This window comes from Cupressus sempervirens, chromosome 4 (genome assembly GCF_028749045.1).
Source record: "Cupressus sempervirens isolate cs-2001-9-10 chromosome 4, ASM2874904v1, whole genome shotgun sequence".
NCBI lineage: Eukaryota > Viridiplantae > Streptophyta > Pinopsida > Cupressales > Cupressaceae > Cupressus > Cupressus sempervirens.
The window spans coordinates 29782958-29927136 of record NC_143121.1 but is presented as its reverse complement, the minus strand read 5'-3'; the positions used below and the strand labels follow the sequence as shown (position 1 = coordinate 29927136).

Genomic DNA, 144179 nt, shown 5'->3' with positions numbered 1-144179 from the left:
GTGAGTCCAAAGATGTGGAACACTTAACCCCTCACACAAGCCAAAAAGAGTCCACAACTTAAAGATTAGTGAGTTCTAGAAAGCACAAGAGGGTTGCCAAGTGGAGCACTTAACGCTTCTATCCTGTAGACCCATCCCCTTTAATGTGGCGCTGATCTTGCAACCACGGGGTGGAATGAGGGTTCGGCGGATTCAGCGAGTCCAATAACCCAATATAGCTATCTAAATCTATCACTAATAATCAAGCTTGCTAAATAAAAATCAATGGAGATTACAACCTAGTATCAATTATGCATGTGTTTGAAAAATAAAAGCATAAGCAAAACACACAAGCTAGACACATGAGAGGTTCATTTTAAAGTTCCAAATCAAAGTGTTATCAGCCAAAGAAGAATACCTGAAGTCCTCGCAACGCGCTTAGTAGATCTTACCTATTTTTAACAACTTTATCACTTTTTTCCAATGAAATCATAACTTGCTGCTATGCTGTTCCAAAAAAATCAGAAAACATAGAAAAACCCAAACAGTGAGCAGTTAATAGAAAAAAATCAGAAAAACACGAAAATCCCTGCAAAAAAAAAAAAAATACGAATAACCTAGTCAACATGATTAGACCTTTTTTTTTTTGCTATGATTTTGAACCCAAAAATAGAAATGAAAAGAAGATACCCCTGGTAAAAACTAAAGAGCTTTCCAAAAATGTAAGAAATTCAAAAAAATTTCTTCATTTGTGCCCTAGGGACCCAATTTTTCCAAATAGGCCAGATTCATCAAATCGAGTTTTTGATCTTTAATACGGCCTCAAAATTCAAAACACAAAGAAAGAACCCCCATTAGAATTCAAAAAGTTTTCTGAAAATGTAAATTTTTTCAAAAAATACGCTGATTTGCGATCAGAAACGACTTTTTATGAAAAATAGAGAAAAATTCATAACTCGCGCAAATCATGTCAAAATGATCTAAAAATCGAACTGGGACATTTTGGGCAGATAACCAACTCACAAAACAAATTTCAGAACCAAACTCTAAGTGGTTTAAAATATATGATTGAATCTTTAAACCAACTAAATTTTTTGCCTGCAAACCAATCTATATATGGGTTGGCCTTAAAACCAAAGTGAAAAATTTACAAGAGCACTTGATTAGATCCAATATGCTGCTATAAAAAACCAGAGATGAAAAATAAAAGTAAATGGAGCTAGAAACTTGATTCAAGCCCCACGGTGGGCGCCAAAAATGTGTGCTAAAATATTGTCACACTTCTATGAATCATTACATGTAAGAAAACTCAAGAATGAGCCCTCACAAATCGATCCATAGCTCTCTACTCATAGAGTGCAAGGGTTTGCAATGGAGGCCCTCAGTTTGACCTATTTTTGTGCCCATGCAAGTACACCATGAGATGAGAGATTCAAAGAGGAAAAGCAAGAATGCTAGTCTCCATGATCTTCAAATATGCATGAAAATAAGATCTAATCTATGAAAGAAAAATCTAATCTATAAATGCAAGGTTTAAGCTAAAAGCCCATGATGGGTGCAAGAGAGAAAAAGAAAAGAAAATAGAAGTTCTCCACAAAAAGCTTTTGTATTCAAACTCCTTCAAAAATTAGTCTTCAAACCTGCAGCATAACGATAGCATAATCATGGGTTCTAACATGAGGAGAGGGCTCTCCCTTATAAAGGAAATTATGGAGGTGAGAGGCTTCTCACAACCAATATGGGATAATAGAGCTTGATCCATGTGAGACAAAATTCCACCAATGAGAAAAGAGGAGTGGTTGAGGAGAAAGTGGAAAGATAAATCCCACTTAGATCACATTTTTAAGTGTAGAGAAATTAAATAAAAAGAATTTATTTTATTTTCTTTTTTCATCAAAAGAGATATTTAAGTGGGATTTTTATTTAATTAAAAGGGAGCAAGTTCTTTTTAATTAAATAGAAGATATTTAATTAAATTAAAAGAGAGGTTTTTCTCTTAATTAATTAAATGTGGATGAACTATTTAATTAAAAGAGAGGTTTTCTTTTAATTAAATGGGGATTTTATTTTATTTAATTAAAAGAGAAGATTTTCTTTTAATTAAATAAGACTTGGAATAAAATGATCAATCTTAGAAATGAAATAAATCGAATTTGATCAAGGAAATTGATTTGAATTGATTTAATAAAATATTACAAACCATTGATTCAAAAAATTTGATAAATTGATAAATTGAATAATGGGGGCCCATAGTCTAGGTGACCATTTTTGGGTGCATACAATCATCAGACTCGGTTCTTTCCTCATCTAACTTAGGAGGTTCCACATACTTTTTCCTTAGCTTCTTCTTTGTTGGTCCTCCCTGCTCTGTAGCCTTTTTCTTTTCCTGCTCCTTGGCTACCTTTTTTGTAGCCCTTGCGTCTGCCCTTGTGGTAGGTTTTTCTAGGCTAGGCTTGGTTGTTTTCTTTTTGCCTTTGGGTTGAGTAGTAGGCTATTTTTGTGCTTTCCTCTTCTTAGGCTCAGCCTTAGGTGCTTCCTCTTCTTCCTTGGAAACTTCTTGTTCTTCAACATCCTCACCCATGCCTTGGGTTAGTGCTAGTTGCACTTGCCCCTATTCCTCTTCTTCTTCTTCTTCTTGCTCCTCCTCTACATCTACTACTCCTTCTCAAAATCTAGCTTTTAGCTTCTTCACCAATCTATCTATTTTCTTGATGGTGGAGGTAGTCTTTAATTCAATTTCCACTTTGGATTTGACTACATCAAAGGTTCCAAAAGGCTTTGCAGTCTTATCAATCTCCTCTACTAGCAATGTTGTAACTGTTGCAGATGCCTCATCAATATTTATTTCATATCCAAGAGGTCTTAGCCATCTTATCCTTGGAATGGCTACTTGAATGTAAGTGTAATCTATATCAACAAGAAAAAATTATCATTTATAAGTTGCTCCACAAGTGAGACTGGAATCCAAAGTCTCTGTTCCATTGATTTCTTGAGATCTTCAAAATAACTGGTCATGATAGTCTCAAAATTTGCTCCCATTTGCTCAATATATTCATTGACTTGGACTGCCACTAACCTATTAGTTTTCCAAGTGACTTTACCAAAAGAAGGGAACGCATTCTATACATAAAAGAATAAACAAATCAAAATTGATCCAAATTTTCATTGTACACTTTTGGATCTCCTTATAGCTCATAGGTTTTCCATAACCTATTGTAACTACAACTCTGCTAGGTCATAAGTATGATCATTTTTCATAATTTTGTACCCAACATCTACTGCAATATAGGGAACACTATTGAGTCTACTAGATTGATAAAATTTGTGGGAAATGACTCTGATAGAAAAATCAATAAGAGGGTCCCTGATAGTGTCTATTGTCATTCCTCTCTTGTTCCACTTAGCTCCAGTATTCTTCTCAATTACTTCCTTGGAGTCACTTCTTAGGGTTTTGGGTCATTCTAGGGTTGGATACCCTATTACCCTATGAATAATTCTCTTTGATATTTTCATTGGCATGTCTTCTAACCACAAACTTCCATCATGTCTCCTGCTCAACACAATTCTGGTCAATTTTTTCTCAAACACAGTGGGGAAATCTAGGGCACATGTTAAGCCCTTATTCTCAACAATTTGGACTCTTCTTTCAAGACCCCATTTTCACATAATTTATTGTATGTCTCCCTGATTTCCATGTCTCTAATAGTACCTATTTTTTAGTTGTAACATCTCCTAACATCTTGAACCATCACAACTTTAGGAGGAATAATGGATGGGGCTCTGGCAAGGTCATTTTTATAGGAAACTTTGAGAATAGGTCAAAAATCTAGTTGCTTCACTTCATTATTCACTAACTAGAATTCAAATGGCTCTTTTTCATGGGGTTTCCTAGAACTTGAGGCCATTTGTGCAATCTAGGGTTTCAACATAAAGAAATCTTGAAACTACATAGCTCAACACAAGTAAAATACCTTGAATCAACGAAATCGTGTTGAATCTATATTGAAATCTACACAAATTGTTGAACCTTTGCTTGAAAGTTGTTATGAGCTCTTTTAGCTCTTGCTCTTTGATCGAGATGGTGAAAAATGATTCAAAATGTGATCATATACCCTTCATTTCTTAGCATTTAATTCTTAGTGTGTTTACAATTGCCCAATCAACTCCTTAAGAAATTTTTCTTTACTCAGCTTCCATTGACTTTTCACCACTCGACATACACTAGAGTATCCCTCACTTGGCTTCCATAAGAATTACCCTTTCCTCGACATCCACTACTAACTCAGCTTCTACTAATTTTGGCAAACAACTCGGTAGATACTAAGAGTTTACTTGGAACTTGAAGTCAACATTTCCTACATGGCAACACAGTGAGAATTTTGAACATTTAACTTTGCATCTTTGTTCTTGCTGATCTATCCTTTGTAGTGCTCATTTATTTTGGGAACTGATGTATGATGAAGCCTTAACTATCAATCTCATTCACCTTCTTCTACTTAGTTAGATGAAGTGTGACCATTTGACCTTTTAGGTGAAGTGATTCTCCATTGGATGTGTTGCTTCCATCTCTTCTCTTCCATGTCATATTCATCTCTCCTTTGATATGTTCAACATCAACTTTTGATTTCCCTTTGTTGAACTCAGAGTTGGGTGCCTTTGACCTAGTTGGGTAGTAGTTGCTGATGTGTCCAGTCTTTAGATAGCTGAAATAAGCTATTTGACTTGGCCACTATGATATCCCCATTTTGATATATAATAATAAATAAGTATTATATACTATTAAAAAGATTAATACTGTAGATAAATTGAAAAATATAAATTATATATATATATAATAAATATTATCATATAACTATACATGTATATAATAAATATATATACTTCTATATATATTAGATATTAAAATACTATATTATTGAATATAAATAATTAATATACATACATAAATCAACTATTGACAAATATATCATAATTACTTATTAATAGTATTATTAATTACAAGGAATATGATTTATATAATTTATAATCATATTTAATATAATAATATATAATATAGTTATTAATTTATTTTTTAATAATGAAAGGACATGTCATTTGGATACCCACTCATATATATAGGATATAGAAGGCATTGGAAAGGATAAAAAGAAGGAAAAAATATAAAATACATGCACAAGTAGGGTTAAAAATCTAATGGCCTGAAACGGGTCATTACAAATGGTATTAGAGCTTAGGTCTTGCCATCATGTGCAATTTTAATTGACAAAGTTTTAGCATTTGTGAGTATGGCACTATCAAAGAAGACTGTAACTGACCTCATTTTCCCTTGGATTGAAAGACAATTTTTTGAATCTTTCAAATGTTTATTTATGAATTAATTTTAATCTGGCAAGCACAACCTACAATTTTCAAAGAATATTGAGAAATTATACGAAGCTAAGTCCTTCACTAAGTTTCTTTCCCTTATTGGTCAATTAAAATTCAAAAAATGTCATTGAACCCAATGCAAAAGTCATTTTTCGTGATAGGAGAGTGTCGTGTGTAAACATTTACACAGAACTTGCAAGTTATAGGAAGGATTTTCCAATAGGTAAAAATTAAAAAGACTTTGAGTATTACCATTTTCATCTCAGGCTGGTTCAAGTTGGAAGTCAAGGTTTCTTGAAATTCTCATACCAATGTATGGTTGGTTTTTGCTAGAACATCACCTTCTTAGACACCATGAGGACAACGAAGACCTCCCAAACATAGGGCCGAAGGAATGTTTTAAGATTTACATTTTTAAAGCAATACCAAAATTTGCAAATACAAATTTACCTAAGATTTGAAATAAACTAGATCTAAGTATTATAATCTTCTAATCAAAGTGAGCTAGACTAACAGAGTTGTTTGGCTAACATGAATTTGAGTTTGATCAAGAACCTAGTAAGCAACTAGATACACAAAGTTTGAGAGTTCGAGTTTGATATGGTGAGTCCTATAATGGCTATTGGTTGATTTATAGGAGCTCACATTGTAGGGTGTTGAATACTCCACAATATACTACTTGTTGTACAATTACCTTCCCCTTGATAGTTTGCCTTGGATTTTCCAGTTTGTGTGTTCCTCTTCAGATATTATAGTTCTTCAAATGAATAGTTTCCTTAATGTTGTAATCTTTGCAAATAACCCTCTTTTTTGGGTTGATTTACCATGGCAATGAAGGGAATAGATATTTCTCCCTTCACAAAAGATAGACAGTTACGTAGGTCCTATAAGATAGACAGAATGCCATTGTTAGCAGAAACAAATTGAAGGATATTGTATTCAAGAAAATAAACATATTGAATAAGTGCAAGGAAGGCATCCAACAACTTCAAACTAATACCCATCCTTTAACCATTAATGAAGTATACTTTGAGGGAGTTTGCAAGCATTTTGTGGGTCCAATCAAGTGAATATGGTTGGCTCATTCATTTACCTAGTAAAAGATGAGCATTATCACAATACATGAAGTCCACAATATTAGATAAGTATTAGACAAGGAAGTTTGTGAATTCCTTATGGGATATACCACCATCAAAATAAGGATTGTTAAATCAAGGAATGACACAATAAGTTGTACTCTACCCTTCATTCGTACATAGAAGTCGAAGAAGTCAAATAGAGCTGAAGGTAAGTATTATTTTATTTTATTTTAATATTTTTTTTATATTTTTGGTAACATTAAATGTAAGAGTGGATTTCAAATAATATATATTAAAAGTTTTTTGTAGAATGAAATCTATAATATTGAATATAGATAAGAATGTTGTTTTAAATAGCAAGAATAAGATAAATATATTATTTCAAAGAAATTTAATTTTATGCAATTATTATTAGTTAAATTAATTTACAAGAGAAAAATAAAGTCTAAATATATATTGATAACATGATTATCTTTTAATGTGATGATAATTTGTTCTTTACCAAGAGTCTAATATAATAATTAGTGCTATTTGATGGATACATGAGGGATAATTCTATAAGAATCATTGTATTAGTTACATAGAGGATAGGGAGTGTGCACAGGGTGAGGAGTAATCGATCGCATTGTGGCAATAGAATCCCAATATGGATTTTAAAATCTAAGGGAGGCCCAAGCTGAGCATGTCCAAACTCAGAGCTACAATAAATCTTCCATCCATGTCAAAATTAAGCATGTTCCTAGTGGATAGGGAGTGTGCATAGGGTGAGGAGTAAATCGGTCACATTGGGGCAAAATGAATCCCAATATGGACTAAGGTTTGAGGGAGCCCCAACCTGAGCATGTCCAAACTCAGAGCCATATTAAATCTTCCATCCACATTAAAATTAAGTATGTTCCTAGTGGGTAGGGAGTGTGCACAAGGGGAGGAGTAAATCAGTCGTGTTGGGGCACAAGAATCCCAATATGGATTAAAAATCTGAGGGAGCCCCAAGTTGAGAGTGTCCAAACTTAGAGTTGTAGTAAATCTTCCATCCACTATGGAACAATACACCCTATTATAGTACTAGCTATAGAAAATATGCATTTCCAATCTAACTTTTGATTTTGAGACAAGGGAAAGGAGGATGACATTCACGATCAAGGTGGTAAAACATTTCCTTACCATTTCTTCTTTCAATTTGTAAGCAAGGTTCTAACTTGTATACTATGTGTCTACATCGTGTCTTCATGCATCAATGTGTTTGCTTCATGTCTTCTTCATATCTTCTTTCATTCATGTGTCTACATCATGTTTGCATCGTGTCTTTATGCATTAATGTGTCTATTTTGTGTCTTTATACATTTGTTCTTGTAGATGCTATTATGTATTGCTATGTTTAATTTGCAAGTTTCTAACACATATGCAAGAAAAAAATGAATCTAGACTATGAGGATTAAATCAATTGCTTGAGGACAAGCAAATTCGAGAGGGGAGGACTGTGATATCCCCATTTTGATATATAATAGTATATAAGTATTATATACTATTTAAAAGATTAATAATGTAGACTAATAATGTAGATAAATTGAAAAATATAAATTATATATATAATAAATATTATCATATAGCTATATGTGTATATAATAAATATATATACTTCTATATATATTAGATATTGAAATACTATATTATTGAATATAAATAATTAATATACATACATAAATCAACTATTGACAAATATATCTTAATTACTTATTAATAGTATTATTAATTACAAGGAATATGATTTATATAATTTATAATTATATTTAATATAATAATATATAATATAGTTATCTTATTCATATATATTTTTTAATAATGAACGGACATGTCATTTGGATATATACTCATACATATAGGATATAGAAGGCATTGGAAAGGATAAAAAGAAGGAAAAAAATAAAATATATGCACAAGTAGGGTTAAAATTCTAATGGACTGAAACGGGTCATTATAGCCACCTATTGTAGTTTCCACTAAAGTGTGTTCGAATGTAGTTCTCAGGAATGTGTCCATATTCTTGGTAGTAGTGATAGCTCTACCTAGTGTTGTAGTCCCAATTGTAGTGATGTCCATGAATTTTTGTCTTTGTTGGCTGATTTGGTGACCACATACGCTTTTATCTACACTCAAAAGCTCTATGTCTATACTTCTTGTAATTGTAGCAGTGACCTTCAAATCTTGGTGTTCTTATGGTTCTAGTCTTGGAGTCTTATGCCTGATGTCCTTGCTTGTTGCACTTGTGACAGTGACCCATGTTCTTAAGTTTGTCATGTTGATTAGCATTCTTCCTCATACATACATTAGAGGTTTGTCCCTTTTTACCATAAAAATGAAAAGTGGGTTTAGTGTTCTTACCTTTGTCACTTCTTTCTTCTACAATCTTAGATGACTCTCCTTCTTCAGTGCTGGTGTAACCTAGTCCTAAACTGTCATTGTTGGATCTTGGTGATTTTAGTAGTTGTTCAAAATGCTTGATAGTTTCACAAGATTTTTTGAAGATTTTTGCAATATCCTTCTCTCTTCTTAGGTTAGTTTAAAGTTGTTCACTTTGCATCTTCAATGTGGAGATCTCAATGTCCTTGATATTCAGCTCATGATGTGCATTCATCATTTGGCTTAGGGTATCTAGCTACATGTTGGAATCTCTTGCAAGCTCTATTGACTTTTTCTCTAATATATTCACAAGGTTTCTCTTTTCATCTTCTATCATAGCCTTATCTTCAATGGCTCTCTTCTTATGTTCAGTTACTTCACAAAGTATCATGGCTTGTGATTCTTACTCAATCTTGAGAGATTTGATCTCTTATGCTTGGGCTCTATTCTTCTCCATCAAATTTTCTATTTCTGGATAAAACTCCTTCGAATCTCCATTGGGAAACACTTTTGAGGTGTCAATCTCCTTGTACTATGTATCATTCTTAGCTATTGTAATTTATGTTCTTCTCTTTAGGGATTTCATCAACTCTTCCCTAGCTTCTTCTAGACAATGCAGAATGAGATGTATTTCAATCTCCTAGTTCTCTATGATCTTCCCAAGTTTGTAGACTTCCATGTCTAGATATTTTTCTCCAAACTATAAGGCTTCTCCTTGTGAGAACTAAGCTCTAATACCAATTGTTGGAATTCACAAGTGGGAAGATTACTTCTGAGAGGGGGGCTAAATTAGAAGTAACATATTTTAACCTCTAAAACTTTTAGCTAAAATCAGTCACATGCATGTAAACATATCTAATAAACATGAAAGTAAAGACATGCATGAAAACACATAACACGAGATTTGATCACCCAAAAAATCTCCAAAATGAGAAGGTAAAATTGGGGTGGGGATGACACCCACAACTTATCATTATAGAAATATGTAACTAATTAGTGTTACAAATATTTGACCATCATCAATGGTTTTCCCTATGAGAGGCCTACCCTATTAAAGGCTCAACACTCTGTTAGAAGTGTACCTATCTAAAGGATTTTACAAACATTCACTTGGAATGTCACCCTATTAAAGGATTTACAATATGGATGTTAAACCAACCTATCATCATAGGATTTTCATTCTATTAATATAATGTCTTGAAAGTATAGTAGAATGTTTGATCTGATTACTTACAACCTTCAATTGGTGATTACAAATCAATGTTGTATCCAATCCAATCTGATCCTTGACAATCTAATGTATCTCTATTTGAGGTGTTGATACTTTATTCTTCTCTAATTGATCTGTCAATACCCTATTTCACTAAGTCACCCTTCTACTCTTCACTCTCTTTCACTCTCTACTTGATCTTCTCAACTCTCTCAACCAACTAAATCATGAGGATTTGTCCTTTTTAAAAAGGTTTCATGACTTAGGGTTTGTTATGAGTTTACGGCTGAGATTCATTCATTTTTTCTCTTTACTTTACAATTATTTCATTGGTTGCATGCAAAATACATAGGAACCCTAAAAGGTTTGATCTTATCTTTTAGACTTTGAAATTTGTCTCTTAGCTAGCATGCAACATTATCTATATCTGAGTTTGTGAAGGCACAAACTCATATGTTTACAATGTGACATTTGGCACTTACTATTTATCAATGCTCGGTACATACTGATTACTAGTGCTCAAAAAATATAGAATTTCTATATTCCTTGACACATATAGTGGCTCAGCACATATACTAGCTTGGCATCTATTATGACTCAGCACTTGAAACTTGCTCAGCACTGTCTATCTGCATGGCATTTGAATACCTAGACACCTATTAGATTTCTAGCTTAGCACATACTATAGCTTGGCACTTGTATTATACTCGGCATCAACTTAGAAATTTGTTAAGTGTGTTGACACTCAATTGTCAAAACCAATCTAAGACCAACAAAGATGTCATTTTCTACATTATGGTTTTGAAATTTTACTTCTAAAAAACTAAGCATAGCTGGGAATCAATCACTCGATCACACTTCTACTTCCCACTTACTATCAATTGCCTTAAAATCACTTTGCAAGTTGCTCAAGTCATTCTGTTCTCTTGAAATATGAATGTAAGGTGTATGAAATGTCTTCAAATTGTAAATATATACCTCCATTCATTCAAGTTATGGTCTCCATAAATGTTGTATCCTTTGTTAGGTGGAATCTAGTTTTCTTGGTCATCTTTAGACTTTTGAACTTGATCTACATTATACAACTCAATCAATACCATATACCTTGGCCTATACATCAATTTTTCATTGAGGGTACTCAGTCCATATTACAATACTCAATCAATATAGACAATATTATTGATGTTGAGCACTGAAAACATAATTGATTCCATTGTACTATTATTTCCGTAAATTTGTTCTAATGCATCTTTTCTAATGTAGATATGAACTTTGGCACAATTTATGTTAGGAATTGATATAAGATAAGTCATTAAGTATACACTTCCCTACATACCCTTCTTGATTAGTTTGAGGTAGTTTGAGGTAGTTTGATAAGCTTCTCCATTGGATTGGGTAATCATGTTGTTGATCTCAGATTGGTTTTGACAAGTGAGTGTGAACATACTTAAGTTATTTACTTAGTTCATGCCAAATAGTAATACATGTTGAGCACAACATGTAAATATTAGACCATGTTGAGTTGCAATGAGTGTCGAGTCACTCATATACCAAGTCACTCAAGTGCTCAATAGATAGACCATGTCAAGTAATTCAAGAGCTAAGTAAATAGTAGATGTCAAGAAATACAAGTGTTGATTCACAATATAAAGACTAGTGCATGTCAAGCATCAGAGACTTCATATGTCGAGTAAGAAAGTTTTGACATATTTGTTTATAATGGCACAAACAACTATGTAAACCATTTTTTAGCCAAATTAAGATTATATTTTTATATTTTGGAGATAAGGACGAATCTCTATTCAAATTCCCTATGTAATTACATGCAGCCAATCAAAAAATGGGAAGGATTAAGTGGCAAAAGAGATGAATCTCAATCATAGATTCATACCTAAGTCTAAGCCACCAAATTCTTCTTAAGGAAGACGAAACCCTAAACTTTCATAGAGAGTGTGAAATGAATTAAAGGAGAAAAGAAAATAATTTACATGAGAAAATAGAGCAATCATGGTGACTTAGAAGAAAGAGTGAATTACAAAATTTGTTAGAGAAGAACAAAGGATAAAGGAAAGGATACAACATTAAGACATCTAATCGAGAAGGATCAAGAAGACATTATTTAGAGGTGATCTATTATCAGGAAAGTAAGTGCCAACCACAAGATCTATGCTGAGACATTTTAATAGGTAATTTCAGTCAAATATCTTAAGCATAGTAGTCCTAATAGGATGTATGAAATCCTTTAGTAGAGTTCTTACTTAATTGTAAGTTGAAGTCCTCTAACAAGGCACACTTCTAATAGGGTGTTTAAATCCTCTAACAAGGTGAGACCTAACAATCTTTATAAATCCTTTAATAGGGTAGACCTTTCATAGGGTAGATCATTTTTCATGGTCAAAACATTGTAACCTTCATTGGATACACTTTATTGCTGTAGTAGTGAAGATTTTTGGGTGTCATCCCTACCCCAATTTTACATTCTCACTTGGAGGGTTCTTTGATAATCATATATGGTGTTATATGTGTGAATGATTTCATATTTATATGATTAGATGTATATGTTTTACATGTTATTTTAGTTTATCTATTGAATTTATGAGATGGGTATATGGTGAAAGTTTTATGAATCCAAGTTTGAACTACTGATTCACCTCCCACCCCCCAAAAGCTTTGAGAAAAGATCTTGAATGGAAGTCTACAAATTGGGAAAGATTATTGAGAACCAAGGAATTGAGATACAACCCATTCTACATCAATTGGATGAAGCAAGAGAAGAACTAAAGAAGCACTTGAAGAGAAGGAAATAAATTGCTATTGCAAAAAATAACACATAATAAAAATAAATTGACACTACCAAGCTATTTGCCAATGGTGACTCCAACGAATTTGATTTAGGAATTGTAGATCTAATAGAAAAAAATAGAATACAAGCTGAGGAAATAAGAAATCTCAAGCTAGAAAAAAAATCTCAAGCCATGTTGCTATGTGAGGTAACTAAACAAAAGAAGAAAGCTATGGAAGACAAAGCCATGATTTAAGAAGACAAAAGAATATAGAATAATAGATTGGAAGAGAAGTCAATAGAGCTAACTAAGATTTCCAACATGCAATTGGATACTCTAAGCCAAATAATTAATGCCAACTATGAGTTAAATGTCAAGGGCATTGAGATAGCTAGATTGAAGTTGTAGAATGAACAACTATAGAATGATCTAAAGAGAGAAAAGGAATTTGCTAAAAGTTTCAACAAGCCAAATGAAGCCATCAAATAATTTGAGAAATTATTGAGATCTCCTAAAACCAAGAATGATACATTAGGACTAGGATACACAAGCATTAAAGAAGGAGAATCATCCAAAAGTGCAAAATAAACGAACATCAAAAGTAAGAACTCCAAACCTACTTGTTGTAATTGTGGTAAGAAAGGACATAATACTAATGTGTGTAGGAGAAAGTTTACAAATTAGAATGTCAAGCCTAAGAATATGAATAACTATCATAAGTGCAACAAGTAAGGTCATTAGGCACATGAATGCAAAACCAAGACCATGCATACACAAAGATTTGAAGGATATTGCTACAATTGCCAAAAGTATGGACACTGAGCTTTTGAATGAGGATCCAAATCCATATGGTCATCAATTAGGTAAGCAAAGGTAAGGAATAATGACAACTCCTATAATTGAGATTATAATACAAAATATAGCTATCATTACTATCAAGAATATGGACATATTCCTGAGAATTGCATTAAGACACAATTCAGAGGTAACTACCAAAGATGGTTAAGTCAAACTACATGTTTCAGCTATTTGAAAACTAGTAATATCAGTAGGTATTTTCCAACAAAGTCAAAGGAACCAAGTTGTGAATTTGATCAAGGCAAAGACAAGGTAATTGTTGAAAACATCAAGGAAGAGATGAATAAGACATGTAAAAAGAAAGATGCTTGTAGCACATCAAATAGAGAAGGGATCACTTCACTCGATGGGTCAGGTGATCACACCTCATCAAATTAGGAAAATAAAAGGTATGTGGGACTGATATCTAAAAGTTATATCATTCATTAGTTCCAAAAGGTTCTAGTACTAAAAAGATTACATTAGCATGAATAAATATGCAACAAGTTGTCTTAAAATAAAAACAAATCTTTGAGTTTTTCATGTTGATGTTGAGTATGAAAAGTTTCCTATAAGTGTTGAGTAGAATGTTAGAAGATGTTGAGCTATCAAACTAAGTAATTTATGCTGATCTCACAATGGTTTCCAAGTGATGGAAATATCAATGGATGCCATGTGAACCCAAAACTAGTTATTGTTGAGCTTATAGCTGTGTAAGCACTTAGCATTAAATGCAACATTTTCAAAGGGTATATGATCAATTCTAACTCATTATTCATCATTTCAAAATCAAGAAAGAACAAGTAAAGTAAGAGGCAATCTAGAAATTCTTCAAGATAGATTGTAGAAGATTTGTGCAGCAATTCATCACTATATTTTTTAATCTTTCAAGGTATTTATCAAGAGCTGAGCTATGTAGTTTAAAGTTTCAAAAACCTTAGTTTGACAAAATGGCATCAAGTTCAATAAATGTTGAAGGGAAGAAATTTTTAAATGTTTATCTAGTTAGTAATGAAGTTAAGTAGCCCATATTTAAAGCCATTCCTGACATCACATATAAACAAGACCCTTCTGGCACATTATCCATGATCTGGCCAAATGTGATAATGGTACAAGATGTAAGGAAATGCTACAATTGCAAGATAGGAAGCATTGGTGACATGGAGATTAGAGAGGCATACAAAAAAAATTTGAAAATTTTGTTTTGAAAGAAGAATATAAAATTGTTGAGAAAAAGGATTTAAAAGGAGCCCTAGATTTTTTAAATATATTCAAAACAGAGTGGATACAAATTGAGCTAAGTCAAATTCATGATGTTTTCTTGTGGCTAGAAGGTGAACCAATCAAGATTACCAAGAGAATAATCCATAGGTTTATTGGCTACCCAACCCTAGATCAGCCCAAAAAAATTAGAAGTGATTCCAGGGAAATGATTGAAAAGAATACTAGAGCATTCTGGAACAAAAGAGGTATGACAATAGATACAATCACTAATCCTCTTATTAAATTTTTTGTAAGGGTAATATCTCATAGATTCTATCAATCTAGTTGATTGAATAGTTTACCCTACATAGTTGTGGATGTTGGTTATAAGATTGTTAAGAAAGATCATACATATGATCTAGCAGAACTTCAATTCCAACAACTTCTTGAGAACCTTGGAGCAATAAGGAAAACCAAGAGTGCATAATGCAAGTTTGGTTCAATATTAATCTCCATATTCTCTTATGTATAAAACACATTCCCATCATTTGGAACAATATGATGGAAGACTAAAAAATTAGTTACAGTAAAGATAGGTGAATAGATTGAGTAGTTCGTAGAAAACTTTGAAACAATAATGACTAGCTACTTTGAAAATTTCAAGATGTCAATGAAAAGGAGACTAAGAATATGAGTATCTTTAGTTGAAAAATACTATGATGACATTTTTTTTCTTGTGGATGTTGATTAAAAATTTGGGCAAGCTACCACCCCAAGAGTGATATGGTTAAGACCCTTAGGATATGAGGTAAATGTTGATGAAGCCTTAGTAGCAATAACAACTCTACTAGCAAAAGAAGTAGACAAGACTGCAAAAGTTTTTGGAAACTATGAGATGGTAATGTCTAAGATTACCATGGATTTGAAGACTGCCTCTGCCATGAAGAAAAGGAAAAGATAGTAAAGAAATTGAAAGAAAAATTTGGAGAGGTTGTCGAGGAGGAAGAGAAAGAAGAAGAAGAGGATGAAAGGAAGAACAAGCTCAAGCACAAGAACTTATAGCATTAACACAGGGCATGGGAAAAGACAAACAAGAGGAGACTGAAGGTGTTGAGAGAGAAAAAGTTGATGAAGCACCTGCTCCTATTGAGCAAAAGAAAAGGAAGGCAAAGGCATAGCCGATGGAAAGGACCAAGAAACTTCTTAAACCAAGTTAGCCAAAGCCCACTGCACCTACAACTAGAGCCAACACATGTGCTATAACACAAAGGAGTAGAGAAAAGAAAAAGAAAATAGAGCAAGAAGGACAAGAGTAGAAAAGACGAAGAAGGAAGTATGTGTCTCAACTAGATTTTGATGAAGAAAAGATAGAATTAGATAAAAACAGTCAATTCAAGGTGGTGAGCCACAATCCTCTCTCAGATTTTGAGAATCTTTGTAAAAATGTTAAGAACAATGTATATCTTTCAAGTTTTAGTCATTTTGAATTTGATAAATTGGGTAAAGTGGATAAGAACCAAGTGCAAGATGTATTATATTCCATGATGCAAAGTTTAAGACCATACCACTAGAATTTGCCAACTCAGTACCTAAAAATCTATATGACATTGTTGAGCAAAAATGACATTATTGTCTAAATTTAGAAAGACAAATTAGGGAGACAACACTAGCCCAAGTAATGCATGAATTGATTAAGGGAAAAATTACTAAGGTAGCAAAGAAATATGCAGTCAGGTTCACAGCTAAATACAAAGCCTTCAACATTCTCCAAAATTATATTGAAGATGTTAAGAAAACAACACAAATTTGGAAACTCATTTATGGCTTGACCACTATCAAGAAAGGAGAAACTAACCCTTCTAAGGTTAAAGATGATGATAAGGAGTATGATGTAAAAGATGATGATAAGGAAGATGGTGACAAAGATAACATAGTTGCAGGAGAGAAAGAAAAAGCCTGAGCAACAAGAAGAATAGAGTGTACATGACACACAATTACTAAGCGTCAGTCCTCCCATGACATAACTAAAACAAATGAAAATATAGATATAAAGGATTTCTTTGATCCATCAACTCATAACATCAATCTTAGATCAATCTACATTGCTAGCCAAACTATGTGACAATCCAATTTTGGTGAGTCTAGATGAGCTACAAAAAGTAGTAACTAATGTCACAAGGGAAAAGGTGAATCCACAAGAACCACCTTCCATCATCCATTTAGTTACTCATATACAAACTTTGGTCCTAATGCCAGAAGTTACATCTACCAAGATTAATACAATTGTTAAGGTTGTTACTACTAAGAAGAAAGTAGAAGAAAAAGACATCACTATAGGACAATAGAAGGAACCAGGGTAGATAGACTCATATGTACCTATTGTACAAGAACAAGGTGCAAAGCAAGTTATAGTGATATACCAAGGAAACCCTGAAGAGAGAAAACAAAAGGTGAAGGAACAAGTGGCCATCCAAGCATTAGTATCCTTACTAGCATCTGGCACTGCTTCCACACAAACTCTTCTGAACTCGAGCACAAATGCTACTCCATTGCAGATCTCAGTGCCAAGCCTAAGCTCATCAAAGGTTGAGAAGGTAATACATTATGGAGATATAAACCTTGATGAAGAAATTATTATTTCAAATTATGATTATGACACTATGACATTGAAACAAATAGGCATTTTACGACAAGCCTTAGAAAGTAAAAAGGATCAAGAAATACCTAGGAGAGAATATATGTAGAAGCAAGCACTTCAAGATATTAAGGAAATCTTTCTAGATGCATTTAGTCTTCTAACTCTTGAAGAGACCAAGCCAATAATAGAACAAGTGATACATATAGTAGAGAAGGTCAATAATGAAGACCTTGATACAAATGCAAAACTTTAAGAATGATCAAAAAAGAAGTTCCAAAATAGAGTAAATGAGAAAATATCAGGTGATATAGCACTAACTCAAGTTGCACTAGCAACTAAGGTTAAGGATGTGAAGAAGGTACTTGAGAACATATTATCATTGTAAGCAAAACTATGCAATCCTACACTCTTGACCCAAGAGACCAAAAGTCACATTCTGAGCTTGGAAAGTCAAATATCTACATTAGGTGCAAGACTACCTACAAATCTAGCTTAGAGTGAGAAGCATTTTAGGACATTGCTTAAGACACAAAGTTAGTTGTCTTAATAGCAAATGAGGCTAACATTAGAGCCAAACTGATAAGCATACAAGCTACCCTCATCCCAACATGGAGATATTGTGCACTGAAGAAAGATCCCTATCTTTCTACTTTAGATGGTCTAGTACACCTTGTTGTTGAGCTTGCAATCCAAATAAAATCATTGGATTTTGCATGTGATAATTGGGATGCAGCCCTCAAGATAATAAAGGATGTCCATAAATATTTTATGGACAAACACACCATAGGTGTATAGCCCATTTCACGTAAGTTTCAAAAAGGGGGAGAGAAAGGGGAAAAAAAGGGAGAGATATATCATTGGGGAGATATTTATATTTGGGCGAGAAAGAGCTAAAAGGGAGATATATTTTTGCGGGGGAGAATAATAAGAATGGAGGAATTGTCAAAGGAGAATGAACAAAGGGGGAGAATGAACCAAGAAATATTAGATGTAAGAGTATCAACAAATAAAATAGAGCATGAAGTCAAACTGTATTATTAGAGATACATTTACTCAGAGGGAGTACATAATTTTGGTTACAAAACGGACAGACTAACTTAGGGGAAGTTATTAAATTTTTAGATATCTAAGTTATTACTAAAAAATTTGAAATTTTGAAGTTTTGTATATAAGCCAAGTTATGAATATTTTATGCTAAAGAGAATATGGATGTTAATGTATAATCAAGTGTTTTTGACAATCATTTGAAAGGGGGAGATTGTTGATCTCAGATTGGTTTTGACAAGTGCATGTCAACACAGTTAATCTATTTACTTAGTTCATGTTGAACTAGTAATACATGCTAAGCACAACATCTAATTATTAGACCATCCCGAGTTGCAATGAGAGTCAAGTCACTCATATGTCGAGTCACTCAAGTGTCGAGTAGATAGACCATGTCAAGTGATTCAGGAGCTGATTAAATAGTGGATGTCGACCAATACATATGTTGAGTGATAGTATAAATACTAGTGCATGTTGAGCACCAGAGACTTCAGATGCCAAGTAAGATAGTTTTGACATATTTGTTTGTAATGGCACAAACAACTATGTAAACCATTTTTGAGCCTATCTAATATTATATTTTGATATACTAGAGATAAGGATGAATCTCTATTTGGATTCCCTATGCAATTACATGTAGCCATTCATAAAATGAGAATAATTAAGAAAAAAAATGGTGAATCTTGGCCATAGATTCATACCTAACCCTAAGCCACCAAAGTCTTCTTAAGGAGGACAAAACCCTAAACTTTCATAGAGAGTGTGAAAGAAATTGAAGGAGAAAAAAGAATAGTTTGTATGCGAAAAAAAAGCATTCATGGTGACTTAGAAGAAAGAGTGAATTATAGAATTGGTTAGAGAAGAATAGAGGATAAAGGAAGCAATATAGCATTGAGACATCTAATCAAGAAGGACCAAGAAGACATTATTTAGAGGTGATATTTTATCAGGCAAGCAAGCGCTAACCACAAGATCTATGTTGAGACATTTTAACAGGTTATTTCAATCAAATCTCTTAAATAGAGTAGTCATAACAGGTTGTATGAAATCCTTTAACTGAGTGCTTAATTGTCAATTGAAGTCCTCTAACTAGGCACACTTCTAATAGTGTGTTGAAATCCTCTAATGCGGTGAGACCTAATAGTCTTTGTAAGACTTTGATAGGGTAGATCATGTTTCATGGTCAAAATGTTGTAACCTTCATTATATACACTTTATTACTATAGCAGCGAATATTTGTGGCTGTCATCCCCACCCCAAATTTACTTTCTCACTTGGACGGTTTCTAGGTAATCATATCTAGTGTTATATGTGTGAATGTGTGCATGTTTATATGATTTAGATGTATATGCTTTACATGTTATTTTAGTTTATCTATTGAATGTATGAGATGGATATATGGTGAAATTTTTATGGATCCAAGTTTGAACTACTGATTCACCCCCCTCAGAAGTTCACCTTTCCTAGTGTAATTCTAACACACGTCTTCATTTGTTCCACTACTTTGAGCTTCCTCCTTTTTCTTCCAAGTTTGATTTATCTCATTCCCTATTTGTTCAACATCTACCTCACTTTTACCTGTACCTTTGGTATGTTCATTATTGGGTACTTGTGCTTGCGTCCAATAATTCTTGCCCATGTGTCCAACCTTGTGAAAATTAGAACATACTTTCTTAGGTGCATTGTTCTTCCTTTTGTTTGTTCAATTTTCTTGTCCATACTTTTGAGAAATGTAGAAATATCCCTCAAATCTAGGTGCAATAGATATATTTCTCAACTTTGATCTAAATTTATGTACTCGATGTTTTTCTTCTTGAAATAACAAGAATTACCTGTAAACTTAGGTTTAGGTTTTTATATACCTTTCTTTCTTTTGCAAGTGTTTTAAGTATGTGTAAGTTTACAATAATTATAGCATTTAGGTTGGGCTTTTGATTTGGCATTTCTTTGTTCTCCAATTTTAGATTTTTCATCTTCTTCAATTGATGAATAATGCTTGATATGCCCTAATCCAAAGGTGATGCAGGAGCATCTAGAGGTATAAGGGCAATCTTGTGTCACCAGAAAAATTATACCTAGACATAGTTTTTGTTTCATGTGTTTTTATTTCTAAATACCCATTTGGGTCAAATAAAGGTTCCAACTCTCACAGTTCCACTATTAGTGTTTTGGGGTAGAGTTTTTAATTACCTTGGGATACGTGTAAATGCCAAAAAAAATAGGACTATGTAATTGAGCCATAATTATGGTGAGTTAGAAGGTGTAAATTGGAGGGATGATTATAACTATAATTTAGAACATTTTAGAAAAAGAATCAGGTCAAAAGACCCCACGTTTTGAAAGTTATTGTAGTTTTTCAGTTTTTGGAAACCTTTTGAGAATGGTTCAAAGTTGGGTTAGATGCACAAAATGACCTCGTATAGGTCCAAAAAATGAGAGATGAGTGAAGTTGTCCATAGGGCTATAGAGCACTCTCAGAGCTTTTCAAAAATGTAAACAATTCATCAATCAGAGCTATAGTTCAAAAGTTATGCCTCCTAGAAGTTCGGCTACCATTTTTGGATTCTTCTAATTTTGCGCCGACTTCTAATGCGACTTTTGGAGCCATCTATTTTGGCAGTGGATTCCAACTAGCACTTTCTAGAATGTATTCCTAATCCTTAACCCTTTGGGGTCTATTTAACAACATTTATGGCATTGTAAAAGGTAGTTCGGAGTGGATTTTGAGAGGAGGTACTAGAAGAAGAAATTATCTCCAGATTTATACTATTGTAAGCCGAAAAGGCATGTTTTGGAGTCTATTTTTCTCTATACTGAGTGTATTAGCATATTTTCATAGTTAATAAAGTTTCCCTTTCCTGTTGTCTCCATTCTATTCTTGGGCTTGACCCTAGCAAAAGGTATCACTGTATGACCTAGGTGATCTCATTAGTTCTTCAAAATACCTTATTGATTCACTAGACTTCTTTATTATTTCCACAAATTCTTTCTTATATCTTAATTCATTCCTTAGTTGGTCACTCTGTGATCTCATATTTTCTATCTCCATGTATTTCCTATTTAGTTCTTTATTTGGAAGTATCAATTGATTAATCATATCTAGCTGAGAGTTTGTGATATTTTGCACATCAGGTGACCTTTTTTCAAATATTGTACCCATTTATCTTTTTTCATCCTCCACCATAGCTTTATTTTCTTAATCTTTCTTTTTCTATTCAATCACTTCACATATTCTTCTTGATTGGATTTTTATGTTCTCTTTTTTGTCCTCTGACTACTTCATTCTGAACATTATGCTTCTCCAATAGATATGCAATGGCTTCATCACTTTCACTAGAATTTCCATCATCAAGAAATCCTTGTGTATCAACTTCTTGATATAGTGTGTCATTATATTGAATGGCCATATCTTTTTCCTTTCTTAGGGATTTCCTCAGTTCCTCTCTTGTTGCTTCAAGTTGTTCCAGCTTGAGTTGGATATCAATCATTTGATTGTCAATAATATTTCTCAATTTATAACCCTCCATCTCCAAGATCTAATACCAATTATTAGAAATCTTATTAGGAAATAAGATATTGAAACAAGGGGTCAATTAGGATCTATAAAACTTTTATCCTTCAAAACAGCTTGACTATATTCACCATATTAATCATCTCATATCCAGTTTATGCATAACATATCTTGAAATATCAAATGTTGAAATAAATATAAGTATCACATCCATGAAATGCAAACACACAACATAAAATATTTGGTAACCCATAAAACCTCCAATGTGAAGTTAAAACTAGGGTAGAGATGACACCCACAAATCTTCACTACTATAGTAACAAAGCTAGCCTGTTAGGACTACAAATTTTAGCACTTTTGATGATCTACCCTCGAAGGGGTATGCTCTATTGAAATTTTTACATGAATATTAGGTCTCACCTTGATTAAAGGAATTTACACTTATAATGAAGTAAGGATTCGATTAAGATATTTACAAAAACCTATTAGTGTTGAAAATATTCAAGACTATGCTAAGTTATTGAGAGGGGAGGGATGAATCAGTACCTTCTAAAACTTTAACAATTTCAATTCTAATTAGCATTTAATTCATCACATATAATCTAATCTAATTGCATGCATGAGAAACTGAAAACATGAAAGCATCCATAACACTTTTTGACACAAAGATTTGGTGACCCAAAAACCTTCCAAATAGAAATTAAAACTAGGGTGGGGATGATACCCACAAACTTCAATACTATAACATAAAGTTGACTTGTTAAGGCTTACATTAATCACTTCTGATGATCTACTCTATTAGGAGCAATAAGGAGTGTTAGGTTCACCTTGTGAAAGGATTTCCAAAACTTACAATGAAGTATGCACTCAGTAAAGAGATTTATGAAAGACTATAAGGTCTACCTTGTTAAAGGATTTTGACTTTTCCACCTATTAGGATGAAGTAGTAGTATATCTCTAATCTACAACTTGGTTTGTTGAATGACATTCCTTTGTCTACTGATCACCTTTTTGTGATAGATATGTCTTTGTTGCTCCTTATATTGTTATGGTCTTTGTAATTCACTCTTTTCTGCTCTCTTCTGCTTGTATTCGATTACATTGCACTTCTTACATACATATTTGGATATGATACAATACATTATATTACGTATATATACCAATCCAATTTACACAATTACAAAGTTGGCCATAATACAAGTTAACACAAATATTACAAAGTTAGCCCACATGAAGACACTTGAGTTCTGAAGACTGACTTGGTGAGGTTCTAATACTTGGCATCCACTATGAATGCTCAGCATCATCATACACTCAGTAGACATAGAATCTTGATCCATACTGATTACTTCCAAGTAGTCTTGAACTCAATTTGCACTAGTGACTTGGTAGATATTGTGAAACGTGGCATAAAATGAATCACTTTTTTCCTATGGAAAAACTCGATAAACACTATCACCTTGAGCTTAGTATAAACTAAAACATAGAGCAACCTAATTAACATTGGACTCACATCACATATACTATGAACTCAGTAAACATTGCATAGCTTGGCTTGCAGTGGTAAACTCAGCAACAACTAAAATGCAGAGTTTATACTGTTAGTCTTCACACTAACTGAATCTGCTCAATAAACACTAGGATTTTCCAAAGGACTTTGTAGCAACTAAAATGCTTGGTAAACACTATAAGCTGTACAATGAGCTTAGTAGCTATACACAATCTAAATAAGTGTGTGTCACTAATAACAAACTTGACTGATATGTCAACAGTTAGGACCACTCTATTAAGAGATTTACCCTAACTCAATCTATCAATTCTAATTCAGTACCTGATCCTTCTATCTGTATTTATAATGCTAATTGCATATCTACTCCTTCCAACCTCTGATCTAATCTCTTGTGTGATATATTGTTATTATGTCCTTCACTACTTTATTGGGTCACTAACTTTATTGCTTCACAACATTCTCTTGTAGCCTCCAAAACTTAACTCCTTCACACAATTTTCACTATCTTTCACATTCTATCATTCCATATATATTAAAATAAGGTTTGTACCTACCTATTTAAATACATATGTAGATTATTTTAGAATAAGATGACCAATCTAGATGCCTCTCCTTTTTGCCTCTTTATTTAATTGGTTGTTGTCTCTTCATACATATTGGTGATCCATGTCAAAACATGTAAGAACCTTTGGAAAAAACTCTACAATCACTAAATGTTATTTACATGTCAACTCAAAAATAGTTTACCTCAATGTTTGTACCATTCCATACATTTTTATTCACTTTGTGTTACTCTGTACATATTTTCTCTAATCTTCAATCGTAACTATCTTCCTATTGTTACTTGGTCTTAATTGCCTTGGCTCCTTCTATATGACTAGGCATCTATGTGCTTTGTATGCTCGGCATGAACTGTACTCATCTTATACTAAAATACTCAGTCACCAAAGACATGTTCGGCTCCTATAGAGCTCAGCATATACATAATTATTTAGAAGTTTTCTTCATTACTCAACTTATATAGACCAACTTGGTCACAGTAATGACTGACTAACTCTGCCTTGTATATGACTAAGTGTTTGACACTAATCGACAACAAAACTCAGAAAGACTGACATAATATTGGTTAATAAATGAAAATATTATTTTATTTTATATTATACATGTCAATGTTGAATTTAATTATGTAATGTTGATTTAATAAATATATGTAATTCTTCCTTGGGCTACTAATGTTCGACCTTAGTGGGTAGGGAAGTAACCATAGTATTAAATTGGAGAGCCAAGGCTAAACCTATGTGCAATTTGTAAAATCCAAAGTTTAATCTATTGAAGAGATTAAACCTCATTGTGATGTGTTTTATATGTAAACACAATTAAGATGTATGTTATCAAATTGTATTCATTTTGTGAGTAGATGTATCACTTGTAATATGTAACATATTTGAATGCTATCACATGACACTTGTGATGTATATGTGGAAGTAACATGTCAATTAGGGCTTGGTAAGAGATGCCTAACTTGAGAGTGAACCTAATAGGGTACCTGAGTTAATCTCACTTTCTAATAGTTTTCATGTGAGGTCCCATCAAGATGAATTTCGAATTTAAACTTCAAAGGGGTTTTTGAAGGCTAAAAAGTGACCCTAGGATGTCATTCGAGTGAAAATAGCCAACCTATATAGTGGTGCTATGATTTAGGGGCTTATTTTTATTTATTATAATGTCTAGAACACTTTTATGGCCCTCCAAATAATCCACTTTCCAAGAGTCGTGAAAATAGAGAAGTCACAATCACATTTTCCCTTGTCCACTAATGATTAAGCTTACATTATTAGAAGGGGATAGTAGTAGAAGAAAAGGAAGAATTTTGTCAGTACCATTTTTAGCTAGGGTTTTGGTAGTGGTTTTGGAGGATTTTTTATAGAACTTTGGAAGAGTAAGCAAGTGTTCACCTACTCTCTAATTTTAGACACACCTAGGGTTTTGGAGATTGGAAGCTAAGGGAAAAGGGAGCTCTTCTCAAATTTAATTGTCATTTTAATAGGACCAAGGTTGGTGCATCTTTCTATGAAATTTCTACTTCATATGGAACATGATTATTGTTGTTGCAAGTATGAACATGTAGTAATATAAATGCATATTTGTAAGTAGATTGTTATCTATGTTGTGTTGTGATGAGTATGAAAGACTATTTTCATTTTTATTTTCTTTATTTCTTGTGGTTTTTGGATTGTAATGTTGTTTTTGGATGTGAAGGCATCACTCACCCTTAGGAGGGAAGAGTAACCTTGGGTGGAGGAGTTAGTTGGGCCTTACAATGTAGCTGAGAGCCACTTCTCATGAGAAGGGAGGAATTCCATGGAGTATGGGCTCCATGAAGCCATACTAATTGTTATTTTGTTTTGGGAGTGATAAGGGAAGTTATTGTGAAAAGAGGAATGTATTGAGAAGCCTAGTGGGGGCCTTGAAATTTTATGTTGTGCTATTGTAAATAGTATGGCAATCTCCTCTTGAAAATCCCACCTTCACCCTTTGTTTATGGTTCCACTTGTGATCCATTATGAAGATCATGGTTGAGCGTGTTCACTATTGTAACTATGATGTTTATGCATTTGTAAACTTGTATGGTTATAGCTTATTCATCCTTGGTTCTCCTAGCTTGGTGGGTAGCTTCATAGAGGCATAGGTTGTGAGGTGAGCTCTCCATGGTTAGCTATATTTTATTGCAAGTTTGTTGTTTAGAAATATAAGATGAGAAAGGAGGAAAGTTCTTCCTAAATTATTTTGCTAAGTTGCATTTATGACTCATTTTACATTGTAAATATTTCAAAAGTTCATAATATGTGTTATGCATGCCTCATGTAGTGAAAAGGAAAGGGTTGTATTATGCATTTTCATTGATGTAATGCAAGTGGGTATGTTTGATTTGTAGTATACTTGAAATATATTATTTTGGGTATTATAAAATATTGTGATGTATCATTTCAGTAGTTATTTCAATGTTGTGGGAGCCAAATGTGTTGTGAAAAGTTGTATATTTTTACACTAAGTGGAAAGGATGGTTATTATATTAAACTCTCTAAAGGAAATGTAACTCTTTGAATGTTTTTTTTCTAGCCATAGGAAGACAAGCTCGCAAATGGATATGAACTATAAGTAGGTGGCTATATTTGATGTTGTTGAATTGACATTTGATATTTTTGCATGTTTAGTTATTCAAATAAAAAATATAATAATGATAAATTAGGTGTGTTTTCAGCTTAAAAATATGGGCATTACAACTTATTTGGTAAAGATTGGTTTAGCAAGAATAAATGATAATGAAAATCTATACATGAAGACTAAATTTTAAAAAGGGATATTGTTAGCTGATATATTTATTGATGATATCATATTTGGAGGAAAAGATGCATTTTTAAATCATTTGTAGATGAAATGAGGCAAGAGTTTGAGATGTTTATCTTTGGAGGGATCAATTTCTTTGTTGGCCTGCAAGTGTATCAAATAAAGAAAAGTATCTACATAGAACAATCAAAGTATATTAAAGAGAAACTAAAAAAATTTGGTATGAAAGACTCAAGAAAAGTTGGAACACCCATGGCTACTAGACATAAACTTTCAAAGAATGATGACTCTGTTGATGTGAATCAAACTTTGTATAGATCAATGATTGGAAAGTTGCAATATGTTGTTCATAGAAGACCACATATTGCACTAGTAGTTGGGATAGTTGCTAGTGTCTTTTGCAAATCCTAAAGAGAATGACATGATGGTTGTGAAAAGAATACTAAGATAACCAAAAGAAACTAAGGATTATGAATTGTGTTATAAAAATATGATAAATTTGAATTAAAAGTATATACTGATGCAAATTGGGATGGAAATGTTGATGATAGGAAGAGTACAAGCGATAGAGATTTCTTTGTTGGTAATAAACTAGTTTCATGGACAACCAAGAAGCATAATTGCATATCCCAAGCTACAGTAGAAGTCAAATATGTAGCTACAATAGTCAATTATTTTAACATAGTGTGGATCAAACAATTGTTGAAAGGAATGTAGTAAGAGATAACTGATCCAGTTATTATATTATGTGATAAAATAAGTGTTATAAACATTTTCTAAAATCCTATGATGCACACCAAGACCAAGCACATTGCTATCAAGTATCATTATTTGAGAGAGTTGGTACAAGACAAAGAAGTGAGATTAGAGTATTTAAATATAGAGTAACATATTTTTAATATATTCACAAAATCTTTACCTAAAGATACACATAAAAATCTAAGGGGTGACTTGGGGGTGGTTCCCCTAACTGAGACTACTTAAGTTGAGATGGAGCTCTACATCAAATATTTTGATCAAAATATCTAAAAAATTGGTGCAAAAGGTCACATCTTAGGACCTTCCAAAATCTATGAAGATATGCACAAGATGTTGAATCAACCATAATCAAGATGACAAAAGGAAGACCTAGTTTAGAAAAATGATAAACAGATATCTACATATCGAAGATGTATTAGACAGAGTCAAATGAAGATGTTAAAGTGTCTTTGGCATTGGATTCAAATAGGGAGAGTTTATATAGTTACCATAAGACAAAGCAAAAAAGGGAGAGATTATAGATGAACAAGTCATACATGAGAGGGGGAAATATGTATAGTTACCTTACAACATGAAGGAGATTATGAAGCAGTTCATGTTAGGATTAACCTTAGAAAAAAAAAATAACAGTTACATGCAAATATAACCAATATCAAAAAATAATAGATCACACAAAAGAGAACACAAGACACCAAGATTTAATTTGATTCACCCAATCCCTGGGCTACGTCCACCAACAACAAGTCCAATATTATTATTATCTAGTGATTACAACCCGATTACAATCTATAATCCCTTACATCTCAATACAACCACAAGAATCAATTTTTGCATCACACATTATAAAAATCCCTAACCCTAAGAATTTTTAGAAAAGATTTTGTTGCTTACAAAATTAGGGCTAGAATAATAGAAAAATAATAACTAATGCCTTTTATAATATAAGGGCATTTTTGGCTTCAGGGGTGTTTCCCTTGAAAACCCCTGCGGGGGCATTGCCCCTCAACTCCACCTGATATTGTGACAATGAGTGCACCTAGGATGTTGCTTCAAGACCCCACAAGGGTGCTACCCCTTAACCCCATCTTGGGGGCGCTACCCCAAAACACTTGTAGAATAATCTGGAGGCAAACCATATCAAATAAACTTCTAAGTCTAATTAAGCTCCACTTCACAACAATCTCTAAATTGGAGACTAATTAGGCTCCACAACAATAACCTCCCACTTGGAAACTGATCATAGCACTACTAAACTTGTAGCTTCCACTAGAATATCGAACCACCATAGACTCTATTGTTCTTTTATTCTATTCAATTGAGAAGACCAACCAAAGTTGAAGATGAGTTTAGCTTCTCCCTTGTCACTACCTTTGTAAACATATCTATTGGATTGTCATTTGTATGTATCTTCTCCAACGTTAACTGTCTATCATCCAAAATTAACTACACATAATAGATCGCACATAAGAGAACACAAGACACCAAGATTTAATGTGGTTCACCCAAACCCTGGGCTACATCCACCAACAACAAGTCCAATATTATTATTCTCTAGTGATTACAACCTTATTACAATCTGTAATCCCTTACAGCTTAATACAGCTACATGAATCAATTTTCAAATCACACATTACGAAAATTTCTAACCCTAAGCCTTTTTATACAAGCTTCTGCTACTTACAAAATTAGGGCTAGAATAATAGAAAAATAGTAGTTGATGCCTTTTACAATATAAGAGCATTTTAGGCTCCACATCATAATAATCTCCCACTTGGAGACTAATCAGGTTCCACAACAATAACTTCTCACTTGGAGACTAATCATAGCACTACTAAACTTGTAGCTCCCACTAGAATATTAGACCACCATAGACTATGTTGTTCTTTTATTCTTTTTAATCGAGAAGACTAATTGAAGCTGAAGAGGAGTTTAGTTTCTCCTTTGTACTACCTTTGTAAACATATCCATTGGATTTTAATTTATATGTATCTTCTCCAACTTTAACTATCCATCATCCAAAACTAACCACATGAAATAGTACCACAACTATAATTGTTTTGTCTTTGAATGTAGAGCTAAATTCTTGGCAAGATGAATGGCACTTTGACTATCTGTGAACAAATAATCATCCCTCTGTCAGTGTCCCAATTCTTTTATAAAGAACTAAAGTCATATCATCTCTTTGGTTACCTCTATAGCAGCAACATACTCTACCTTGGCAATGGATAAAACATTAACCTTTTGTAACCTAGAAATCTAGCTTATGGCTGCCCCACAAATAGTAACTACATAACCTATAGTACTCCACTTGGTATCAATATCCCCTGCCAAATTTGAGTCAACATATCCCTCTAAATTAGTAGTAGATCTCCCAAAATGTAAACACTTACTAGATGTTCCTCTCAAATATCTAAGAGTCCATTTAATTACATTCTATTGCTCAATTCCTAGATGACTCATATACTTACTAACAACTCCCACTACATCTGTGATATCTAGCCTTATACATACCATAGCATACATCAAGATTCCTATAGCTGAAGCATAAGGTACCTTGGACATCATATCCTCCTCTTCTTGTGTCTTTGGATAGATCTCCTTAGTCAACTTCAAATGACTAGGTAAAAGTGTGTTGACAGCTTTAACATTCTCCATAGAGAAACATTGCTACAACTTCTCAATATAATCATCCTAAGATAATGTCAATTTTTATGTTCTTCTTATCTCTACAAATCTTCATACCAAGGCTTTGTCTTGTTGCCCCCAAATCCTTGATAGAAAATGAATGTGCTAACTATTGTTTTAACCCCTTAATGTGATCCATGTTAGACCCAGATACAAGCATATCATCAACATATAAACATAAAATAATGTAGCTATCATCATCTAGCCTCTTAAAATAAACACAATGATTTGAATGACACCTACTATATCCATCCTCATGCATAAACCTGTCAAATTTCATATACCATTGCCGAGGTGCTTGCTTCAAGCTGTATAAACTTTTCTACAATCTGCACACTAAGTTCTCCTTACCTTTGACCTCAAATCCCTATAGTTGTGCCATATATATCTCTTCATCCAAATCACCATGAAGGAAGGTTGTTTTAAAATCAAGCTACTCCAAATGCAAATCTTTAGTAGCAAAATACTTAAAACAATACAAATAGAAGTCATTTTAATAATAGGAGAAAATATCTCATCAAAATCAATGCCCTTTTTAGTGCAAATCTTTTTACAGCTAACTTGGTTACAAATCATTTCTTACCTCCATCCTCTTTTTTCAACCTGTAAACCCACTTATTTTGTAAAGCCCTTTTACCTAGAGTAAACTTTCATAAATCCCATGTCTTATTTTCCATAAAAGAGTCAATTTCATCTTTCATTGTAGACTCCCACAAAATCTTTGTATCCACCTGCATAGCTTCATCATAACATTCAGGTTCACCAGCATCAGTAAGTAAAATAGAATAAAAAGAAGGAGATTGGAGGTATACTTATCCTTGCTAATCATCTAATATTCATTGGAGTGTGTGTTATTTGTTGTTGTGGTTATTGTACATCATGAGGAATTGTTGGAACATTAGATTTGGAGTATCATCCAACACTACATAATCATATTTTTTCTTCTCATGTTACTACAACAGATCTTTGTACAACACTTTCTCATTGAATATAACATCCTTGCTTCTTACAATTTTATAATTTTTGAAATTTCAAAGCCTATAACCAAATTCAATAATATCATATCCAAAAAATACATATTTCTTTGAATTAGCTTCTAGCTTGGTTTTATTTTCAAAATCTATAAGAGCAAATGCTTTACAATCAAAGCTTTTGAGAAAAGAATAACTCACCCTCTTACCATTCCATGCTTCCTCTAGAATACCATAAACCAAAGGATTGGAGGGACCCCTATTAATGAGATACATAGCAGTATTAACAACCTCAACCCACATTTTTAAGGGCAACCTTGCATGTAACCTCATACTCCATGCACACTCCATTATAGTCATGTTCATGCATTCAGCTACTCCATTTTCCTATGGAGTCCTTGGAGGAATTTTCCATCTACAAATACCATTAGTGGAGTAATAATCCTCAAACTTATGACTACAATACTCACCACCATTATCAGATCTGAGACACTTTAATTTCTTACCAGTCTCATTTTCAACCAAGCATTTCTATTTCTTAAAATTTTGAAGTAGATCATATTTCTATCCAAGTAAATAAACTCATACTTTTATAGTTTCATCATCAATAAATATAACATAATAATGAGAGCCACCAAGGAAAGATATTGATTTGGTCCCCATGCATCGATATGCACAAGCTCTAATTTCTCACTTTTATTTTCCTTCCTAGTCTTCACAAAACTCACTCTCTTTTATTTTCCATACACATGACTTTCACAAAAATCCATATTAACACATTTTAGACCTGGTAATACTTTCTTTGAATGAAGTACTTTATACCTTTCTCACTCATGTGCCCAAGTCTATTCTAACATAGTGTTGTATCAAAATCTACAATAACTATTTGTTCTCTCTACTCAACTATAGCAACTATTCTTAAACATTCATTTTTTCTGAAAAACAATCAAAGTAGAAGGAACAATATGACCTGTACAAAGATATAAGGTGCCTACTTTCACACCTATTTCTACTACAAGGGAACCTTTTGAAACCTTCCAACTTTTATCATTAAAAGTAACTACACAACCCTCATCACGAAGTTGCCTTGGGAAAATTAAATTTCTACTTAGCTTTGGAACATGTCTTAACTCAAGTAGTAGTCAATGATTCTCATTCTACAACGTAATCTTAACCTTTCCCTTTCTAACAATCTAACAGGGTTCATTATCCCTCAAATAAGTAAGCCCAAAATCTCTTTAGACATAATCAATTAAATAACATCTATGAGGTGTAGCATGGAATGAAGCACTATAATCTAAAACACATGAATCATCAACACTTTCTAAAGATAGAAGTAAAGCATCCTCTTTGGATTTGTTACTTACCACACTTTCCTCCTTGTTCACTTTTGGTTTATCTCTTTCATTATTCTTTTGAGTCCAGCAATCTTTCTTCTTATACCATGTTTTACCACAATACCAGCAATCTCTCAATCCTCTAGATTGAGACCGCTTCCCCTTTGAATTTCCTCTTGATTTCTCCCCTTTGAAATTATTTTCTCTCTCAGTTATTCTGCCTCTACTTTATTGATGCAGGAGCATCTAGTGGTGTAAGGGCAATCCTGTATCACCCAAAAAAAATGCTTAGAGATAGTTTTTGTTTAATGTGTTTTTATTTCTAGATACCCATTTGGGTTAAATAAAGGCTCCAGCTCTCATAGTTCCACTATCAGTTTTTTGGAATAGAATTTTTAAGCACCTTGAGATATGTGTAAATGCAAAAAATGGGTTATTTTATAATTGAACCAAAATTAGGATGATTTAGAGGGTGTAATTTGGAGGGATGATTATACCTATAATTTAAAATGCTCCAAAAAAAGAATTAGGTCAAAAGACTTTATGGTTAGAAAGTTATTACAGTTTTAAGTTTCCTAGAGACCTCCTAAGAGAGCATCAAAGTTAGATATGGGTCACTAAACAGCCTCATATGGGACCAAAAAATGGGGGATGAGTGAAGATGGTCGATAGGGTTGTAGAGCACTTTAAGAGCTTTTCAAAAATGTAAACAGTTCGTCAATTGGAGTCCCAGTTCAAAAGTTATGACTCCTAGAAGTTGGAGTACCATTTTTAGATTCTTCTAATTTTACACCAACTTCTAATGTGACTTTTGGAACCTTCTGTTTTGGCAGTGGATGCAAACTAGAATATTTTAGAATGTATTCCTAACCCTAAATGAATTGGAGTCTATTTAAGAACATTTTTGGCATTGTAAAGGTAGTTCTTAGTGGAGTTAGAGAGAAGCTACTGTGTGGAGGATTTCTTTCTTCAAAATCATACTGTTGTAAGCCCATAGGGCGTTTTTTCATTGATAATAATATCTTTTCTTGTGTGTTCATTCTAGTCTTTGGTGGTGTCTCGATCTAGTGGTATCAGAGCAAGTTTTTTTGAGTGTGTAGATAGAGCTGTGAGGTAGTTTGCACTAGGACTGTGTGGGTTTGAGATAAGAAGATGCCTCCATGAAGGGAATGTGGTGGAAGGGTTGGAGTTGTTACTTTTGAGGTTAGAGCCCTCCAAAGACAAGTTCAAGCATTGCAGGAGGAGATCCACAGAGGACTGAATGTTGCCAAAAGCAACAAAAGTGAGGAAGAAAATAAAGAAGAAGAAAATATTGGACAAGAAGGGGAAGGTGAAGAGGAAGTCCTAAATCAAGAAAAGGAGAAGCTTTTTAAGGCCATCTCTAAGCTTGGAAAAAGACCTAAAATTGATATGGGTATGTTTTCAGGAACCCTAAACCCAAATGAGTTGATCGATTAGATCAATGAACTAGAGGAGTATTTTGAGTATGAGGATATTAGAGACCTGAAGAGGGTTAAATTTGTGAAGGCCAAAATGAAAGGCCATGCCAAATTTTGGTGGCAAGAGGTTCAGCTAGAAAGGAATAGAAGAAGAAAGGAGAAAATCACAAGGTGGGATCGCATGGTGGACAAACTAGAGAAGTAGTTCATTCTTGTTGATTACGAGCTTGATTTTTTCAATAAAATGCAAGGGTTAAAGCAAGTAAGAAAATTTGTCTAGGAATATACAGAGGAATTTTATCAACTTCTTATTAGGGCAAGGCATGTAGAAGCTAATAAGAAGAAGGTTGCCCATTACCTCAGTGGGTTACAACCTAACATTTAGGAGTTAAGTCTGGTTAGAATGACTAGCATTGAAGAGGCATACCAATTTGTCATGTGAGTTGAAGAGAAGCCAAACAAAAAGTTTGACGGAAGGCAAAGAGGGCTTAGTCAAGGAGGAAGGGGTGGTGGTAGGTCATTTGGAGGCCGAAATGAGACCTAGAAGAAAAATGATGTGGGTACTAGCAGGAACCAAAGGAACAAGGGTTTCAACTGCTTCTGTGATCAAAACTTTGGAGATTAGAGAGGAAGAGGCATAGGACGTGGACAAGGTTCAGGAAGAGGGGGCTCCCATGGTACCTATTTTCATTGCAATGAAGTTCATCGTGCATTTGAATGCCCTTAACGACAAGGAAGGACATATACGAGAGCTGATGGTCAAGCAAGAGTTGCTCATGTGTATGAGGATGCATAGTCATTGCATTCTGAAGATGTAGAAAGAGGAGAGGTTCTCATAAATGAAAAGGTCTTACTAAGTGGTGAAACTAAACTTGGACAAAGGAGAAGTTTGTTTCATACCTAGTGCAAGTGCGAGGATAAGTGTTGTGATGTGATTGTTGATGGTGGTAGCATTGACAACTTGGTGTCTGAGGAGATGATCTCTAAGCTAAAGCTCAAGAGGGAGAAACACCCCCAACCTTATCGGATTTCTTGGGTGAAGGATAATCATAAGGTCTAGTTAGTGAATAATGTTTGGTGAAGTTCAAGATTGGGAGTTATCATGATGAAGTTCTCTATGACATTATTTCAATGGATGTCTACCATTTATTGTTGGGAAGACGATGGCAATTTGATAGACATGTTGTAGATGATGGTCATGCAAATACATACTCTCTAACAAAGGATGGAGTTTGCCACAAACTGAAGCCCTTGATAAAGGAAGGTGAAAAGGTATGTAGTAGTGCTAGAATATGTCTTGTTGATGGAAGAAAATTCTTGGATGGTATGAAACATTAGCGTATGTGTTATGCTTTGATTCCTAGAAGAGATAAGGAAGGTAGTAGTGAAATTCCACCTAAAGTTTCACACCTATTAAGTGAATATGGAGATGTCATAGCTGATAATGTTCTAGAAGGGTTGCCACTAGTAAGGAAAATCAATCATCGGATAGATTTAATCCCTGGAGCTGGTTTGTCTAACAATGTTGCTCATATGATGACTCCTACTGAAACTAAGGAGCTAAACAGACAAGTTCAAGAGCTATTGAAGAAAGGTTTGATTCAAGAGAGCCTAAGTCTATGTGTAGTACCTGCAGTACTAGCACCAAAGAAGAATGAAGAGTGGATAATGTGCACAGGCTCTTGCACTATAAATAGAATTACCATCAAGTTTCAGTTTCCTTTGCCAAGAATGGATGATATTATGGACTGTTTGAGTGGAGTTCAGTACTTCACAAAGATAGATCTCAAGAGTGGCTATCATCAGATGCGGATGCGAGAGGGAGATGAGTGGAAGACTGCATTCAAGACCAAGGAGGGTCTATATGAGTGGTTAGTCATGTCCTTTGGACTGACCAATGTGTCAAGCACCTTCATGCGGCTTATGAATGAGGTACTAAGAAATTCTTGGAAAATTTTGTTATTGTCTATTTGGATGAACATTTAATGCACATTTGTAGTGTCCTTGAGAGGTTGAGGGAAGAGAAAATGTTGATTAATTTGAAGAAATGTAGCTTTGTAAAGAAAGAGTTAGTCTACTTCGAGTTTGTTGTATCATCTGAAGGTCTCAAAATGCATCCAAAGAAGGTAAAAGCCATCTTGGAATGGCCTACTCCAAGGTTTTCTACTGAGGTGAGATCATTTCATGGTCTAGTTAGTTTTTACAAGAAGTTCATTAAAAATTTCAGTGGCATTTGTGCACCCCTGACTAAAACAATAAGGGGGGATAGGAAAGAGTTCAAGTGAACTACAACAGCTGCAAGGAGTTTTGAATTGTTGAAGAAGAAGGTGATAGAGCAACCTATGTTGGCACTTCCAAATTTCAATAAATTGTTTCAGGTAGATTGTGATGCTAGTGGTAGTGCTATTGGGGTTATATTGAGTCAAGAAGGTAAGCCTAATGCATATTTTAGTGAAAAAATGAATGATGCAAAGAAGAAGTATTCTTTTTATGATCAAGAGTTTTATGCAATTGTTCAGGCCTTAAAGAAATAGAGGCATTGTTTATTGCCAAAAGAATTTTTCTTGTATACTGATCACCAAGCATTGCAATACTTAAATAGCCAAGGCAAATTGAACCAGAGACATATGAAGTGGGTAGAGTTCATGCAGAGCTATACATTTGTGTTGAAACATAGAAGTGGAAGGTCTAATAGGATTGTAGATGCATTAACTAGGAGATAGTTGTTGCTTACTGTAATGCAAGTTGAAGTGGTTGGGTTTGATGAACTCAAGAATCTAAACCCAAAGGATCCTGATTTTGCTGAAGCATGGTAGGCTTGTAAAGAACCTATTACTATAGACAAAACCAAGTGGCTAGATTATTTGATTCAAGATGGTATGCTTTTCAAGGGCAGTCAATTATGCATTCCAAGGACTTCCATGAGGGAAAACTTGATCAAAGAGAAACATAGTGGGGGAATGGTAGGACACTTTGGTCGAGATAAGACCATTGCCATTCTTAGAGAACATTATTTTTGGCCTCAAATGTCACAAGATGTGAAGAAATTTGTGCAGAGTTGTCAAGTATGTCAAGCAACCAAAGGATTTAGTCACAATACTAGACTTTATCAGCCATTTCCTATTCCATCAAAGCCTTGGGAGGACATAAGTATGGATTTTGTTCTTGGATTATCAAGGACACAAAGGGGTAATGACTCAATATTTTTTGTGGTTGATAGGTTCTCCAAGATGGTACATTTCATCCCATGCCATAAGACTCATGATGTTGTACATATTGCAAATTTGTTTTCTAGAGAGGTGGTGAGACTACATGGTCTCCCAAAGAGTATAGTTTCTAACAAAGATACTAAATTGTGGGATATTTCTAGAGGACTTTATGGAAGAAGTTGAGTACAGAATTAAGGTTCAGTTCTACACATCATCCATAGTCTGACGGATGGACTAAATTGGTAAATAAAAGTCTAGGCAATTTGCTAAGGTGTTTAGTGGGAGATAAGCCCAAGGGGTGGGATTTGATTCTACCACAAGAAGAATTTACTTACAATAATTATGTAAATAGGGGTACTGGTAGTTCACCATTTCAAATTGTGTATGGAAGTAGCCCAAGGACTAACCAAAATTAAGGAAAATGGAGCAAGGGGAGAGGACAAGTGCCAAGGTAGAAGAATTTGTTGAACATATCAAGAGCCTACATGAGGAGGTCCATGCACACATCACCAAGATGAATCAAGAGTATAAAGCTTGGGTAGATCAAAGGAGGAGACATAAGGAGTTCCAAGTAGGGGATCTGGTTATGGTACACTTACAAAAGGAACGGTTTCTAGTGGGTACTTACAACAAGCTAAAGATGAAAAAAATTGGCCCCTATAAAATTTTGAAGAAGCATGACTTAGGAAATGCATATGAGGTGGAGTTGCCAAATAGGATTCACATTTCTCCTATCTTCAACATCGTAGACTTAAAAAAATATCATGATGATGGTGCAGATGAGGAGTTGAAGCTAAAGCCATGTCCAATTCCTCAAGGAGATAGAAGAGATTATGGATAGTTGCGTGGGTAAAAGTACTAGAAATAGGCAATATGAAGAATACCTAGTGAAGTGGAAAGGACGACCAATAGAGGACTCAACTTGGATATCACCAGTGGAGGTTGCCAATTTGGGTTTTCCTCTACCATAAAGTGACGGGGTCACTTTTCATTCTACCTTAGGTGTCTGATGCAAGAGCATCCAGTGGTGTAAACGCAATCTTGTATCACCCAAAAAAATATGCTTAGAGATAGTTTCTGTTTAATGTGTTTTTATTTCTAGATACCCATTTGGGTCAAATAAAGATTCCAACTCTCGCAGTTCCACTATTAGTTTTCTGGATTAGAGTTTTTAAGCAGCTTGAGATACGTGTAAATGCAAAAAATGGGTTATTTTGTAATTGAGCCAAAATTATGATGAGCTAGAGGGTGTAATTTGGAGGGATAATTATACTTGTAGTTTAAAATTCTTTAGATAAAGAATCAAGTCAAAAGACTTTACGGTTAGAAAGTTATTGTAGTTTTAAGTTCCTTGGAAACCTCCTAAAAATGCTTCAAAGTCAGATATGGGGCACTAAACAACCTTGTACAGGGCCAAAAAATGGGGTATGAGCAAATATAGTCCATAAGGCTATAGAGTGCTTCGAGATCTTTCCAAAAATTTAAACGGTTCATCAATCAAAGTCCCGATGCAAAAGTTATGCCTCTCGAAAGTTGGACTACCATTTATGGATTCTTCTAATTTTACACCGACTTCTAACATGACTTTTGGAACCTTCTGTTTTGGCAGTGGATGCCAACTAGCATATTCTAGAATGTATTCCTAACCCTAAATGAATTGGGGTCTAATTAAGAACATTTCTGGCATTGTAAAGGCAGTTCTTAGTGGAGTTAGAGAGAAGGTACTGTGTGGAGGATTTCTTTCTCTAGAATCATACTGTTGTAAGCCCATAGGGCATTTTTTCATTGATAATAATATTTCCCTTTTCCTGTGTGTTCATTTTGGTCTTTGGTGGTGTCTCCATCATTTGTGTTCAAAGAACTTCCTGATGTAGATCCACTTGAGGATTTTCTATGAGTTTCCTCACTCAAAAGAACATTGATCACATCATCATATTTTAGGGTATTAGATCTAGAAATAGAATTACTCATAATCATTACAAAGCCATTCCAGCTTTTAGGAAAAGAACATAAAATCAAGAAAGTCCTAATTTTTTCATTAAAATTAATACACACAGAAAATAACTAGTAGCAGTATTAAACTCATTTAAATAATCTCCAATAGATCCACCTTATGTCATCTTTATATTAAATAAATTCTTCATGAGAAATACCTTGTTTAAAGTGGAGGGCTTTTCATACAATTTTTATAGGGTTTCCATCAACTCTTCCAGTGTTTTCGCTTTTGTAGTGTTAAATGTCACTGATGGTACCAAGCATAATTGAATGCCTCCAAGTTCCTTTCTGTCTAAAATCTCTCATTCCTCATTTTCCATAGTTCTCTAGTTTTTAATTTTTCTTTCCAACGGCTTCCATAAATCCTTTTGATAGAGATAGTCCTCCATTTGCATCTTCCACAACTATAAATTTTGCCCATTAAACTTGTCAAACCTTAGTTTACCCTTATCTACCATCACTCCCGCTCAACAATGAGACTCCCACTCAACTGTGAGACCTTCCTGTGGAAGATTACTAAAAAAATGACAAGGGTTTGGCTAAAAAAATAACGACCGTCTGGCTTTGATACCACTTGTTAGGATTAACCTCAAATAGAAATAATGGTTACATGCAAATATAACCAATATCAAAAAATAATAGATCACACATAAGAGAACACAAGACACCAAGATTTAATGTGGTACACCCAATCCCTGGTCTACATCCACCAATAGAAACTCCAATATTATTATTATCCAGTGATTACAACATGATTACAATCCAAAATCCCTTACAGCTCAATACGACCACAAAAACCAATTTTCACATCACACATTATGAAAAACCCTAACACTAAGCCTTTTTATACAAGCTTTTGCCTCTTACAAAATTAAGGATAGACCCCATAGGGGCGCTGCCCCCAAACCCTTGTAGAAATAATCTGAAGGGAAACCATGCCAAATAAACCTCTAAGTCTAATTAGGCTCCATATCACAATAGTTCAAATGATATATATCAAACAAGGAGTTCATGTTCTGATATGAAGTTGTGAGATGTTACAATTGATGTCTAAAGGTATTTCCTATCAAAGCTACTTGGATGAGAATCAAAATGAAACTAATGATATTAATGAAGATTTGTTACTAAAAACAGAGGGAGTTTATTGAAGCAAGTCAAAAAAATTGGATTGTATCGTAACTTGAAGTAAGGTGTTGTCATCAATGTCAAAAAGGGAGACTGTTGGAAACTACAATTAGAACAATTATTATGTTCTCATTGATGTCAAACCTTATTGGTGAGACACTTTCTTCCTATGTAGAGTGTCATATCAAGATGATTGATGAAGAGGATTTGAGAAGAAGAGGTAAAAAGAACACTTAGTGGAAAGGTTCAGTTATGTGGAACTTCAATGGGCACTTGATTAGTTGGATTATGACAAGATAATGTGTTGTTTAATCATAACACTAAGTGGAGAAGGTAGTTGAGTTGAAGCCTGGAAGAGATGATCAATGAAGGACCAAATGTATAAGCTAAACTAAGCTATAGAGTAGGAGATTAAGGAACTTATAGTTGAAGTTGAGGTGTGCTAGTATCGACTAAGTGAACAGTAGAAGCTTAGAAAATATAGTGTTGTCTGAGCACCAATAAAGACTAAGTATAAGGAAAGTCAGACCGAGCAAAGACAATCTAAGACAAGCAAGAAAGCCTAATGATGACTGAGTTATTTAGTGATGACTGAGACTGAGGAACACAGTATTGACCAACTGTCAGTATTTGTTATTTTGTAAAGGAATTTAGATTACCAATTGCCATAGTTGAGACTTTAGATTGGTCAAAGTGCATGAAGGATAAGTATTGACAAGCTATAACATTTAATGCAAGAGAAACTGTGTTTGAGCATTTCTAGGCATGGATTCAAAGAAAAGTTTTGAGAATTATCTAGAAGGTGATGGAGGAAACGAAATGATGGAAGGATTTGATGACTCTGACCTAACCCTAGTATCAACTGTGATGTTTAAGTGGAAAAATATGAAAGCTACATATTTAAGGAGGCATGAGGATTAACCTAGAGAGACTAGCAGTTGCTAATATTGTTGACTAATGAACTTGAGCAAAAGGTTGTGTAGAAGGAGCAAAGTAGAGGTGAAGAGTGGTTTCTTGAAGGATTTTCCAAGTTGATTAGAGATAGTAATGGAGACATGAATGGAGTTCATTCAATGAGTTAGAAAATGAGCTACATTGTGATCTATATTTGCAAAGTGGGTTGTATTTGTTAGATCAACATGTTGTCACTTTCTAACCATTGTATTAGTTAAAATCCTTTAATCAAGGTTGACCTAACAATCATTTGTAAATCTTTTAATCAAGGTGGCATTATAATGGACTGTTCTTAAGTCATCTAACAAGGCCACTCCTAATAGGGTAATTAAATCATTTAACATGGTTGGCTCCTAACATAGCTCACTTCATAAGAGTGAAAAATTAGTGACATGTTACTCATGGTTTCCCCAAATTGAGTTTCCACGTTAAATCCTAGTGTCATACTTTTTTGAATGATGTTTGAGATGTTTTAGTATTTAATGTTTTATATTCTACAAGTTAGTGATTATTGGGATAGTGGACTGCAAATTTATGTTACTGATAAGTTGTTATAGGAGACCAAGTAGATTAAAGAATAGATCTAATTTTTTTGAAGTAATCAAAAGTTTAATTGGTACATCTGGACCCGAGGATAACTAACTCACCCCTCCCCCTCCCTACCCCCCCCCCCCCCCCCCCCCCGCCCCAGTTATTCTAAATCATTCTAACAACTAATACTTTATATTTCAATAGATAATATAAAAAATTAAAATACAAAAAGTAAATAGTAAATTTTATGATTTTTAATTCAAAATGTTAATTAAAATAGTTCTTTCAAATCATCATTGCAACTACATTTTTAAAACATTATTTAAAATAAGTTGGATGAGGTGTCTCTTTTTATACCAACGAACTTCATTTCTGTATTGACAAATTTAGAAAATTGATGTAGTCTAATTTTATCATTTCAATAAACATATACTTATCCTTTTAATAAATATGTTTTTTCATAAATCTCTATAATTTTGTGTACTAAAAACACTTTTTTAAAAGAGGTCATCATATTTTATTTTAGCCAATTGTAGATTTCTTATAAAGTGGTAAAGTATTATTAATAAAGAATCTTTTTAAAATATATCTTAATTAAAATTGTACAAAATTTAAGTGGAATAATACTAACATAGTATTGCATGAAAAAAAAATCTGAATGGGTAACATTTATAACTTTATTTATAAAAACTATGTCAAGATAAATTTTACTTCTCACTTCGAAATAAATTTTAAAAGGTCATTTACTCTAAAATTTGGAATAATTATTTGAAGAACCATAAAGAATCTAATATCTTTATCATTGTAAATTTCCATATGGAGAACCATGTAATTGCTAGGCTAGAACCAATTAGTACACCCACCATAACTTGCAAATCTGTGTGAAATCCTTCCAATACTCGAACCCATGCCTAAGACATAAGACAAAACTCAAAATAATATAAATAGGATATTAATTACATATAATAAAGAAAAATAAATAAATGGCATAGATTCAAATAAACTTAAGAAGAGTAAAGTTTGAATCCTTCATATGAGAATTTGTTGGATGAAAACTGAATTCACTATTTGATCACATTATCAAAATACCAATGTTTTAGTATTTAGTATTGAGCATTAGTAAAATACTATCACATCGAATTTTGTAAAAGTCATAATAATAATAATAAATTGATAATTTATCTATCATCTACATTTTATATTTTATGTATTCTACCATGCAAGAAGTGACAATTCTTCCATTTTTACAAATACATAACCATATCAACATATACATTAAGAAATACTAGACTAATTATCTAAAAATCTAATAAATAAAAATCTTAGTAAGGTACAATATTAGTTGTGTGTATTTGTGTACATACATATGTATAAAAGCATGTCTATGACAACATATATGCACATATACACACATGTATAAATATACAATATTTGTGGGTCTTCTGGATTAAACAAAAAGATGAATAACGAAAATATCACTTAGTTCAGTACTCAAGTACGAAACACCATAAAAAGTATGGAACAAAAAGAGTAGCAAAACCCTATATCATTAGAAATTGTAATTAAAATTAATAATTATACAAGAAAGACATATTAAATTTAATAACTAACAATGAAATAGAGACATGCAATTCATCATATCTATAGATCTATATTACAATGAAAAAATAAAGGTAAAATGGTAATATAATTTTCTATTTTAATATTAAATTCCATAAATAAATCTACTAGAAAAAAAAAGAACATAATGGAAAATGTGTGGCTTAACATATCCTAAGATAATAATAACATTTTTATAGAGAAATTACTAAGTTGTTATTGAATTTGTGCAATAGATCACTAAATGAAGATTGAATAAATACATTGAGACATTTCGATGAAATATCACTCTTGTTGGACAAGGTTATTCATTTTTCTCACACTAAAACTGACATTACATAACAAAAGTTTGAACATTTTATATTATTTTGTGTCACTACAAAAAGGAAAGGTTGAAGTTAAAGGGAAATTGTATAATTATATTTTAGTGATGAGAGGATTTGTTTTGTTTTTTTAAATCTCCATATTTAAGTTGATGAAAAATTTAGATAGGATTTTTCTAATGTCTTACATCAGAGAAGTGGTTGAAAAAAGATGTTGGTTCAAGTCTTACATACAAAATTTGTCACTAGGGATAGGAAGTCCACAAGGATTTTGATGTCACTCTAAGTTGTGAGAAGGAAGATAAAAATAAGAAAAGAATGAAGGTGTGAGACATCTCTCACCTCTTCGTTTGTGCCTCATAGTTGCACTTTTATGTGTAATGGATATGCCGAAGAGTTAGGGAAGGAAAATTAGAAAATATTTGGTATACTTTTGCATGTAGGTTTATTAGTAAATGTGTGATTGTACACTTTAATCTACCTAATATCTTCAAAATATGATATTATTATAACTTAATCTTCTTAATGAGATAATATTTCATGGTTGAAATAAATGTGTGTGTGTGTGTGTGTGTGTGTGTGTGTGTGTGTGTGTGTGTGTGTATTGATACAAGCATTGATCCCTATATTATGTGTGTGTGCATGTGCATGCATGAGAGAGAGAGAGAGAGAGAGAGAGAGAGCTTCGTTTAATCACACAAATGCATAACAAAAATAAAGAAATAATGACAAATTGTGAGAATAGAAAGTTGGCTTCCTATTATGTCCAAAAGTATAGAATTGAAAATTTTAGAAATACAGCATGTGACACGCATGGATTTTTTCCTTACAATTTTTTTTATGCTAGACCCAACACCAACAATGTAGAACTTCCCTAGAGAACCATATAGGCCTTATATGGGAAATTGTCCACCGCCTAAGATGTTGGAAATATAAGAGTAACTGAGAGGGGGGGGGTGGAAATCAGTTACCACTAAAATAAATCTCAGATCCCATAGATGTCAATTAAAATTCAAACTGATAAAACTGATTTCTATTGGTGCTCGGTAAACAAACATAAAATGTTGTAACTCGATAAATCAATTATCCTTAAAATGTTATCAGTAATTACTTAACCTTATTGAGCATGCATGAGAGAAAATAAATGAACACATAAGACACTAGGATTTAATGTGGAAACCCAATATGGTAAAACCACCAATGTAACTAGTTACTATTTTTCACACTTCCAAAGTGAGCCTTGTTAGGAACCAACCTGGTTAAAGGTTACAAAACACATTGTGCAATGTGACCTTGTTAGAGGATTTAATCACCCTGTTAGAAGTGGCCTTGTGAGAGCTCTTAAAACAATTCAATGGAATTGCCATCTTGTTAGAGGATTTACAACTAGTTGTTAAACCAACTTGGTTAAGAGATTTTAGATCAATGCTACAATGGTTAGAGAGTAACAATGAAATGAACTAATTGTGATGCAACTGAATTTTTGAATCTAGATCTCTATTCTACTTATACTTGATCCTTCCTAATCAAATATTACTTTCCTACTCCACAAGGATAAATGCTTATCCTTCAAGTTCGCTCCCTTACTTTTCCTTCAATTCAATCAACACCCTTTCACGCTTGAGATCTTGACTTGACTTTATATTTATATCTTTCAAATTGTCAAGTTGACTCAAATACAAATTAGAATAATCAATATTCATTATCATAGTCATCTAGAACCAATACTTAAAATAATTAGGCTTCTCATGCCAAAATAATAAAATCCTTCATTAGTCGACCCTGCTTGGTAAAAACTAACTCTAAGACAATTTCTTGTGTTAACCAATAGAGGCTCAATCAACACTATGAACTTGCAAAAATCCTTTGGTAACTAAGTGAACTCAATTACCACTAAATTCATTTAACTTTCCTTTGTTAGTCGAGTGAGCTTGGTTAACACTCTTTCTGCATAATTCCTTCAACGTCCGAGTGATCTTGATAGACACTGTCTTGCTGACCAAGTGAGCTCAGTTTGCACTGACTGTCAACTAATATGACATTTGTGTAACATCAAAGACAACACACAATTAAAAAATTGTATCCAATAATCTCCCTCTTTGGCATTGATGGCAACACAACATGTCATAGCATAATAAAATTTGAGAACAAGACTCCCTTTGATAGAAGGTTTCTCCCTCTTTGATTTTACATTGAAAGCTTCTTCTTTATGCAGTAATCTTCCTCTATGAAAGACTTATCTTTCTTTCCTCTAAAAACAAATTTCAAAAAGATATGACGGTATACTTCTCCCTCTTTAACAACACATGTCAACTTAGTATCAATGTACATTAAGTACTAATTCATATGCAATATTCTCTTGACTATGTTGCACCAACTGATTGATCTTCAATTTGGTTCCTATTGATGCACCACTAATCTTTATTTAGTGAGCTTCAAATAGGGAATGACCCCTAGTTTATCTCTTAGATTCAAGAATGCATCATTAGGTAATGGCTTGGTGAATATGTCTATAATTTTTTCTTTTGTATGGACATATTCCAATCTGATTTCATTGCCTTGCACCAATTCTCTAACAAAGTGATATTTTATAGCAATGTTCTTTGTTTTGGAATGCATCATTGGGTTCTTTGATATGTTAATTGCATTGGTGTTATCATAATACATGACTACTGGCTCTTTTATTTCAACCTTCATTCCTTCCAGCAATTGTTTGAACCAAACAATGTTAGAATAAATTTACTATTGCTGCCACATATTTCGCTTATGTTGTGGATTGGGATGTGCAATTTTTCTTCTTGCTTGTCCAAGATACCAACCTTTACCAAGAAAGAAAGCTCCACCACTAGTGTTTTTTCTATCATCAAGATTTCCTGCCCAATCAGCATCAGTAAATACTTTTAGGTCTAGATTTCCTCCAAATTTGTACCATAACCCATAGTCTTTAGTACATTTCAGATATCTCAAGATTCTTTTGATTGCCATTATGTGGTTTTCTTTGGGTATAGCTAAGAATCTTCTGACTATTCCAACTGTCTAGGCAATATCAGGCCTTGTGTGAACTACATACTATAATTTCCCAATCTTTGATCTATATAAGGTTTGATCTACTTCTTTGGAGTCATCATCTTTGGTAAGCTTTATTCCAGTACACATGGGGGTACTGACTAGTTTTGAATCTTTCGTTCCAAACTTCTTGAGTATCTCCTTGATATACTTAGATTGAGTAATATAGATACCATTTTTGTTCCATTATATTTGCAATCCAACAAAGAATTTTATCTCACCAAACATGGACATCTCAAACTCTTTGTTCACTTGTTCTGAGAATTCTTTGCATAGGTCGTCATTTCCCATAAATAGAGTATCATCTACAAATATTTATGCGAACACAATCTTCTTATCTAGTCCTTCCTTGATATACAAACTACTATTATCATTTGTTTTTTGAAAACCAATATATATTAGATTGTTATGTAGTCTTTCATACTAGGCTCTAGGAGCTTATTTGAGACCATACAGTGCTTTATGTAATTTGTAAACCATGTCCCTTTTTTCATGATCACCAAAACCTTCTAGTTGTTCAATGTAGACTTCATCATCAAGAATTTCATTCAAGAACGCAAATTTAACATCAATCTGATAGACTTTGAATCCTTTGTGTGCTACATATGCAAGTAAGGTCCTAACACCTTCTAGTCTTGCAACAAGGGTGAAAGTTTCACCATGATCAACACCTTCTTCTTGATAGTAGCCTTTACATACTGGTCTTTCTTTGTTTCTTGATACTTTTTCATCTTAATTCAGCTTATTTTTAAACACCCATTTTGTACCAATCACATTTTTATCGTTAGGCCTAGGTACAAGGGTCCAAGTTTTGTTCTTTTCTATTTGTTCTATTTCTTCATTCATAGCATCAATCTAACTTTCATTTTCGAGTGCATCTTTGACACTTTTAGGTTTAAATTCAGCAAGTAAACATGTACCTTTTAGCTTACTTCTTGTCATAGTACCTTCTAGTTTATCTCCAAGAATCTGATCAGGTGTGTAATGTCATCTTACATACTTGGCTAATACAAATTCTTTGCCTTTTGAATGAATTGCACTGTCTTCATTTTGAATTTCAACTTCAAGCTCAAGTTGTTCAATCTGTGGCTCAGGTACTTCAGATTTGGTAGACATTAATTTGGTAGCTTCAGAATGTGACTCAGTTTGCACTTTTTGCAATTTGGTAACTGTAGAGGGCTCAGGAGATGAAGTTTCCTTATTGTCAAATATGCCTGAAAATGTATCACATTTGAAGTAAAAAAAAATTCTATAATCTTCTGGTTCCTTCTTGCTTTCTTCTTCAGTATTTTCTACAAACTCATCAATTCTCACATGTGCACTTTCTATGATTTTGTGAGTAGATAAATTCAAACATTTATATGTGCTACTTCTGCAGGAATATCCTCGAAATATGCCTTTACCACCTTTTACATCAAATTTTCTTTTTCTAGATTCTTTCAAGATATTATATTTACTTCCAAATACTTTTAGGTAACTCACATTGGGTTTATAGCCATACCATAGTTCATAGGGAGTTTTATCTTAATCCTTCTTTAGCTAAACTTGGTTCAAAGTATGAACTGCAGTGTTGATAGCTTCCTTCCAATATTTGATAACAACATTTTCTTTCAATCATTAGGGTCCTTGCATAATCCATGACGGATATGTTTCTTCTTTCATCTATTTCATTCTACCAAGGAGTACGAGGGCCTAAAACTTGTCTTTTGATTCCTATTTCAATGCAGAAATTATTAAATTCATTGGAGATGAATTCACCACCTATGTTTGATTTTAAGCATTTCATTATTTTTCCTATTTCCTTCTCTACTCTTGCCAAGTACCATTTGAATTTCTCAAATGCTTCTGATTTTTCTCTTAGATACATAACAATCATCATTCTAGAGTAGTCATCAACAAAAAGAATAAAGAATTTTTCTCCATTGTAACTTTTTATACCAATAGGTCTACATAACTCAATATGCACAATTTCCAAGACATCTTCAAATTGATAATTTTTACTCCTAAAACTAGTCTTTCCCATTTTGCCAATTTGACAGTTTTTGTATAAACCAACATTTAGTTTCTTCAAACTAAGAATACCTCTTACTTTTCTAAATTTTCTTATCTTGACTATATTATCAAAGTTTACATGACATAGTCTTTTGTGCCATAACCAACTTTCTTCTACTTAAGCAATGAAACATGAGAAATCATCGAGATCAAGATTAAACAGGTTACCTTTTGTTTGTTTGTCTAATCCAATTAGATTCCCTTTGTCATCCAGTAGTCTTTCCTTGTCATGCATGAATTCTACCTAGTTATGTCACATTCAGTAAATTATGTTTTAGTCCTTCAACCCAATAGGCATTGTCACATATAAGTTCATTGGTTAATGAGATATGACCCTTTCATTTTATGCAACAAGGTTCGTTGTTTTGAAACCTTACACTACCTCCATCATAGTGTTCAAAATGTTCAAACTTATTTTTTTCTCCAGTCATATGGTGTAGACATCCACTATCTATAATCCATGACCCATTTTTACTAACATGGGAGATAAGTGCTAGCTTGTCTCCTTCATCATTAGAATCATCTTTTACAACAATGTACACTATTTCATCCTCACTATTATCAAAATCCTTAGCCATAAAACAAGTTTTTTAACCTTTGTCTTTGCAGGATTTGTGGCCTTTAAATTCCTTTTTGCCTTTGTATTAGTTATGAAAGAAAGGTGAACTGGTGATGCAGTCGATGCCAGATTCTGTAATATGATCGGTGATGGGCCCCAGCCAGCGTCATAGGCATTCAATTGAGTAGAATGCATCGTCTATAACGAAACAAAAAAAGTGCCCCTCTATATATATCTAGCCCTATGCAAGCAACAACCGTGGCACCAGCCTTGGAAGCAGTAACGACGGCAGGCACCATCATTAGCACGACACCTGGCAGCAATATGTCCAATCTCTTCACATGAAAAATAGATTAAAGGAAGTTTAACTTTGTACCTTCCTCTACTCCTTGAATGCTTCTTTGCAAGTAAAGCTTCAACAACTTCAAGATCACTCTCTGAACTTTCCTTGGTTTCTTCTTCACTTTCTAACTGATTGTTCTTTATTTTCTTACCTTTTTCTTCAAGTGAAATTTTAGCTTCAAATGTATACTCAATATTTTTGAAAGCTGGAACATAATTGTCAAAGTTATCTAGCTCAAAAGATGTCAATCTTCCTACTAGGGCATCCAAGCCTAACTTGTTATTTGAATCACGTCTTACTTCTTGAATAGTAGATACTCTGATTGCATGGATGGGAAGAAAAGTTTTGAGTATTTTACTTACAACATTTTCTTCCTTGATTTCTCCTCTGGATGCTCTAATTGCATTAACACTAGCTTTGATTCTTTCCACATATTTAGCAACAGTTTTGTCTTATCTCATTCTCATTTGATCAAATTGTCCCCTAAGGCTTTCTGTTTTGGCTCTTCTTACATTATCATCTCCTCTATAGATGTCATTTAGCTTGTTCCACTTACCAAAGTCTAATTTACAGTCTTTGATTTCATCAAATTCTTCATAGCTAAGAGCAGATGCAATATCAATCATCATGATGTTATAGTTTTTTTTCTCAACAAGATCTCAGATAGATAATGTACCAATGGGAGTTTTTATTCTTCATCAAGGTATTTGCAACCTGAATCATTGATGGTAACTAGATGAAGTCTCATAAGTCCCTGCCATGCTAAAAAGTTATCTCTATTTAGTTTTGGGATCTCTCTCTTGTAAGACATCTTGATCTTTAGCTTAGGTCTTTAAAACCTTCCTACAAGCACCAAAAGCTCTAATACCAATTGTTGGAAATATAAGAGGAGTAACTAAGAGGGGAGGTGAATTAGTTACCACTAAAATAAATCTCAAATCTCATAGATGTCAATTAAAATTCAAACTGATAAAACTAATTTCTGTTGATGCTTAGTAAACGAACATAAAATGTTGTAACTTAGTAAATCAATTATCCTTAAGATGTTATCAATAATTACTTAACCTTATTAAGCATGCATGAGAGAAAATAAATGAACACATAAGACACCAAGATTTAACATGGAAACCCAATATGGGAAAAACTACCAATGTAACTAGTTACTATTTTCACTCTTCTGAAGTCAGCCCTGTTAGGACCCAACCCGTTTAAAGGTTACAAAACACACTGTTAGATGTGACCTTGTTAGAGGATTTAATCACCCTGTTAGAAGTGGCCTTGTTGGAGGTTTTAAAACAATTCAATAAAATTTCTACCTTGTTAGAGGATTTACAACTGGCTGTTAAGCTAACTCGGTTAAGAGATTTTAGATCACTGCTACAATGGTTAGAGATTAACAATGAAATGACCTGATTGTGATGCAACTAAATTGTTGAATCTAGATCTATGTTCTGCTTATACTTGATCCTTCCTAATCGAATATTACTTTTTTGCTCCATAAGGATATCTACTTATCCTTCAAGTTCGCTCCCTTACTTTTCTTTCACTTCAATCAACACACTTTCACACTTCAGATCTCAACTTGACCTTATATTTATATCTTTCAAATTGTCGAGTTGGCTCAAATAAAAATTAGAATAATCAACATTCATTACCATAGTCAGCTAGAACCAATACTTAAAATAATTAGGCTTCTCATGCGAAAATAATAAAATCCTTTATTAGCCAACCCTACTCAGTAAAAACTAACTCTAAGATGATTTCCTATGTTAACCAATAGAGGCTCGGTCAACACTGTGAACATGCAAAAATCCTTTGGTATCCAAGTGAACTCAGTTAGCACTAACTTCATTTAACTTTTCTTTGTTAGCCGACTGAGTTCGGTTAGCACTCTTTTCTGCAAAATCCCTTCGACATCCAAGTGAGCTTGCTAGACACTATCTTGCTAACCAAGTGAGCTTAGTATCCACTGACTGTCAATTGATATGAGATTTGTGTAACATAAAAGACAACACACAATTAAAAAATTGTATCCAACACAAGAAACTTCTATAATTTTAGCCCAAGACCCTTAGGCTAATCAACCCTAAATTATTATTACTATTCATATTTTATTACCTTAGAGTTGGCCAAAATTATTTCATTATTATAATTTCAGTAGCACAACTTTTAGAGACCGTCACTTTTTAATTATATCTCTCATTAACTATGATAATCACTTTTTGGAAATGGCACCTCCTATTCTACTACAAGTTGATTGTGTAAGCATCATCAACCGGGGTTCAACCTTGTTTCGGATCCCCTAAGTCCTTCCAAAATGAGTTCAAACATTTTGTACCAAAAAATTTCAATAACTTCACCAATACACTTGGCACTACAATGAAACTCAACTAGCAAGCTGGTATATCTAACATGAACCTCCATGTGTTAAATTTGAACATTCTAAGCTCAAATGACCAACTTACTAAATATAGTAAGTTTCCAACAATAGAAACTCTACATTGAAATGGCCCTTATTAAAAAGACAAAGATGAAACATTTTTGGGTGATGCAAGTTTTCCCTTTCACTTTGGATGCTCCTACATCACATAGAGAGAGAGAGAGAGAGAGAGAGAGAGAGAGAGAGAGAGAGAGAACTATGAATAACTCAAAAGAGGTAGAGTGATAAATTATAAAGTGATACAGAGATACATGTATAAAGGAAATAAATAAATATGTAGAGACAAACAAATAGAGAAGTAGATTTATTAATAAAGATAGAGAGATGGAGAGATTGGGATTGAGAGATAAATAGTGGAAGATATTGAGAGAATGGTGGACAGGTAGAGATATGTAAGAAGAGAAAGAAAGAGATAGATATATATGGGAAGAGAAAATAAGAGAGAGGTGGAGGTAATAAGATAGAAATTGGTGTTAGGGAATGAATAAGGGAGGGAGAGATGGGGAGATATATGGGGGGAAGGGTAGAAAAGATCACCAAAGAAGTAAAGAAAACTATTCATTTTCTAATTTTAATCTAAGAACTAATTAAATGAAATGTGTATGCACAAGAATGAATAAAATGCATGATAATCGGAACAATATGTATGCTCTTCTTGCAGTTTAAATACAATAGATAGATGTAGTTATTTTGAATAAATATCTAGAATGGTGAATTGTTGTGACGCCAACATTTGACCCTAGGACTAGAACTAGATTCTCTTCTATTTAGGATTTCATCTCGAATTAAACATAAGATTCTTGTCCCTTTTCTATATGAAGTAAAAATCATTTGATTCTTTTTCTAGGTATTTGAGACTATGTAATGCAAAGGTACCCTAGCTCAAATAGAAACTAGACTATTGTTAGTTTTTTCCATAACAACCAAAACCAAATAATGCCTAAATCAAATTTGTTGAATGCAATATAATGAGTGCAAAGACTTTAAAAGGTTTGGTAAAAAGGAGCAAGGCTTTAGGAGACTTAAGAAATATAATGACTAATTTTTGGACAAAGCCTATTGTGCTTGTGTCTCTAATGAGAGTATAATCAATGAGCTTAGCAAGTGTTACATTAGTCTTTTCCTTTTTACAAGAGGAACCTAGTGTTTGAAGGTAATCAACTTTGATATTGATTTTGTTTTAAAAAATTACAAATTCCAATTAAACCTTATATAAGTTGATATATTAAAAAAAACTAAGTTCTATTAAATCTCATTTGCAGTCTTCATTTTCTAAATGAATTCTTATTTGTATATGTAGAAAAAATTACAACGTTGATTTAAAAAACTATGTGTTGTTGTAAACTATAAATACAAGTGTAATATAATGTATTTTATATATTTTTGCTAATACATAATTTTTTTTAAAAAAAATTGAAATTTAAACCATTCTATTTTTGTGTTTATACTATTCTAAAGGAGGATATGAGCCCCAATGGTTTTTTAATTTTTAATTAATTGTTTATACTATGTTCATGTCTTGGCTTAATTCTTCTCTTTTCTCCTTCACTCTTGTGAAATTTAAAAGTTCAAACTATTATGTGTTCTTTTATTTGTACTATGATATTGTTAGATAATGAAAACAAGAAGAAAAACATAGATAACAAGTTTGTGAAAATAATCCCTCTTATTTTAGAAAAATATGTTTTTTTTTTTTTTTCCTCTTTTGAAAGGAAACTTCATGTTTTTCAAGGAAGTGTTACAAATAATAGTACACTAAGATAACTGCAAGGGGGAGAATGTATCAACCTTGAGTAATCTTAACCATTCAATCAAAGTAAACACCAACCATACTAAGATGCACATACACAAGTACACCAAATTTGTTAACTAGGGAAACCCTTGATTAGAGGGAAAACCTTGATGAGAATGATGCCTACAAAATGATGTACTAATATAAATATTCCTTGTTAGAGGATGGACCCTGTTAGGAGTCTGTTACAAAATTTAGTACATGAGTCCCTGTTAGGAGACTTTGAATCCCTGTTAGGAGATTCCAACCCTGTTAGGAGTTGTAGAAAGTAGAAGGACCCACTGTCCAAGTAGCTTGTAGGGAAAGATCGCTGAACTCACTATCCAACTGATCTTTCAACCATTCCTTACAAAATAATTGTTTGTACTATACTTTAACCTACTTCCTTTGTCCTATCAACTAGACCAATCATTGTCAAACCTTGTAGACCAGGTCGTGAACCTTGGATCCAAATATCAAACTTCAGATTTCATAATAAAACCTTAGCAATGAATTTTACTTCAACTTCACTCTGCTCTACTTATCTTTGCATTCTGCTCTTTGTACTTCTTTTAATCATTCATATATCCCATACATGATAAAGAAAAATGTCCTTCCTTTATACTGAATCCATAAAACAATTCTCAAAGTCATCTATTACACCTTCTCAATTAATTATTATAGGACGTCATTAAGAACATGTTACACTTATTGATAACAAAAATCTTTAGCCTTGAAACTTGAATAACTTTCTGTACGTCTAGCATTATGACGAGAGAGCTTACCTACATCATCTCCAGAATGTCTTCTTCACATTTTTAACTTCAACTTTTCAAAACAACAACTCTGCTAAGAGATCTAACAAGTTTATGAGAACAAACTATAAACTCTATCTCAGAATAGTCTTCAATGAAACTTGCATAACTTCTTCCAAACTTAATATCTTATGCTTTCGAGGTTAGCTTCATATACTAGACACTTAGTATTATCTCTCTTTAACCTCACTTAGTGAAAATGTTCAACTATCTATTCATACCAACTTGATCTTTACCATTGTTATTTTGTTAAATACCATAGAAAACTACTATGCTGACATCAATGACAAACATTGTCATGAATGTAACATATCATCATGATAATGATCTGATCTTTTTTCTACAATACTCCCCCATAGAAGTATCATCAGTATTCATTATTCCAACAATCTCCCCCTTTGGCATTGATGGCAATATAGATGAAAAACATCTAGTTCCAAAAATACCAACTGTAAAAGACCCTTAACCGTTCTTTTCAAATCCTCTTCATCAATCATTCTCCCCCATTGATATACCTCAAGGTGCTCTATATTAGCTACAATCTCTCCCTTCAATGTACTTTATATCAAACTATTTTTCATGCTATAATTTCTCCCCATTGACATCAATGTCAAAGGTTTCAGCAACTATCAATCTCTGCAACAACTGTCTCTGACTTGCTCAAGTGTCCAAAGACACTATTCAAAATGACATCCAATAAGAGTCCTAGATGACCCTTTCCATCACATGTACTCCCCCATGTAGGGAGCATTAGCATTCAGTCCAAACAAACAATAGTGCTCTATTACACTAGACTAATGCACTCTTCCATCATCTACTCTAATGTAGGAAGGGGCATAACCCCTAGCATAAATTGCAAATACTCAAAAGTCTCTTTGGGAAGAGGCTTGGTGAAAATATTTGCAACCTTCTCTTTGGTGCTTACATACTATCATCTAGTTTCCTTTTTTGCAGCTTCCTCTCTCAACATGTGATATTTGATAGAAATGTGCTTAGTCTTAGAATGCAACATTAGATTCTTAAACATATTTACTATACTTTTGTTATCACAATGTATGACAAGAGGTTCACTTAATTCTATCCTTATATCCTTCAGTATCTGCTTCATCCAAACAACTTGATTACAATTATTTACTGCTACAATATATTATACTTCTGGTGTACTTTATGAGCTACAATCCTACTTTCTTAACTAAGAGACCAATCTTCCTCCAACAAAGAAGGCTCCACCACCGATGCTCTTTTTTCTCATCAATATTTCCTACCCAATCAGCATCAGTATAGGCATATAAAGTGAAATAATTAGATCTATCATACCACAATTTAAACTCTAGTATTCCTTTAAGGTATCTAAATACCCTTTTGGTTGATGCATAATGTGCTTCACTAGGATCAGCTTGAAATATTACAAGAATTCTAGTTGCATTTTCTATATCTAACCTTGTGTGAGTCAAATATTGCAACCCTTCAATCATAGATTTGTACTTCTTCTGCTCAATAGTAGGTGTCTCATCCTTTGTAGATAATTTGTTTCCAATTACCATAGGTGTTCCAACTGGCTTACATGTTTCCAAACCAAACCTTTTTAGTAGATATTTCAAATACTTAGTATGAGAAATAAAGATTCCTTCCTTGTCCTGTGCAATATGTAATCCTATGAAATATTTCATTTCTCCTATCATGCTCATTTAAAATTCCTTCTTCATTTCTTTGAAAAACTTGTCACTTTCATCATCATTGTCCTCGAAATATGATACCATCAACAAATATTACCAAAATTGTCAATCCATCATATATTTTTTTCCAGTATAGATTATTGTCTACCATTCATTTGTTAAATCCAAGTTTTGTCAAATTCTTGTCCAACCTTGGATACTAGGTTCTGAGTTCTTGCTTCAAGCCATACATTGCTTTCTTCAATCTACATACTATGTCCTTGTCATCTATTAAAGGAAAATATTTAGATTTTTCTATGTATACCTCTTCTTCAAGTTCTCCATTCAGAAATGTTGATTTGACATCAATTTGATACACTTTGAATTCCTTATGTGTTGCATGGGCTAAGAATAACCTTACTGCTTATATTCATGCCACAGGCACATAGGTTTTATCATAATCTATTCCAGCATTTTATGAGTAATGTTTACATACCAATCCTTCTCTATTCCTTACACCTTCTCCTTGTTCATTCATCTTATTCTTGAATACCCATTTTGTTCATCTTATTCTAGAGAGCAATTCCCATGTCTCATTCTTCACTATTTGATCTAATTCTTCTTTTATATATTTCTTCCAATAGTCATCTTTACATGCTTCATCTATATTCTTTGGTTCAACTTGAGATATTAGACATAGTTCTTCATTGATTTTGCTTCTTGTCATCACACATTTATCTTTGCTTTTGATGATCTTCTCTAGTGGATGATTTTTTGCCATATTCTTACTAGAAGTAGGAGTTATTATCTTAACTCTTTGCTTTATTAAACATTTTGAGCTTTGTTCATGGCTTTTCTCTCCTTCATTTTGCAAATCATTGTTAGTCTCAAAGAATACTTCATCATTCCTTGGTTTAGTAACAACACTCTCATCATCAAATTTGTAATCAACTATTCTTTCTTGTATCTTGAATTTCTCATCAGCTCATACAATTGCACTCTCAAAAATAGTCTTAGCTCTCAAATTATAACATCTATAAGCTCTAATTTTCAATGAATAACTAAGAAACATACCTTCATCACTTCTAAAATCAAACTTACCAATATCATCATCCATTTTGATGTAATATTTGCTACCAAACATTTTGAAATACTTAACTATAGGTGAGTGACCAAACCATAGTTCATAAGGTGTCTTATTTGTATCTTTCTTGACTTGCACTTTGTTCATAGTGTAGACTATTGTATTCACAATTGCTCTCCAAAATGTCTTGGATACATCATTCTTAGGTAACATAGTTCTTGCTACTTCTCTTACTGACCTATTTCTTCTCTTTGTAATGTTATTTTGTTTAGGGGTTCTTGGAGCTGATAACTATATTTTGATTCCATTAGCTTCACAAAAGATGTTAAAATAATTTGAAGTAAACTCTCCTCCTCTATCTGATCTTAAACACTTAATATTCATACCTAATTCATTCTCAGCATTATTGTTGAATATCTTGAACTTATCAAATGCCTCAGATTTTTTTGAAGAAATGCAACCCACATCATTCTAGAAAAGTCATCAACTAAAATCATGAAATACCTTTCACCATAGAATCTTTTAGTCTTTTTAGGACCACTAAGTTCTATATATACAATCTCCAATTTTGTTGTAGTACTAAAATTCTTGTTGGGAAAAGAAGTTCTGGTATGCTTTGCAAATACACACTCCTTGTAAATTGTGTTAGTAGGCTTAACAATATTAGGCAAATCTTTAACTGCAATCATACTATTAGTTTTCATAATGTTGTCAAAGTTTATATGACAAAATCTCTTATGTCATAACCAACTATCATCATCCTTAGCAACCAAACATGTCATTTTAGTTGGATTTAGCTGAAATACATTACTTCTAGATCTGGTTCTTGTTCCAATTACCTTTCCATCTTTTTCTCTAATCATGCATGTCTTCTCTATGAATTGTAACTGATAACCTTTATCCACTAGTTGTCCAACACTCAAAAGATTATGTTTCAAACCATCAACAAAATACACATCTTTAGTGTTGGTCTTACCATCAAGATTTATAGATCTGATACCTTTAACATGGCATGTTGCATTGTTTCCAACTCTGACAATGCCTCCATCATGACTTTTGAAGTCAACAAGCTTGTCCATATCACCAGTCATATGATGTGAACAACCACTGTCAATTATCCAATTAGATTTTTTTTCAACTTGTGATTTCGAAGCCATTTTCTTTAGACTTTCTTCTTTAATAGCTGCAAATCCTATTTTATCATCACTAGCATTTACTACTTGTTCATCAGAATCATCTTCTTCATTTGCATATAAATATTCTCTATCTCTTCTAGGTTTGAACTTTCCTTTATATTTTTTTCTCTTTTAGGACACTTAGATGCATAATGACCAAACTCATTACAAGTCCAACAATTAAAAAATTTCTTACCATCCTTTTCTCTTCTTACCAGGAGGGCTACTCCTATTTTTCTATCCTCATCAAATCTACTACCACTATCAAAGTTTCCTCTAATACTTATGCTCCTTGATAAACTAGGTTGAATATTTAGGGCACTAAAAGTTGTTTTTGTTCTGGTCAATTCTCTAGACTGTCTAAGCTCATTCTCAACTACTTCAAATCTCCCAAGTAATGTTTCCTTTGTGAAATATTTGGTACAAGAGATCAACAATTGTATCATTTGAACTACTTGTTTAAATGGTGGTGTTAAGCTCTTCAGTATCTTCTAGATCACCTCATCATCTTTTTGGTTCCTCCTTGAGATTTGATATCTGTAGTAACTTTTGATATCCTTCCTACATATGTTCTTATAGATTCATCTTCCATCATTTTAGCATCTTGAAATGCACAAATCCATCTTTGTAGCCTCAATTTCTTAGAATTTCCATCACCTCCAAAACTATTTTCAAAAGCTTTCCAAATCTTATGAGAAGTATTTAGTGATTTTATTTGGTTGTACTCAATTTCAGGAAGTGCAAATAGTAGTACTTCTCTGGCTCTCATGTCACACATGAAAAGTTATCTCTTCCTCAGTACAAGTTTCTGAATCACTTTCAGCAATAATTATCCTTTCTGATTTCACCAAGATCCAATATCCTAGATCCATACAGAGTAGATGTTTCTTCATCTTTTCCTTCTGGCTATTATAATTTGTTCCATCGAACTTTGGACTATCCTTTCTTAATATGTTTTCTATGGATCTCCCAAAGTTGTTAAACTTTATCTTCAAGGACCTGAAGCTTTCATACCAATTGTTAGAAACAATAGTCGACCAAGATAACTTTTGTGGGGGGGGGATGAATCAATTATCCAATAATTATCAACCTTAAATAATCTTAACCATTCAATCAAAGTAAATAGCAACCATACCAAGATGCACATACACAATTACACTAGATTTGTTAACTGGGAAAACCCTAGTGGGAATGATGCACATAAGATGATGTACTAATATAAATATTCCTTGTTAGAGGATGGACACTATTAGGATTCTATTACAAAATTTAGTAGATATGAGTCCATGTTAGAAGACTTTGAATCCTTGTTAGGAGATTCTAACCCTGTTAGGAGTTGTGCCAACCCTATTAGGAGTTGTAGAAGGTAGAAGGACCCACTATCCAAACACCTTTTTGGGCAAGATCACTGAACTCATTGTCTAACTGATCTTTCAACTATTCCTTGAAAAATAATTACATGTACTATACTTTAACCTCCTTCCTCTATCTTGTCAATTGGACCAATCACTATCAAACCTTGTAGACTAGGTTAGAAAGCTTGGATTCAAATATCAAACTTCAGATCTCATAAGAAAACCTTGGCAATGAAGTTTTCTTCAACTTCACTCTGCTCTTCTTATCTTTGCATTCTTCTCTTTGTGCTTCAAAATTATTCATATATCCCATACATGATAAAGGAAAATGTCCTTCATTTATACCAAATCCATAAAACAATTCCCAGAGTCAGCTATTATACCTTCTTAATTAATTATTATAGGACCTCATTAAAAACACGTAACACTTAGAAATAATAGTAATCTTTCACCTTGTAACTTGAATAACTTTTTGTATGTGTAGCATTATGACGAGAAAACTTAGCTACATCATTTTCAAAATGTCTTCTTCACATCTTTAACTTCAGCTTCTCAGAATAACAACTCTGCTAAGAGATATAACAAGTTTACTAGAACAGTCTTCTCCAAAACTTGGATAACTTCTTCTAGACTTAATATCTTATGCTTCCAAGGTTAGCTTCATATACCAAACACTTAGAAATATTTTCCTTTAACCTTGCTGAGTGAAAATGCTCAACTATTTATTCGTACTAGCTTGATCTTTACCACTGTTCTTCTATCAAATACCATAGAAAACTGCTATGTTGACATCAATGACAAACATGGCCATGAATGTAACATATTGAATCATGATAATGATCTAATCAATTTTCTACAAAACTCCCCCATAGAAGTATCATTAGCATCCATGCTTCCAATAGAAAGAAATCATATTGTATTTTATGTTGAGATATTGGTGTTATCTTCAAGAGGTTATATATATTTCTTATCTTGGAAGGAATATTATAATGTTTTAAGAGAAATATTGTAGTAGTAACTATGAAGCTTCTGAATGTAATTGTTTTTCCTCTAACCAATAAGATTACCAATACTTTCCTCATGGGTGTTTTCTCGACATATTATCAAGTTTTTATCATGAATATTTTTGTATTGTCAATTGTTCTATTATTTTCTTTATGTTTCCTCAATAGTTCTTTACATCTATAATTCGAGTTGAAATTTTATTATTTATGCATTAATTCTTTCTCTTTCATAGAAAGTGATATCATAACAATTTTTCCTTGCAGTAGTTGTGTTAGGATTTGGTGTGATTTCACAACATTGAATGGAAAAGCTTTCAAATGCAAGGTTTTAGGTAGTGAAATTTAATGGAAAAGATAAATTTATGCTATGAAAGCTCAAGATACGTAATTTTTTAGTGAAACAAGGATTACACAAGGAATTGACTACAAAATCAAAGGAATTGATGAATATAACTCACAAAGATTGGGAAGATTTGGATATGAGAGAGTTGAGCACAATCTATTTTTGTTTGGAAGATGAGTTTCTCTTTAATATTGTTAGAGAAGATGCAACTGTATGTTTAGGGAATAGAATGGAGAGTCTTCATATGAAAAAATCCTTGGCAAATTAAATCTACTTGAAGAGGCAACTGTACCTTCTATGAATGAAGGTAGGTATACAAATTACTGATCATTTAAATATTTTCAATACTCTAATCTATTGATTGGGTAGTATGAGTGTTAGAATCATAGATGAAGACTAATAACATTGTTATGTTCTTTGCCTAAATCTTGGAATCACTTAGTCACTTTATTAGTTGTAGTAAAATTAAATCCCTTCGATTTGATTTTGTTGTCTAATATAGAAACCTCTACACAAGAAGCAATGGTGGCTAGAGATCATTCCACATAAAAAGGGGAAGGTTTGAGAGATAAATCCATATCCAAGTCAAGAGGCAAAAAGAGTAAGATACTGTTGGTATTGTGACACATAAAATGCATGAAAGATTGTTGGAAAATAGAGGAAGAGAATGATGAATCTAAAGAGGAAAAAAAATTGGTTGAGGAAAATTTAGGCACGATTTGTAGAGCGTTATTTTTTATAATATCTTATGACATCAAGATGAATGGATTTTCAATTTTTCTGCTTCTAATTACATGTGTCCATGCAATAGTTGGTTTTTCTCTTACCATCCTATTGATGGAGGTGTTTTTCTTATAGGAAATTATTCTTATTGTAAGACTTTTGGGATCAAGAGTATTAGAATCAAGATATTTTATGGTGTTGTAAAGACATTAACAAAGGTAGGATATGTACTAGAACTGAAAAATAATTTGATTTACTTGGGTATTTTTTATTCTGGACCTTATAAATTCTCTCAAGTAAAGGTAGAGTTCTAAAAATTTCCAAGAGGATTTAATGGTAATGAAGGCTACGTAAGTTGGAAATCTTTATAGGCTAGAAGAAAGTACAAAGGTAAGTCAAGCTAAAGTGGTATCTAAGAAAAAAGATGAATGTACTCATTTTTTCCATCAATGATTGCATCATATTAGTGAGAAAGAGATAAAGGTACTCGTAAATCATAAGTTGCTTCCAAACTTAAAATCTTTGAATTTAAATTTTTGCAAGCATTGTGTCTTTAAATTTAGCAATGTAGATAGGAGTTTAAAGTTGGTAGTCATACAAGAAAAGGTGCTCTAGATTATATCCATTTATATGTTTGCGATGCATCTAGTGTAGTTTATTTTAAAGGAGATTCATAGTTTCTGACATTTATAAATAAATTATCCAAAAAGGTATGGGTCTTTTCATTAAAAGTAAAGATAATGTATTTGGTGTGTTCAAACAATTTAGGGTTTTGGTTGAAAATAGTAATGGTAGATCAATCAAGTGTTTGAGAATAGATAATGGAAGTAGTTGACATCTTCAGTGTTTGAATATTATTGCAAGGAAGTTGGGATTATATGGCATAAAACGACAATTTGCACTCCGTAGAAAATGGTGTTGTTGTATTCATGAATAGGAATATTCTAGAGAGATCAAGAAACATGCTCGGTAATGCCAAATTGCAGCAAGATTTATGGGCAACATGTTATTTGGTAAAATTTTCACCATCATTTGCAATACATTACAATATCTATAAAGAGGTAGGGTATTTGCAGGATCATGGTATGCCAAAAAGTGGCAATCTGAAAAATATGTAGTTCTAAAATACCTCAAAGCATTTCAAAATCTATTTCAACATTTTTCCCACCCATCCTAATACCAAACCAAAAAAAAATATCTTTATAAGGCCTATTATACCTTTGGATACCAACCCTATGTGGTCAACATTAAAAACTTCGGCACAAATGTATTTTTGGTCTATTCTTGTGTTTTTTTACTTCAAACATTTATTTGATGACTTTTTTTCAACCCAAACTTGATGAAATGAAAAAGGGTTTCTTAGGAATGTTATTAGCTTTCAATAAATGTAGTGTCTATCAAATTACGAGTTTAGTAAGTAATTATTACTTATTTTCTAATGGAGTTACATATAAAATGTTTATTGACACATTGATTGAACAAAAAACTATAACTTTCAAACAATAAAACATTTTTGAAATCCAAAAGATGCATCACATTATATACTTCTACTATAAGTAAAAAGAAAAAGAACAATTTAATTTTACAGAGTTTTGAATTAGTTAAGGTGGTCAAACATGAGAGTTTATTTATTTCAAAAATACTATAGTAGAAAATTCATAATTATTTATTTATTTAGAATAAAAATACTCAAAAATATGTATTACAAATGGGCATGAGTCTACTTCTTATATCTAGAATCTTATTAAAAAATATTATCATTTAATTTTGATTAAGGTGGTCATACATACATGTACTTCTTACTTTTGTAATGAACATTTTTTACTATTGCATTAAAATAAAAAAAATTGACCAATCAATTTTAATTTTTTCAAATGAGGCCTAGTAGTTTAGAAACTAAATTAAATTTCCTAGACATTCTTTTCTCTCAAAGTTTTGATAGAATGTTCATAACAAGTAGAAAATTGTACGTCAAGTTGTCATAACCCTAATTTTTAAAAAAATTTCATTGCCACTTAAGTGTAAAGTTTGGTTGACCATGATCCTGCACATACCTAGTATGGACAAGTCATTCATGTGGTTTTTCAAATCTAAGTTATTTTGGTTGTGATGCTTATGCTCTTGTTCTAAGAATCAACATTCTAAGTTAGACCCCAAATCCAAGAAATAGTAATCATTAGTACGTTATGGTGATAGAGTTAAGGGATATAGATTGTGGGATCCTACTACCTATGAATTCATCATTAGAAGATATGTAGTATTTGATGAATCCTCTCTAACAAAGTCATATTTTGTAGAAAATGATTTGGAATCAAAAAAAGTACCACAATATCAACAAGTTTAGTTGGAAATTCATCCTTCTACAAGAGAAAGGGGCAAGAAAATCCTTCTGAAGGAGGTAGAAGTTTAGGAAACATACAAGAAGAATACCACAACCATCTCTAGTGAGATATATATGAGTTAAGAATATTCCTAAAAGGTGTGATAATTTCATTTCATAGGTTTCTTTTTTTCTAATAATAGAGAACCAAGATGTTATTAGGAAGAGATGAGTATAGAGATGAAAGAAGAAATGGATGCCTTAGAGAAGAATAAGACATGACCTAGTTGGTAGAACTCCCAAAGGGTAGGAAAGTTGTTGGCTGCAAGTGAGTCGACAAACTAAAGAAGGTTGTTGATGATAATATTGAAAGGTAGGCAAGGCTGGTAGGAAAAAGATATTTAAAAAAATAAGGTATTGGTTTTTAGGAGGGTTTTTTATAGTTGTTAAGCTTGTTTTTGTTCACATTGTATTAGCATTGATTCCATTACTTAATCTTGAGTTAGATCAACTAGATGTTAAAATAATATTTTTATATAAAGGTTTCGATGAGGATATGTATGTATATATAGATATATGGAACAACTGAAAGGGTTTATTCAAGATTGCAATAGTAAATTTTTTTGCAAACTTAAAAAGTATAATGTGGGAGCATCTTGGGTGTAAGGGAAATCTTGCATCACCAAAATATATTTCTATTTCTAATTTTCTAGTTTTTGTGTTTTCAATGAGGGTTATTCCTGTAGAGAATTGTTATTTCAAGGAGCTTGCTAATTGTAGTAAGTTGATATTATGTGCTCACATTATTGTAATCTCATATGTGGAGGTTCATCTTTGACATATCAGCTTGCTAGATGAATTTTATTGGCATATCATATGAATTAATGCAGTTACTGCAGATTTTTTATATCAGTTTTGACTATCCAAAATTCAGGTCTAGTATGGAGGCCTAAATGGCTCTAAAATGAGGTGAAACCTTGGCTAATGGATGCTTGCACAATTAATCATTGTAGATCACTAGCCAAGGATTCTGAAATGGGGTTAGAATAGCCCATCGGGTCATGGTTTGTTAGTTATGGTCTCCAGAAGTGGAGGCATCTAAAAATGTAATTTGAAAATTGTCTTAAGTCACTCTTATATAATTGATGCAAGGAGGGATTTGAATAGTTAGGGCCAAAAGCACACTTGACTCTCTAGACACCTTGTTGAGTAAACACAACAGAAACAAACACACATAGAAAAGCACCAAGGATAGAAGAAACAAAAACACTTTATTGATTTGTCAAATTATCAACATACATGCCCAACTGTAAGGCCTTCTGGGTTACGACTAGATACAAAATACTTCAAGATCCATAATCCAGCTTCAAATTTGCAATTCTAAAAGCACCTTCTCTGAACTCTATAAGTTCTTGCCTAACCTAAATTAAATACCCCTATTTAAACTTACCAAATAGCTTACAAAAGATTCTATATCATTACATAATAGAAAGGTTGAACTTAAAATGGTCTACACACATCCCAAGACAAGATCCAACATCAAATTCATGATCCAAATTAATTACATAAGTCGACTCAAACTAAGAACCAATCACAAACAAACTCATTCAAAGAAGGAACCAAGCATCACTAAATATAAGGCTCACTCAGCACATGAAGGAACACTCAACCAACACTGGATAGCTTGGCCAATACTGGAAAGCTATAGTGACTTGACCATCACTAGCTATAGTGACTCTTTGACTTCACCAAATATTCATAGTAATCTTTTCCTATTGTGCTTTTACCAACTCTCTGATCCAATATATATTCAATCTCTTCAATCTGCTTCTTAAAATAATCATCAAGTACAACAACTTCATCATCTGACTCACAATACTGATACAAATCAGCAACATTGAATATAGGAGACATATCCATGTCATTGGGTAACTTAGTGGTGCAGGGGCACCTCAAGGTCTTTTTGGAAGATCTTTACAATTTTGGCTTGTAGGGTGTTGTAACCAACCACCAAGGTAATAAGGACTAGTCATAAAGTCCCAAGGTTGATTTGATGTGTGTGTGTGTGTGTGTGTGTGTGTGTGTGTGTGTGTGTGTGTGTGTGTGTTGAGGAAAGGGTGTTTAGGGTTTGTGATTTGTGTCTTCGATTAGGCTCTAGTGTCACAATCCTAGGAAAGTCAAAAAATTGTCAAATTTTGACCAAGACTCCAAAATGGAGTGGTGCTTATGTTTTTTATGTTTTTAAGTATTTCAGAATCCAAGGGCTTGATTCTAGATCAACATATGCAAGTTAGGGTAGGGAATTTCCAAATGAGGAAAAGTTGCAAAAGTTGCTCATGACAACATTGTAATTTTACAAAGTTGTCATGCCAACATTTCCTAAGAACTAGAAAATCATTTTAATGAGGTTCTAAACCTGACCTAAGGGTCCAAACATGTGGGAATAGGATATATAAAGTCAAACAAACCTTAACTTGACAATGGGAAATGACATTGTACAAATTAAGTTCTAGAGAGAACAAGAATGGACTATTTTTTGTAACATGTCTTTCATCCAGTCATTGAATGGATTGAAAGGATTGAAATAATGCATTGAGACTTCAATTTGTGCTATGTACTTACTTTGTGTCACATTGATTTAGGTTTTTAGTATGACTTGTTAACATTTTGTAAAAAAATTGTGTTTCACTAGTTCACTGCTTAGTTCAAAGCCAGTTTTGTAAATATGTACCTCACTTGAATTCTCATAGTTGAACTTTCATGGCCTCTTGGAATCAAGTAGGAGACATTGTATATATTGTGAATATGGTCTATGGATTCATTATTTGTAGGAGAGTTATTTTTCCATCAAGCCCTAGGCGAGTACAAAGGCATTCTAATTGGGTGCTTGTATAGGGGTGCTTGTATAGGGCAGAAGCAAGGGGGCTTTCGTAACTGATTGGATTGTGCCAATAAAAGTTGTAGAAGTGAAGTGACATGTGTCTTAGACATTTTCACACAAGGTGGAGTGCAGAGGAGATCATTAAAGCACTTGTTGAGATCAAAGAAAAAAAGCAGTGTCAAATGCCCTAAAAACCCTCAAAAATAGGGCTTTGGTGACAGTCCTATGTATGGAAAATTTTGGGAATTAAAACCTAGAAAATCTTGAAGCCTAGGAAGACCCTTGTAAGAATCCCTAGAAATATTGGGGGTCTATTTGGAGGAATTAGAAGTTATTTCAAGAATATTGAATTTGGAAGGCCTAATTGGGGCAAAAAGGCAACAAGGCCTAAAATCTTGAATACCTAAAACTCGATGGAAAATCCAAACAAGAATACATCCAAATGGATCAAAATGGATTGAAGAAAAGAAAGGAATAGTAAGGAAACCTATTCTTAGAGCCAAGAATAGTTGGAGGAGAAAAGTGTCTAAACTAAGCTCATGAGCACATAGTTGGATCTTGAAGCATAGTTGAGTGTTTGAAGTTGATGGTGAGTACTATGAGGAGAAAGGGATTCTAGAAGTGATCTATGAGTAGGGTAGTGAGGGATACCCTATTAATACCAAGGTATAAGTCTTAGGGAGAGAAAGAGATCTCTTTAGAGTTATTACTCCCCAGCAAAGTGGTAATAGAGCCATTGGAAGGCTTGGGAAGTGAAGCGGGTATGTCAGAGGGAAGTGAATCCATAGAAGAAAGCACCTTGATAAAAAATTCAGAGTTGGCAAGAGATTTTTCAAAACAAGAGAAGAATACGCTTCTTAAGGAAGTTGTGGAAGAGATGAAGAAAAAACTAGAAGAGGTTGTAGAGACTATAAGAGAAATGAAAGAGTAGTTAAAAGTGGATAAAGAAAAAGGAAAGAGTCAAGTAGAAGAAGAAATAGAGCCAAAACCAGACTCTCCATTAGCAGAGGAGCCTTTCCTCAAAGCCTTAAAGGCACTAAGTGGAAAGGCACTAGAAGGCATTCTTGTCTTCACTTGAAGGATGGATACAAAATTAGTTATGGAATGCATTGAGGGTATGGAAAACTAGTTTGAGTGTGACGGGATCATCAAGGCCCAAAAAGTGAACATAGACAAATCAAGGTTAAGAGGACAATCACTAACTTGGTGGAAGTTCTTGCAAGAAGAAAGAGATAAGGAAGGCATGAAGCCAATAGTCAATTGGAAAACTAAGGTAGCTAAAGTAAAGAAAATTATCTTCTAGAGAATTATAACATCCAACTACACAAGAAGAGACAAAATCTTAGCCCACCCTTCCTCCATCACAGCCATAGCTCAGCTAGTGGTGGAGCCTAGCGCATCACCCTTGCCACTCTTCTCTGTTGGAACAATCGTGCCATTACCGCCATCACCTCCGCACCACCCCTACAGCCATCCTACAGCCTCCCCCATGTGGCACTTCTAGCATCTGCCACAAGGCACTAGTGCCACATCAGCACCTTCCACGTGGCAATGCCACATCATTTTTTCGGGGCCCCCTCCTATGTGGAAATTTTTTTTGTTGCGACCTCCCAGGCCATCAATTTTAAGATGGTAAAATGCTAATGTCAGCATTACATCAATAATACATCAGCACCCCTACAAGCCCTTGAGGTGCTTTTTTGACCTACTATTAGTTTTTTGGTTGTAACTTGAGCATACAGGGGTCTTTTTTTATCCAAAAGAAGTGTCAAAAAGTTGGTTCTGAGATGGAGATATTGGTGTAGAAGTTTTTCATTTTTGATGCAGTTTAGTTGTCTATTTTGGAAATTAAAGCTAGCTATTCAGTTTTTCACTCTGGGAGGCATATCTTGAGCATCCTATCTCTGATTTGGAAATTATTTATATCATTGGAAAGCTCTTTTTGAGCTCTTTCCAGTGATGTTGGTTGTTTTTCTAGATTCTACTCTAGGACCATTCTATTTTATCTTCTGCATTTTTTATTCTAGTTGATATCTTGGTTATTTCAAGTCCAGGGATTGATTTCTTTGCTTTAGATGATTCGTCATGACTTGTACTAACTTGTATATTAGTCTTATATCTTTTCTAGTTTATTTAGACATCATTTGTATGCATTCTTGCAAATGAACTGAGATAAAGTGCCTATCTACATCTGTATTTTCGTTTCCTTTATTTTCCTTCTGATCTAATCAGTGTTATTTGAGGACACTCATACAGATTACTGTATTCTTTGGATTCATTATGTCTTGTGCCTTATTGTACATGCACTACTTTAATAAAGTTCCATGGGGGGTTGATGTTTTGGCTTTGCTTGCCATCTTCCTTTGTTCAATGAGTGTCCCTTCCGTGACATTAACCTCATGATGTGTCTGAGGGTTGATCACCTTAGCACACACATATGTACTCTTTTGTGCATCTTGATTGTGGTTCCTTAACTTGCAATTCCTTTGGCCCACTTTTCTAGTTTCCTGTCACCTCACCCTTGTCTACATTAGGGGGAGTTCTTCTATTGTTTCACATGCTTCCTTTATTTGATTGATCAGCTCTTCATGATTTGGTGTTTCATGCCATCTATATTTTCAAGTTCATTTGTTTGCCTTTGTGTGCCTCCTAGTTCAATGCAGATTACAGTCTTCTCTACTTGGTCAAGTTCTATGTCAATGGAGGTTCTTTAGATCATCAGTTAATTTTGATGTATTTTTGCAGCTTCTACATGTTTCAGTGGTATTCTTCATGATCATCTTTTATTCCTATCTTTTGGGGCATTCCCTAGTTTGGAGGCTTCTTCATCCCTTCACTAGTTTCTTTCAACATTATTTCCATCTCTTTTTGGAGTAGGGTTTTCCTCATGTAGTTTTCTCTATTTCTCCTCTTTTTAGAAATTTGGTCGTGCTTGGGTACCTCATCAAGTCTTGTTTTTCGGGACACAATTCTACTCTCAGTAGCAGTTTCTAGGTTTATAGCTACTCCCTAAGTTTATCTTAAGGGGGGTGTTACAGTAATTATATATTTCTCAATTGAATCTAGTTGCTTAAGCTAAACTTTAGGAATCTAATAATTAATTTCTTTTATTAATTATTATGATGCAATCTAGGATTAGACCTTTTTAGGGTTTCAATCTCCTTTAGAAGAGCAATCTCTCATTGTAAACTAATAATTCAGTTTTGATTATAACAATCTCTTATTTGCTCATCAAGAATGTCTCAGCTATAGATCTAGAATTTCCTACCTCCATAGCTTTTTGCTTCTCTCTTTTGTAATAGGTGTTTGCATGTAGGTGATTCTTGGGAGCTATGGGGTTGATCTTTCATCAACTTCAACAAAGAGACCTAGAAGTGGCTGCCTATACTGAGGAGTTTCAAAAGTTAAGCCTTAGGTTTAGAGTGCAAGAAACTAAAAGAATTAAGGTTGCTAGGTATCTAAATGGCCTTAGATGGAATATATAAGAAGATTTGAGCCTCTTTACACTTCGTACCCTTCATAGTTTTTATCAGATGGCTATCAAAGTGGAAGAAAAGTTGAAAAAGAAACAAGACTCAAAAACTAAGGGTGGAAGAAGAGGCAATGATTCTAGAGGTGGACATACAGGAGGTTCCAGTGGAAGAAGCAATGAGAAAAAATGCCAAGGGGACTCCAAGACTATTGAACAAGCACGTGAACCCAACAATAGGGGTGGTTATGGTACGGGAAGAATTTTTCCCAATGGTGGAAGAGGCAGATCCGGTGGATTTGGAAGAAACTCTCATTTTGCTTCCAAGAAGTGTTACAATTGTGGGAAATTGGGTCACCTTGCATATAAGTGTCCTGATAAGCCAACATCTTCACAAGATGAGAAAAAGATTTCTTATGTTAAAGAGGAGGAATATTCTAAATACTCAAAGGTGAGTCTAGATTCAGAGAAAGGAGAGAATCTCATGTTGAGAAAGGTCTTGATCAAAGCACCTACAAAGGACAAGCACAAGTAGAGGACAACTCTTTTTAGGGTCAAGTGCAAGATAGTAAGCAAAGTGTGTAGGGTCATCATTGATTTAGGGTCTATTGATAATGTCATCTTAGAGGAGGTAGTACAGAAGTTAAAGTTAACCAAGAGTCCTCATGAGTGTCCCTACAAAGTCACCTAGTTGTACAAGGGACAATATGTATTGGTAAATGAGAAATAATGGGTTGAGTTCACCATAGTCAAGTATCAAGACACAATACTCTGTGATGTGTTACCAATGGATGCATGTCATCTATTTCTTGGAAGACCGTGGCAATATGACAGAGAGGCAGTACACCATGTCAAGGAGAACAAATACTCATTCAAGAAGAATGGAGTAACTTACAAGATTCAATCTTTGATAGAATAAGATACTATGGAGAAGGCAGCTTTCAATACACTTTTGATGTGTGGGAAGGAATTCCTAAAAGATCTGAAGGAAGAAGAAGGAGTTGGCTATGCTATACTAGTGAAACCAAGGGAGGAGGAGTCACTTGAATAGTCACTTATATCAAAAGAATTGAAGCAATTGTTAGACCAGTTCAAGGACAATATTTGTGAGGGTACACCAGCTACATTACCACCAAAGAGAGAAACTAGTCATAAAATAGACTTTGTGTCAGGGGCATCATTGCCCAACAAGGCAGCTTATAAGATGACACTAAAACAAAACAAGGAGATGATAAGGCAAATTCAAGAGATTTTGAATCAAGGTCAAATCAAGAAGAGTATGAACCCATGTGTTGTTCCAGTGGTATTGGCACCTAAGAAGGAAGGTAAGTGGAGGATGTGTATTGATTCTAGGGTAATAAATAAGATAACTATTAGATATAGGTTTCCTATTCCTCAAATAGAAGATTTAATGTATTGCTTAGGAAGTGTTAAATACTTCTCTAAGATTGGTTTGAAGAGTGGATACTATTAGATTAGGATGAAAGAGGGTGATCAATGGAGATCAATGCTTAAAACCACAAATGGGTTATATGAGTGATTAGTAATTCCATTTTGGATTAGCAACGCACCCAGTACCTTTATGAGGATGATGAATGAGGTAGAAAAGGACTATATAGGGGTGTTTGTGGAAGACTACCTAGATGATATTCTCATCTTTAGTAGGACAAAGGAAGAAGACACGAAACACATAGAACTTGTGTTGAAGATACTCCAAGAGGCGAAGCTCACCATAAACCTTGAAAAGAGTGAGTTTATGAAAAAAGAACTAGTCTACCTAGGATTTTTAGTATCACAAGGTAACTTGAAAATGGGAAAATGAAAGGTTGATGCCATTCTAAGTTGGCTACTCCCAAGACAGGAACTAAAGTTAGAATTTTTTAAGGGTTGGCTTAGTTTTATAGGAAGTTTATATGAAGGTTCAGTGAAATTTGTGCACCAATCATTGACACCATAAAAGGAGGACTCGACAAATTTTGTGTGGACCAAGGAAGACAATGAAGGCTTTCAAAGATTGAAGAAGTAAGTGGCTACCCAACCTATACTAGTGTTGCCAAGTTTTGATAAGCCACTCATAGTGGAATGTGATGCAAGTAATATTGCAATGGGTGCAATCCTAAGCCAACAAGGAAGGCTAGTGACATTCTTTAGTGAGAGGTTAAATGAAGCCAAGTCTAGGTATTCATCCTATGAGTTAGAACTATATACTTTAGTACAAGCCCTTAAGAAGTGGAGGCACTATCTATTGCCTAAGGAGGTTTCAATTTTCACTAACAAGCAAGCCCTAAGTTATATCCACATTCAAGACAAGTTAAGTTTGAGACATACCGAGCAGATAGAATTACTGCAATTCTACACCTTCATCATTAAGTAGAAGAAGGAAGTCAATAACAAGGTTGTAGATGCAGTTAATAGGACGTTGTTCACTGGCCAAGAGATATAGTTGTAGAGCATTAGAGTTAGGGAATTCAAAGACCTCTATAAGGAGATGCATGCTTCTCAAAGATGCACAAGGTATGCACTAAATTTGATAATCATTTTCATTGTGAATATGTTGACTACACATTACAAAATGGGTTATTGTTTAAGGGGAAACAATTGTGTATTCCAAGAGGTTCCATGAGGGAGAATATCATTCAAGAAAAATACAATGGGAGTTTGAGTGGGCGGTTTGGGTTGAACAAGACTCTAGACTTAGTAGAGAGGTTCTACTATTGGCCTAAGATACAAAAAGATGCAAGAAAATATGTGGAACTAAAGTATGTTAGAAAGAAAGGGGAACATCATCAAATGCAGGACTCTACTAGCCATTGTCCATCTCAAATAAGCCTTGGGAGTGTATAAGCATGGATTTTGTAGTAGGGTTACCTAGGACACCAATTGGTTTGGATAGTGTGTTTGTGGTAGTGGACAGATTTAGCAAGATGAGTCACTTTATCCCATGTAAAACAACACATGATGTCATTCACATTACCCACCTTTTCTTCAAAGAGATACTCAAGATACATGGATTTCTACTGAGCATAGTGGCATACAGAGAAGTGAAGTTCATGGGACACTTCTAGAAGACCCTTTGGAGGAGGCTGCGAACTAACTTGTCTCATAGCTCTGTATATCATCCCCAAACTGATGGATTGACAGAGGTAATTAATAGGGTACTTGGTAACTTGCTGAGGTGTTTAAATAAGGAGTATAGACAAGGATGGGAACAAGTCATCCCTCAAGCATAATTTTCCTATAATGAAAATGCAAATAGGACTACTAGCAGGAGTCTGTTTGACGTGGTGTATGGATTACATCCAAGAGGGGTTCTTCATCTTAGATACTTGAAGGGATATGAAGGGATCAGTGGTCAAGCTAATGATTTTTCTCAATCAATGAGAGAAGTACATGAGCAAGTGAAGAAAACCCTAATAGAGACCAAACAGAAGTTGAAAGCTAAGAGAGATGAAGGGAGAAGATACCTACAATTTGAGGTAGGGGAATTGGTGATGGTATTCTTGAACAAGGCTAGACTACAGAAGGGCATACCAAGTAAGCTATAGATGAAAAGGATTGGACCATGCAAGGTATTGGCTAAATATGGTCCAAATACCTACAAGGTAGAACTACCCAAGGAGATGTCCATTTCTCCTATCTTCAATGTGAAAGACTTGATGAAATATAAAGGACCAAAGATGAATAAAGACCAATACAGTACTTGGGTGAGTAAGGATGTGGAAGAACTCAAGGTAGCTGATCAGATCAAACCATAGGTTGACAAGTTTATGGATTCAAGAGTGAAGAAGATGACTAGGAAAAAGACATACATGGAGCACTTAGTGAAAAGGAGACACCAACCAAAGTCAAAGGCTACCTAGATAGTAGAGAGTGACTTCAAAAAGTATGGTATCAATAAGGATTTTCTAACACCACATGTTCCTTAACTTCCTTGTTGCAGGGGGAGAATGGTCAAGGGTGCCACAAGGTCTGTTGGAAGATTTTTACAATTTTGGCTTGTAGGGGGTTCTAACCAACCACCAAGGTAATAAGGACTACTCATAAAGTCCCAAGATTGATTTCGTGTGTGTGTGTGTTGAGGTAAGGGTGTTTAGGGTTTGTGATTTGTGTGTTGAATTAGGCTCTACTATGGCAATCCTAGGAAAGTCAACAAAAGGATCAAAGTTTGACCAAGACTCAAAAATAGAGTGGCACTTATGATTTTCATGCTTAAAGTGTTTTGTGGAGTTGATTATAGATTGAGAAATGCAAGTTAGGGTAGGGAAATTCCAAATGAGAAATAATTGCAAAAGTTGGACAACATTTCCTAAGAACTAGGAAATCATTTTAATAAGGTTGTAAACCTAATCTAAGGGTCCAAACATGTGGGAATAGGATATATAAGGTAAGAAAAACCCTAATCTAATAGTGAGAAATGACATTGTATAGACCAAGTTCTAGAAAGAACAAGTATGGACTATTTTTTGTAATAGGGCTTTGGTATATCATTGAATGGATTGACAGGATTGAACTAATGCATTGAGACTTAAATTTGTGATATGTAATTACTCTGTGTGGCATTGGTCTAACACAAACCATCTTTACAAATCAGCTTCCTGCAAGATCGTAACCCTCTGCAAGTTATAGGTCAAATCCACAGTTCTACCACGCTACAACCAAATCTAAATCAAGGTTCTACACGATCCAATCTCCACAAGGATGAACCTCAAGCTCTGATACCAACTGACATAGGCAACGGATGAATAATAGGGCTAAAGGCTTACCCAGCTATCCAAACCACCCTGCAAGAGTTAACACAATGGAAGCAAACACAAGGAAAAGCAACCAAAAGAGGAAGAAGAGTGAATAATTTTATTGATTCATCAAAATATCTTCATACATGCCCAACTGTAAGGCCTTCTAAGTTATGACCAATTACAATACATTCATATACAAAGATCCAACAGCAAATTCGCACCTTCAATTCTACTCTACAATCCTCTTCTCTGAAACTTGCCTAACTCTAAGCCAAAACACTCTATATATACTTGCCAAAACGGCTTACAAATCATTCTAGAATCATTACATAAGAGGAAGGTTGACCCAACAATGGTCTGGACTCATCCCAAGAAAAGATCTTAAGATAAATATCGTGATCGAAACAAATCCTGCAATTTGGCTAACAAAAATCACATCCAAATACTGACACTCAGCATACACTAGGTAACTTAGCACATGAAGAAACACTCGACATATCTTGGGTAACTCGGCACATGAAGAGTCACTTGGCATACACTGGGTAACTCGGCACATGAAGAAATACTCGACATACCTTGGGTAACTCAGCACATGAAGAGTCACTCGGCATACATTGGGTAACTCAACACATGAAGAAACACTCGACATACTTTGGGTAACTCGGCACATGAAGGAACTGTAGAATGAACAAAAATGAGCAGGATAACAAGGCAACCTAGGATGCTCTTGCATCAATGTTATAAGAATTAAATGGGTTTTTAGAAATAAGATAAATGAACAAGGTGAGACTATGAGGAATAAAGAAAGGTTGGTGTGCAAAGGATATTCACAATAAGAAGGCATAGACTATGAAGAAATATTTTCTCATGTTGCCTAACTTGAAGCAGTAAGAATATTCTTGGCTTATGCAACAATTAAGAAGTTTAAAACATTTTCCCATGTTTCCTGACTTGAAGCAGTAAGAATAATCTTGGCTTATGCAACAACTAAGAAGTTTAAAGTGTATCAGATGGATGTAAAGTCATCATTTATGAATAGAGAACTTGAAGAAAAAATCTACATTGAGCAACCTAAAGGATTCCATTTGATAAAAGAAAAAGAAAAAGAAAAAACATGGTATGCAGATTGAAGAAAGCATTGTATGGTCTAAAAAAAGCACCTAGAACCTGGTATGCAAGGTTAGACAAGTATTTGGTGAAGTTGGGATTTACTGAAGGCATGGCATATAGCAATTTATATTTGAAAGAAATTGAGAATGAATTGTTGATTATTTTAATATTTGTGGATGACATCATCTTTGGAGGTAATGATGAAGCAAGTGAAAAAATTTCTAATGAAATGAAGAATAAATTTGAGATGCATATGATTGGTGATATGAAATTTTTCTTGGGTGTACAGATTGTACAGAATAGTGATAGTATTTTCTTATCACAAGCTATGTGTTTGAAAGATTTGTTGAAAATATTTGGCTTGGAAAGTTGTAAGCCTATTGGTACATCTATGATAATTGGTCACAAGTTATCTAGCAAAAATGAGACACCTATAGTTGAGAAAAAGAAGTACTAATCTATGATTGGAGGTTTGCAATATCTGACTCACACCAGTGTATATACTACAAATGCAATTGGGATAGTAGCAAGATTTCAAAATGATCCTAAGGAATCACATTATTAAGAAATAAAGAGAATATTCAGATATTTTAAGGGTACACCTAATTGTTGGTGTAAATAAGTATTTACTATTTACACTTACTTAAGTTTACTTAGGTTAATGCATTATTTTATTGTTTATTTATTAGCCACCTAGGAGTATGCGCACTCTTGTGAGCTGTCATGTTGACAACATAGGATTTTGCACCTCTTTTATGCACATGGTGTCTACAACATAGGAGTTAGCGCACTAATTAAGCATGTGGTGTCTACACACCTCCACTTGAGATACACCTCATCATTCTTATCCTATCATCTAAAATTATGGATAAGACGTGTGCTTAGTTGTCATGCTTATCTTATCTCTTGCCTCCTTCTAGAGACATTCTAGGTGCTTCCTGAGAGGCCTTTATATATAGGCACTCCTAGTGTGTTTGGACATAGAATACAGAGCAATGTATGAGAACATACCCTGATATATTGATCATACTCTTTTTTGGTCTACAGTTGTGCTTGTGTTTGAGTTCTACGATCTTGGGTGAATCTTTCCCTAAGACAATTTTTTACATGGTATCAGAGCTATACCAAATTCTTACACTAATTTTGAATTATGGTATGATAGATCAAGTGATTTTACTTTGTCTACATACATTGATATGAATTGAGTAGCCAATATAGATGATAGAAAGAGCACCAAAAATGGAGCTTTCCTCATTAGAGGAAGATTGGTTTCTTGGCTAAGTAACAAATGAGATTGTATCTCATAGAGTACAACAAAAGAAAAGTATGTAGCAGTTGCAAACAATTGCAATCAGATCATGTGGATGAAGCATATGTTGAAGGATATTTGAATAGAATTCTCATAACCTGTTATCATACATTCTGATAACACAAGTATAGTAAGTATGTCTAAGAATCATGTGTTGCTTTCTACGACTAAGCATTTATCCATTAAGTATCATGTTTTGAGAGAAAAGGTTGCAGAGAAAGAGATCATATTAGAGTACGTGAGTATAAAAGATAAGATTGAAGATATCTTTACGAAACCCTTTCCTAAAGATACATTTGAGTAATTGTGAGGTATGCTTGGGGTTATGCCCCTGCCTACTTCTAAGTAGATAATGTAGAAAATGCATCAATCTAGTGGTACAAAGCACTATTATTTATCTAGACTAAATGTTGATGATTCTTATATGGGGGAGTATTTGTAATGAGAAAAGTCATCAAGGACTCTCGATAGTTGGTATAGAATAGTGTCTTTGGACACTTGAGTTAATTGAAGACTTGGAGAAGATGATTGACTAAATAAAGCCTTTGTCATTGATGTCAATGAGGGTGAAGTATACATGAAAAACATCAGCTAGCAGATTGGGGGAGATTATCACATGAAATAAAAGTGTACATGAAATACGTGGGAGATGTATGTATGGGAGAAAATTGTTCATAGATTTATTGATGTTAATGAGGAGAAAACATTTAGTTAAATCAATGGGGGAGAAGTGTGAAAACTGATGACCATCCATGTAAGATAGATAAGAATGGAGAGTTATTCCTCAAACTTAGAGTTTGAACAATTGATGTGTATCCTAAGAATGAGAAAGCACACATAGAGCAGTGTTCGAGTTAGTTTCAGATTTTATTGATGAAGAGGATTTGAGAAGAAGAGAACAGTAGCAATAGTAGCAAAGTTTGATTTGGTATTTTTGGAACTTAGATGTTTTTCATCTATGTTGTCATCAATGTCAAAGAGGGAGATTGTTAGCATGAATATTAATGGTATTCCTTTGGGGGAGTATCCTAAGCATTGAAGAGATTATTTACATGATTGATATATTTCATTCATGACTATGTTTGTCATTCATGTCAACATAGTATTGTTTTTGCGAATACTAAAAGATTAGCAAATAGAGAATGAGGTTGTACAGACTATCTATTGATGATGAGGTCAAGAGCAATTAAGATGTATTCTACACTATGCCCTAATGAAGTGAACAAGTGCACATATAGAGAATCAAAGACATACAAAAGTTATTCAAGAATTATAGAAGACAAAAGCAGATAGAGTACCTAATAAGTGGTCTTTGATGATTGATTTGTATCTCTTAACTAGGATAGAATTGTGATGAACATAGTTAAAAAATATAGCAGACAGTATGATGATGACATCAGTGCTTGTACAATGTCAATAGTCACACATGTGGAAAGTTGTAAAAGCTATGAGCCGACAATGTTGTGAAATTGTAAAATAATTGTATTATCTTAATGAGGTCCTATTATAATTAATTAGGAAAGCCTCAAGGCCAACTCAAGGAATTATTTTGAGGATATGATATAAAGGAAGGTTAATTTCCTTGTGGTGAAGTGTTTAATGCAAGCAAGTGTGAATTGAGTATGTAATATGCAAAGTTGGTAAATGTATGTAAGTGATCTAAAGGATAATTGGATGTGAAGTTGGTGATCTGGTATCGAGATTAGAAGAGGTTTGGTTCATTCAAGAAGACACAGAAAGATATGAGGTTATTTCATTTCTAATATTCTACAAGGAATAGTACGAAAGCCAATTGGATAGTGAGTTCGGTGGTCTTGCCCCTAAATTTGTTTGGATAGTGGGTACTTCTACCTTCTGCAACTCATAACAGGGGTGGCACAACTCCTAACAATGTTAAAATCTCCTAACATAGATTCAAAGTCTCCTAATAGGGACTGATATGTACTGAATGTATTTCATTGGCTCCCAAAAAAGTTCATCCTCTTACAAGGAACTTATGTATTAGTACATCATTTTTTGGGTACCATCCCAACTAAGATTTTCTCTCTAATCAAGGGTTTCCCCTAGTTAAGATATCTGGTGTTATTTTGTATATATATCTTCTTATGGTTGCTCATTATATTGTTCACATGGTTAAGGATTAATAAGGTTGATAAAGTTTTTAATAGTTGGATAACTGATTCACCCTTCCCCCCACCTCCAACCCCGCCCCCATCAATTATCTTGTTGGACTTTACTTTCTAACAAAAGAATCTTCTGGTTATGGAGGAGAGGTTGTTTCCATTATTGGAAGAGAAGTGTTCTTAGAGATTGATGGAAATATAGGGGAGAGATGTTTATGTGAGAGATTAATTGGATTGATGAAGAGGATTCAAAAAGATGATGACTATGGAAATGGAGTAGTTGCAGGAAAGTGGTATGTCTGGTATTCTTGAAACTTAGATGTTTTTCATATATGCTGTCAACAATGCCAAAGGATAAGATTGTTAGCATTGATGTCAATGATATTCCTATGGGGGAGTATCCTAGCATTGTTAAAGCATTTGGGAGATTGATAATATGACCATATGTTGCACTCAGTACAGTGTTTGTCATTGATGTCAACATACTAAAGATTGACAAAACAATAGAAAATGTTTGAGGTCATATGGTTTGAGTATTGAAGGTGAGATCAAGCGCAGTTGAGGACATGTTCTACAAAGTGTCCTAATTTCATGGGTAAGAGTGCATGCCGAAAATCGAAGATTGGTGAAAGTTATTCAAGATCTACAAAAGATAGTATACAAATAGAGTTCTTGAGATGTGGTTTCAAGTAATCAAATTATATCTCCTAATAGGGATAGAAATTGGTTGAACGCAGTTAGAAAATGATAGAAGACATCATAATGACGATGTCTGTGAGCGTGTGAAGTTTGAGGTTGTACATGTAAATATTTGTAAAGACTGTGAGCCGACAAAGTTATGTAATTATGAAAACATGTAATGTAACGTCTATTGTTTTATCTTAATGTGGTCCTATTGTAATTGTAAATTGGGAAAGCCTAAAGGCCAAATTAATAAATTAATTTGAGGACTTGGTATAAAGGAAAGTTGTTTTCCTTGTGATTATGCATAAGAAATAAATTGAAAGTAAGAAAGAGAATCATAAGTGTGAATTACATACGATTAAGGGAACTAAGGGATTTATATGATGTGAGTTTGTGGATTTGGTATTGAGATCAAAAGAATGTTTGGTGTGGAAGAGTCACAATGAATGAGCGCAGTCTCATTCACTGATTATATTTGGCAAAGCGTGTTAGTGGATAGTTGATCTTTTGGTATTGTTCTTAAAGGAATAGTACAGAGGCCAGTTGGGTAGTGACTTTGGTGGTCTTTCCGCTGAAGATATTTCAACATTAGATCCTTCTACCTTCCACAACTCCTAATAGGGTTGGCACAACTCCTAATATGGTTAGCACAACTCCTAACAAGGTTGGACTCTCCTTATAGGGTTTCAAAGTCTTATAACAAGGACTGATATGTACTAAATGTATTTCATTGGCTCCTAACAAAATTCATCCTCTTGTAAAGAATTTATATATTAGTACATCATTTTGTGGTTATCATCCCCACCAAGGTTTTCCTTTTGATCAAGGGTTTCCCTAGTTAACAAATCTAGTATTATTCTATATGGTTATCTTCTTATGGTTATTCCACTTATTGATTACATGTTTCAGATTTAACAAGTTGATCCATCATCCAATGCCAACAATGAGATCTTTCCACAACATCATTGGGAGCATAAACATTAACTATGCCAAAAGAATGATTGTGAAAAGATAGCAAAATCCAAACTCTTATCTATATGTGGTCAGAAGAGTGTGAAATGATAGAAGAATGATTGAGGAGAGAGAATAGTAACCACACCAACTTGACCAGCACCATGTTGAGAAGAAAACATGGACTATCTAGCCAAATAAAACAACAAGTTGAGTTAAGAAGAAACCTAAAAATAATAATTTATAAAAGACAAAGAATATCAAGGTGACCCAAACATTGTTTGGTATCATGAACCAAGTATTTCTTTGGGAGGTTTGTAAGACCCCAAACATTCCATGAAAGAAAATTCATGAAAATCACTCTTGCATATCATTCGCATCCCTAGGGAGGAAAAATTGTTGTGCAAGGTCATAGTGGATTTAAAAGGGGAAGAAGAATCTCCTAAAGGGATTAACCTTTGTTTCTCCACATCATTTGTATTCTATGATTGTCCATCTCAACTATGAGAGTGACAAAGAGATTGTGTCACACTCATAGAGGCAGCCTGCTGAGTATGGACCCAAGTGTGTTGTGGAGCACTCGCAGAAGGTTTTGCATTCCCTTGAGAAGAAGGGTTTCAACTAGGTGGAAACAATAAAGGAGCATGATTGAAAGTGGGATCCACCTTTGAAATTACTAGAGTGGGTCTGAGAGAAGCCTGAGCAACAGTAGTGGGAGTTTTCATGGGAGTTGTCGGGGCTTTTCCCTTATGGATAACCACAGTCCATTCATCCTTTTTTGGAGCCGCAACTAATTGGACCTCCTTGGGAGGTTGTTTGATGCAATCAATCAATGGGCAATCTTTGATTTTGTGCTCAAAAGACTGGCACTGATAACAAGTATTGAGCAAATTCAAATCAAGTAACCAATCGGACCTCCATGGGAGGTTGTTTGATGCAATCAATCAATGGGAAATCTTTGATTTTGAACTCAACAGACTGGCACCAATAGCAAGTGTTGAGAAAATTCAAATCAAGCACCTTATGAGTGAAGATGGTGCTGAAGATGGTGCTACCAACCTAAATTTTAATAGTTTCCTTGAGATCCCATAAAAGGTTGACCTCAACACATACCATCCTTTAAGGAAGAAAGTTATAAAATTTAGGAGGCTCCATGCAAACCACTTTGCCTAGGGTTTGTGTAATAGGCTACATGAAAGACCAATAGGGAACAGGGAGACCTAGGAACTTGACCACATAGGGACTCAAAGTTTCTTGTCATCTTAGACTATAAAACCATGAAACCACCTCTAAAAAACTAAGAGGGAATACTTAGCTAACCAAGGATCGTGGGAGAAAACTTGGTTGACCTGACTAGGCTTAAAAAAATGAAACAAAAAAAGTCATTTGTGAGGTTTTGAATGCCTTCCAGCTGCACTACATGAGGAGTCCAGGCTTTGACAACCCTCTATTTGAGCATGCTTTCAGAAGGAGTATGACCCACAAAATACCCTGTCAAGGTGTGTTGCTCAATCCATACTCAAGTATTATAATAATCTTGAATGTTAAGAATAATATCTGGGGAGGAATTACCTCATGAAACACTTTCGAGATGAACTTGTAAGGGCATTTTCTTAGAGAAGTCATTAGCATCTGTAGCAAAATCTCCAACACCAACATCAACTATTGTGTTGAAAAATCGCAAAGAAAAATCGCATTCTAGAAGCTCCAATATTTTCATCGTGTAGTAATTTTACCATTTAGATTTTGTAAACATTATTTTATTTTTAGATATTAATATTTGTGTACTCTAAGTTTGTGTTGATAGATAAAATTTATATCTTATAGAATATTATATAAGAATATTCGAAAGAATGGAGAGAAGAGATAAAGTAGAAATAGAGTTTGAAAATGTATAATTATTTACATGATAGTTGAAAATACATATTATGGAGTTATTTTTAAAAAATATCTATTTTGCAAACAAAATTCCATCCTAAAAAAAAAAAAGCATAATTGATTAGAGGAAAATGATACTTTAAATTAGAATTAAATAGTAGGAAGTAAATATACACAATAATATTTGATTACAAATTATTTTTTTAAACATTGTTATTAAATATGTAATATGAAAGGAGCTCTAAAAGAAGAGGTCTTATAATATCAAATGAATTGAACCAATTATGATAGAAATAAATACTTTTTAATAATATATTTAATTTGTAAAACTTATACAATTTATAAATATTGAAATAAGGTAAAAATACTTGAGTATAATTGATCAATATGTAGAAAATTAAATCAATAATCATGCAAACTAAATACAATAGTAATAGCCTACGACAAGTACAATAATACTATAATATATAAATTGATTTATAAAAATAGTTTTAGTACCTGGTAACCACTGTTTTTTCAAGCTCCATTTCGTTTGAAAAGAGATTTTATATTTGCTATTTAACCATTTTTTATGATTTCATTGTGTAAACTTTAAAAAATATAATTTATTTTCTTAATTGAAAACTCAACAATCAGATTTTATACTTACTAATATGAAATATATTTATAAATTTGATATGCAATACTCTTAATGGCTTTTGATTATTATTAATTGATGGAATCGATTTTGAACTATTTAAGATTAGATTATTTCAGTGTTATCATATGCACTTTTCTATGTAAATAAAATTTAATGCTTATACATGTAATTTTATGTTGTATGAACATGTGTTTTAATAGGAAATATGTAGTTATCTTTTTTCTCTAAAACATAACTTTTTAAAAACCCTATCTACCAATTGAAAACAGAACATTATCATCCTCGAACTTTATATTTGGTATGCCTTGTTAGTGCTTCCAAAATTTGTATGAACATTTACCAAATCATATCTACCACAATATTTGACTTAAGTGTGCCTTATGTGTAGCCTATCTACCCTGAAGCTTCCATTTATAACAAAAAGGGAGGATGTTTGAAGTGATCAGTAATTTTGCCTACACGTCCCATATATTTCAACAACATATTAATGCAAGGAGCAATCTCCACCTAAAATTATTCTCACATACTCTTTATCAGATGCTAATGGATGATACAATAACAACACAATGTAGACATTCCTTTCACCTCCATAATCTGTAGCATATATTGGAAAGGGTAAGTAGTTCATATTGTTGTCTCTCAAATACCAGGTTTTAATTCTCAACAAATTGTTGTTTTCCAACTATGTATGATATCTTTAATATCAGCGTTACGATTGTGCCCACTATGTCCCCTGCAACGCCAAAAACAAGAAAGATGATGTCTCTGAAACCTAGGATGAAACAATGGCTATTTTGGATGACTCTAAGAAGGGTTCTTCCTCGGCTACAAAGATGTTGTGATGTGGAGCCTAATCAGACTCAAAGGTTTATTTGGCACAATTCTCCCCTAGATTATTTCTACGAGGGTTTGGTGGCAGTGCCCCTTGTGGGGTCCTAGGGCAGCGCCCCAAATGTGCTCTGTCACGGTACAGGGTGGGGTAAAGAGGCAATGCCTCCCAAGGGATTTTATGGACAGTACCCCTGAAGCTAAAAATTAATCTACTATTGTAAAAAGCATCAACTATTATTTTTCTATTGGATGACTTATTCTAGCCCTACTTTTGTAAGTGGCAAAAAAAACTTGTATAAAATGAGTTAGGGTTAAGGATTTCATAATATATGATGATATTGTAGCTTCTTGTAGTGGTACGGAGTTGTAAGGGATTACAAATTGTAATCACTAGATAATAATAATAATAGTGGACTTGTTGTTGGTGCATGTAGTCAAGAAGGTAGGTGAACCACATTAAATCTTTGTGACATCAAGGTCTCTCTCCAATTTTGCAAATCCTGAAAGAGGTCCCTGTGAAGTCCACTAAAATACCCAAATTTGTAGCACACGTCACCAGGTGAACGGAATGAAACTAGAAAATTTGCAACTTGGAATAAAACTAGGGTCATCGATTCACTCAGGATTCAAGAGATAATATATAGTCTCTTGTTGGGCATTTTGTGCCTCGTGCCGTCAATTCCTAGTTGCAATGATATCTGCATACTGAATGGTGATTGTTTGTGATTGTTCGAATGATGATGATTGAATCCGGGCTAATCATATTTCAAATGATTAAAGAAATATTCTCTATCGTTGTGTTTGTCGTTGTGTTTGTCATTAGCCGATTACAGGGGCTGGTGTCGTTAACCGAGTGTCTATCATGAGCTGAATATTTGTCGTATGTCAAATGTCTGTCCTGAGCCGATTGCAGGGGCTAGTGTCCTGAACCGAGTACAGGTGTTGGGGTTGTGAAATACTTCTATAAAGTTCCATCATGTTCTTTGGGTTTTATCTCTCTGCTAAAACATGTGCCGTGAGCCGTGAGGAGGAGAGTACGAGAGTCATGAGGGATCTGTGAACAGCGTTGTTGTCTATGCAGGGCCATTCACCCTCCCTTTCTTCTTAAGCTCCTCCCGTCCAAGCATGCCTTTGTTGTCTCCCTCTCCTTACTCGCCTGCAGTCATCTTCAAGGCATCTAGCATACATATTTCCCAGCGAACCTCTGCATTTTACATATCTTGAAAACATTGACAGGGCATGTGAACTGTTTGACATAATGCTGAAGTAAGCAGTGGTTTCCTGGAAGTCCAACGACCTCACCAACGGTCTGCTGTTACTCTTGAACTGTTTGACAGAATACCTCTGTTGAAGGAATCAATCAAATTGCTTGGACTAGTGAACTTCTTGATAGAATATCTCTGTTGAAGGGCTTGATCAATTGTTTGGAGTGGTTTGTGATTCTTAAGCGGTTATCTCAGGGGTCCGCATTGGCTATCAGTGGGATATTTATTGTGAGCTGAGATTTCACATGCTAACCATCTAACAGAATGAATCCTCCTGATTCAGTCAGTTTTTAGCAGATCATCAACCAGTTAGAAAAAGTAGAAACTGAAAACAAAGCTTAGACAAATAAGAAAAAGTAGAAACTGAAAACAAAGCTTAGACAAATACCTTTAGCTCTCTTTGCCACCTCTCTCACATGATAATCGAGTGGGTGCTTGCGCTTGAATCTAAGGCCGGCAGTCTAGAGAAGTTGGAAGATGACAATAGAGTCCTCAAACAGAGAATGGATGTTTTACAGACAGAGGACTTAGAGCTGCAAACTATAATCCTTCAGTACACTACCTCTATCTCTGAATTACAGCAGAAGCAACACCTTGAGGAGATCCCCATCCATGTTGTCCAGATCAAAGACATTAAGGATATGCAAGATGAAATCCTTGACGGTCTGCTGTTACTCTTGAACTGTTTGACAGAATACCTCTGTTGAAGGAATCAATCAAATTGCTTGGACTAGTGAACTTCTTGATAGAATATCTCTGTTGAAGGGCTTGATCAATTGTTTGGAGTGGTTTGTGATTCTTAAGCGGTTATCTCAGGGGCCCGCATTGGCTATCAGTGGGATATTTATTGTGAGCTGAGATTTCACATGCTAACCATCTAACAGAATGAATCCTCCTGATTCAGTCAGTTTTTAGCAGATCATCAACCAGTTAGAAAAAGTAGAAACTGAAAACAAAGCTTAGACAAATAAGAAAAAGTAGAAACTGAAAACAAAGCTTAGACAAATACCTTTAGCTCTCTTTGCCACCTCTCTCACATGATAATCGAGTGGGTACTTGCGCTTGAATCTAAGGCCGGCAGTCTAGAGAAGTTGGAAGATGACAATAGAGTCCTCAAACAGAGAACGGATGTTTTACAGACGGAGGACTTAGAGCTGCAAACTATAATCCTTCAGTACACTACCTCTATCTCTGAATTACAGCAGAAGCAACACCTTGAGGAGATCCCCATCCATGTTGTCCAGATCAAAGACATTAAGGATATGCAAGATGAACTCCTTGACTACCATAACATGTTAAAAAGTAACACTGAACAACTATAACAACAACAACAACTTCAACTTCAACCTCCATTGAAGGGAGTTGAGGAACTTGTTCAGTCCAAGCTCTCAGATGAATGGGCTTGGCAGGCTAGGGAACTTAACCTTAAGGTTCGTGGCCTCCCACCTTCCACTGCTGACCCAGTGGACAAGGCCTATACCTTTCTTTACGACCAGCTAGAGCTCTCTGAGATTCACATTGATAGGGCATGGGTAGGGTACGATTCCACACTTTTCATCAGATTCCACAATACATCAGATAGGTTATAGGTCCTAAGGGCCCATCAAAAACTCTTCCAATTGCCTTCAAAAATATACCTTGATGAAGATCTCACTAAAGCATAGGTTACTAAACTTAAACACGCCTGAACACTAGTTGCAGTAGTTTTCCTTAAGGGTAAATGGGTTATTATCCATAACCTTAATGCAGTTCTAAGAAACAGTCCTCCTTCTAATTGGGTTTCTAGGTCAGCCCTAAAGACTAAATGACGTTGGCAAGTTCAGGAAAGGAAGGAGTGTAGGGACTCCTTGATTGTCCACTATTGGAATGGTGATGGTACTCTCTAGTCTCTTCCCGGTCACTTTATGGATGTCATTGGTACTACAGATATTATTCTTGTTACAGAAACTCACGAGTCCTACTCGTCCTCTTCCAGGGATCCCTAGATTCCACTAGCTATCTACTTATCATGATAAGGTTAGGTCTTTTGGAGGTATCAGGAGATCTAGTGGGGTCGTCTATCTTGTCTATGACCGCCTTGTCAATAGAACAACCATTATGCATTCTGACAACCTTACTAGGTTCATGTGGGTCTATATTAGTGGCATGTTGGTTAGAGATCTTTTCATTGTGATTTGTTATTTCCCTTTGGCTACTTCTCCTTATGCGGTCCATGGTTCTAAAGGAGACCCTTATGGTGATCTATGTGACTAGATTGATAGGTTCTCTACCCTAGGGAATTTAATCATTTTATGGGACTTCAATGCTTGCACAAAGGATCTTCAGGCCCCTTTTCATGATCGGCAGACAGACTCCATGTGCACTTCTGAGTTTGATAGGGATGATCTTAATCTATGACGTTCATCTGAGGACATTAAGGGCCCTCTAACACAGTATGGCTGACACCTTCTTCAGCTCTACAAATCATCCTCTCTTGTTGTTCTTAACGGGCTCTCTTGCTTCCCTAATTCTGGTCATTTCATGTGTTGGCCCCATTGTGGTGGGGCTAGTGTTGTTGACTATGTCCTTGTTTGTACCTCCTTCATCCCCTTCATTAGTCACTTCTTTATTTCCCATGTTCCATTGGCAAACCACTCTCTCCTTTGTCTCACCCTCCGTGCCCCTTCGCTCAACCCCCTTCCCTCTCCCACCATACACCCCCACCGCCTCTTCCCTTCAACTCTTCCCTCACCCAATCACACCACCTTCTCCTTCACCGATGTCAATCTTGACCTCTTCCTCACCCAGCTTCGATGCCTCCTTCCAATTGGTTCCCTTGCCAACCTACCTTGCGCCTCTAGCATGATTGACCTTATCTCCACAGTGATCCATGAGTCGGCCACCCTCTCCATCCCTCAGTCCTCTGTTACTCTCATTGCTCGTCTCTCTTGCCCTAGTTCTTGTCCTTAGAATCTATGGTTTGATGATGACTGCAAGTCCTTCCACCACCTGGTCCATTCCATGCATGCTACTCTAGATCCCTCTTTTCCCTTAGTCAGGCCGTCTTACCATAACTTTATTCGTTGGAAGAAGCATCTCTTCTACCTTGAGTAGTGTAGGTCTCTCAGCTCCTCCCTTTGGGTCTCCCCAAAACACTTTTGGCACACACTCTTTCCTTGCCCCCTCACTCTTCCCATGGACCTAGACCTTGGCTCCCTCCTTTCCCACGTCATCACCCTTTATGACATCCCTAACCAGTCCCCTCTTTGCGCCACTCCCCCCCCTCATTGCCACATCTTTACCATCTTTACCATCTCTGAGGTCGTTAGAACCATTAGGTGTAGTAAGATTGCTAATGAGGAAGGTTTCCAAGCAGAGCTCTTCAAGATGGGGATCTTAGTCCTTGGATCATCTCTTTCTATTTTTTTCAACAAAGTTGTTTGCACTAGTTTTTCACCTTCTTGGTCTCACCATATCATCCACCCGATCCATAAGGTCGGTCCGATGTCTGATCTGGGTAACTACGGGACTATTATGATCGGGCACACCTTTTCCAAACTCTATGCCACAGTCTTACATATCGCTCTCATGAGACAGCTGGACAGTTTGGGATGTAGGGCTAGAGGTTAGGCAAGTTCCAAAGCATATTTTTAGACTACCTACCATATTCTCACCCTTACGGCCATTATTGAGGAGGCTTGGCACCACTCTTTGAAATTTTACTGCTACTTTCTTGACTTTTACAAAGTCTTTGATTCAGTCCCCCAGGCGACATTATTTCAATGACTTTGAGATATTGGGGTTTCTGAGATTCTTCTCATTGCCATCATGAGACTTTACAAGAGTGTTGTTGGACGTCTTAGGAATCCACAGGGTTTATCTGACTTCATTCAAAGTTATATCAATGTTAAGCATGGCTGCCCTCTTTCCCTTATGCTTTTTAGCATCTACATTGATGAGCTTGAGACTTTTTTGAGGGACATTTCACATCCTGAGGATGGGTGTTACCTTCACAAGTTTTAGGTGTCCACCCTTCTCTTTGTTGACAATGTGGTGCTTCTATCCTCCTCACTTGATGGGTTACAACAGTGTTTGGATAGTTTGGCCTCCTTTAGTGATTCTCAGCAATTGGTGGTCAACTTGAGAAAGACACGAGTTATGGTTTTCAATAGCTTGAAAACCTTAGATCGCTGATTTTTTTTTCAGTGGGACCAAAATCGAAAGAAGCTCTAGCTACACCTATTTGGGCATTTTGCTTTCAAGACCATGTTTCAGTTTGAGACCACCCATGGCACCGCGGGTAAATGAGGGGTTGGGTTCACTGGCCTTGCTTAAGCGACAATGCTTCAGACACCATTTCTAGGATACTAAGTCTAAGATGTCTATCTTAGACTCCCTGGTTAGACCTACTATCCTTTATGGTTCCACCATCTTGGTACCCTCCCTCCTAACCACCGATTGGGCTTTGGTGAAGAGAATTCAGACTCTCCTTCTGTGGCCCCTCATCTATTCTCAATTGACTACTCCTACCAATATTATCTTAATTGAGTTCGGTGCTCATCCCTTTAGACTCTACATGATACTTGGTCTAGTTTGGTTACTTCACAAACTCAGGGGTTTTGCAAACTTTGTTGATGGCAAATATCATTATTCCTACCTAGCTTATTGTTCTTTAGCTTTGGTTGCTACCTCAGATCCAAATGGTCATTCTAATTGCTGGTATGCTCAAGTTTCTAGGCTCCTCAGTAGTATTGATATTGATATTGATCACCTTCCCCCTTTTCAGTATTCATTAGATGCTCTCACTCACCTCCTTCCCTCTCAGTCAAAGTTGAATGAGATTACCAGAATGGACATCTATACTAGGTATATCCAAGTGACTTGGGTCGATCCACCAAGGGGTCTCCATCCTCGTGTGGCCTTCTATGCAGAGCATTTTATTGACATCTAGGATGGTATCATTGTTCGTCAATACTAATCTTCTCGTCAATTGCCCCATGCCCTACGCATCCAGTTGAATTCTTTCAGAGAGGGTTCTCATCAGCTTCGTATTCAGATAGATGATCAAACCAATAGAGTTGAGAGGATTTTTCATTGTTGTGACATGGATGTCGTCAAGAATGACATACACTTTATATTCTATTGTCCCATATATTATGAGATTAGAGGGGGGTTCCATTGCTTATTCAGAGAGTGCAAGTCCTTATCCTCCTTTTTCAAGTATGATGACCAATGATGCCTTGCTCTTTTTCTATAAAAGGCTCTCCATCTTTGAGATTTCAACCTTTGGAAGTTGTCCGCCTCTAGGTCTGCATCTCTCCATCTTCTTATCACTTCCTTCTTCAACTCGATTACCTCTCCTAGGGGAACCAAGCGGCCTTAGTGCCCATCCACAAATACTCACACTAGATTGAGAAGACCGCGCAAAGACCACTTGCACCATTAGCAACAACATTCCTCCTCTACCCCATGTAGGGCTCAGATTTATCTGCACATAGCTAGCTATCCTTCTATTTTGAGCTACTTTTCCATGGTCATGAATTACTAGTTTTGCATTTTTGTAACTCCCCTCTTTCTTTTCTTCGTGTTATGCTTGTTTCTGTATTGTTTTGTTGTACTCAAACACTGTTTGGTGGTTTGGCTGCTTTTTAGCCCTTGTTTGTATTCTCAGTCCCTTAGACCCACTTGTGGTCTCCTGTTGGACATTAACAAATTATCTTATATTATATTATCTTATCTTATCTTATCTATCTATGTGATTTATTATTTTATGATATTGGTTATATCTACATGTAATTGTTATTTCTATCCATGGTTAATCCTAACAGGAGATAGATTGGAACCCAGACAACTCTTTCATTTTTTTATTCCCCTTTCTCTAGGTTCCACCATGTACACCCCCCCCCCCCCCCCCCCCGCCCTACCTAGATTAACTGTCTAGGTAACCCTTTCCCGATCTAGTTCCAAAAAAAGAGGATGGAACCATTGATTTGGATACATTGCCCTTCATTTAGTAGAGTGACCTCTTGTTAAAACAAGTTGAAACCAGTGGCCAAGTGGCTTCTCTTCCAAATGCATATTGCACATAGGAAGGTTAATAGGTTGGATGCTATTGTTAAGGCAGAGCATAAATAAGTTGATTGGACGTTGGGCCACAGGGCTGAAGTGTGGTGGAATGTTGGTCAGGAGGTGGGTAATAAGATTCATAACTAGAAACAACTGGAGTAGCAGGTGGAGGAAATCAAGAACAAAGTGCTCTCAGAGGAAGAAAGAGATGAAATGGTGAATGAAATGGTGTCTATAAAGAAAACACAAGATCAAGTTGGGGAACAAATTAATGATTTGGTCTCCCAAGACAATTTGGTATAGACTAAAACAGAGAAGGACATTGGCAGTTTGAAAGCCCAACTGGAGGAAAGTTTTGCAAAGAGGAAGCATACAGAGACTCCAAGAAAGGAGGAAGGCAATCCTAAGGTCTCCTAGGGGTTGAGTGGTGCTAGGTCTTTTTGTTCGCCCAAGTTCTTATTGGATCAACTCAAGGAGTTAAAAATGTGGTGGTTTGATTTGTGATGTGTTGCCTCCAGGTGGTGTGTGCTACATCAATGTTTGTGTATATGTTCATGTTGGTGTTGGTTTATGGTTCAATTTGTCTTGGAGGTGAGAAGGTTGTCATTGTTTTGTGCTTTTGATTTTTTGCTAGTGGCATCTTGGTTTGTTGGTTGGCCTTCTTCGACAGTGATTAATTTTTTCTTTTGTTCCTAGCCTAGTTAGCAGTTTCTGTTTTTGTTTTTGTTTTTAGCTTCACAGTTGTTGTTTAGTTCTAGTTTGGTTCTATTTGGTAGGTGTCACTTCTTGTGACCTAAATTTTGTTGTTTATGGACTTAATGTTACTTTTGTTGTAATAGGTTCAAGCCCTTCCCACTTTACTTGATCAAAACATCAACATTGCAGCCCTCATTTCATTGCATTTTAATCATGTAAAAACATGGCACTCTTGTCTTAAACCACTTTCCCCCTTTTATTCTTCTCTCTTCACCGATCAGCTTAAGTCACTTAGTATCATTTCCTTATGTGAATAAATCTAGGAAATACCTATTTGGTATGATGTATGGATCTTCTACAATATAAGATTGCCTTGAGGAAAATGTTTTGCTGCATAAATTCTTAAAAGACATAAGTCAAATATGCATTTTAGTACCCTCATATGTTGTCTCCTCTAATATCCATTTATTTATTTATTTACCAATGACATCATTAATGATATTATTATTGATTAAAATTAATTAGATTATCAATAACAAGAAATGAGTTGTTACAACAAGTGAAGGATTATTTAATCTTTTATTTTGGGTTCTATGATAAATGATCTTCATTCAAGAACATAATGATGTTGTATTAGAAGTTTCATATAGAATGTCTCTTTATGGGATTGATCTTATTTAGTGACTAGTGACTTAAGAATAGTATTGAGATATCATTGAGGATCTTGTGAATTATCTAAGCTATATCAAAAATTTCTACTCATATTATGATAGGTTATATTTGTAGCTATGAAATCTTATTATTAAACTTGAAAATGAATATATCGAATACTAATAGATTTTGATAAAACCTAAAGCGTTATTCAGAACTTCATTCAATTTCCATGTAGTTATAGAAAGTGTGATAGTATACTAGGGCAAGTACTTAGTAAAAATAGTCTTCTATGTAGGTGAATTTTACTTAAGTTAAATATAGAAATATATGTAAGAGTTCATAACAAACATATTTTGCTATATTATGATTAGAATCAATCATAAACTAACCAATTAAGGGTACTTAATTGGAAAGGTACATTAGATGTGTTGTCTCTAGAAGATGAAGATGGTTCCTCTTGGAAATTATAATACTATACTATATGCTTGTGTGAGGCTATGAGATTGTGATTAGTTGAGACTTCTTTTAAATTATACATGGTTATAGGTTCTTATAAGTTTGAGTGGATAAATATGTGTATGTTATGCCTTCTTATAAATTCTTATGAGTATTATTGTACACTTGTTAATATATTTTAATTCTATTAGTCATTCTTAGTCAAATTATGTAAAACTCGTTATTCATGTGATTGTATTCAATCATAAATAACTAGATCACTAGGAACAAAGGAGATATTCATCCAAGGATATAATTTTATAGGATTATACAAAACCTTGAAGATTGTGATGATTGTGATAATTATTAAAGTACCTATTTAGTGAAGTCAACCTTGATAGTATTAATGTTTTGACTTTTGATATTTCCTTTGAAGATTATGGCACTTCATTCCTATGATTTCCTAGGTGACATTTAGGTGAATAATACAATTGAGGTGTGTACATGGATAGCGTAATAATCTTGGTTTAGAATTCTTCTTAACTTTATGTAAATAATGGCAAGTTATCAATTAACTATAGAAATTATTTTATGTGAAGAACCTCCTTATACAAATATCGTGAGAATGCTCGAAATAACAGAATACAAAGTGATAGCAGAACTCAGAATGAATCTACTGATCGCAGGCCACTTCGAGGGGGTAACCTCCTTTGAGCAAGCTCAATACAATAAATTCGTCCGTGCCCATCAAGGGCCTCAACCTATTCTTATATACTAAGTACGATCTAGAAAAGTAATACTACCTATGCATGTGGGATAATAAAATATACTCACGGGACGACTTACAAAGCATATGCGTCCAACAACACTACTCTGACAAAATAAACAGAAGGAACACACAGGTTCCTAACATCCCCTCTCCCTTAGAAAAAAGCTTTGTCCTCAAAGCTTAAGGTGTGGAAATTGTTGTTGAATCTGAAGAAGGGGTTCCCAGGTAGCATCCTCTGGTTGCATGCCATGCCACTGAATCAAGACCTCAGAGATGGAGCGAGAGCGAAGCTGGCGAGTGCGCTGGTCAATGATTGCCACCGGCTCCAGGATAATAGATCCTTCCGTATCCATTTCAGGGAGAGTAGTTTGTGCTCTGACAGTGGTACCCAGAACTTTCTTTAGACAAGAAACATGAAAGACTGGATGAATGCGGGAAGAAGGAGGAAGTTCCAGTTTATAAGCAACTGAACCAATCTTCTGCAGAACCTTATAAGGCCCATAAAATTTTGGGGCCAGCTTATGACGCCCTTTCAGCTTTAGGGAGGATTGTTTGTATGGCTGTAGACGAAGAAAAACCATATCCCCAACTTGAAATGAGCGCTCAGAACGGTGTTGATCTGCTTGCTGTTTCATCCGATTACGGGCCATGTGAAGATTATCCTGTAAGGTACGAAGAATCTGATCCCTGCTGCGGAGAACTATGTCAACTGCCTGGACTGGTGAGCTGTTGGGAGTGTAGGGAAGGAGCACTGGAGGTGCCTGACCATAGACTGCTTCATATGGAGTCATTTTGGAGGCAGTGTGGTAAGAGGTATTGTAACACCATTCAGCTAAAGGGAGCCACTTGGCCCACTGATGTTGCTATACGGAAGTGAAGCAACGAAGATAAGTTTCCAAGCATTTATTGACAATTTCAGTTTGACCATCAGTTTGTGGGTGATAGCCCGAACTCATCTTCAGTTTGGTGCCAGTTTTCTGAAACAGTGCAGTCCAAAAATGACTGGTAAAAGTTGCATCACGATCAGAGACAATGGAAGAAGGGAGTCCATGAAGACGAAATATCTGGTCCATGAAGATTTGTGCAACAGAGGAGGCAGTATAGGGGTGGCTGAGGGCACAAAAATGACTATATTTCGAGAGACGATCAACCACAACCAAGATCACTGTCTTGCCACCGGATTTAGGAAGCCCTTCAATGAAATCCATAGAAATATCAGTCCAAATCCGTGTAGGGATGGGCAATGGTTCGAGCAAGCCAGGAAGGAGGGTCGTTTCACCCTTGTGGCGTTGGCAAGTATCACATTCAGCCACCATCTGTTGAATCGTCTGTTTCATCCCTTTCCAAAAGAAGTTTCTCCTGGCTCGCTCATAAGTTTTGAGGAAGCCTGAGTGCCCTGCTGAAGGAGAAGCATGGAGTTCATAAAAAATAGCCTGATGTAGAGCTGGGTTCTGAGGAAGCACTAGCCGACCCTTGTATCGAAGAGAAGCACCATCCCAAGAGTAATGTGGTAGAGCAGAAGGATTATTGGCTAGCTGGTGAATGATTTGAGATAAAGAAGAGTCACTGTCATAGCCCTGCTGAACAGACGCTAACCAATTGGGAATGGGCATAGAAATAGCGGAAAGGGAAGCTTGATTATCAAATGTGCGAGAAAGAGCATCTGCCACAATATTCTCCTTACCCTTCTTGTAGGTGATCTCATAATCATACCCCATGAGTTTGCTGACCCATTTCTGTTGTGTAGGAGAGGATACCCGTTGTTCCAGGAAGTATTTCAGACTTTGGTGATCGGTTCTGATGCAAAAATGACTCCCTAAGAGGTATGGCCGCCACTTCTGTACAGCATGCAAAATAGCCATCATTTCTTTTTCATAAGTAGAGAGGGCTAGATTCTTACCAGAGAGGGCTTTGCTAGTGAACGCAATAGGATGGTCATCTTGCAGGAGAACAGCACCCAATCCATTGCCGCAAGCATCACTCTCAATAGTGAAGGGTTTGGAAAAATCTGGCATCGCGAGAACAGGTGTACTGCACATAGCCTGTTTCAGTTGTTCAAATGCAGTCTCAGCAACAGGGGTCCAGGAGAAGGCATCCTTTTTTAACAGAGCTGTCAATGGTGCTGCAATTTTCCCGTAATCTTTGACAAACTTGCGGTAGTAGCCAGTCAACCCCAAAAAACCCCGAAGGCTCTTGAGAGTTTTAGGATGCGGCCAAGTTTTCATGGCATCTATTTTTGTAGGATCCACCCGCACTCCATGGTGTGCAACAATATGCCCGAGATACTCCACTTCCTCCTGGCCAAACACACATTTAGATAGTTTTGCACAGAGTTGATGATCAGAGAGAAGTTGCAAGACAAGCTCCAGATGATGGAGATGCTCAGCCCAAGTTTTGCTATATATGAGGATATCATCAAAGAAGACCAGAATGAATTTCCGGAGGTATGGTCGAAATATGTTATTCATCACTGCCTGAAATGTTGAAGGAGCATTCGTGAGGCCAAAGGGCATGACTAAAAATTCATAGTGACCATCATGTGTGCGGAAGGCAGTTTTAGGTATATCCTCCTCATTAACCCGAATTTGATGATACCCAGAACGAAGATCTAACTTGGAGAAAAAATGAGCCCCATGAAGTTCATCAAGAAGTTCATCAACAACTGGAATGGGAAACTTGTCCTTTATAGTGAGATGATTAAGTGCTCGGAAATCAATGCAGAGTCGCCATGACCCATCTTTTTTGCGAACAAGCAGAACTGGAGAAGAAAAGGAACTGGTACTAGGGCGAATAATACCTTGCTTCAGTAAGTCACGGACAAGTATCTCGATTTCGGTCTTCTGATGAAATGGGTAGCGGTAGGGCCTGATGTTGGGCGGAACACTGCCAGGAAGGAGCTGAATACGGTGGTCCTCTGGACGAGAAGGAGGTAATCCCACAGGTTCAGCAAATACACCAGAATACTTGTCCAAAATGTGTTGGAGAGCGGCAGGAGTGCTAGAGACTGCTGATGGCTGCATCTGAATGGAATGGAGCTGAGCGATGACACCATGTGAATTCTTCTTAAGAAGTTTTTCCATACGGTGTGAACTGATGATGCTGAGAGACCCTGGTTGTAAGCCTTTCAAAGTGTGTTGGTGCCCCTCGGCTGAAAACTGCATCCAAAGTTCAGCAAAATCCCAGAGAATGGGGCCAAGAGTGCGTAACCATTGGGCACCCAAAACCACATCACAGCCACCTAAGGGTAAGGCAAACATGTCAGAGCGCATGGTATAATCTCCAATAGAGAGACGCACATTGCGACATTTCCCTTTACAAGGTAAAGTGCCCCCATTGGCAATCATGACTTCAAAGCTAGAGCAGGGATGGATAAAGCAATCAGCCTGTTTGGCTATTCGTGGATCAATGAAGTTATGAGTGCTACCAGAATCAATGAGTATAGTAAGAGGGATCTTCTTGAAGAAACCCTGGACCCGCATGGTTTGTGGAGTAGTGACTCCTGCCAAAGCATGGACAGATATCTCTGGTGGAGCTTCTGGTGAAGGAGGTTCAGGCTGGTGAGGCTCAACCGCATCATCCACTGTTTCCTGAGCATCTACATATTCTTCCAGTTCCGGTGGAGAATCCACATCCAAGAGATAGAGCTTTTGCTGAACACATCTATGGCCCCGAGACCATTTCTCATCACAATTATAACAAAGCCCTTTGTCTCGCCTGACTCGCATCTCTGTTTCAGACAAGTGCTTGATCGGAGTAGTTCTGGGAGCTGGTATGACTGGAGGGTTGTGAGAACCTGTATTTCTGAATGGAACAAAATTAGATCTGGAGCGTTGTAGAGCACTAATCTTGTCTTCCGCTAACTTAGCCAACCCAAGGGCTTCCATCATTGTAGTAGGTCGAAACATTTTGACTTCTGAGCGAAGTGCATCCTTCAGACCACTGACAAAACAACTACGGAAGAATTCATCAGACAAGCCCTCTGTGTGATTAGCTAATTTTTCAAACTCTGTCTGGTATTCTCTTACAGTGCCTGTTTGACGCAGTTTAGTAAGTGCTCCTGTGAAATCATCAAAGGAACTAGGGCCAAAGCGCTCCAAAATGAGGGTGCACAATTCTGTCCATGTAGGGCCTACATTAGCCTTGATGTACCAACGGAACCATTGAAGAGCTTCATGTTCCAAATGAAAAGATGCAAGGGGGACTTTGTGGTTATCCAAAGTATTATGCAAGCTGAAATACTGCTCTGCCCTATAGATCCATCCAGTCGGATCAGAACCATCGAAGCGTGGAAAATCAAGCTTTGGTCCACGGAAATTGCCAGAAGAGGACCCAGTATCTCCTGAATGGTTTCGGCTCATGGCTGACTGCTGAAAGTTAAGACCCAGAATTTTGTCATCCAGATCTTGAAGTTTGGTTTTGAGGGATGCCATTTCTTCTTCCATGATTTTTGCTCCTGTACGCGTAACAACCATAAAGCAAGGTTTTTTTTTTTTTTTTTTTTTTTTTTTTTTTTCGAATGGGTAGAAGATGAGAAACAAAAACTTTTTTAGTTACGGCAAACTTGGATTTGGGTAAAACTCAGATAGGAAATGGGTGTTCGACGGGTGGTGGGAGACTATCTGGGGACAAGGGAAACAGAAAAATGAGGGTTTCAAGGGTAGGGAGGCGAAATGAGGCGAACAGTCCAAGAGGGATAAGGGAGCAAAATGAGGAATTGAATCTTGTGGCTCAGTTTGGTGGCGATTGGATGAGAGGGGAAAAAGATAGGGCAAACCCTAAAATTAGATAAATGAGGGATTTAGGGCTTTGATATGTAAAATTTGGGGTTGGGTCACCAAGGAAGGAAGTATGCGAAATGATATTGCAGACGTTCTGCGGAAGTATGAGCAGAAACAGAAAGCAAACAAGGAAGCTACGACTAAAAAACAGAAAAATTTTTACTCTTTTTTTTTTTTTTTTTTTTGAACAGTCGACTTAGAAAAATTCACTCACAAACAGAACAACTGAAAAGAGTTATTGCAATAACAAGAGATATTGGAAGTGAGAGGAACCTGAAGGCCACGACAGAAAAAAAATTTGATGTAATTTTCACCCAGCGAGCCCAAGAGAGTGCTCTGATACCAGATGTGAAGAACCTCCTTATACAAATATCGTGAGAATGCTCGAAATAACAGAATACAAAGTGATAGCAGAACTCAGAATGAATCTACTGATCGCAGGCCACTTCGAGGGGGTAACCTCCTTTGAGCAAGCTCAATACAATAAATTCGTCCGTGCCCATCAAGGGCCTCAACCTATTCTTATATACTAAGTACGATCTAGAAAAGTAATACTACCTATGCATGTGGGATAATAAAATATACTCACGGGACGACTTACAAAGCATATGCGTCCAACAACACTACTCTGACAAAATAAACAGAAGGAACACACAGGTTCCTAACATTTTCTTGGTTCTATCTAAGTGGGTGGCAATCGATGGGGAAAACCATCTAGAGAGTGAAACTCAAGAAAGAATTGCATATATGCTTTCATTATTGTATAAATAAATGATTTTACCTTAGAAGTGTTGAACTATGAATTATTTGAGTGTGAGTGTAGGGAAGGCCACCAATGATGAGCCCCCGAGGCATGGGTACAATCCCTAAGGTTTGCCTCTAAGTTTTTAAACACAATTATTCTACCTTTTTAATTAACCATTTTCATAGTTAAGATATTAGTGAGTAATTTTCTTATGAGCATATATCTAATGTGTTGCACCTTGTTCATTGGGGTGTGTGTACTTCTAGGTGTTGAAAATGGTGGTTATTATGAATCAGTGAGTTGGTGATATTTAGGTATGTGACAAATGTCATTTTAGTTGATTATGCTAAGTAGGGTAATCTTTTAACCTTATCAAGTTATATGATATATTTTAAATGTTCTTATAACAATACATTATTTATTGAATATGATCTAACCTAGTAGTGTAAATTAGTGTAGTTTAAAGTAACCATGTCATTGGAACCTTTGACAAAGTTAGAAGGATTAAAGTAAAATATATTTAATGTTTAATCATTTGTTGATAAAGTTATAATTTACTTTGCTTCCACATTCTTGTTGTATTAAAAACGTGTAATGTTTAAGAAAAAAGCATTCCATAAACTTTATGTCTAGCTAGTTTACTTTCTCATGGGTTCCTGGATGTGGCATTACAAAAAGAATATATTTATACACCAACGGGTGGAGAGAAAGAAGATGGTTTATATGAGAATGTGTAGGATGAGAATGCGAAAGAACTTTCCTTGAGGAGATCAATGAGGTAAAGTAAATCTAGTTAATAGTTGCATTTCACTATATTTCTGTTGTGTATATAATTTCTTGAGTACTTCTAACAAATTTAGGCATTGTGTAAAGTATCTCTCTTTGGGAGATAGTTGTCTTGGGTGTAGGCCACGTAGGAAGAAATGGTTGGCATACATACTTGTGGTACCTAAGATCTTGTGATTTTTCTTCAAAAAAGAAAAATAATTGGTTTTAAGTGGGTATATAAGAAGAAAATTTGTGTATAGGTAAGGGGTAAAAGCACAAACCTTTGTCATCTAAAGGAAAAGATTAACAAAAGCATAATTGTTCAACTTCGATGACAGAAATCTAGTCTTATTATTTAAAGTTTGAAAATGAAGTAAACAAATGAAATGTGTAGAAATGGATGAAGTTTAGGATTATTATTTTTAATCATTATTTATAATAAGAATTTGATATATTTTCCTAATTTTTAAGGTTGCTTTTTTAGTTGCTAAAAAAACTAAAAATTAGGGATCTAGTTCCCACCACAAAACTATACGAAAATAAACCATTTTCCCTTTGATCTCAGACTTTTTTATCGATGATATATATAGCTAGATCAATCAAAAATAAAAATTGGCTTTTGACCTACACTTTCACTTTTATAACAATTCAAATTTCAACTCACCTGAAATTCATAGTTTTCATCTCTCGCCACATTTTTCAAAACAAATCTATTCTAACCAAAATAAAAATTATACATTCTGGAAGAGAACTCTCTCCTCTGGAATGCAATATGCTTTTTAATTTTTTTTAATATGATTTACTATTTTTTCCTTTCTCAAAATCAACATATTCTCGAGTGTTAAAATGAGTACATGTAGTATTTTTCAATTACAATATACTATATCCAATTAAAACACTATAAAATCTATATGAGATTATTCTTGACATTGAACTCTATAAAATGGTGTTTTTGTGTCATTTAAAAATATCATTAAAAGAGTAAGAGTTATTGAAACATCAATTTTGTGAAATAATTTTAGTTTTTAGTAATTGGACACAAACTACTATAAAACATGCATTTAATAGACATTTCCAATTGGAAAAGAGTGAGAACATATATAACTTAGCTAGAATGAATTTATCTAGATCACATGTTTGAAAAAAAAATGATTTTTAGATAGAAATACTCAAATTCAATCAACCTAATAAGTTAGCCTGAAAGGTGACACAACTTTGTAATTTTACCCAAGGTTCTAGAAGCATAAGGCTATATTGTTGACCAAGGGATGCTTCAAAGGAAGGGGAATTGGTTTCAATGAAATTTTATCTCGTGTTGTAATTTATGTGTTAAGAAAATAAGTGTTAAACTATCTTTCATGTATATGAATATTAAGACAAAGGTTTGTATGTAATACCTTGAATTTTTTTTTAAAGTAAGAGAAGGAAAATTTGATTTGTAGGTTCAAGTACTTATTATTGAAATAATCACCCATAGTGTAATAATAGAACTTTGATACTTTTGTATTGGGTTTGGATTCTATTAAGAGTGAGGTTGACCATTGTGTCTATATTAAAATTAATAATAATTAGAGTTTTCTATTTTCATGTGGAAAAGTCTTATTCATTAGTAATAGTAAGATGATGATTAGGGAAGTTAAACTTGACCTTTTAGCATGGTTGGTATAAAGTATCCGATTCCTAAATATTATTTATATGAAAATAGTAGGGACAGAGTACATAAAATTAATTTGTTAAGTTAGATTAAATATGTGTCTCAAGTTATATTATTATTTTGAGGGCAATTTGGGTACTCCTTATTTAACTTCTACTAGTCCAATTAATGAATTGGTTTGCATTAAACTTGATATTCACCAAGCAATGAACATTTTGAGTAGGTTTATTTCTAACCTTGGTAAGGATAAATTTTAAGTTTGTTTTAGATATTGGCTAGGAATGTATAACTATTACTATTTACAATGTGGTAATAAATTCATAACACATTAGATACATACAACTTCGTGCACGCACACGCGCACACACACACACACACACACACACACACACACACACATCAGTCAAGTTTGTTATTAGTGACACGCATTTATTCAGATTTTGCATGGCTACTGAGCTTGTTGAACAATCTACAGTGTTTGCCATGAAATTTAGTAGCCATCGAGCATTATAGTTGCTACCAAGTCTTCTGGACTAATTCCAGTAGCTACTGAGCATTCCAGTAGTTACCAAGTGTAAACACTTAGCGTGAAGTCTAGCAGTTCAACCCGAGCACTTCAATGGTTACCAAGCATTGCAATTTATACTAAGCTAGCAAAACACATAATATGAAGTCAATGTGTATTGAGTACAGTCATGATAAACAAGTAATCCAGTTTATGCCAAGTTACACAGTATCTACTGAGTCACTAGTGCAGACTAAGTTCAAGACTACCTTGAGGTGATCAATATGGACTGAGCTTCTACTTCTACTGAGTGCATGACGATGCCGAGTAATGACAGTGGACATTGAGTATCAGAACTTCACCAAGTCAATCTTCAGAACCTAAGTATCTTCATATGGGCCAATTTTGTAATATTGGTGTTAACTTGTATGATGGCCGACTTTGTAATTATGTAAGTTGGATTGGTATATATGTAATGTATTGTATCATATCCAAATGTGTAATACATGAAGAAAAATATGTAAGAATGCGAATGTGAACAAGTAGCAGATAAAGAGTATATTGTAAGGCCATATCAAAAAAGGAGTAGCAGAGCCAAAGCTATCACAAAAAGGTGATCAGTACATCAAGGAATCTCTATCAGTAATTCAGTTGTAAGTCAGAGATCTATTGTTTCATCCTAATAAGTGAACTAGTTAAAATCTTTTAACAAGGTAGACTTAACAGTCTTTCTTAAATCTCTTTACGGAGTGCATACTTCATTGTGTGTTTGTAAAACCTCTAACAAGGTGGACCTAGTAGTCCTAATTGCTCCTAACAAGGAAGATCATCAGAAGTGATCAATGTAGGCCTTAACTGGCCAACTTTATGTTGCAGTATTGAAGTTTTGTGGGTATCATCCCTACCCCAGTTTTACTTTCTATTTGGAAGGTTTCTAGGTCACCAAATCATTGTGTTCAAATGTTATGAATGCCTTTTATGTTTTCAATTTCCCATGCATGCAATTGGATTATATATGATGAACTAAATGGTAACTTGAATATTGCAATTAAGTTCTGAAATTGATAAAGTTTTAGAGGTTACTGATTCACCCCTCCCCTCTCAGTAACCTAGCATTGTCTTGAATATTTCCAACAATTGGTATCAAAGCTTTGTGGTTCTTAGGAGAAAGTTTGATAGCTTGAGCAAAGATCAAGGATAATGGAGATATTCAAACTTGGCAAAGCCATTGACAATGAAAAGTTGGATCTAGAAATGGCCATTGCACAACTCAAGAAAGCAAAGGCGCATCTTTCTCAATCTCTAAAAAGAAGGAAGGAACTTGCAAATCAGATGAATGATCATTAGTACATTGAAGAAAGAATTGAAGACTTTTTCCCTTTAAGTAGCCTAGATGAAACAAATGATGCAATCAAAAAACTCCTAGAAAAGAATGGTTCCTTGCAAGAAGAAGGAAACTAAAAAGAGAACAAGAAATTCAGTCAATAAGATTATGTGAAATCTTGGAACAGAGAAATAAGATAAAACAAGAAATGGATAGAAAGAATAATGAAATTCAAAATCAATCCCTTCAGCAAGCAGACCTTATTGATAAACTCTCCAATGCAAATGAAGAAATCATGAGTTTAAGATCTGAAAATGAAAAGATAAGGAATGATCTAAATTCTGAAAGACAAATCAATAAAAGATTGAGGAATGATCTGAATTCTGAAAAGCAACTCAATTAAAGGATAATGAGATCCCAAGCAGACATGAGTCAATTGAATCAACTGAATGAGAAAAATCTCTATAGACAATAGGGTAAAGCAAGAATTGGATACAAACAAGAAGGTGAATCCTCCAAACAAGGTGCTCAAAAGAATAAAAAACCTACTTGCAACCACTGTGGAAAGTTAAGTCATACATCAAACAAATGTTGGAGTAATGGAAAAGCAAAATTCAATGGAAAATGCTACAATTGCAGTCAGCATGGTCATAGGGATAATGAATGCAAAGAAAAACCAAAATTTGAGAGCAAGTGTCACAAATACAAGAAACAAGGTCACAAGGCATTAGAATGCAGAACTAAGTCATTCAATCCAACAAAGCAAATTGTGAAAGCAATATTCGGTTGGGACTACAAGACTTGGTGTAGATATCATTACTATGGAGAATTTGAACACATTGGCATGAATTGTGTTAAACATCGCATGAGGAGAGAAGATACCACCATAAGATGTTTCACTTGCACCGAACTTGGTCATCTAGCCAAGAATTGCATGAATACAGGTAGAATTGAAGATGAAAAAAAAGAAAAAGCTGACAACATTCGAAAGCAGGTGAGGCAGCAATGGATTCCAAAGTCTACTGAAGATGCTAGTCCAAGCAATGATGGTCATGTCACTCAAGAAGTGGGTGACTCCACCATTTCCAACTAAGTTTCCAAAGAACAACTGGAACTGGGTTATCAAGATCACATCCACACAGTTCCAATTGAAATAAAGAAAAGATCAAAATCTATATTCAAAATACAAAGGGATCACTGAGAAGATCGATATTAGTTATCACGGAGTTATCTTTTCTATCGAGTAAGGTCAGGTCATGGACTCTACCAAGCAAGATCAAGAGTAACAAGAGACACATTGTTACTGAGTCACGAAGCCTTCATCGAGTAATCAAAATAGAATAGTGGATGACAAGCCTGTCAAGCACGATGTCAACTCAGCTACCTTTGTACCGAGCATTAATGTCGAAGTTTTAACAAAAAGCAAGAAATTATATTCATTTTTCATTGTGAAATCTAAGTGCTATTGCGAAGAAGCGAATTATAGTGCGATCAAGCGACCATAAGCGAATTTGCAACAAAGTTTTCAAGGTTTTCATAGTTTACCAAGTAAAATGGAATCAAGCAGCAGCAGCAAAGCAAAGAAAGGGTCTGAGATGTTTGTCTAAGAAGTCGAAGCGGAAAGCGCTAGACTTCAAGCTTGTGCCCGCGATTGCAAAAACTCTTGACCCAAGTGAAGCTCAATCACAAATTCCTGCTAAGGTACTCCTTATTAACAATATTCAAACTCATTTTAAGTGTTCTTTTCAAGAAATTGGTACCCTGGAAATGGACGATGCCCTAGGTGAATTATGTGTTGATGGAATTCTCAAACCTGAGCATAAACATTTGGAAGACAAAGGTTTGACACATATTCCCCACATGCCCCGAGGTTTTCAAATCAAATGGATTAGATATATTCTAAGCTAGTGCATAATGGTCAGCTATGGCTTGAGTAACTAGTTGTGATCACAAAGAAAATGATCCATTGTATTACTGGTCTTCCCATGCTTGCCAAGGCTAAAACTACAAAAACCCTAGGTCGGGTGGAATTGGAAAAGAAAAACCTAGCCAAGTGGGATGGCAGAGGCATGAAAATTAGTAGTGTAACAAATGCAGAGTTGAAATTTTGGATTCATGTAATAGCACACAAGATATATAGTTTGAGTCGTCTCAACAATGTGCCGTGTGAAGCTGTTGACTTGGGATACAAAGTGGTGAAGAACAATTTGTCATATGATCTTGCAAATCTATTGTTGAAGCAATTCAACAAGAACATGGAAAGTATCAGGACTTCCAAGAACAACCCTTGTAAATTTGGTTCATTATTGACCTGTTTATTTTTCTATGTTCAGAAGTTCTTCCCTTCCAAAGGTATGGTAGTATGGAGAAAAGATTTGCCAGTATTGTACCAAATTAATAAATACATTTCCAAAATAGGTGAGAACTATGTTAGCATTATGGACAACTACTTCGATGCTTTTAAGGAGAAAATGAACAATAGGTTCAGGATACCTAAGAAGCTAGTTGAAGATTACAAAGATTATGTGTTCTTTATGGTAGATAGTGACAGAGTATATATTCAGGCAATGAAACCCAGAGTTGTGTGGGTGAAACCTCTTCCTTATAAGGTAAATATTGATGAAACAAAGGATATTATTGAAGCCCTTGTTAATGGACCTGTTGATCAAAAGGCACCATACTTTGGAACTTATGATGAAGCTAAGGCAAGGATAGAGCTGGAAATAAAGCTCCCTCAAGCAATTAACAAAGGAAAGAGGAGGATAGCCAAACTGAAAATAAGCACACCTTTTATGTTAATTGAGGGTAAAGGTGAAGATGTAGAAGAAGCAGAGGATGGGGATGAGTCTAAAAAGGAAGAAGAGCTTGTGAAGAAGAAAGGCAAGTTAATCATCACCAAGCCACCTAAGCCATCCACTACAGTTTTTACAAGGAGGACAAGGAAAAAGGCAGATAAGGAAGATATCATATTTAGCTGAACTCCACCTACATTCTAGGACAGACTCAAGGTATTGAGAGAAGGAGCTAGTGTAACCAACTTCAAGGCTCTCAAACATGAGACCATAACAGAGGCTGAGCAAAAACAGATTGAAGACCTGGTCATGGATAAAATGGGCCAATGGAAATACTCACCTGATCAGCTAGCATCACAGATTCCTGATGTATTATTAGACAAAATCAAGGTAAGATGGGAGAATACCAAACAAACTGCCAAAGATATTTATGCACAAACTTTGAGACAGTTGGTACTGAGCATGTCGAATACTGAGGTGAACAAGTCATTGAAGGACAATGAAAACAAAATGACAATCAAATTCAATACTTGTTTAGTTTTGATGAAAGACATTGAATATGTTGTGAAGAATGCCACAAACACTTGGAGAAATGTTTATCATCTTCACAAGCCAAGTGATCAACCAGTGGGAATTAAAGATGATGATGATGATGATGACAGTGACAAAGATGAAGAAGATGATGAAGAATCAACTTAGTTTGTCACAGTTGATTATGAAGAACTCGTGAAGGAAGATGAAGAAGATAAAGAGGAAGAAGCTAACAAGGAAGCAAAGCAAGATGATAAGGAGACTGACACAATTAAGATAGTTGTGGCAGTCATTGCCTCACTTCCACACTCTCCAACCAAACCAGTAGCCACGTCAAGCTCAGAGACAGCTTCAGCAAGTTTGATTGTGACAACAACAAGTACATCAAATGTCCAATCACTCTTTGCCCCCACTCAACTCAGCACATCATTGATAGAAGTGACTACCACTTCATCTACTGAGCTCAGTAGCATTAGTAATGGATGTAGTGTCTTCTATAATTTTGAGTTCTTTGGCTGTAAGTACTTCAATTTTGGATTCGACAATTTTGACTTATTCAATTTTGGATTCACCAAATATTCCTGTTAGTATTCCATCAGTTAGTTCTATATCAATTTTCACTGCAAATCCTAGCATATCAACTATTGTTTCCATCCTAGACACAAAGGCATTAAGTACAAGGATAGTTGAACCTAAGGCTTAACCGAGTACAATTTTTTTAGGAAAAGGAAAAGAGATAGAGGAGGATATAGATTTAGATGAGGAAATAGTAATTTCCAAAAGGGACATTTATAATCTATCTGTAGACCAAATGCAAATGATTGGTGAACTCCTCCAGAAAAAGGCAAAACAACAAATATTAAGAGAGGAAAGAGATAGAGAGTATAAGATAATAGACGATGCCAAGAATATTTTGTTTAAGGCAATAGGTATTGAGGTAGATTTTTCTCAACCTATTTTGTTGCAATTAGCAGAAGCAATCCAAAAGTTTAATGAGGACACTAGTGGACAAGATAAGCTAATTGGGAAAGTTGAAAAGAAATTTGACAATAAAGGTTGGAGCACATTGCTTAACAAATTGTTATTCATCAAGTGGAGCTTTCATCAATTTTGACCAATCTTGAATCATAGTGCACCAATGTGAAATCACTTTTTGGGAAGTTATGTGATGTTTCCAAGTTCACAAAGGAAATAAAGAGCAAACTAACAAAAATTGATGAGGATCTGAAAGCCAGTGCACAACAGTTGCAACTTGACACTAGTTCAAGCTCTGCACATCACATGAAGATCATATTTTTGTTAGACATGCGAGCAAGTTTGTTAAGAGAAGAAGCAAGGATCTGGTCAACACTAATTGATATTCAGAATATGATCCTTCCTATCATGGATACAATGCAGAAACATATTGTTTACTCAAAAACCTTGATCCATGACACCAACTTCTCTATTGCAAATCACATGATAGAACTCTCTACAAAAGCACAAATTGCCCTACATACATGTAAGGTTTTGCAAGAAAATTGGGATAAAACCTTGGCACTTATTCTTAAAGTACATTTTGGTTTTCTATCTCATTTTGGTGTCTCCATGTAAATAAATTTTGAATAAATCTTTGGCATTATTGTCAAAAAGGGGGGGAGAGACAAATAGTATGCTATATGTAAACACTTAATATACTATATGGGGGAGAAACATGCAAAGGGAGAGAATGTATATAGCAAAGAAAAATTTGCAGATATGTTGTATAGTATACTGTATATACTTACAAAGATAAATTTTGAAAAATCTCAAAAACAGTATACCCTACCAAGCTAGTATCACATGGTGATGTATATAAGTTTTTTGGCTAATAAGTGTTTTTGTCACTAATGCCAAAGGGGGAGATTGTTGACATATCAGTCAAGTTGTTATTAGTGACACACACTTATTCAGATTTTGTATGGCTACCGAGCTCATTGAACGGTCTATAGTGTTTGCCATGTAATTCAATAGCCATCGAGCATTATAGTTGCTATCGAGTCTACTAGACTAATTCCGGTAGCTACTGAGCATTCCAGTGGTTACCAAGTGTACTCAGTTAGTGTGAAGTCTAGCAGTTCAACCCGAGCACTTTAGTGGTTACCGAACATTGCAATTTCTACCAAGCTAGCAAATCACGTAATGCGAAGTCAACGTTTATTGAGTACAATCATGATAAACAAGTAATCTAGTTTATGCCGAGTTACACAGTATCTACCGAGTCACCAGTGCGGATCGAGTTCAAGACTACCTTGAGGTGATCAATATGGACTGAGCTTCTACTTCTACCGAATGCATGATGATGTCGAGCAATGATAGTGGACGCCGAGTATCAGAACTTCACCAAGTCAGTCTTCAGAAACTGAGTATCTTCATATGAGCCAACTTTGTAGTATTGGTGTTAACTTGTATGATGGCCAACTTTGTAATTATGTAAGTTGGATTGGTATATATGTAATGTATTGTACCATATCCAAATGTGCAATACCTGAAGAAAAATATGTAAGAATGTGAATGTGAACAAGCAGTAGATAAAGAGTATATTGTAAGGCCATATCAAAAAAGGAGCAGCAAAGCCAAAGCTATCACAGAAAGGTGATTAGTGCATCAAGGAATCTTTATCAACAACTCAGTTTAAGTCAGAGATCTATTGTTTCATCCTAATATGTGAACCAGTTAAAATCCTTTAACAAGGTAGACTTAACAATCTTTCTTAAATCTCTTTATCGAATGCATACTTCATTAGGTGTTTGTAAAACCTCTAAAAAGGTGGACCTAGCAATCCTAATTGCTCCTAACAGGACAAATCATCAAAAGTGATCAATGTAAACCTTAACCGGCCAACTTTATGCTATAGTATTGAAGTTTTGTGGGTATCACCCTCACCCTAGTTTTACTTTCTATTTGGAAGGTTTTTGGGTCACCAAATCATTGTGTTCTAATGTTATGAATGCCTTTTATGTTTTCAATTGCTCATGCATGCAATTAGATCAAATATGATGAACTAAATGGTAATTTGAATATTGCAATTAAGTTCTAAAATTGATAAAGTTTTAGAGGTTACTGATTCACCCCTCCCCTCTCAGTAACCTAGCATTGTCTTGAATATTTCCAACATTGTGTGTGTGTGTGTGTGTGTGTGTGTGTGTGTGTGTGTGTGTGGAGGTGAATTGGATAGTCAAAGATCCACTCGTTGATATGTTATTTTATTGTTAATCTTTGTAATGAGTTGGACGAGTAAGAAGTACCCATGATTTGGATTCCCATATATTAGTTTTTATCACAAGAAGGTAAGAATTGATTTTGATAGTCATATTTCTTTATTTAGCCAAATATTTCATGCCCCGACTTAACAAATGTCCTCAATGTGTGAAGAACCTCCTTATAGCAATATCGTGAGAATGCTCGGAATAACAGAATACAAAGTGATAGCAGAACTCAGAATGAATCTACTGATCGCAGGCCACTTCGAGGGGGTAACCTCCTTTGAGCAAGCTCAATACAATAAATTCGTCTGTGCCCATCAAGGGCCTCAACCTATTCTTATATACTGGGTACGATCTAGAAAAGTAATACTACCTATGCATGTGGGATAATAAAATATACTCACGGGACGACTTACAAAGCATATGCGTCCAACAACACTACTCTAACAAAATAAACAGAAGGAACACACAGGTTCCTAACATCCCCTCTCCCTTAGAAAAAAGCTTTGTCCTCAAAGCTTAAGGTGTGGAAATTGTTGTTGAATCTGAAGAAGGGGTTCCCAGGTAGCATCCTCTGGTTGCATGCCATGCCACTGAATCAAGACCTCAGAGATGGAGCGAGAGCGAAGCTGGCGAGTGCGCTGGTCAATGATTGTCACCGGCTCCAGGATAATGGATCCTTCCGTATCCATTTTAGGGAGAGTAGTTTGTGCTCTGACAGTGGTACCCAGAACTTTCTTTAGACAAGAAACATGAAAGACTGGATGAATGCGGGAAGAAGGAGGAAGTTCCAGTTTATAAGCAACTGAACCAATCTTCTGCAGAACCTTATAAGGCCCATAAAATTTTGGGGCCAGCTTATGACGCCCTTTCAGCTTTAGGGAGGATTGTTTGTATGGCTGTAGACGAAGAAAAACCATATCCCCAACTTGAAATGAGCGCTCAGAACGGTGTTGATCTGCTTGCTGTTTCATCCGATTACGGGCCATGTGAAGATTATCCTGTAAGGTACGAAGAATCTGATCCCTGCTGCGGAGAACTATGTCAACTGCCTGGACTGGTGAGCTGTTGGGAGTGTAGGGAAGGAGCACTGGAGGTGCCTGACCATAGACTGCTTCATATGGAGTCATTTTGGAGGCAGTGTGGTAAGAGGTATTGTAACACCATTCAGCTAAAGGGAGCCACTTGGCCCACTGATGTTGCTGTTCGGAAGTGAAGCAACGAAGATAAGTTTCCAAGCATTTATTGACAATTTCAGTTTGACCATCAGTTTGTGGGTGATAGCCCGAACTCATCTTCAGTTTGGTGCCAGTTTTCTGAAACAGTTCAGTCAAAAAATGACTGGTAAAAGTTGCATCACGATCAGAGACAATGGAAGAAGGGAGTCCATGAAGACGAAATATCTGGTCCATGAAGATTTGTGCAACAGAGGAGGCAGTATAGGGGTGGCTGAGGGCACAAAAATGACTATATTTCGAGAGACGATCAACCACAACCAAGATCACTGTCTTGCCACCGGATTTAGGAAGCCCTTCAATGAAATCCATAGAAATATCAGTCCAAATCCGTGTAGGGATGGGCAATGGTTCGAGCAAGCCAGGAAGGAGGGTCGTTTCACCCTTGTGGCGTTGGCAAGTATCACATTCAGCCACCATCTGTTGAATCGTCTGTTTCATCCCTTTCCAAAAGAAGTTTCTCCTTGCTCGCTCATAAGTTTTGAGGAAGCCTGAGTGCCCTGCTGAAGGAGAAGCATGGAGTTCATAAAAAATAGCCTGATGTAGAGCTGGGTTCTGAGGAAGCACTAGCCGACCCTTGTATCGAAGAGAAGCACCATCCCAAGAGTAATGTGGTATAGCAGAAGGATTATTGGCTAGCTGGTGAATGGTTTGAGATAAAGAAGAGTCACTGTCATAGCCCTGCTGAACAGACGCTAACCAATTGGGAATGGGCATAGAAATAGCGGAAAGGGAAGCTTGATTATCAAATGTGCGAGAAAGAGCATCTGCCACAATATTCTCCTTACCCTTCTTGTAGGTGATCTCATAATCATACCCCATGAGTTTGCTGACCCATTTCTGTTGTGTAGGAGAGGATACCCGTTGTTCCAGGAAGTATTTCAGACTTTGGTGATCGGTTCTGATGCAAAAATGACTCCCTAAGAGGTATGGCCGCCACTTCTGTACAGCATGCAAAATAGCCATCATTTCTTTTTCATAAGTAGAGAGGGCTAGATTCTTACCAGAGAGGGCTTTGCTAGTGAACGCAATAGGATGGTCATCTTGCAGGAGAACAGCACCCAATCCATTGCCGCAAGCATCACTCTCAATAGTGAAGGGTTTGGAAAAATCTGGCATCGCGAGAACAGGTGTACTGCACATAGCCTGTTTCAGTTGTTCAAATGCAGTCTCAGCAACAGGGGTCCAGGAGAAGGCATCCTTTTTTAACAGAGCTGTCAATGGTGCTGCAATTTTCCCGTAATCTTTGACAAACTTGCGGTAGTAGCCAGTCAACCCCAAAAAACCCCGAAGGCTCTTGAGAGTTTTAGGATGCGGCCAAGTTTTCATGGCATCTATTTTTGTAGGATCCACCCGCACTCCATGGCGTGCAACAATATGCCCGAGATACTCCACTTCCTCCTGGCCAAACACACATTTAGATAGTTTTGCACAGAGTTGATGATCAGAGAGAAGTTGCAAGACAAGCTCCAGATGATGGAGATGCTCAGCCCAAGTTTTGCTATATATGAGGATATCATCAAAGAAGACCAGAATGAATTTCCGGAGGTATGGTCGAAATATGTTATTCATCACTGCCTGAAATGTTGAAGGAGCATTCGTGAGGCCAAAGGGCATGACTAAAAATTCATAGTGACCATCATGTGTGCGGAAGGCAGTTTTAGGTATATCCTCCTCATTAACCCGAATTTGATGATACCCAGAACGAAGATCTAACTTGGAGAAAAAATGAGCCCCATGAAGTTCATCAAGAAGTTCATCAACAACTGGAATGGGAAACTTGTCCTTTATAGTGAGATGATTAAGTGCTCGGAAATCAATGCAGAGTCGCCATGACCCATCTTTTTTGCGAACAAGCAGAACGGGAGAAGAAAAGGAACTGGTACTAGGGCGAATAATACCTTGCTTCAGTAAGTCACGGACAAGTATCTCGATTTCGGTCTTCTGATGAAATGGGTAGCGGTAGGGCCTGATGTTGGGCGGAACATTGCTAGGAAGGAGCTGAATACGATGGTCCGCTGGACGAGAAGGAGGTAATCCCACAGGTTCAGCAAATATACCAGAATACTTGTCCAAAATGTGTTGGAGATCGGCAGGAGTGCTAGAGACTGCTGATGGCTGCATCTGAATGGAATGGAGCTGAGCGATGACACCATGTGAATTCTTCTTAAGAAGTTTTTCCATACGGTGTGAACTGATGATGCTGAGAGACCCTGGTTGTAAGCCTTTCAAAGTGTGTTGGTGCCCCTCGGCTGAAAACTGCATCCAAAGTTCAGCAAAATCCCAGAGAATGGGGCCAAGAGTGCGTAACCATTGGGCACCCAAAACCACATCACAGCCACCTAAGGGTAAGGCAAACATGTCAGAGCGCATGTTATAATCTCCAATAGAGAGACGCACATTGCGACATTTCCCTTTACAAGGTAAAGTGCCCCCATTGGCAATCATGACTTCAAAGCTAGAGCAGGGATGGATAAAGCAATCAGCCTGTTTGGCTATTCGTGGATCAATGAAGTTATGAGTGCTACCAGAATCAATGAGTATAGTAAGAGGGATCTTCTTGAAGAAACCCTGGACTCGCATGGTTTGTGGAGTAGTGACTCCTGCCAAAGCATGGACAGATATCTCTGGTGGAGCTTCTGGTGAAGGAGGTTCAGGCTGGTGAGGCTCAACCTCATCATCCACTGTTTCCTGAGCATCTACATATTCTTCCAGTTCCGGTGGAGAATCCACATCCAAGAGATAGAGCTTTTGCTGAACACATCTATGGCCCCGAGACCATTTCTCATCACAATTATAACAAAGCCCTTTGTCTCGCCTGACTCGCATCTCTGTTTCAGACAAGTGCTTGATCGGAGTAGTTCTGGGAGCTGGTATGACTGGAGGGTTGTGAGAACCTATATTTCTGAATGGAACAAAATTAGATCTGGAGCGTTGTAGAGCACTAATCTTGTCTTCCGCTAACTTAGCCAACCCAAGGGCTTCCATCATTGCAGTAGGTCGAAACATTTTGACTTCTGAGCGAAGTGCATCCTTCAGACCACTGACAAAACAACTGCGGAAGAATTCATCAGACAAGCCCTCTGTGTAATTAGCTAATTTTTCAAACTCTGTCTGGTATTCTCTTACAGTGCCTGTTTGACGCAGTTTAGTGAGTGCTCCTGTGAAATCATCAAAGGAACTAGGGCCAAAGCGCTCCAAAATGAGGGTGCACAATTCTCTCCACGTTGGGCCTACATTAGCCTTGATGTACCAACGGAACCATTGAAGAGCTTCATGTTCCAAATGAAAAGATGCAAGGGGGACTTTGTGGTTATCCAAAGTATTATGCAAGCTGAAATACTGCTCTGCCCTATAGATCCATCCAGTCGGATCAGAACCATCGAAGCGTGGAAAATCAAGCTTTGGTCCACGAAAATTGCCAGAAGAGGACCCAGTATCTCCTGAATGGTTTCGGCTCATGGCTGACTGCTGAAAGTTAAGACCCAAAATTTTGTCATCCATATCTTGAAGTTTGGTTTTGAGGGATGCAATTTCCTCTTCCATGATTTTTGCTCCTGTACGCGTAACAACCATAAAACAAGGTTTTTTTTTTTTTTTTTTTTTTTTTTTTTTTTTTTTTTTTTTTGGAATGGGTAGAAGATGAGAAACAAAAACTTTTTTAGTTACGGCAAACTTGGATTTGGGTAAAACTCATATAGGAAATGGGTGTTCGACGGGTGGTGGGAGACTATCTGGGGATAAGGGAAAAAGAAAAATGAGGGTTTCAAGGGTAGGGAGGCGAAATGAGGTGAACAGTCCAAGAGGGAGAAGGGAGCAAAATGAGGAATTGAATCTTCTGGCTCAGTTTGGTGGCGATTGGATGAGAGGTGAAAAAGATAGGGCAAACCCTAAAATTAGATAAATGAGGGATTTAGGGCTTTGATATGTAAAATTTGGGGTTGGGTCGCCAAGGAAGGAAGTATGCGAAATGATATTGCAGACGTTCGGCGGAAGTATGAGCAGAAACAGAAAGCAAACAAGGAAGCTATGACTAAAAAACAGAAAAATTTTTACTCTTTTTTTTTAACAACTGAAAAGAGTTATTGCAATAACAAGAGATATTAGAAGTGAGAGGAACCTGAAGGCCACGACAGAAAAAAAAAAAAATTTGATGTAATTTCCACCCAGCGAGCCCAAGAGAGTGCTCTGATACCAGATGTGAAGAACCTCCTTATAGCAATATCGTGAGAATGCTCGGAATAACAGAATACAAAGTGATAGCAGAACTCAGAATGAATCTACTGATCGCAGGCCACTTCGAGGGGGTAACCTCCTTTGAGCAAGCTCAATACAATAAATTCGTCTGTGCCCATCAAGGGCCTCAACCTATTCTTATATACTGGGTACGATCTAGAAAAGTAATACTACCTATGCATGTGGGATAATAAAATATACTCACGGGACGACTTACAAAGCATATGCGTCCAACAACACTACTCTAACAAAATAAACAGAAGGAACACACAGGTTCCTAACACAATGATTCCATCCAAATCAAGAATGTTGGATTATACCAAAAAAATAGGAAATGTTAAGTGCATATGCATCACAATCAAGTGAATCTGTAAAGATAATGATAATTTCCTAACACAAATAATCAACGTAACTTGTGGGTGAGTTAGAAAAAAAATAAATGTAGTAATCGATAATATGGAAGATGAGTCAGCAATGCAAGATGTGTGACTACATTATTCATTCCCAAATGATGGGATCTGGCAAAATGTCTTAGTGAGACCATATAATGATTCTATAGGTATTGGAACTAAAGGCTCAAGTAATATAATACCATATGAGAAAGAAGATTTTTCTCCATCTCGATACTTTTATGATAGATTCAATCATCTTTTGTATGTTTATTCTTATCATAATATCCACATGTGATATTAGGTTGTATGGTTTATCTTTTCATATCAATTTTTAGAGAAAACATTTCCTTGTGGAACATGGAGTTTATTGCTTCAAATTTTCTAGGGGGTCACATTACTCTCATCTTTCTCTCCTATAAGAGGAATTTTATTTTACATGTGGTAGAAATAGTCCTTAGGGGATCGTCATTTTTCCTATCACTTTTCTTCTTCTCATATATTGCAATGGATTTGTACAATATCTTTTGGAGAGGTGTTTTGCACTCACTAGGTTTACTTTTTACTTTTTCTATGCTTTATGAGACATTTGTATACTATTAGCTTATCATTGATTTTTTGATGGTCCTCATATTTTTGTTTGAGCATTACTATTCCCTTTAATTTAGATCCTACGTGTCATTCTATAAAAGATGGTTATAATGGGCCATCTTCACCTTATTTAATTTTTAGTCACTTAGGCAAGGTAATTAACTTTTTCGTATGCATTTTATATTTGTATCAAGGGTTTTTCATACCTCATCATGATTTTCATATATAAGTAAGACCTCTCATTGTATATAGAAAATTCAACCAATATCCAAGAAGTGCATTATTATGTGAGTTATCTTGGTGTTCTCTATTGTGGGAGCTATTCTATCTAGTAGGGATTGTAGGGATGTTGATCGGTCACCTATCTACTCCTTGAATAGGTCTACTATATATATCCCTTTTTATATATTTCTTTATTTTTGCAATTTCCTCTAGTTATTGTAGATTTAATTCATTTATAAGATAACCGTAAAATAAAACAAAGTAAAAATGGGCATGACAAGCATGATAATACCTATATTCATCTGGGTGAAGGCATCTTCAACTCATAGTCATGTAAATGAACAATGATTTGGTCTTGTAACTTGCATCTTGTTATTGTGTGTGCCAACCAACTATACTTTGGGAGCAATGATACTTTTAACTATATCATATCACATTTAGTTTAAACTAAATGATATTCTTAAATTTTTATCACACATCATCCATACTATAGATACATACATGATGATTGGATATGAATATAATTAATGGATATTAACTATATTTGATATAGAGATTAACATTTTTATTTACTTAAGTCCCTAAGGTAACAACTAATTTATTGATATGGATTGGATACACCAAAGCTTCATAACAAATTAGAGATCCTTGAGAACACAAAAGTTGAAACATTTTAATGTAATCATTATTGGCTGAAGTGGAAAATGTTAGGCTCTCAAGGGATATAGGAACTATACTATAATTTGACTTTTATTTATCCTAATTCTTCTTAAAGAACACAAATTCTAAGTATCATTGGTTAAAGGCACAAGCTTAAGCTTCCAAACAATATAAACATATAAAGAACATATTGCAAAAGATGTACTTACCATGCTTATTGCCCATATGATGATTGTAAATGCAATACTCAAAGTGAATGTATTGAATCCCTGCCAACCATCCACTAATACAAAAGCAATAACATAAATTTTTTGAAATTGAAATTGATATGAAAATTATTTTAATATTTTTAAAAAATATAAATTAACAAAAAAAGTGAAATTTTAGTAATCAAGTTTGTTTTAATGAGTTAAAGACTTTTAGTAAACAAGTTTTAAAAAAACTGAAAATGCTTAGTTTACTTCTTAACAATACTATATATTTTAGAAAAGATTTAAATACATATAAACCAATTCCAAACATCAAATCAAATTAAATGTAAAAGAAACATGTACAAAGATACTTGTCTTTATTATATAGTATACATGTACTATGTTTTAAGGCATTACTATTATGGTTACAAATGTTGGAAAGTTTTTTCTTTCACTGGGTCTAAATAAACATAGAATCATTAAAATGTTTGTTTTGAGAGATTGAGAACATTTTCTATAATGTGGAAGAGGTAATAACTCTAATATTGTATATTATGATAAGTAGGATTTTTAAAAGATTTCAAACCTTGTACAATAAAAGAAATAACTTTCAAACACATCCAACACCAACAAATTACAAGCTAAACCACAACAGGCTCTATAGGACAAATAGTTGCAAGAACCAAACAGCCCACTCTAAGTCAAGGTGATTCAAGAAATGATCCATTTAACTCAATCTCAAAATAAGGAATTTTTCCTCCAAGTCTATTTGTTTCTTTTAGAGAGGAGACATAGAATCATTGCTAGACCATCAATCAACGCCCAATCATTAATTGCATAAGCCAATCTTTGAACAATTGATTTGAGAAATTGACCTTTAATATCTACTTTTTGAACCTCCATAACGAATTTTAAGAATTAATTTATCTTTCTTCTTCCAAACAAAGTGATTGTTTTAAAAAGCCTTCATGTCTCTTCATTCAATTGAATATAACTAAACATTAAAGCTTCTCCAATGTACAACATCGAGCACTCATGATTTCCGATATCCAACGTTTTTCTATAGATTATCCCAAGATTCGTAAGGGATGTGAGAAATTGTCCATATACCTTATAATAAAAAATAATACATATAAGAGAAAAATAAAACAAAAATATTCTCTTTCAAGATATGACAATTTGACTAAACACTCAATTCATAAGAGACGAGATGCAAGTGGTCAAAGAAAAATCTAAACCCATGAAACCACTAGTGTGAATGTTCTAAAGGATAATGTCTCCGTAACATTTGAGTGCATATGTTAGGGTGTCAATGGAAAACAGTGCTCAGATAATACGCTTCTTAAAACACGACAAAAGAATTAAAAGCAGTCCAGAATATATTAGTTATTGGACCACATTGCCTAGCGTACATTTATAATCTCTCATTGACATCAAATTTTAGGTTTTTTTTTTCTCACAGTCGTATAAAATTTTCAATTATTGGATCTTTAGCGAAATTCACTTTTTGATTTAGAATTTATAAACCAGAAATCTTAGTGCAAATTTACAAATTGTCGATTATGGATCTTTAGCGAAATTCACTTTTTGATTTAGAATCTATAAACCATAAGTCTTAGTGCAAATTTACTTTTCTGAGACTAATTTTCTCCCATGAACTTAAAATCCCAGATATTTACTGCCAAGCCCATCAATTACAGGGTGAATGAACATTTATCTGCCAAGAAGAGTCTCCAAATGTTAAGGACTGTTCAAAGGAGTGTATGAGGTGATAAATAGTAAGTTGGGAATCCCCAGCGTAAGCAAACAAGCTAACTACAGCTTCTAAATCTAATATCCCCTTCTCAAGAAAACTATCTCAAATTTCCAAAAACATTAGCACTTCCTCCTTTTTAGAATAAATCAAACTGTTATATTATTTTCATTTTGCCAGCTTTATGATGGTTACATAGTAGAAAATATCAAATTTATATTTGTAGTCCCTGCCTCTAGTTCGCACTTTGTTATCATTGTTAAACTCTTTTAGAGCTAGTTTTATGTTGTTGGTTAGCAGCATTATTTTGGGATTATCAGATAGTGTGCTATGGATTCAGTTTATTATGTGATGAGATTACTTAGACTCTACATTTCATGTATGTATGATGATTATTTTCAGTGTTTGCAATTATTAATGATGATTAGTAAGATGATTTATTATCATATGTGTTTTATTATGGATACTTACCCCATACTTGCATGTGTATGGCGTGCGTGTTTGCTTTGCGTGTTTGCTTTTGTATGGCATGTCTGATGTGGTTAAGGAAGGGAGTCGTAGTCACCTGCTAGTCGGGATCTACACGATGCACCACTTCCTGTCATTCCCTGTTTAGTTTAGTATATATTGTGCTTGTACATGTATGGCTTTTATGCAGGTTGCAGGTACCAGGTATCGACTTCCCTGAATTGTCAGGATGAGCGTACCCTATCACATTATCTCAATGATAAGAGAGAGGAGATAAACTCTCAAGTCCAAATTCCAACCCTTTAAGCCATTTGTTCTAATTAGAAAATTAGGACAAGTATCTAAATTGAGTACCCTTCGAATGCGTCAGATGACGTAATTCGTGATTTAAACCTTTGGTTTGATTTTGTATGTATTTTGGCTATGATGGATTTTCATATTTTTACCTTGTGAGTTTTTGATGTATTTTCTATTAATTAAGCCTAATTAAAAGATTTAATTAATGGTTTAATTAAATAGAAAATTAATATGGTATTTTAATATTTATTTTATTTAATTAATTAAAAAATTAATTATTAAATTTGAAGATAAAAAATTAAAAGTTTAAATTTGGAATGTGATAATATTTATTTTGATAATAATATATTTGGAGCTCATTTTTAAATAAATGACTAAATAATATTATTATTAAAGCTAATAAATATTTTAGCAAATTAAGTTTTGAAAATGAAATTTAAAAGTGGAAAATATATTTTAAATTATTAAAAGATTCTAGATTTCATGTGACTGAAATATAAATATATTAAGATTGAAAAGTGGAATTATAAAAGTTAGTGCATGAGATTTAATAAATAAATAAATTAAATTGAAAAGAGTAAAGCAAATATTAGATTAATTAATGATTGTGCATTATTTTAATATGTGCTCACGTAGGAGTTAGCAAATTTTTGAAAGTTGTCATGTAAACAACACAGAAGTTTGCACTCTAAGAATGCACTAGTTGTCTACACTTAGAAGTTAGCATTTTATTTGAGCACATGGTGTCTACAACCTTAAGACTCATCTAAAAGGTTGGAGAAGACCCATGATTGGTTGTCATGCTTATCTTCTAGTTATTTCTAGAGACACTCTAGATGCATCTTAGAGGCCTTTAAATAGAGGCTCTCCTAGTGTGTTTGGACAAGTTGAAGTAGAAGCTGAATGGAAGCCACAAGCTACAAGCTTCAAGCTAAAATGGAAGCTTCAAGCTTACATGCATTGGAGAGGCTCATATGCTCATATGTTCTATATGCTTCTATGCTTCTTTTAGCACTTCTAGTCACTTGGAGGATTCAATTGGCTTGGATCTTAGAAAGATTGCAAATGATGGAGAAGGAAAGGATTTCCTATGGACTTCTAAGGCATGGCAAAATTAGCATCAGTGTTCAGGTGCACTCGTGATAATCGCATATTCTCTTTGCACTATTTCTCTTCCTATCTTCATCGTGTCCGTTAGATGTGTCTGAATACTCCTTGTTATTCAATCTATAATTAGAAATTGAAATTTAGATATGCTATTTGGTTGAGAAGAAAACAATAGAAAACCCTAGATCCAATTAAAGAAGAAATTAGATCTAAACAGGTTTGGGTTCGATTTAGAATCAAATTGAAATAGAATTGAAAATGGTTTTAAGACTTATAACCAAATCCACTAGAGGAATTATTGGATAAATTTAGATTTACAAGACTTTGAATGTGATAATAGAAGGAAATTTAAATGGAGATTTTAATTCGAAGTTTGTATGATTGGTGGTAGTTCACTTATCAATATATATATATATATATATATATATATATATATATATATATATATTCTTCATTATTATTAAGGAAAGATAGTATTGAGATTGTTTTTAATTAAACAACAAAATCATCTTTATAAATGTATGTATGTATGGAACGGATGTAAAGAAAGAACAACGTTTAAATGTCATAAAGGAGGTGCTTCGTCCTTTCCCAACAATCTGCGATTTATCAAAATCATGGGACTATACGCATGAGAGGGGCCGGTGTTTATTAACTAACGCACGATTAGTAGAAAATGTTTAATGTTAGAAGTGGAATATGACTATATCAACACGTATGAGCGATCGCACGTAGCCTGCAGATGGGGTTACAAACTTTGTTGTTGGGCGGATTCCCAATCCTGTACCCCCTTACTGTACACGATGGAAAGCGTACATATGTGCAGAGTACCCGTACCCGTGAGCAGTCCGAGTCAGGCTGCCTCGGCACTGACATAAAAGTGACGACGCAAGAGCAAAGTATTTTATTCTTTGCTTATATAATATCAATGTTGGTATAAATATATGTTATGAGATTGAACTGGTATTCAATTATATTGGTAGTTTTATATATATATATATATATATATATATATATATATATATATATATATATATATGTTGAAAAGTCGAATTGTTTTCACAGTTGAAAATCTTTTTAATAAAGCCCGAATCATTTGAAAACGTTTATTCAAAAAAAACATTATTAAAACATATATATAATGGGGGGGTGGCTATACCACCGCACTCCCCATCCTTTATATTTTCGGCGGCGGCGTACTGCTAGTCTGCAGGGTACTTGCATACCTGCGATCGGGCAGCAGGCCGCACAGACTGATCTCACGGTGCTGTCGTGGATATTAATGTTGCGCTCAGACAAAATGCGCCCTTAGAAACTTGGTTCCGCACAGACTGATCTCACGGTGCTGCTGTGGATATTAATGTTGCGCTCAGACAAAATGCGCCCTTAGAAACTTGGTTTAGTCCTTATATATATATATATATATATATATATATATATTATTAGTCATTTCAATTGTTAATTAATAGTTATTAACAAGGTGATGATAATAATATTTGTCAATAAAATTATAACATTACTTCTTATTAATTTAATAACGTGAGAATGTTATCATTTAAATATAGATTATTTTAACTAATAAAATTATTGATAGTTCTATTAGTTATTGATAACAAAAGAATGGTTGGGACAATAATATAAGTATTAAGCTTGTTAATCCTTAATTAATAGTAAAATAAATTAATTGAATCTGATTGTAGATATACGATTGGTTATATAACTAATCTTAATCGAATATAATTGTATTTGGTTAATAGAAATTATATTGCTATGAAATTGGTCTTTTTAATTGAATATAATTGTATTTGGTTAATAGAAATTATATTGCTATGAAATTGGTCTTTTTATGAATTAACGGGTATTTCATTTTAAATCATTAAAGATTATTTTAGATAAATGATTTGCCTATGAGGTGCATGAAGGAAATTATAGATTATTTATTTGAGTATTTATCTTAATGACTCGTATATTGGGATTGTATCTTAAGGAAGTTATATTCAAACTACTAGTGACATTGTTGTTAGTAAAGTAATGAAGAATCTACCATCATAGATTGTTATTAGCTATTAAATTATTATCAACTCAAATGTTAATGAAATAGAGTATATATGATTATCATTGATACGAGTATGTTAAGAAGATATTGGTATGATGATTGTGGTCATTATGGATAAGATTTCATTATTACTATTAGTATTATTGAAATATTAATATTTGTATTGAAGTTGGCTTTCTACGTACAAACTACTGTATGTCAACTAATATTAATTGGAACGTTGCTATGGGTATGCAATTATTAATTAAATCAATTAACTAGAGTTAATTAGATTTAATTAATAATTAAGTTATGTAATAAAGTTTCAATTGATATGCTAATATCGATTCCTCTAGCAAAGTTGTGAAGTATTTACATCGAAATTGATAAGTCGTACTCTCATGACTTGAATAATAACCTTAGATGTTTTAATGGTGAGACTGAGTAATATTGAATTGGAAACTATTAGATGTTAATAGGTCATGGATGGTGTACCTATGTTAATTAATTGATCATTTTAATTAAGTTATAATCCTCTTATTCGAAGATTGATAATTGGTTCTTTTATAAATGAATAATGATCCCTTGATTATATTGAAATGTAGAAATAACATTAAGGAAGAGTTATTCAAATTAGTAATATGGATCTTAGCAAATAAAGCAATTGATTTAATGAGTAAATATTTATCCTTAAGTTATTCCTAGAATGTAATTCTTAATAATGGAGGGATAATGCTATCGGGGGAACAAATGGGTTGACTTGTAGGTCAAATGATGAAACTTAAGACACTTGAAAGTATTCTTGCAAACAGAAAACTGGAAACCCCTACACATTATTCAACTATGTGAATTTAGTAAACCAAAACATGTGTCTGCATCGTGTATTCTATATGCTTCTTGTTTTGGGTTTTTGGGTTGGCTAGTGTTGACCAGTCTTAGGTTGTTACCAGAGGCTCGGGGGTTATGAGATGTGTTGGCATGTTGATCTTATTTGGTCTCGATCTTTATAAGCCCAACCATGGTAATGTGATCGTATGCTCTATGAAATGTTTGTATTTGTTCATCAGTCTTCATGTGTGAGGCTAAGATGTATGTGTATGAGATACGTGAGCTAATCATTTTTGAGTCATCAATCAGTTATCCTTGGTTTATTTTTTAGTCACCATGATGGGACTAAAATGTGAATTTATTTCTTGATGATGTCATGTTGTGACATGCTTTGACTCAACCAATTTTGGAGTCTTCAATCAGTATGATTTTGAAATATTCTTGGTTGCTTGTTGAGAACCAATGGATGTGATGATTTATTTTGTTTATTGAGAACCAATGGATACTTATGATTATCAGTGATGCCTTCAGTTGCCAATAGAGAACTGTTGTGGTCATGATTTTCTATAGATGCTTTTCAAATGCTCATGGTGATTTGATGATTTTTATCTTGGAGATTTGATGATTCTTATTATGGATATTTGATGCTTATTTTGCAGATATCTAATGATTCTTTTTATGGATTATCTTTTGGATTTTCTTTACAGTCGCTTGTATAGGACTGTGGTGATTTTATGATTCCATGAGCATTAGGGTAGGTAATCTACTTGTAGTGTCGGGAAGTGGCTTGCAATGGGGGTCGGGGCCCTAAGTGGTTGTCAGGGTAACTCATTGTAAGTTTGGTTAATAAGTGATAACATTTACACACTAAATGGAGATTAAATGAACCTAAAAAGATAATTGTTTTGATGTTCTTGCCCATGCCTTGAGTGCTTGTACAGGCTAGGATGGGAGTAGTGAGAACGCATGGTTGCGACCTTGCATTCTGTAGTATGCCTCGTCAGTATGAGAGGATACTAGTGGCCGCATGAGATCAATATGGACCCGTGGAGTTTAGCTAACTGTCAGGGTAACTTGTACGTGATAAATGCGATGACACTTTCCCGCTTGCATAGTAGGTTTCTTACATGTGATTGTGTGCCTCTGAGAATTAGATGTCGATTTTGTGTGTGTTGGAACCTTTGAGTTAGTATACTTTTAGGATTCCTGAACTTAAGAGATTTATGCTTTGTGGTTTTGATATCCTGTTTGGGACTTGAGATTATCTCCTCAGCACGGTGGGAGTGGACCACTTAGGTACCACGCGGTCGGGTGGTAGTGTTTTATCACTCTTATCATTTGAGATCCATTGAGACACCGTGGCTGGAGTATTCTTGGTTGGTATTTATCTTCATTATGTTCTTGGATCATTATGATAAATGATATACCTTATGATGGATGTATTTATTGGTATGTATCCTCACATTGATGATATGCATATGTTAGTTGATGATATATTATGCTTTACTTTGCATGTTAGTAGGATGTTTTTAGGAGTGACATTCCTACTATGATAATGTCGATGATCTCTTCGGTGCTTTGGAATGTTACGCACGAAGGGATGGCTAGGATCCACGATGGTCTAATGATGCTATTGACGGTTGGGAGGAACCGTGCACTTAGTTAGTTATGTTTGTGATATATGGTTATCTTTTATGATGGATGTTTATGTCTTTTGTGATGATGTATCATGTATGGTTTGTGGTCTCATTTTGTTATTGCATCATGGATTAATATTGGATGATGATGTATTTTATTTACATGGATGTTTATTCTTTTAAGCTTTTCATACCTCGTAACTTGTATAGTGGATGATTGAGCTAAACTAAAATGTAATTACTAAAAAGGACACTTGTATATTGTTTAAGAATATTGGATGTATCATGGTTATTTCATAAGGATGTGATGTTGGAGGATTAGTTATGATTAGACGTGATTCAACGTTAAGGGATCCTTAAAGAATGTAATCTGTTATGTTATGTTATGTGTACTTTTATTCAAATTGTTTCTGTTGCTTCTGCAAATGTTATGAATGGTTTATCTTTCATGTTTTAAAAAAAAAAATTGTTTGGCAAACTTAGTGGAATTCTTTGGATCCCTTGGCGGGGCATTACAATATTTCTGATCCAAAACTTCCATTTCTTGAGCTCACTGGAGGCAAACCTGAGGTGTTTGGGTACTTGCCTGGGTACAAACCTTGCAAAGGGACATGCCTTATTAGCTCACAAAATTTTCTCTTGCAAAATGCTAATAAAGCTATCACCTAGATTAAGACTTAAGACGTCTGATTTTTGTTTCAGTTTTTCATTTGTACATCATTATCAAGTTTAATTCAATATGTAATCAATTTGAAACTTTGATACAATATTGATTAACAGTAAACTACAAAACTTTTTCCGATTTTCACTGTTCACATTAGAACTAGAAGTTTATCATTTACAATATGTTATTATATGATCTTCTAATTCATATTTAAAATTTATCTTCTTTGTAGATATCTAAAGTTTAAACATTCAACAAATGTTATGACTCATATTTTTAGATTTCTTATTTTGAAAGTTCACTACTCCTGCAAAAGTTTAAACATTCAACACATGCTATGACTCATATTTTTAGGTTTCTTATTTTGAAAGTTCACGACTCCTGACTCATATTTTCAGATTTTCTATTAAATATCCAAATTATATTAAAAGACTTTAAACATACCCATGTACCCAGGTCCCCTGTTTTTAAAAATAGTTGTATCCTTACCCGTGCAAAGTTGGTTGGTTCCGAATAAAGAGACTTTTATGATGTGAATATCAGGATTTAACTGTGTGATTTTTGAGTCAAACTCGATGACCCATGTTTCATGAGTAGTGATTCAACATGAATCCATCTCTCATGAGAATAAATGGAACACTTAGCACTCATTGGATCTAGGTGATGCTCACAGGGGTGAAGCACCGGGACTTCCCGGGAGGTCACCCATCCCAGTACTACTCCAGCCTGAGCGCGCTTAACTACGGAGTTTCCTCCACAGTTAAATCATCTCCTACTTATCAGACTTTTATGAGTTAAATCCTCCAGTCTTGATGTATAAGCAACAAATGTATTAATAATCCAAACAGGGAAAGGGCTGTAGATGGAATACATACATATAAAAAATGCATATGTTGTAATATACGCCAGGTTCTGTGCATGCGAAGATGGCATCCCAGGATCTTTCTTCAAGCCAATTGCAGAAGCAGGGCGTGGTTGGTTTATTATTCGTTTTAAAGTTTTTGAGCTCATTTCATTCAGAATGCTGCCTGTTACAGCCCACAGGACCTCCGGGGAGGCATGTCTCCAAACCACAACAGATACAAGAGCCGCAAGGAGAACCCACTTAGTCTGCAACCATGTGATGAAAATTATCATCAAAGGGTTAAACATTGGAAGATTAAAATTGCATAGTAACATCATGTTCGAGACATCTCTTTAAATATATAATAGACAACGATTTGCAAAGATGAGAGTTTGAGCTGGATCAAACAAGCATCAAGAGTTTGATGAGTGAGACAGGAACAACCCAGAAAAAACATAATTTCAGCCTTAATTAAATTGTCCAAATTTCTTTGTTTAACCTCAATCGTTTTATTGTTAGTGCTAAAGTAGAATCCTTATGCACAAGTATCTTTCTTAGAATCTTTCTTAGAAAGAACCTGAAAGATGCAAAATGTTGATCTTGAGCTCAAAGAAATGCGAGAAAACAGAGTAAATGAAACACAAATACAGGGACAAAAGACAGAGATTTTCAGCTACAAGTAAACAAGGGTTGAAGAAAATGATTCCTACCAAAATACTGGCATTTTATGTCAGGTAGAACATTCTTCAACTCAAAGCTATTACAAACGGTGACCAAAAACCAATAGAGAAAGTGAGCTCACAGAGAAGTTTCAACCTGAGATTCTCAGTTTTATTAATTTCTCTCAATACAATCCAACAGCCACTTGAATAGCCATTTATCAATACTATAAACAGTCTTCCATCTACTGAAAGTGGAAGACCAAGAGTTTTTTCTGTTACAACTAAAGAACCGGCGAGGAAAAAGATTCGTGCCAGAATACTGGCATTGCATGTCAGAAAGAGATATTCCCCAATCCAGCTGTTGTGTAGGTGATTTGGTTTCATACGTCCAAAATCTCTTACTTGAAGACCAATCACCAATAGAAAAAGGAAGCTCACAGAGATATCCCACACTTTAGGTTTATTGATCACAGAGAACGAATAGGCTTTGGGAAGATCTCAACATTGTCAGATCACAAACAAAAACATCTTCTGCTCCTACTTTACCAAGCACTAATTTTCCCATCAGTCCATAATAAATAATTCTACTTCCATCAATGGGCCCGTGATCTACTGGTGAACTTGAAAGGTTCTCAATGAGCCCACCAGAGATCAAGTCTTGCTGAGTGCAAGGCTATGACATTGTAAGGGATGAGGCCGGGACTGTGCCCCTTGCGATCTTGGCAGAATGCATACCCTCAGTCCTTAGCTCTTAGTGGAAGAAATTTCAGGTGTGAGTACGCCAATATTGGGTTAGTAAAATGTTTCTGTGGTTGCCTTTGCTGGTTGGTAGCTCACAGAGTTTGTGCCTTTGCTGGGCTGCCTTGCAGGTCTGAACAAAAACAAAAAATAATCTACTTTCTGCAGATTGAAAACACACTTCTCCTTCATCCAGAAAAGGACCATCATACAAACACACAGCAGTTTCTCTGGTACCAGAATCAGCAATACTCTTGATCAGTCATACTTTTGCCTCCTCTGTTTTAGCATAACTCTTCTAGTTCAACTGCTGATACAATTCTTGAATCTCAACACTTATACCATGAGTGAGTACTTCTTATTCATATAAGAATTTTCGGCCCTTTGCATGTACTCATCCACATTTGCAATGCAAACACCAAAACTCAAAGGAAGATCAGACTTATGCTTCTTCTCAAAGGCAACATGAAACTCATTATCTCTGCTTCCCAAAAACAAATTCTGAAATTATCCAAATTATCCAAATGCTTCAGACTGTTAGTGGGTACTTTGCTCTCTTGTTTGTTCATTTTTCTGTCACCATTTGGTGTTCCCACTGTTGGCCGTTGCCTTCGTTGTATGCTTTCAGTTCCTTAGACACTTTGTGGTCTCTTGTTGGACATTAATAAATTTATTTTATCATATCTTATCAGACCCTTCCTCTGTCCCTTCCTCTGCGATATCAGTATTCTTGTAAGGAAGAAACATAACTTCTGAGTTACCCGCCATCTGAAGCAGCTCCTCCTCTTGTCCTGTCTTGTGATTATCTTTCCAATCAGATACATGCATCATATTCTGATCGTCATTAGTACCAACATTTCCTGGCATTGGCACCCTTCCTTCCACCAGAGGTTGCCTATAACCTTGTCAGACCCCTCCTGGAGTTGGGCCTCTACCTTCCATAGGTGGCCGGTAATCTGTTCTATCTCCCTGCATGCCATATCCTTGCACACTATTCTCCTCATCTCCAGGCCAAACAACAATTGGACTTCTTGACCCACTTCTTGGACAATATGCATGCCTATTCTCTGGGCTGCAACAACCTTTTTACAATAATGGGATTAGCTTTTACAGCGACAGTGTCTTCCATCATGCTAGCCACGGCATCTTCTGACCCTTCCTCTTCCACATCTCTGTTATACTCGTAGTAAACTATATTAATAGACTCTGTGAATGACAACTTCTTTCATGTCAGATCATCTACAACTTGAGTTGCCATATCCTCAAAGCAATACTCATCATCCAAAGCCCTATCAATTCTTCTTCTGTGATCACTATCAGATTCCAACATGCTTATGATGCTGACTGAATCTTCCTCCAAAATCAATATTAACAAAAATACTCAATTTGGATTTAAAATCAAAACTTCCATCAAGTGGAAACTTGGGAACTTGTGCTTTGTGATAACAAAATGAGTAATCACATTCACCAACAAGCTTTAACTTCTTTCTCATTGCTCTATGAACAAGGTATTTGGAGTGAGCATTTATGTTTGGAATGACTAATTAAATGCCCTTGATTATTTTAGGAAGTGTGATCTTGCACTTTGGAAAAGTGATTTGCATATTCAATTCTGAATCTAGAACTTTGCTTCTGCATTTCATTCATTGAACTTCAAATCACTGAATTTGAACTTGTATTTACAAACTTGCAATTTTGAACCATGCATCTGAACCTCCGAACTTGGCTTTATACTTCAAACCTTGAACTTTTAATGCTATGCCTCTGATGAATCTAGATTTTGAACATAAACTTGTTTCATCTTTCTGAACTATTGAACTTCTGAATCTGCATCCTTGTATTGTAGATGTTGAGCCTTCAAGCTCCGAACCTTTGAACTTGAACTCCCAAACCAATGAATCTTCAAACTTGAACTTGAACTTGAAAACTGTGGTTCAAGTTCGAGTTCAACACAATATCGGGATGCTGCCTCTTCGCAGCAGATCAAACCTCACAAAGGCATTGTTAGTAACAAAAACCAACAAGATATTGAAACAATTTCCCCACAGGACCAATTTGCAAAGTTTAAAAACTCAGATGATGAAAGTGTGCTTACAAAAGCCAACAGTCACAGTTGGCTTTCCCTCCAATTGTATGACTCTTCAATTCAAAGACTCATTATATGTATGTATGTATGTATGTATGTATGTGTGTATATATATATATATATATATATATATATATATATTGTTGCTGCATCATTGTAAATAACTTTTCTCAATATAATACAATACTCTGCCCAATTTGAACGTAGCCACTTTTGTGGTGAACCAAGATAAATTTTGTGTTGTGTTTTCTCTCATCTATTCTTTTTCATCTGTTGTTTTCTTTTTCGCATTCAATCCTTACAATTGATATCAGAGCACAGGTTGTGCAAATTGGAAATCTGTGTTGAATTTCCAAAAAGATGGAGGATGTGAAAATAGAGAAATTCGCAGGCAAGAACTTCAGCTTGTGGAAAGTGCAGATGCGTTATTTGCCAATTAAGCAAGACTTGTCAGTTGCAATTGAAGGAAAAGCCAAGAAACCAGCTGCTATGATAGATGAAAATTGGGAAAAAACTAATGAGAAGGTGAAGGCATCAATTTTTCTTTCATTATCTCAAAACGTCTTGTTCAATGTATTGAATGAAAAGACAACAAAGGAAGTTTGGGATAAACTTCAACACATGTATCAGACAGCATTGGCTGCAAATAAAACCTTTATTACGAAGAAGCTCTACAAGCTAAAAATGAAGGGACTGCGATGTCAAATCATATAGATGATTCGAACACCTTATTATGTCAAACAACCTCGTTTGGTATGACTCAAGATGATGAATCTAAAGCTATCATCTTGTTGTGTTCCTTACTAGATAGTTGGGATGCCATAGTTACAACAGTTAGCACTTCAAATTCCGCAAAGAGCCAGCTAGTCTATGATGAAGTTGTGGCCACTTTACTTAGTGAAGATATGAAAAGAAGTAACGAAGACTCCTCATTCAGTGATGCTCTCACCATGGTCAGCACCGAGACATGGGGAAAAAGCCATCATAGAGGTAACAATTACAATCAAAGGAAATCTAAATCACCCAATAGATCAAAATCAAGAGGTAGGAATGGAGAGTGTTGGTTTTGTGGTAAGCCTGGCTACTCAAAGCAAAATTGTCGAGCTTACAAGAAGGCACAAGAGAAGGTAATTCTTACAATAAGTGAAACCAAATCAGATTCTTGGGCGATAGATTCTGGAGCCTCTTTTCATGCAACTTCTTGTATGGATTGTTTTACAAACTATCATGAAGGACAATTTGGAGAAGTATTCATTGGAGACAATAGTCTTGTGAGATGGTAAAGGTGACATTATGCTACAACTAGAAGGAGGAAACCAATGGTTGCTAAAGAATGTTCATCATGTTCCCAAATTGAGGAGAAATTTGATTTCTGTTAGTCAGCTTTTTGCACAAGGATACCACCCATTCTTTCATCCGGATTCTTGGAAAGTCACTAAAGGTTTTGTCATGTCCCCAAATTTTAATGTAATAATTTAATTTAATTAATTAATTAACTGGTCCAAAAATTTAAATAATATAACAAAAGGACTTTTAATTGGTTACTTTAATTAATTAATATGGGGCCCAAGTTAATAATATTTGTATTTGTGGTTTCGATTGATTTAGTATATCGCAGACCCATTTTTATTTAATTGTTTCCATAGGAATGGCTGTCGGCTATCTTTGTAAACCATCGAGAAGTTTCTTCAAAGGGTATTTAAACACGGCATGTAGGTAGTAGTAGGTATGCAATTTGGATTATTTCTTTGTATTGCGAATTCCTATTGGAATTCTAGAATGTTCGTCATTTCGGAAGTGAAAGATCTTCCCTAATTGGCTTTTCGGTTTCGATGGGATTCAACCCTCACCCTATTTTGTCTCTACATTACTAGCTCGGATCTGGCAAATCCGTGCACCATCTTTGTTTGCAAATATAATAACTATTCAAAGATTAATTGCATATATCCGTGATCTCTCTCTCTCTCTCTCTCTCTCTCTCTCTCTCTCTCTCTCTCTCTCTCTCTCTTGTGTACCAAGTTGTCTGTGTTTAATATATCGTATATAATTCACTGTGTTGGCGTCACCGAATTTTGTCACATATCTTTCATCATTGGCGAACTCCCTCAAGCTTTTCCACTTGCTACACTCACCGTACATACAACTCCTACCTTCTATTCTAGCACAGTGCACCTCCCAAACAGTACGACTATATCATCATCCATCGTACACCTTCAATCCAATGTTGTACGACTCCCCTCATGCATATCGTACGACCTCTTTCCCCCTCACCATACGACCACTTTCCCATCACCATACGACCTCCCTCCCATCACCGTACGGCCTACTTTCCATACCGTACGATAACCCTTCATACCACCATACGGCCACATACAACATCGAACTGTCAAAGCCTAAGACAATAAACGGCCAGCTCATTTGCATTATATGGTCAACTTAACAAACACTGTACACTTCCTTCACTTGCTCCCTCCCTTCGTACACTACCTTCCAACTACTTGATGGGGACGAAATTAGGTATACAAAGGAAGCACGTCCTCAACTGGGGATTGAAACATTACAGGTTCTATAATTATTGTCAAGGGCAATAAAGGCGGTAGTTTATATCTTTTTGAAAGACCTACCGAAGTAGGTGCTGCTATGACTGTTGTGGGCAGCGATGTGGCACTCTGGCATCAAAGATTAGGCCGCATAAGCAGGAAAGGACTTGTGGTAATGCTCAAGAGGGATCAACTACCAGATCTCCAATCAACAAATTTGGAGTTTTGTGAACATTGTCTTTACGGCAAACAAAAGTGGGTCAGCTTCTTGAAAGATGGGGACGACATGAAGACAAAACCATTGGAACTTGTGCACTAGGATGTCTTTGGTCCTACCGAGGTAAATTCTTTAGGAGGTGAAAGATATTTTGCTACTTTCCTTGATGATTGTACTAGGAAAGTTTGGATATATATGATGGCTGTTTTCTAAATTCAAAGTTTCCAAAGCTCTTGTTGAAAACCAAAGAGGTCACAAGATTACATGTTTGAAAATGGATAATGGAGGTGAATTTTGTTTGCTGGAGTTTGATAGTATTCGAAGGGTGAAGGTTGTTCCTTACATCCCTCAAGAAAATGGGATAGCGAAAAGACTGAATAGAACTATACTTGAGAAAGCTCGGTGTATGCTTTCAAATGCAGGTTCGGGCAAAGAGTTTTGGGCTGAAGCATGTAATATAGCTATATATCTAATAAATTGAAGTCCTTCCAGGTTTGAATTTCGGAATTCCAGAAGAGGAATAGCAAGGAAGAAGAGTTTCATACTCACATCTTCAGGTCTTTGGGTGTGACGCCTATGTACATGTGCCCAAAGAAAAAGAACTAAGCTGGATTTAAAATCACAAAAGGGAATTTTTGTTGGTTATGGAGAGGACCAATTTTGGATTCAGAATTTGGGATCCAATTGAGACGAAGGTTATTCAAAGTAAAGATATTGTTTTCAATGAGAACATATCCAGCTTTGCAAACACAAGAAATCTCAGAACAAGAATATGTGCCAATCTATGCACAAATGACTATTGGAACGAACCTACAGCTAGTTCCTAATACAATCTCATACAGTCCAACCTCTGTTTTAGCTCCGATTCCTTCTTTGTCTCAAACTATTGAGTCTGATAACACAGACAATGACAGTAATAAAAACTGGTCAAAACATTCTCAAGAAAGAATGCCTCCAAATAATGACACTATGAATGAGGCATATTTTATATAGTCTGATGTTCGGCATCTCACACCAGTTCTTCACAATCACAATGAAGCAGAAAATGTTATTGATGATGCACGATACTCAGCTATACCATCCCATGTTTGTCACGATGGCAGTAATAAACTATGTTGCAATTACTCCAAAAGAAACTATTAGTGGATGTTAGAAGCTGTCTCTAGCAATCTCGGTTCCTATAACCAAGCAGCCCATGATGGGACTTCCCCTGTTATTGGTGCATCACAAGCAAGATGTAGTTATTTCAGTCCTCTTCACATTGCAGAAAATCCAATATCTCTATCACAGCCTAGCACCATTTCTCGAAGGCCACAAATTATGGTAAGTTACAATCAAAACAGTCCACTGTGTGTGATGAAAGGCACCATGGTGAATAAAGATGGCGCATATGACAAGGAGCGCCTTGCTGAAGGAACGTACAATCTGTCTCATGGTCAAATGTTTGGGGAATTTCATCCATCATCGGCAAATAGTGATGGTCAAATTCGCACTTCTTTCCAAACTCCAAACAAAGACAATGCAGATAAGGGTTCTATAACCCGTATGGGTCAATCACTACCATCTTTCAATAATCGGGATGAACAGAGGATGCACAATATAGCTGAAACACATCCTCAAGAAAATATGTTAGGACCCTTTGATTGTAATGAAATTTCTATAGTCCTATCAAGAGATAATAGGCAAAATCACATCGCAGGTCATGATATAGGTCAAAAATTTCATAATTCCTATACACAGAGGACACGGTGCATCTTTTCTAAATGAAGTGCTCATGAGTTATGTGATATGAAAAGATCAGGGTCTGATAAAAATAAGTTTGATGCCAGTTCTAAGAGCACTGCTATTCACAAAATAGGGGAACATGAAGAAAAAGCTCAAGGATTGAGGAGGTCCACTAGAGAAAGATGACTTCCAGCAAAATTTTCTGATTATGAGCTATTGTTTGCTGAAGAGCCTTCATTACTGGTTTTGGAATTCTCAAAACCAGCAACTTATAAAGCTGCTCTCAAGGACTCAAACAGTAATCAATGGCAGGCCGCAATGTATGAGGAGTTGGATTCTCTAATCAAGAATTGAACTTGGGATTTGGTTACTCTTCCACCAAATCGAAGACCACTAAAGAACAAGTGGGTATACCAGATAAAAGAAGAAAAGGAAGGAAGAAAACGCTTCAAGGCCAGATTAGTGGTAAAGGGATTTGATCAAGAAAAGGGGATAGACTTCAATGAGATCTTCTCACCGGTTGTCAAGATGATAACTATCCAAATTGTTTTAGGATCAACTACTGCATGGGATCTTGAATTCGAGCAGCTCGATGTCAAGACCACATTCTTACATGGTGATGTAGAAGAGGAATTGTATATGAAGCAGCCTCAAGAATTCGTCAAGAAAGGGCAAGAGCATCTCTATTGCAAACTAAATCGCAGCTTGCATGTGCTCAAACAAGCCCTAAGATAATGGTATATAAAATTTGATCACTTCATGGTTGAACACAATTTCACAAGATGCGAATCAGATCCATGTGTCTACTTCAAGAAACTTTCTGATGGTGAGTTCGTCATTCTTCTTCTTTATGTTGATGATATGTTAGTAGTTGGCACAAGTAAGAAAATAATTCATGAATTAAATGAGAATTTGGCAAGAAAGTTTTCCATGAAAGACTTAGGGGCAGCTAAGAAGATCCTTGGCATGACAATCACAAGAGATAGAAAAAAGAGGGAAATCACACTCTCTGAAAAACAATATATTGATAAAGTTGTTGAGAGGTTTGGCATGGCTAACGCAAAAGTTGCTCCTCTTCCTCTTGCTGATCACTTCCGTTTAAGCTCTGAATTGTGCCCAAAAACACAAGAAGAAAATGAATTCATGGATAGAATTCCTTATAAATCTGTAATTGGTATCATTATGTATGCCATGGTTTCTACATGCCCCGACATTGCTCGTGCAGTGGGAGTTGTGAGCAGATTCGTGAGCAATCCCAGGAAAGCTCATTGGGAAGCAGTTAAATGGATACTAAGATATCTAAAAGGCACTTCAGATTATGCGTTATGTTTTGGAGGTAATAAGGTTTAGCTGCAAGGTTACATTGATTCTGGTCTTGCTGAAGATTTGGATAAATGAAGGTCTACCACTGGTTATAACTTCATGTTTGTTGGAGTTCCCATTAGTTGGGCTTCAAGGTTGCAACATTGCATTGCTCTTTCTTCTGCTGAGGCCAAGTATTTAGCTCTTTCCGAAGGTGCAAGGGAAATGATTTGGCTTCAGCAATTGCTTGGTAACTTGAAAGTTCAGCAAAGCGACTACACTTTGTTTTGTGATAGTCATAGTGCCATTTTCATGGCTCAATCATTCATCACAGTGTCACTCTAAGCACATTGATGTGCATGCTCACTTTGTTCGTCGTGTAGTTGAAGAAGGCAAGCTCAAAGTTGTAAAGATTGACACAAAGATCAATCTGGCAGATATTTTCACAAAGGTTGTAGCCAAAGAGAAGTTTGAATGTGCCAAGACTTCTCTTGGGCTTGTGAAAAAAAGGTAAAGCAGCTATTAGCAGGGTATTGGGTGATCAGTTGCAGCATTGGTTGTCCTTCGGGTGGGAGTTTGTTAATGGGAAGGCCAACAATCACAATTAGCTTTCCCTCTAATTGTGTGACTTCAATTCGAAGACTCTTTATGTAATCAATATCTATATATATGTTGTTGCTGCATCATTGTAATTAACTTTTCTCAATATAATACAATACTCTGCTCAGTTTGGACGTAGCTACATTTGTGGTGAACAGGGATAAATTTTGTGAAAACCAAAGAGGTCACAAGATTACATGTTTGAAAATGGATAATGGAGGTGAATTTTGTTTGCTGGAGTTTGATAGTATTCGAAGGGTGAAGGTTGTTCCTTACATCCCTCAAGAAAATGGGATAGCGAAAAGACTGAATAGAACTATACTTGAGAAAGCTCGGTGTATGCTTTCAAATGCAGGTTCGGGCAAAGAGTTTTGGGCTGAAGCATGTAATATAGCTATATATCTAATAAATTGAAGTCCTTCCAGGTTTGAATTTCGGAATTCCAGAAGAGGAATAGCAAGGAAGAAGAGTTTCATACTCACATCTTCAGGTCTTTGGGTGTGACGCCTATGTACATGTGCCCAAAGAAAAAGAACTAAGCTGGATTTAAAATCACAAAAGGGAATTTTTGTTGGTTATGGAGAGGACCAATTTTGGATTCAGAATTTGGGATCCAATTGAGACGAAGGTTATTCAAAGTAAAGATATTGTTTTCAATGAGAACATATCCAGCTTTGCAAACACAAGAAATCTCAGAACAAGAATATGTGCCAATCTATGCACAAATGACTATTGGAACGAACCTACAGCTAGTTCCTAATACAATCTCATACAGTCCAACCTCTGTTTTAGCTCCGATTCCTTCTTTGTCTCAAACTATTGAGTCTGATAACACAGACAATGACAGTAATAAAAACTGGTCAAAACATTCTCAAGAAAGAATGCCTCCAAATAATGACACTATGAATGAGGCATATTTTATATAGTCTGATGTTCGGCATCTCACACCAGTTCTTCACAATCACAATGAAGCAGAAAATGTTATTGATGATGCACGATACTCAGCTATACCATCCCATGTTTGTCACGATGGCAGTAATAAACTATGTTGCAATTACTCCAAAAGAAACTATTAGTGGATGTTAGAAGCTGTCTCTAGCAATCTCGGTTCCTATAACCAAGCAGCCCATGATGGGACTTCCCCTGTTATTGGTGCATCACAAGCAAGATGTAGTTATTTCAGTCCTCTTCACATTGCAGAAAATCCAATATCTCTATCACAGCCTAGCACCATTTCTCGAAGGCCACAAATTATGGTAAGTTACAATCAAAACAGTCCACTGTGTGTGATGAAAGGCACCATGGTGAATAAAGATGGCGCATATGACAAGGAGCGCCTTGCTGAAGGAACGTACAATCTGTCTCATGGTCAAATGTTTGGGGAATTTCATCCATCATCGGCAAATAGTGATGGTCAAATTCGCACTTCTTTCCAAACTCCAAACAAAGACAATGCAGATAAGGGTTCTATAACCCGTATGGGTCAATCACTACCATCTTTCAATAATCGGGATGAACAGAGGATGCACAATATAGCTGAAACACATCCTCAAGAAAATATGTTAGGACCCTTTGATTGTAATGAAATTTCTATAGTCCTATCAAGAGATAATAGGCAAAATCACATCGCAGGTCATGATATAGGTCAAAAATTTCATAATTCCTATACACAGAGGACACGGTGCATCTTTTCTAAATGAAGTGCTCATGAGTTATGTGATATGAAAAGATCAGGGTCTGATAAAAATAAGTTTGATGCCAGTTCTAAGAGCACTGCTATTCACAAAATAGGGGAACATGAAGAAAAAGCTCAAGGATTGAGGAGGTCCACTAGAGAAAGATGACTTCCAGCAAAATTTTCTGATTATGAGCTATTGTTTGCTGAAGAGCCTTCATTACTGGTTTTGGAATTCTCAAAACCAGCAACTTATAAAGCTGCTCTCAAGGACTCAAACAGTAATCAATGGCAGGCCGCAATGTATGAGGAGTTGGATTCTCTAATCAAGAATTGAACTTGGGATTTGGTTACTCTTCCACCAAATCGAAGACCACTAAAGAACAAGTGGGTATACCAGATAAAAGAAGAAAAGGAAGGAAGAAAACGCTTCAAGGCCAGATTAGTGGTAAAGGGATTTGATCAAGAAAAGGGGATAGACTTCAATGAGATCTTCTCACCGGTTGTCAAGATGATAACTATCCAAATTGTTTTAGGATCAACTACTGCATGGGATCTTGAATTCGAGCAGCTCGATGTCAAGACCACATTCTTACATGGTGATGTAGAAGAGGAATTGTATATGAAGCAGCCTCAAGAATTCGTCAAGAAAGGGCAAGAGCATCTCTATTGCAAACTAAATCGCAGCTTGCATGTGCTCAAACAAGCCCTAAGATAATGGTATATAAAATTTGATCACTTCATGGTTGAACACAATTTCACAAGATGCGAATCAGATCCATGTGTCTACTTCAAGAAACTTTCTGATGGTGAGTTCGTCATTCTTCTTCTTTATGTTGATGATATGTTAGTAGTTGGCACAAGTAAGAAAATAATTCATGAATTAAATGAGAATTTGGCAAGAAAGTTTTCCATGAAAGACTTAGGGGCAGCTAAGAAGATCCTTGGCATGACAATCACAAGAGATAGAAAAAAGAGGGAAATCACACTCTCTGAAAAACAATATATTGATAAAGTTGTTGAGAGGTTTGGCATGGCTAACGCAAAAGTTGCTCCTCTTCCTCTTGCTGATCACTTCCGTTTAAGCTCTGAATTGTGCCCAAAAACACAAGAAGAAAATGAATTCATGGATAGAATTCCTTATAAATCTGTAATTGGTATCATTATGTATGCCATGGTTTCTACATGCCCCGACATTGCTCGTGCAGTGGGAGTTGTGAGCAGATTCGTGAGCAATCCCAGGAAAGCTCATTGGGAAGCAGTTAAATGGATACTAAGATATCTAAAAGGCACTTCAGATTATGCGTTATGTTTTGGAGGTAATAAGGTTTAGCTGCAAGGTTACATTGATTCTGGTCTTGCTGAAGATTTGGATAAATGAAGGTCTACCACTGGTTATAACTTCATGTTTGTTGGAGTTCCCATTAGTTGGGCTTCAAGGTTGCAACATTGCATTGCTCTTTCTTCTGCTGAGGCCAAGTATTTAGCTCTTTCCGAAGGTGCAAGGGAAATGATTTGGCTTCAGCAATTGCTTGGTAACTTGAAAGTTCAGCAAAGCGACTACACTTTGTTTTGTGATAGTCATAGTGCCATTTTCATGGCTCAATCATTCATCACAGTGTCACTCTAAGCACATTGATGTGCATGCTCACTTTGTTCGTCGTGTAGTTGAAGAAGGCAAGCTCAAAGTTGTAAAGATTGACACAAAGATCAATCTGGCAGATATTTTCACAAAGGTTGTAGCCAAAGAGAAGTTTGAATGTGCCAAGACTTCTCTTGGGCTTGTGAAAAAAAGGTAAAGCAGCTATTAGCAGGGTATTGGGTGATCAGTTGCAGCATTGGTTGTCCTTCGGGTGGGAGTTTGTTAATGGGAAGGCCAACAATCACAATTAGCTTTCCCTCTAATTGTGTGACTTCAATTCGAAGACTCTTTATGTAATCAATATCTATATATATGTTGTTGCTGCATCATTGTAATTAACTTTTCTCAATATAATACAATACTCTGCTCAGTTTGGACGTAGCTACATTTGTGGTGAACAGGGATAAATTTTGTGTTGTGTTTTCTCTCGTCTATTCTTTTTCATCTGCTGTTTTCTTTTTCGCATTCAATCCTTACAATAGAGGCGAAACCAATGTGGGTACAAGTACAACATAAAGAAAGCGAATGCATTAAAATCTTGGTATGATAAAAAGAGCAGCTGATGAAATTATGAACAAACAAGGGAACTCATACGATATGCACACATAAAAGCTGTGAATGTAGGACTGATACAGCTGTGGGCCTTAAAAAGCTACCCCTTATCTCAAACACTTAGAGAGGAAAAAAAAATGCTCTTGGAATTCTAAAGTAGGGCTATACATTGTGTGTCAAGAAAATTTGGTAAGAGCTTTTATTACCAATATTTTGAATATAATTTATGATCTTTCATCAAGCTAATAATTTATTCTGCTGATGGATTCTGAAATATGATACAAAAATTGATGAAAAGAACTCATAAACCTAATTTCTGACTGAAAATATAACGGTACCAAAGAATTATAGATTGCTTATTCTAGGTAGCGTATGGTTATATGAACATATCTTTTGTGTGTGAGACTATATATAAGCATTTCTTTTGGGGAGAGATTTATTGACTATAAGAAAAGCAGGTAAAGCAGTACACAAAACCACCATTGAAGAATACCAACCGAGCCTGATTTTCTACTAGTGCTACTGAATTAGAAAAAGTGATTCCATATAGAACTACAACATTGACTACCATGGTAAACACCCAGCATAAATGAATTGAATTAACAAAACACAAATTATAGAAAGAGCAGGGGAATTAACTGATCTGTCCAGAATACGTGCAACCGTTCTCAGAATTGTTTCTCCGTTGGCTGACCCATTTCCAATCATTGTTTGAGTTTCCATGGCTAAATCTTTTCTCACGCTTCTTCTGCTGTTTTTACTGTATCCCTTGGCAGAACTGATATTAGATTTTTCCAAATGAGAATTTGTTGAAGGCAGAGATTGAATAGAGACATTAAAATGAAGTCTGGCAGAGCAACAATTCAATTTGGAATTGAAATCAAAACACTGCAATGAGGCACTGGTATTGTTCTTGGGTGTTCGAAATAAATATGAAGTGGCAATGTGCTTACAAGCGGGTATTGTTGCAGTTGGTGTCGTGGGTATTGGTACTGCCATTGATAGAGCCAAACACCCTGCTGCTTCAGGGAAACCGTGCAAAGATGTATTCTAAAAAGTTTTAAAGAGAGAGATTTTCTCAATGAAGAAGACGGACTAGGGAAACTGAAGAAATATATTGAAAAAGAAAAACAATTACAGTTAACCGACTGAAAGCTGGACTCATAATGTATCGAAGAGACGACAAACTCATTGGACGGGCAACCCTACCTGTCGAATATATTTTTGAAAAGGATATCATAGATTTGATATATAGAACCAGGGCTGCGTGCAGCTCGAATCCCTGCCTAACATGGGGGAGCGGGAGGATATACGCGCGGTTAGCATTGTCAGGCTCTATTTGAGACAAATCAAGGGCCAAGTATCTATGACAAAAGTTAAAAATTGGCATCTCACTTTTAATGTACCTCGAAAAAAAAATTTCCAAAATAAATTGTATGGTGCAAGTCACCATTACATATGATAATTGTTGGTTTGGGGAGAAATTTGTAGACATATAGACATTTTAACATTTCTTACTTATTAAGACTCCAAATGAATTGTAAGTTGGTGACATTGAAGAATTATAGAAAATAGTGATAATGAAATATTTCTATATTATAAAGATTAATTTAATTTAGTTTAAAATCATAGCACAAAAGAGGATAACTATTAATAAAAATTCAAATTTTAAATTCAAATTTTGACCCTTTGTGTTTCTTTACATCGCTTTATATTGAATGTGCAAGAACAACCAAAAAAAAATTGGTTACATTACTTTTAGCTTCTATTGCGATATCTTCCTTTAATATAATAGAAATAAAATTACCCCATAACATGTCTTATCTCTCTTAAATCGAAATAAAGAACTATATATCTAATGAATTTCCCTACACTTCTACTTTCCACAATAGGAGAAATAATAATTCATATTCATTAATCCCTAATTCAGATTTAATGGGATGAC

At 35.1% G+C, this 144179-nt stretch overlaps 1 protein-coding gene across 3 annotated transcripts; it reads right to left on the bottom strand.

The window, feature by feature from the left end:
- Window positions 1–42569: 42569 nt before the first annotated feature.
- On the bottom strand, window positions 42570–143590 carry LOC149559793 (lipid phosphate phosphatase epsilon 2, chloroplastic-like). 3 transcript variants are annotated; one of them, XM_089824294.1, is made up of 5 exons: window positions 143444–143590; window positions 142874–143284; window positions 128527–128761; window positions 118881–118954; window positions 42570–42825 (listed from the first exon to the last, which is right to left on the bottom strand). In XM_089824294.1, exons 2-5 carry the CDS (start codon window positions 143231–143233, stop codon window positions 42679–42681), a joined length of 816 nt encoding a protein of 271 aa, XP_089680420.1. In that variant the 5' UTR covers window positions 143234–143284; window positions 143444–143590; the 3' UTR covers window positions 42570–42678. The 3 variants fall into 3 exon arrangements, with proteins under 3 accessions (XP_089680420.1, XP_089680419.1, XP_089680421.1); XM_089824293.1 differs by having other exon boundaries at window positions 142874–143563; XM_089824295.1 differs by lacking the exon at window positions 118881–118954 and having other exon boundaries at window positions 142874–143564.
- Between the last annotated feature and the right edge of the window lie 589 nt (window positions 143591–144179).

Coding starts and splice junctions, on each gene's coding strand:
- LOC149559793 (XM_089824294.1), bottom strand. CDS start 143,233: ATGGCAGTACCAATACCCACGACACCAACTGCAACAATACCCGCTTGT. Junction 128,762..142,873: donor CACGTATTCTGGACAGATCA/GTTAATTCCCCT, acceptor ACATGGTTGCAG/ACTAAGTGGGTTCTCCTTGC. Junction 118,955..128,526: donor AACATATGCATTTTTTATAT/GTATGTATTCCA, acceptor CTTTTGTATTAG/TGGATGGTTGGCAGGGATTC.